Source organism: Solea solea, chromosome 9 (assembly GCF_958295425.1).
Source record: "Solea solea chromosome 9, fSolSol10.1, whole genome shotgun sequence".
In the NCBI taxonomy this organism is placed as follows: Eukaryota; Metazoa; Chordata; class Actinopteri; order Pleuronectiformes; family Soleidae; genus Solea; species Solea solea.
Window position 1 is genome coordinate 21345250 of NC_081142.1, and position 112712 is coordinate 21457961.

Sequence of the window (112712 nt, forward strand, 5' to 3'; positions counted from 1 at the left end):
TCCTCCGAGCCACAGGGGCATACATATTGAGGGAACCCCTGCACTCAACTCAGAAATTCCAACATCCGACTACAGCTGGAAAGCACCACAACTTTCTGCGGTTACATGTGTCGGGGATAAATGATCAACTATTTTAATGCCATGGTCGAGATCACGATGTCCATCCATCTTCTACTGCTTTATTCTCCACATGGGGGTGACAGCGGGCGCTGGTGCCAATCCCAGCTGACACAGGGCAAAAGGTGGGGTCACACCCTAAACAGATCGCCAGTCCATCACAGGGCCTCATAGAGACAAACAACCATCCACTCTCACACCTAGAGTGTCCAATTTGCCTAATTGCCAAGTCTTATAATATTATCAGGGTTTTCCGTTTGAGGGACTTCCTTTTTTTTTCGTTCTCCCATCAAGCTTCATGAAAATGGGTTCAAAATGTAGGAGCAATTGATTAGTCAAAACAGTCTGTTTCGCCAAAATCGCCAATAAGTGAACGTCCAATCCAAGATGGCGGCTCTCCTGTAGGTTTTAGAGCATGGGGAGCCAGATTTTTTTGACCGTCCCGACCTAATGAACGCGTGGACCGGATTTCTTCGATAAAGGTTAAACCTGCTGCTCAGGCCAACCTGTTTTCCACGCTTTTTCACCAAACGACGTTCACATGTAAATTTTCACCAGGATTGATGCAATCGCAGAAATCGGTGAGTTTTGGGGTATGTTCAGGCCCTCGAAAATTAAATTTACTTTGAGGAAGAAGAAGAAGAATCCATTACATTTTAATAGCATTCTACACATCTTGTACTCGAACCCTAATAATAACATGTTTAAAACAATTATAAACCAAATGAAAATGGAATTAAGATAAAAAAGGATGAACTGATGCAACTATTCTTTCTTTTAACACTTTTTCGGGCACTTGATGAAATGCAGTATATTAACAATGTCAACCTAAGAGTGTTATTTGAGGCTATAATGTTTTACATTTATCAAATTTCTTTAATTTCATGTAGAAAATCAAGGTCCATGAAGGTACTATATATGGTTTCTTGTACGTCTGTGGTTGAAAAACAAAACAAAAACAACACTATCAGACTGTAAAAGAGTAAAGGAAATACACAAGAAAAACATAAATAAAGTGATAGGAACATTATTTATGAGCACTATAGAGCATTTTAGAACAATGTTTCCCAATCCTGATCCTCGGTGACAGCTGTCCTGTATGTTTTAGCACCTGATTGATTTCATTCGTTTTTGAGATACTACTGTAGATGCAGGAGAGAACTGAGCCATATGACCTTACTTTTGGCCTTCTGGAACTTCACTGAAGTTTCACGTGTCACAGGCTTCCGCTGATTGGTCAAAATCCACCTGTTTCTCATGGTAAAGCACAGTCATTTGGTTTCAGATGTCTACGGAAGTTATTGAAATATAATTCTTTGGACAAGGGTTAAAAGATAAGATGGGAAGATGTCAATAGGCTAGGTAGGATAAGGCAGCATGTTGTAGTGCAGTGGCCTGGACCATAACTGGGATACAATAAGACAAAAGGGTTATAGTTTATACTTTATTCCACTTTAATTTCCATACAAGGGAACATAGAGACCTAATGTAGTCAGATACTGGACTGGTAAAGAAGATAATAAAAACATCACTGATGTTCTTAGAGCCTATAATTAATTATCTTTAATAAAAGACTGTAAGGTGTAGCACTGTAGAACAGAAATAGAATTGATTGACATTGACATTGACTGAGAACAATGTGTGTGAGAGAGGGAGATGTACAACCCACGTAATAATTCAAAGGGGTGGTTTTATTTTTATGAGCCCTATTATAAATGTAAAAATAGAGCGGCTGGACATGTATGACTGAGATTGTTTTCACACTATTGCTGGAACTCTAAGTTACATTCTCTGTACCAAAAGGTCAGTGGAATAAACGTTTAACTTGCCCACTCTTTTGGCAAAACCTTAAACAGATTTTACATAGTTTTTACATACTTTGCAAATGTCTTTTCCAAACCTGCTAATGATATCACATGCTGAACCATATTTTGTATCATATGCAACTGTCCGTGTGTTCAAAAGGTTTTTAGAGAGAGTGTACAAGACATCTTGCATCTCCTGCACAAGCAAGCACATTAAAATGTCATGAACCCTTCCAAAGTCGTATTCACCCCTAATTGTCCGCTGGACTCGGTACGATTGGGGACTCGTTTAAATTGGGGGTTGCGACATTGAGCCAGTCCGAGTTTGCTTTCACACTTTAGTGAAACTTACCGAACCTTTTAATAACGTATTCCCCTCCCCGCCTGAGCTGCATCAAGAAGTACTGAAGGAGAAGACGAGACAAAAAATGAACAAGAAAACTCGCTCATCTATTGGTTAATGCAGGACAACTTTTGTTTCCTCCACATCAGAGCACATATTTTGTTTTCTGTGAACATACGACACATATAAGCTGCAACAATGGGCTCAGCCATTTCTCCCGGCTATCGTTCTACACGCGTGTCTGATTTGGTTTTGTTTACCCAAAATGCCCTGCGTTGTAGTCTGCTTCCTGCATTTGGTTTGCTTGAAGCTTGAGCCAGACCTGCGTTTGCTTCTTTGGTTCGGTTCAGAGTTCAGTTGCGCATTCACACCTCCCCAAACGAATCGGACTTACCGAGCAAACAAACCTAAACCTTCCTTACCTAAAAGTACCTATATTAAGATGCAAGCAATTACAGGAATCCAATCCTTTAACTAGATACTGTATTATAATAACAAATTAGCATTGTATGATTTTGTTGCCAATCTTTATGTCTTAGCTATTCAAACTGCAGTTACATGAGAGTTCATTGCTTATTTTCTGCCTCCCACTAAATGCCATTGTAATCAGTGACCACGAGTGCGAAACATGAAGCTGATCTTTACCTTTCAGAACTCAGCCACTTTGATCCTGCACATTTCTTAATTATGATCTATGAAAGCACATCCGTCAAGTACAACAACTTTGTTAACTTTTATTTAGATTAGGTTAAGAACCCGTTCCACGAAGCTTTTGTAAAAATGTAAAAGTAAAAAGTGTTGTTGTAGCCTACAATGACACTCTAGGGTTGGCATCTTTAAAGTATTACAACAAGTGCCCTTTTAAAGTGTTAAAAGAAAAATGAGCTGCACCATTCAATTGTCTGTATAGCTGGTATGAAATTGATCATCCTTTTTTATCTTCATCCCATTTACATATGGTATATAGTTGTTTTATACATCTTATTATTTTACTTGTTCCTTTTTTTTTACTATGGACACCTGACAGTTCCAACAGTTACCCATTGTTCAGATACAATAACTTGGATGACTGTGTACCATCACAGACTGTTTTGACTGATCTATTGCTCCTATGTTTTGAAAGCATTTTCACGAAGCTTGGTGGGAGTAAAACAAAAAGAAAGAAAGGAAGCCCCTCAAATGACCCTGATAATCTTATCAAATTTGGCACATTTCATAGTTATATTAGCTCCATTAAGTAATTGCTGACAACAAACAATACGACATAGTATAGTATTGTGTCAAACAATCATTGTGTCAGTTCAGCTAAACAATTTGTATTGGAGTAACTATATAGTTCTTCTGTTACTATCTGCACTGAATGTCTGTATCTAATCTAATCCAATCTAATCTAATCTAATTTCAGTGTTTCTAATTGAATTACAGAAGAAGAAAAAAACAAACCAAAATCCATTCCAGTCATTAAAATGTATTTCATCTTGAGTGGTTTTATTGTTTTCTATCATGTATGTATGTATTTTTTCTGACTTTTATTCTCTCATTGCTGTTGCAGGCAGATGCCATCAGTGAATTACGTAAAGGCGAGTTTCACAACATTCCAATGATTAACAGCGACAAATAAGTGTGACGCGTACAAATTCTTTTATAAGCCATCATCAACGGGTAGGCCATATCCTTCGCCCTGTTAGAATGATGACAAGATAACTGATAACAAGTTTTGAATGGAGATGCTGGGCTCTCTTTACATTTTATGATCTAGGATGAATGAAATAAAACAAGTAAAATTAGGAAAATATAAAGATTAAATCCCTGTGGTATGTTATACAAAGTTTTAGTTCTATAAATATTTTAAAAAGGTCTATTTATTATCATTACATTGTATATATATCTTTAAAATAGGCAACCTGTTAAATAGTACCTATTATAATATATATTATATAATATATAATATATGTATATATATATGAAAATATATCTATATATACATACGTATGAACTAAAATTCCATTTGAGTGTCACATCAATCATTTTCCAGGTTTTTTTACCTCTACAAATCTCTCCAAACATGTACTGCAACTATTATTAATGTTTAATTAATATAGTTTTTAAAGAAAAAAAAAAAAAAATCGTTTCTGTGTACACAATACTAAACAAGTAACCACTGACAAATTTGAAAGGCGGGTGTGTTGTGAGGAATTGACGTGATGTTTGACTGAGACAAAAGAGGGACTGACGCTATGAATGATCTCAGAAACAAGAACACACCCAGTACCTGAATCTTTTAGACATGCATCTGTTATGAATATATTCAACACCTGTACAGTATATAAAGGGCCTCTGTGATGATCAGCATCAAGACAGACTAGTCCACAGTATTTACCTGGAGTGTACATCATGATGAAGCGGCTCCTTTCTTTGGCTTTGATCGTGGCTCTCTCCAGCACAGGTAACTGTTCTCATTTATACAATATTTTATCAGCAGCAACTAAGTGATTTTAATTACTTAACTGTATGGATTTACGTGAAGGAATTAGAATTTCACACTCAACAAAGGCTTGATTGTAAGAATTAGACATCCTTATTCTTTAAAATATGCTGAGGATGTATTGATCCTAAGAGGGACAAATCATGTTTCAATACAGCAGAATATATAACAGTCTAAACACTTAGAGAATGTAAAACTGTGTCATTAAAGAAAGTTTTGAACATTATGGAGCTTGTGTATATTAGATTCAGCTAGTTGTACTGGTTTTTCTGAATAGATATTTTTTCATGAGAAAACATTGTTGCAGTTTTATAATTGATTTATTTTCTTATGGCTCTGAATTTATGAGATTTAAAAAAAAAATGTTTGATGTGCTAGCTCACGGCTAACGAGAAGCTTGTTGGACATGTTCATTCTGTCTGAACATCCACAAAGACCTGAGGTGCATGCATAAAGTTAACAAACTAATAACAATACCATCAATATTTTGTAAAGACAGGAGAATCTCCTAATGTCTCAACCCACAGCAAAGGGAACTTGAATGAAACTGAACACCTGGGATATCTATACTTTCAATTGAGCGATCAAGACTGAAATGGAAGCTTCTCAGCTAAAAAAATAATCTCATGAATAGAGAAAGAATTATCTCATTAATTTAGGAAAAAACAGCGCTTATTTAATTTAAGTGAATGCAACATGCCTCCGTATCTCTGAAGGCTTTTTAACTTGACATTTTTGAATGTTTTGAATGTAAAGTTGAAAACCATGCATTTAGATTTTGAATGCACTCATCCTGAATATTTCTCTTCACTTTACAGCTGCAGCACTTGTGTGTCAGACTTGCACAGATGACGATTGTACAAGCACAGTGCCGCTAACATGTGACACAGAGACAATGTGTATAACTGCTGCCATTAAAGGTACTTTTTTCCAACACATTCATTTGTTATTACTCATTGACAAACAAGTGGGCTTTGAAAAATATAATTAACAAACTGCACTTTGACTCTGCAGCGGTTTCATCGGGAACTCCTGGAACCCAAATCTTCAAAGCATGTGCATCGTCCTCCCTGTGTCCAGTCACAAGCTCCCAGACATTTTCTGTTAACTTGGGTGTTTCAAGTGCACTTGCATCTGCTACGTGCTGCGACTCAGATAACTGCAACTCAGCCACTCTATCTTGTAAGTACAGGTGGATGATTATCACATTTAATGCTAATGATAAGGAGAGAGATAATGTTCTCAATTCTTCATAAACACAATGTCATTATTTTCTGTTTCAGTCCCGACGACTCCATCAGCCAACAGCTTACTGTGTTACGTATGTGACCCTGCCACCTCTCTATGCACCACTTCATCAATCACATGTACTGGAACAGAGGATCGCTGCTTTCAAGCAAGCCGTGAGTCGTCTTCTTATATCTTTTAGTCATTTAGTCATTTTGGCATCAATTTAGCTGTGTTCCGATACTTTCATATACTGCCACTTTTGAGATTGGTTTGACTGCTTTTTTTTTTTTTTTTTTTTCTTTAAGTTTGTGGCTGCTATGTTTATTTTACCACAATTTCGAATATATATACTGGAATATATACAATATATATATATATATATATATATACTGGACACACAGACATAAGTGCATGCGTGTGTGTGTTTAGTAGATAGACTGAATTAAATAGAGATTGAAAACCAAGGCTTTCACTTGCATAGAAGATACATTAAGTGTTAAACAAAATAGAAATGATTTTTCATCTTCAGTGTCAGATGGGGCCACCACTTCTCCTGCCTTTGGTTGTGCATCTACAAACATGTGTGCAGCATCTGCCAGCCTGGGGACACTACCTTTTATGAAAGATGTTGGCAGTATAATCAGTGGACCTGCCTGTTGTGGAACAAATCGATGTAACACCCTCACAACAACAACTACTGCACCAGCCACTACTACTAATGCGCCAACCACTACTACTGCACCAACCACAACTACTACTGCTCCAACCACAACAACTACTGCACCAACCACGACAACTACTGCTCCAACTACAATGACTGCGCAAACCACAACAACTACTGCCCCAACTACAACTGCTCCAACCACAACTACTGCCCCAACCACCACAACTACTGCACCAACCACAACTACTACTGCACCAAGCACGACAACTAATGCCCCAACCACAACTACTACTGCTCCAACCACTACTGCACCAACTACAACTACTGCTCCAACAACCACAACTACTGCATCAACTACAACAACTACTGCCCCAACCACAACTACTACTGCTCCAACCACAACAACTACTGCACCAACCACGACAACTACTGCCCCAACCACAACAGCTCCAGCCACAACAACTACTGCCCCAACTACAACTACTACTGCACCAACCACAACAACTACTGCACCAACCACGACAACTACTGCCCCAACCACAACTACTACTGCTCCAACATCAACAACTACTGCTCCACCCACAACAACTACTGCCCAAACCACAACTACTACTGCTCCAACCACAACAACTACTGCACCAACCACGACAACTACTGCCCCAACCACGACAACTACTGCCCCAACCATGACAACTACTGCTCCAACCACGACAACTACTGCACCAACCACAACAACTACTGCACCAACCACGACAACTACTGCACCAACCACAACTACTGCCCCAACCACAACAACTACTGCTCAAACCACAACAACTACTGCCCCAACCACAACTACTGCAGCTCCAACCACAACAACTACTGCGCCAACCACAACTACTACTGCTCCAACCACAACAACTACTGCCCCAACCACAACTACTACTGCACCAACTACAACTACTGCACCAACCACAACAACTACTGCCCCAACCACAACTACTACTGCTCCAACCACAACAACTACTGCTCCAACCACAACAACTACTGCCCCAACCACAACTACTACTGCACCAACCACAACTACTACAGCTCCAACCACAACAACTACTGTCCCAACTACAACTACTACTGCACCAACCACAACAACAACTGCACCAACCACAACAACTACTGCACCAACCACGACAACTACTGCCCCAACCACAACTACTACAGCTCCAACCACAACAACTACTGCACCAACCACGACAACTACTGCCCCAACCACGACAACTACTGCCCCAACCTTGACAACTACTGCTCCAACCACAACAACTACTGCCCCAACCACAACTACTGCAGCTCCAACCACAACAACTACTGCACCAACCACAACTACTACTGCCCCAACCACAACTACTACTGCTCCAACCACAACAACTACTGCTCCAACCACAACAACTACTGCCCCAACCACAACTAATACTGCTCCAACCACAACTACTGCACCAACCACGACAACTACTGCCCCAACCACAGCAACTACTGCCCCAACTACAACTGCACCAACCACAACAACTACTGCACCAACCACGACAACTACTGCCCCAACCACGACTACTACTGCTCCAACCACAACAACTACAGCTCCAACCACAACAACTACTGCCCCAACCACAACTACTACAGCTCCAACCACAACAACTACTGCCCCAACTACAACTACTACTGCACCAACCACAACAACTGCACCAACCACAACAACTACTGCACCAACCACAACAACTACTGCCCCAACCACAACTACTACAGCTCCAACCACAACAACTACTGCCCAAACTACAACTACTACTGCACCATCTACAACTTCTACTGCTCCAACCACAACAACTACTGCACCAACTACGACAACTACTGCACCAACCACGACAACTACTGCTCCAACCACAACAACTACTGCCCCAACTACAACTACTACTGCACCAACTACAACAACTACTGCTCCAACCACCACAACTACTGCACCAACCACAACTACTACTTCTCCAACCACAACAACTACTGCTCCAACTACAACTACTACTGCACCAACCACAACAACTACTGCACCAACCACGACAACTACTGCCCCAACCACAACTACTACTGCTCCAACCACTACTGCACCAACTACAACTACTGCTCCAACAACCACAACTACTGCATCAACTACAACAACTACTGCCCCAACCACAACTACTACTGCTCCAACCACAACAACTACTGCACCAACCACGACAACTACTGCCCCAACCACAACAGCTCCAGCCACAACAACTACTGCCCCAACTACAACTACTACTGCACCAACCACAACAACTACTGCACCAACCACGACAACTACTGCCCCAACCACAACTACTACTGCTCCAACATCAACAACTACTGCTCCACCCACAACAACTACTGCCCAAACCACAACTACTACTGCTCCAACCACAACAACTACTGCACCAACCACGACAACTACTGCCCCAACCACGACAACTACTGCCCCAACCATGACAACTACTGCTCCAACCACGACAACTACTGCACCAACCACAACAACTACTGCACCAACCACGACAACTACTGCACCAACCACAACTACTGCCCCAACCACAACAACTACTGCTCAAACCACAACAACTACTGCCCCAACCACAACTACTGCAGCTCCAACCACAACAACTACTGCGCCAACCACAACTACTACTGCTCCAACCACAACAACTACTGCCCCAACCACAACTACTACTGCACCAACTACAACTACTGCACCAACCACAACAACTACTGCCCCAACCACAACTACTACTGCTCCAACCACAACAACTACTGCTCCAACCACAACAACTACTGCCCCAACCACAACTACTACTGCACCAACCACAACTACTACAGCTCCAACCACAACAACTACTGTCCCAACTACAACTACTACTGCACCAACCACAACAACAACTGCACCAACCACAACAACTACTGCACCAACCACGACAACTACTGCCCCAACCACAACTACTACAGCTCCAACCACAACAACTACTGCACCAACCACGACAACTACTGCCCCAACCACGACAACTACTGCCCCAACCTTGACAACTACTGCTCCAACCACAACAACTACTGCCCCAACCACAACTACTGCAGCTCCAACCACAACAACTACTGCACCAACCACAACTACTACTGCCCCAACCACAACTACTACTGCTCCAACCACAACAACTACTGCTCCAACCACAACAACTACTGCCCCAACCACAACTAATACTGCTCCAACCACAACTACTGCACCAACCACGACAACTACTGCCCCAACCACAGCAACTACTGCCCCAACTACAACTGCACCAACCACAACAACTACTGCACCAACCACGACAACTACTGCCCCAACCACGACTACTACTGCTCCAACCACAACAACTACAGCTCCAACCACAACAACTACTGCCCCAACCACAACTACTACAGCTCCAACCACAACAACTACTGCCCCAACTACAACTACTACTGCACCAACCACAACAACTGCACCAACCACAACAACTACTGCACCAACCACAACAACTACTGCCCCAACCACAACTACTACAGCTCCAACCACAACAACTACTGCCCAAACTACAACTACTACTGCACCATCTACAACTTCTACTGCTCCAACCACAACAACTACTGCACCAACTACGACAACTACTGCACCAACCACGACAACTACTGCTCCAACCACAACAACTACTGCCCCAACTACAACTACTACTGCACCAACTACAACAACTACTGCTCCAACCACCACAACTACTGCACCAACCACAACTACTACTTCTCCAACCACAACAACTACTGCTCCAACTACAACTACTACTGCACCAACCACAACAACTACTGCACCAACCACGACAACTACTGCCCCAACCACAACTACTACTGCTCCAACATCAACAACTACTGCTCCAACCACAACAACTACTGCCCCAACCACAACTACTACTGCTCCAACCACAACAACTACTGCTCCAACCACAACAACTACTGCCCCAACCACAACTACTACTGCACCAACCACAACTACTACAGCTGCAACCACAACAACTACTGCCCCAACTACAACTACTACTGCACCAACTACAACTACTACTGCACCAACCACAACAACTGCACCAACCACAACAACTACTGCACCAACCACAACAACTACTGCCCCAACCACAACAACTACTGCCCCAACCACAACTACTACAGCTCCAACCACAACAACTACTGCCCAAACCACAACTACTACAGCTCCAACCACAACAACTACTGCCCCAACTACAACTACTACTGCACCAACTACAACTACTGCTCCAACCACCACAACTACTGCCCCAACCACAACTACTACTGCTCCAACCACAACAACTACTGCACCAACTACAACAACTACTGCACCAACCACGACAACTACTGCTCCAACCACAACAACTACTGCCCCAACTACAACTACTACTGCTCCAACCACAACAACTACTGCACCAACCACAACAACTACTGCACCAACCACGACAACTACTGCCCCAACCACAACAGCTCCAACCACAACAACTACTGCCCCAACTACAACTACTACTGCACCAACCACAACAACTACAGCACCAACCACGACAACTACTGCTCCAACCACAACTACTACAGCTCCAACCACAACAACTACTGCCCCAACCACAACAACTACTGCACCAACCACAACAACTACTGCACCAACCACGACAACTACTGCACCAACCACAACTACTGCCCCAACCACAACAACTACAGCTCTAACCACAACAACTACTGTTCCAACTACAACTACTACTGCTCCAACCACAACAACTTCTGCACCAACCACGACAACTACTGCACCAACCACAACTACTGCACCAACCACGACAACTACTGCCCCAACCACAACTACTACTGCTCCAACCACAACAACTACTGCTCCAACCACGACAACTACTGCCCCAACCACAACAGCTCCAACCACAACAACTACTGCACCAACCACGACAACTACTGCCCCAACCACAACAGCTCCAACCACAACAACTACTGCCCCAACTACAACTAATACTGCACCAACCACAACAACTACTGCACCAACCACGACAACTACTGCCCCAACCAAAACTACTACTGCTCCAACATCAACAACTACTGCTCCAACCACAACAACTACTACAGCTCCAACCACAACAACTACTGCCCCAACCACAACTACTACTGCTCCAACCACAACAACTACTGCCCCAACCACGACAACTACTGCCCCAACCACAACTACTGCACCAACCACGACAACTACTGCCCCAACCACAACTACTACTGCTCCAACCACAACAACTACTGCTCCAACCACAACAACTACTGCCCCAACCACAACTACTACTGCACCAACCACAACTACTACAGCTCCAACCACAACAACTACTGTCCCAACTACAACTACTACTGCACCAACCACAACAACAACTGCACCAACCACAACAACTACTGCACCAACCACGACAACTACTGCCCCAACCACAACTACTACAGCTCCAACCACAACAACTACTGCACCAACCACGACAACAACTGCCCCAACCACGACAACTACTGCCCCAACCACGACAACTACTGCTCCAACCACAACAACTACTGCACCAACCACGACAACTACTGCACCAACCACGACAACTACTGCATCAACCACAACTACTGCCCCAACCACAACTACTGCTCCAACCACAACAACTACTGCCCCAACCACAACTACTGCAGCTCCAACCACAACAACTACTGCACCAACCACAACTACTACTGCTCCAACCACAACAACTACTGCCCCAACCACAACTACTACTGCACCAACTACAACAACTACTGCACCAACCACGACAACTACTACCACAACCACAACTACTACTTCTCCAACCACAACTACTGCCCCAACCACAACTAATACTGCTCCAACCACAACTACTGCACCAACCACGACAACTACTGCCCCAACCACAGCAACTACTGCCCCAACTACAACTGCACCAACCACAACTACTACTTCTCCAACCACAACAACTACTGCACCAACCACGACAACTACTGCCCTAACCACAACAACTACTGCACCAACCACGACAATTACTGCCCCAACCACAACAGCTCCAACCACAACAACTACTGCCCCAACTACAACTACTACTGCACCAACCACAACAACTACTGCACCAACCACGACAACTACTGCTCCAACCACAACAACTACTACAGCTCCAACCACAACAACTACTGCCCCAACCACAACTACTACTGCTCCAACCACAACAACTACTGCACCAACCACGACAACTACTGCCCCAACCACGACAACTACTGCCCCAACCACGACAACTACTGCTCCAACCACAACAACTACTGCACCAACCACGACAACTACTGCACCAACCACAACTACTGCCCCAACCACAACAACTACTGCTCCAACCACAACAACTACTGCCCCAACCACAACTACTGCAGCTCCAACCACAACAACTACTGCGCCAACCACAACTACTACTGCTCCAACCGCAACAACTACTGCCCCAACCACATCTACTACTGCACCAACCACAACTACTACTGCTCCAACCACAACAACTACTGCTCCAACCACAACAACTACTGCCCCAACCACAACTACTACTGCACCAACCACAACTACTACAGCTCCAACCACAACAACTACTGTCCCAACTACAACTACTACTGCACCAACCACAACAACAACTGCACCAACCACAACAACTACTGCACCAACCACGACAACTACTGCCCCAACCACAACTACTACAGCTCCAACCACAACAACTACTGCACCAACCACGACAACTACTGCTCCAACCACGACAACTACTGCCCCAACCACGACAACTACTGCTCCAACCACAACAACTACTGCACCAACCACGACAACTACTGCTCCAACCACAACAACTACTGCTCCAACCACTACTACTGCTCCAACCACAACAACTACTGCTCCAACCACAACTACTACAGCTCCAACCACAACAACTACTGCCACAACCACAACTACTACTGCTCCAACCACAACAACTACTGCCCCAACCACAACTACTGCAGCTCCAACCACAACAACTACTGCGCCAACCACAACTACTACTGCTCCAACCACAACAACTACTGCCCCAACCACAACTACTACTGCACCAACTACAACTACTGCACCAACCACAACAACTACTGCCCCAACCACAACTACTACTGCTCCAACCACAACAACTACTGCCCCAACCACAACTACTACTGCACCAACCACAACTACTACAGCTGCAACCACAACAACTACTGTCCCAACTACAACTACTACTGCACCAACCACAACAACAACTGCACCAACCACAACAACTACTGCACCAACCACGACAACTACTGCCCCAACCACAACTACTACAGCTCCAACCACAACAACTACTGCACCAACCACAACAACTACTGCACCAACCACGACAACTACTGCCCCAACCACGACTACTACTGCTCCAACCACAACAACTACAGCTCCAACCACAACAACTACTGCCCCAACCACAACTACTACAGCCCCAACCACAACTACTACAGCTCCAACCACAACAACTACTGCCCCAACTACAACTACTACTGCACCAACTACAACTACTACTGCACCAACCACAACAACTGCACCAACCACAACAACTACTGCACCAACCACAACAACTACTGCCCCAACCACAACAACTACTGCCCCAACCACAACTACTACAGCTCCAACCACAACAACTACTGCCCCAACTACAACTACTACTGCACCAACCACAACAACTACTGCACCAACCACGACAACTACTGCTCCAACCACAACAACTACTACAGCTCCAACCACAACAACTACTGCCCCAACCACAACTACTACTGCTCCAACCACAACAACTACTGCACCAACCACGACAACTACTGCCCCAACCACGACAACTACTGCCCCAACCACGACAACTACTGCTCCAACCACAACAACTACTGCACCAACCACAACTACTGCCCCAACCACAACATCTACTGCTCCAACCACAACAACTACTGCCCCAACCACAACTACTGCAGCTCCAACCACAACAACTACTGCGCCAACCACAACTACTACTGCTCCAACCACAACAACTACTGCCCCAACCACATCTACTACTGCACCAACCACAACTACTACTGCTCCAACCACAACTACTACAGCTCCAACCACAACAACTACTGTCCCAACTACAACTACTACTGCACCAACCACAACAACAACTGCACCAACCACAACAACTACTGCACCAACCACGACAACTACTGCCCCAACCACAACTACTACAGCTCCAACCACAACAACTACTGCACCAACCACGACAACTACTGCTCCAACCACGACAACTACTGCCCCAACCACGACAACTACTGCTCCAACCACAACAACTACTGCACCAACCACGACAACTACTGCTCCAACCACAACAACTACTGCTCCAACCACTACTACTGCTCCAACCACAACAACTACTGCTCCAACCACAACTACTACAGCTCCAACCACAACAACTACTGCCACAACCACAACTACTACTGCTCCAACCACAACAACTACTGCCCCAACCACAACTACTGCAGCTCCAACCACAACAACTACTGCGCCAACCACAACTACTACTGCTCCAACCACAACAACTACTGCCCCAACCACAACTACTACTGCACCAACTACAACTACTGCACCAACCACAACAACTACTGCCCCAACCACAACTACTACTGCTCCAACCACAACAACTACTGCCCCAACCACAACTACTACTGCACCAACCACAACTACTACAGCTGCAACCACAACAACTACTGTCCCAACTACAACTACTACTGCACCAACCACAACAACAACTGCACCAACCACAACAACTACTGCACCAACCACGACAACTACTGCCCCAACCACAACTACTACAGCTCCAACCACAACAACTACTGCACCAACCACAACAACTACTGCACCAACCACGACAACTACTGCCCCAACCACGACTACTACTGCTCCAACCACAACAACTACAGCTCCAACCACAACAACTACTGCCCCAACCACAACTACTACAGCCCCAACCACAACTACTACAGCTCCAACCACAACAACTACTGCCCCAACTACAACTACTACTGCACCAACTACAACTACTACTGCACCAACCACAACAACTGCACCAACCACAACAACTACTGCACCAACCACAACAACTACTGCCCCAACCACAACAACTACTGCCCCAACCACAACTACTACAGCTCCAACCACAACAACTACTGCCCCAACTACAACTACTACTGCACCAACCACAACAACTACTGCACCAACCACGACAACTACTGCTCCAACCACAACAACTACTACAGCTCCAACCACAACAACTACTGCCCGAACCACAACTACTACTGCTCCAACCACAACAACTACTGCACCAACCACGACAACTACTGCCCCAACCACGACAACTACTGCTCCAACCACAACAACTACTGCACCAACCACGACAACTACTGCACCAACCACAACTACTGCCCCAACCACAACATCTACTGCTCCAACCACAACAACTACTGCCCCAACCACAACTACTGCAGCTCCAACCACAACAACTACTGCGCCAACCACAACTACTACTGCTCCAACCACAACAACTACTGCCCCAACCACATCTACTACTGCACCAACCACAACTACTACTGCTCCAACCACAACAACTACTGCTCCAACCACAACAACTACTGCCCCAACCACAACTACTACTGCACCAACCACAACTACTACAGCTCCAACCACAACAACTACTGTCCCAACTACAACTACTACTGCACCAACCACAACAACAACTGCACCAACCACAACAACTACTGCACCAACCACGACAACTACTGCCCCAACCACAACTACTACAGCACCAACCACGACAACTACTGCTCCAACCACGACAACTACTGCCCCAACCACGACAACTACTGCTCCAACCACAACAACTACTGCACCAACCACGACAACTACTGCTCCAACCACAACAACTACTGCTCCAACCACTACTACTGCTCCAACCACAACAACTACTGCTCCAACCACAACTACTACAGCTCCAACCACAACAACTACTGCCCCAACCACAACTACTGCAGCTCCAACCACAACAACTACTGCGCCAACCACAACTACTACTGCTCCAACCACAACAACTACTGCCCCAACCACAACTACTACTGCACCAACTACAACTACTGCACCAACCACAACAACTACTGCCCCAACCACAACTACTACTGCTCCAACCACAACAACTACTGCCCCAACCACAACTACTACTGCACCAACCACAACTACTACAGCTGCAACCACAACAACTACTGTCCCAACTACAACTACTACTGCACCAACCACAACAACAACTGCACCAACCACAACAACTACTGCACCAACCACGACAACTACTGCCCCAACCACAACTACTACAGCTCCAACCACAACAACTACTGCACCAACCACAACAACTACTGCACCAACCACGACAACTACTGCCCCAACCACGACTACTACTGCTCCAACCACAACAACTACAGCTCCAACCACAACAACTACTGCCCCAACCACAACTACTACAGCCCCAACCACAACTACTACAGCTCCAACCACAACAACTACTGCCCCAACTACAACTACTACTGCACCAACTACAACTACTACTGCACCAACCACAACAACTGCACCAACCACAACAACTACTGCACCAACCACAACAACTACTGCCCCAACCACAACAACTACTGCCCCAACCACAACTACTACAGCTCCAACCACAACAACTACTGCCCAAACCACAACTACTACAGCTCCAACCACAACAACTACTGCCCCAACTACAACTACTGCTCCAACCACCACAACTACTGCTCCAACCACAACAACTACTGCACCAACTACAACAACTACTGCACCAACCACGACAACTACTGCTCCAACCACAACAACTACTGCCCCAACTACAACTACTACTGCTCCAACCACAACAACTACTGCACCAACCACAACAACTACTGCACCAACCACGACAACTACTGCCCCAACCACAACAGCTCCAACCACAACAACTACTGCCCCAACTACAACTACTACTGCACCAACCACAACAACTACTGCACCAACGACGACAACTACTGCTCCAACCACAACAACTACTACAGCTCCAACCACAACAACTACTGCCCCAACCACAACAACTACTGCACCAACCACAACAACTACTGCACCAACCACGACAACTACTGCACCAACCACAACTACTGCCCCAACCACAACTACAGCTCTAACCACAACAACTACTGTTCCAACTACAACTACTACTGCTCCAACCACAACAACTTCTGCACCAACCACGACAACTACTGCACCAACCACAACTACTGCACCAACCACGACAACTACTGCCCCAACCACAACTACTACTGCTCCAACCACAACAACTACTGCTCCAACCACGACAACTACTGCCCCAACCACAACAGCTCCAACCACAACTACTGCACCAACCACGACAACTACTGCCCCAACCACAACAGCTCCAACCACAACAACTACTGCCCCAACTACAACTAATACTGCACCAACCACAACAACTACTGCACCAACCACGACAACTACTGCCCCAACCACAACTACTACTGCTCCAACATCAACAACTACTGCTCCAACCACAACTACTACAGCTCCAACCACAACAACTACTGCCCCAACCACAACTACTACTGCTCCAACCACAACAACTACTGCCCCAACCACAACAACTACTGCCCCAACCACAACTACTGCACCAACCACGACTACTACTGCACCAACCACAACTACTACAGCTCCAACCACAACAACTACTGTCCCAACTACAACTACTACTGCCCCAACCACAACAACAACTGCACCAACCACAACAACTACTGCACCAACCACGACAACTACTGCCCCAACCACAACTACTACAGCTCCAACCACAACAACTACTGCACCAACCACGACAACTACTGCCCCAACCACGACAACTACTGCCCCAACCACGACAACTACTGCTCCAACCACTACAACTACTGCACCAACCACAACAACTACTGCACCAACCACGACAACTACTGCATCAACCACAACTACTGCCCCAACCACAACTACTGCTCCAACCACAACAACTACTGCCCCAACCACAACTACTGCAGCTCCAACCACAACAACTACTGCACCAACCACGACAACTACTACCACAACCACAACTACTACTGCTCCAACCACAACAACTACTGCTCCAACCACAACAACTACTGCCCCAACCACAACTAATACTGCTCCAACCACAACTACTGCACCAACCACGACAACTACTGCCCCAACCACAGCAACTACTGCCCCAACTACAACTGCACCAACCACAACTACTACTTCTCCAACCACAACTACTGCACCAACCACGACAACTACTGCCCTAACCACAACAACTACTGCACCAACCACGACAACTACTGCCCCAACCACGACAACTACTGCCCCAACCACGACAACTACTGCTCCAACCACAACAACTACTGCACCAACCACGACAACTACTGCACCAACCACAACTACTGCCCCAACCACAACAACTACTGCTCCAACCACAACAACTACTGCCCCAACCACAACTACTACTGCTCCAACCACAACAACTACTGCCCCAACCACAACTACTACTGCACCAACCACAACAACTACTGCTCCAACCACAACAACTACTGCTCCAACCACTACTACTGCTCCAACCACAACAACTACTGCTCCAACCACAACTACTACAGCTCCAACCACAACAACTACTGCCCCAACCACAACTACTACTACAGCTCCAACCACAACAACTACTGCCCCAACCACAACAACTACTGCACCAACCACAACAACTACTGCACCAACCACGACAACTACTGCACCAACCACAACTACTGCCCCAACCACAACAACTACAGCTCTAACCACAACAACTACTGTTCCAACTACAACTACTACTGCTCCAACCACAACAACTTCTGCACCAACCACGACAACTACTGCACCAACCACAACTACTGCACCAACCACGACAACTACTGCCCCAACCACAACTACTACTGCTCCAACCACAACAACTACTGCTCCAACCACGACAACTACTGCCCCAACCACAACAGCTCCAACCACAACTACTGCACCAACCACGACAACTACTGCCCCAACCACAACAGCTCCAACCACAACAACTACCGCCCCAACTACAACTAATACTGCACCAACCACAACTACTGCACCAACCACGACAACTACTGCCCCAACCACAACTACTACTGCTCCAACATCAACAACTACTGCTCCAACCACAACAACTACTACATCTCCAACCACAACAACTACTGCCCCAACCACAACTACTACTGCTCCAACCACAACAACTACTGCCCCAACCACGACAACTACTGCCCCAACCACAACTACTGCACCAACCATGACTACTACTGCACCAACCACAACTACTACAGCTCCAACCACAACAACTACTGTCCCAACTACAACTACTACTGCCCCAACCACAACAACAACTGCACCAACCACAACAACTACTGCACCAACCACGACAACTACTGCCCCAACCACAACTACTACAGCTCCAACCACAACAACTACTGCACCAACCACGACAACTACTGCCCCAACCACGACAACTACTGCCCCAACCACGACAACTACTGCTCCAACCACAACAACTACTGCACCAACCACAACAACTACTGCACCAACCACGACAACTACTGCATCAACCACAACTACTGCCCCAACCACAACTACTGCTCCAACCACAACAACTACTGCCCCAACCACAACTACTGCAGCTCCAACCACAACAACTACTGCACCAACCACAACTACTACTGCTCCAACCACAACAACTACTGCCCCAACCACAACTACTACTGCACCAACTACAACAGCTACTGCACCAACCACGACAACTACTACCACAACCACAACTACTACTGCTCCAACCACAACAACTACTGCTCCAACCACAACAACTACTGCCCCAACCACAACTTATACTGCTCCAACCACAACTACTGCACCAACCACAGCAACTACTGCCCCAACTACAACTGCACCAACCACAACTACTGCCCCAACCACAACAACTACTGCACCAACCACAACTACTGCCCCAACCACAACAACTACTGCTCCAACCACAACAACTACTGCCCCAACCACAACTACTACTGCTCCAACCACAACAACTACTGCCCCAACCACAACTACTACTGCACCAACCACAACAACTACTGCTCCAACCACAACAACTACTGCTCCAACCACTACTACTGCTCCAACCACAACAACTACTGCTCCAACCACAACTACTACAGCTCCAACCACAACAACTACTGCCCCAACCACAACTACTACTACAGCTCCAACCACAACAACTACTGCCCCAACCACAACAACTACTGCACCAACCACAACAACTACTGCACCAACCACGACAACTACTGCACCAACCACAACTACTGCCCCAACCACAACAACTACAGCTCTAACCACAACAACTACTGTTCCAACTACAACTACTACTGCTCCAACCACAACAACTTCTGCACCAACCACGACAACTACTGCACCAACCACAACTACTGCACCAACCACGACAACTACTGCCCCAACCACAACTACTACTGCTCCAACCACAACAACTACTGCTCCAACCACGACAACTACTGCCCCAACCACAACAGCTCCAACCACAACTACTGCACCAACCACGACAACTACTGCCCCAACCACAACAGCTCCAACCACAACAACTACCGCCCCAACTACAACTAATACTGCACCAACCACAACTACTGCACCAACCACGACAACTACTGCCCCAACCACAACTACTACTGCTCCAACATCAACAACTACTGCTCCAACCACAACAACTACTACATCTCCAACCACAACAACTACTGCCCCAACCACAACTACTACTGCTCCAACCACAACAACTACTGCCCCAACCACGACAACTACTGCCCCAACCACAACTACTGCACCAACCATGACTACTACTGCACCAACCACAACTACTACAGCTCCAACCACAACAACTACTGTCCCAACTACAACTACTACTGCCCCAACCACAACAACAACTGCACCAACCACAACAACTACTGCACCAACCACGACAACTACTGCCCCAACCACAACTACTACAGCTCCAACCACAACAACTACTGCACCAACCACGACAACTACTGCCCCAACCACGACAACTACTGCCCCAACCACGACAACTACTGCTCCAACCACAACAACTACTGCACCAACCACAACAACTACTGCACCAACCACGACAACTACTGCATCAACCACAACTACTGCCCCAACCACAACTACTGCTCCAACCACAACAACTACTGCCCCAACCACAACTACTGCAGCTCCAACCACAACAACTACTGCACCAACCACAACTACTACTGCTCCAACCACAACAACTACTGCCCCAACCACAACTACTACTGCACCAACTACAACAGCTACTGCACCAACCACGACAACTACTACCACAACCACAACTACTACTGCTCCAACCACAACAACTACTGCTCCAACCACAACAACTACTGCCCCAACCACAACTTATACTGCTCCAACCACAACTACTGCACCAACCACAGCAACTACTGCCCCAACTACAACTGCACCAACCACAACTACTACTTCTCCAACCACAACAACTACTGCACCAACCACGACAACTACTGCCCTAACCACAACAACTACTGCACCAACCACGACAACTACTGCCCCAACCACGACAACTACTGCCCCAACCACGACAACTACTGCTCCAACCACAACAACTACTGCACCAACCACGACAACTACTGCACCAACCACAACTACTGCCCCAACCACAACAACTACTGCTCCAACCACAACAACTACTGCCCCAACCACAACTACTGCAGCTCCAACCACAACAACTACTGCGCCAACCACAACTACTACTGCTCCAACCACAACAACTACTGCCCCAACCACATCTACTACTGCACCAACCACAACTACTACTGCTCCAACCACAACAACTACTGCTCCAACCACAACAACTACTGCCCCAACCACAACTACTACTGCACCAACCACAACAACTACTGCTCCAACCACAACAACTACTGCTCCAACCACTACTACTGCTCCAACCACAACAACTACTGCTCCAACCACAACTACTACAGCTCCAACCACAACAACTACTGCCCCAACCACAACTACTACTGCTCCAACCACAACTACTACTGCTCCAACCACAACAACTACTGCTCCAACCACAACAACTACTGCCCCAACCACAACAACTACTGCACCAACCACAACAACCACTGCCCCAACCACAACTACTACTGCACCAACCACTACAACAACTGCACCAACCACAACAACTACTGCACCAACCACAACAACTACTGCCCCAACCACAACTACTACAGCTCCAACCACGTCTACTACAGCTCTAACCACAACAACTACTGCCCCAACTACAACTGCACCAACAACAACAACTACTGCCCCAACCACAACTACTACAGCTCCAACCACAACTACTGCCCCAACCACAACTACTACAGCTCCAACCACAACAACTACTGCCCCAACCACAACTACTACTACACCAACTACAACAACTACTGCACCAACCACAACAACTACTGCTCCAACCACAACTACTACTGCTCCAACCACAACCACTGCACCAACCACAACTACTACAGCTCCAACCACAACAACTACTGCCCCAACCACAACTACTACTGCACCAACTACAACAACTACTGCACCAACCACAACAACTACTGCCCCAACCACAACTACTACTGCTCCAACCACAACTACTACAGCTCCAACCACAACACCTACTGCCCCAACCACAACTAGTACTGCTCCAACCACAACAACTACTGCTCCAACCACAACTACTACAGCTCCAACCACAACAACTACTGCCCCAACCACAACTACTACTGCTCCAACCACAACTACTACAGCTCCAACCACAACAACTACTGCCCCAACCACAACTACTACTGCTCCAACCACAACAACTACTGCTCCAACCACAACTACTACAGCTCCAACCACAACAACTACTGCCCCAACCACAACTACTACTGCTCCAACCACAACTACTACTGCTCCAACCACAACAACTACTGCACCAACCACGACAACTACTGCTCCAACCACAACCACTGCACCAACCACAACAACTACTGCACCAACCACGACAACTACTGCCCCAACCACAACTACTACTGCTCCAACCACAACAACTACAGCTCCAACCACAACAACTACTGCCCCAACCACAACAACTACTGCATCAACCACAACAACCACTGCCCCAACCACAACTACTACTGCACCAACCACTACAACAACTGCACCGACCACAACAACTACTGCACCAACCACAACAACTACTGCCCCAACCACAACTACTACAGCTCCAACCACAACTACTACAGCTCTAACCACAACTTCTACTGCTCCAACCACAACAACTACTGCACCAACCACGACAACTACTGCTCCAACCACAACAACTACTGCTCCAACCACTACTACTGCTCCAACCACAACAACTACTGCTCCAACCACAACTACTACAGCTCCAACCACAACAACTACTGCCCCAACCACAACTACTACTGCTCCAACCACAACTACTACTGCTCCAACCACAACAACTACTGCACCAACCACGACAACTACTGCTCCAACCACAACAACTACTGCTCCAACCACAACTACTGCCCAAACCACAACTACTACAGCTCCAACCACAACAACTACTGCACCAACCACGACAACTACTGCCCCAACCACAACTACTACTGCTCCAACCACAACAACTACTGCCCCAACCACAACTACTACAGCTCTAACCATAACAACTACTGCTCCAACTACAACTACTACTGCACCAACTACAACAACTACTGCTCCAACCACCACAACTACTGCCCCAACCACAACAACTACTGCCCCAACCACAACTACTACAGCTCCAACCACAACACCTACTGTCCCAACCACAACTACTACTGCTCCAACCACAACTACTACTGCTCCAACCACAACAACTACTGCACCAACCACGACAACTACTGCTCCAACCACAACAACTACTGCTCCAACCACTACTACTGCTCCAACCACAACAACTACTGCTCCAACCACAACTACTACAGCTCCAACCACAACAACTACTGCCCCAACCACAACTACTACTGCTCCAACCACAACTACTACTGCTCCAACCACAACAACTACTGCACCAACCACAACAACTACTGCTCCAACCACAACAACTACTGCTCCAACCACAACTACTGCCCAAACCACAACTACTACAGCTCCAACCACAACAACTACTGCACCAACCACGACAACTACTGCCCCAACCACAACTACTACTGCTCCAACCACAACTACTGCCCCAACCACAACAACTACTGCCCCAACCACAACTACTACAGCTCTAACCATAACAACTACTGCTCCAACTACAACTACTACTGCACCAACTACAACAACTACTGCACCAACCACAACAACCACTGCCCCAACCACAACTACTACTGCACCAACCACTACAACAACTGCACCAACCACAACAACTACTGCACCAACCACAACAACTACTGCCCCAACCACAACTACTACAGCTCCAACCACAACTACTACAGCTCTAACCACAACAACTACTGCCCCAACTACAACTGCACCAACAACAACAACTACTGCCCCAACCACAACTACTACAGCTCCAACCACAACTACTGCCCCAACCACAACTACTACAGCTCCAACCACAACAACTACTGCCCCAACCACAACTACTACTGCTCCAACCACAACTACTACAGCTCCAACCACAACAACTACTGTCCCAACCACAACTACTACTGTCCCAACCACAACTACTACTGCTCCAACCACAACAACTACTGCACCAACCACGACAACTACTGCTCCAACCACAACAACTACTGCTCCAACCACAACAACTACTGCCCCAACCACAACAACTACTGCACCAACCACAACAACCACTGCCCCAACCACAACTACTACTGCACCAACCACTACAACAACTGCACCAACCAGAACAACTACTGCACCAACCACAACTACTGCCCCAACCACAACTACTACAGCTCCAACCACAACTACTACAGCTCTAACCACAACAACTACTGCCCCAACTACAACTGCACCATCAACAACTACTGCCCCAACCACAACTACTACAGCTCCAACCACAACTACTGCCCCAACCACAACTACTACAGCTCCAACCACAACAACTACTGCCCCAACCACAACTACTACAGCTCCAACCACAACAACTACTGCCCCAACCACAACTACTACTGCTCCAACCACAACTACTACTGCTCCAACCACAACTACTACTGCTCCAACCACAACAACTACTGCACCAACCACGACAACTACTGCCCCAACCACAACTACTACTGCTCCAACCACAACAACTACTGCCCCAACCACAACTACTACTGCTCCAACCACAACAACTACTGCTCCAACCACAACTACTACAGCTCCAACCACAACAACTACTGCCCCAACCACAACTACTACTGCTCCAACCACAACTACTACTGCTCCAACCACAACAACTACTGCACCAACCATGACAACTACTGCTCCAACCACAACAACTACTGCTCCAACCACTACTACTGCTCCAACCACAACTACTACAGCTCCAACCACAACAACTACTGCCCCAACCACAACTACTACTGCTCCAACCACAACTACTACTGCTCCAACCACAACAACTACTGCACCAACCACGACAACTACTGCTCCAACCACAACAACTACTGCTCCAACCACAACTACTGCCCAAACCACAACTACTACTGCTCCAACAACAACAACTACTGCCCCAACAACTACTGCACCAACCACAACTACTACTGCTCCAACCACAACAACTACTGCCCCAACCACAACTACTGCTGCACTAACTACAACAACTACTGCACCAACCACGACAACAACTGCCCCAACCACAACTACTACAGCTCCAACCACAACGACTTCTGCCCCTACTACAACTACTACTGCACCAACCACTACAACAACTGCACCAACCACAACAACTACTGCACCAACCACGACAACGACTGCAGCAACCAGTACAACTACTACTCCAACTTCAATTACTACTGCACCATCCACTACAACTACTGCTCCAACCACAACAACTACTGTTCCAACAACAACTACTACTGCTCCAACCACAACAACTACTGCACCAACTACAACAACTACTGCATCAACTACAACTGCTCCGACCACAACTGCTACTGCACCAACCACGACCACAACTACTCCAACTACAACAACTACTGTATCAACTACTACTGCTCCAACCACTACAACTACTGCATCAACTACAACTTCTGCCCCAACCACAACTACTACTGCTGCAACCACAACAACTACTCTACCAACCACTACAACTACTTCTCCAACCACAACTACTACTGCTCTAACTGCACCAACTACTGCCCCAACAACCACAACAACTGTGGCTGCAACTACAACAACTACTGCCCCAACAACCACAACAACTGCAACAACTACTGCCCCAACAACTCTTGTGGCAACTGCAACAACTGCTGCGGCAACTGCAACATCTACAGCCCCAACTTCTGCTTCAACAACCACAACTGGTCCACCAACTTCAGTGTCAGCTCATACATCCACAGCTGCAGCAACAACTACTGCCCCAACCACAACTACTACTGCTCCAACCACAACAACTACTGCTCCAACCACAACTACTACAGCTCCAACCACAACAACTACTGCCCCAACCACAACTACTACTGCTCCAACCACAACTACTACTGCTCCAACCACAACTACTACTGCTCCAACCACAACAACTACTGCACCAACCATGACAACTACTGCTCCAACCACAACAACTACTGCTCCAACCACTACTACTGCTCCAACCACAACAACTACTGCTCCAACCACAACTACTACAGCTCCAACCACAACAACTACTGCCCCAACCACAACTACTACTGCTCCAACCACAACTACTACTGCTCCAACCACGACAACTACTGCACCAACCACGACAACTACTGCTCCAACCACAACAACTACTGCTCCAACCACAACTACTGCCCAAACCACAACTACTACAGCTCCAACCACAACAACTACTGCACCAACCACGACAACTACCGCCCCAACCACAACTACTACTGCTCCAACCACAACTACTGCCCCAACCACAACAACTACTGCCCCAACCACAACTACTACAGCTCCAACCACAACGACTACTGCCCCTACTACAACTACTACTGCACCAACCACTACAACAAGTGCACCAACCACAACAACTACTGCATCAACTACAACTGCTCCGACCACAACTGCTACTGCACCAACCACGACCACAACTACTCCAACTACAACAACTACTGTATCAACTACTACTGCTCCAACCACAACAATTACTGCAGCAACCAGTACAACTACTACTCCAACTTCAATTACTACTGCACCATCCACTACAACTACTGCTCCAACCACAACAACTACTGTTCCAACAACAACTACTACTGCTCCAACCACAACAACTACTGCACCAACTACAACAACTACTGCATCAACTACAACTGCTCCGACCACAACTGCTACTGCACCAACCACGACCACAACTACTCCAACTACAACAACTACTGTATCAACTACTACTGCTCCAACCACTACAACTACTGCATCAACTACAACTTCTGCCCCAACCACAACTACTACTGCTGCAACCACAACAACTACTCTACCAACCACTACAACTACTTCTCCAACCACAACTACTACTGCTCTAACTGCACCAACTACTGCCCCAACAACCACAACAACTGTGGCTGCAACTACAACAACTACTGCCCCAACAACCACAACAACTGCAACAACTACTGCCCCAACAACTCTTGTGGCAACTGCAACAACTGCTGCGGCAACTGCAACATCTACAGCCCCAACTTCTGCTTCAACAACCACAACTGGTCCACCAACTTCAGTGTCAGCTCATACATCCACAGCTGCAGCAACAACTGTTGCCCCAACTACATCTTCCTCCAGTGATGCTTGTTGTGGCAAACTGGGTATGGTCTATCTTATGTTTGGATTTGTTTTCTTTGTACTATTGTAGTACTTTGCCGTGGATGAATGGCTTTCAAGTCACCTCATTGACTGTCTGGTGATTTTTTAAGCCACTTTGCCTTGGCAACCAATCCTTGATTGGAAAAGCTACTAATTGCACAGATATCTGTGAGTTAAAGAAATTTAATTCATAGTTACATAAAAATTTTTATTTAAATATTTATTATATAGTATTTCTTGTTTAGTGATTACTGCTTTCACTTATCCTTAAGCTACTAAATTGTGTAAAAGTATATATTTTGTGTATTTAAAGAAATAAATGGATAAAGGTTTTTTTCTGGTCTTCCTATTTTGACTGGTGTGCCAATGCAGAAGCACCTTAACTATTCCAGGAACCGAATAAAAGAGAATTTTCTATGATAACTCTAACAAATTAGAGTGTGTCATAGCTGAACACTATTTCTTGAAATAAATTGAAGACTCACCAACAATGACACATTATTTCAATCTCTCAATAATTGTAAATCAGCTGTTGACCTCTTCCTCCAAATTTCCTCATTTTGTTCATCTGTAATTTTTACTATCATATACAGTATACCGACAACTGTTGCAACTGTGATTTTATTTCTAAAATTGTTGATGAAATAAAAAACACAAAAATTCTGAATGTAAAAACATTAAAGAATACATTTATAAAATAAACTATTTAATGATGAATCTTGTATTCGCTATACTGCAGTCTACATGCATATTCAATTACATGACACAGACGCTATACTTTAATTAATTTTCATGAATGTTAAAAAACGGTAACACTTTTTACTTATTTGATGGTATCTACATAAGAGATACATGACACCGTCATAACCATGACATCACACTGTCATGAACCTGTTATAAATTTTATGAACTTGTCATAAACATTAAACATAAACATGAAGCCTACAGTCACAAAACTGCGTTTTAAAATGGACAGTGATATTAAATTCGACCATCAAATTGGTGCAGTAGTGAAGTCCAGCTTTTTCCACTTAAGAAAGCTGACAAAGGTAAAACCTTTTCTTTCAGCCCAGCACTGCACCAACCTCTACAACTACTGTAATTCATGCGTTTATTACGTCTCGCTTAGATTACTATTACTATACCGAGGACGGTACTGCAATCTCATTTGCCAACAAGTAATCAATCTCAGCATTCAAATGTTTAAGCTTTACAGGACTTGTGCGGTAAAATCGCTGTCTAATTGGCTGAGCTTCACCCACATCAATATCGTGCTCAATCCAGGTGGTACGGGACAGCACGTCACTAAAAAGCTGTGGAAATTTTCCAATCAGTCCCACCAATTGGACACACTGTGACTCAGGCAGATGAGCAAATGAAGAGTCCAGGTTGCACAAAGAATCATAGTTTTTAATTTGCCACTCACCAAACTGTCATCAGGCATAGAGACGCTGTCCAGTGCTTCTGTTGTGCTCCACGTGTCCACAGCGAGCATTGGACCCACGTTACCCTTTACGGCACTGTCACCTTTCAAACACTGATAATATGGCTTTAGCAGGTTAACATGATATAGATGAGAAGACTTTCTTCGACGTTCTTCTGGTGTAGCTATAAGATAATTCAAAGACTTGAATTTACTTTTTCTATTACAGTATAAGGGCCGGAAAATTTAGCCTGGAAAGGTGAAATAACCAGCGGTGTCAAAGCCAGGACTCCGATCCCAAGGACTAAACCCATGGCGCTCTGTACCCCGGTCATAATGAGCATTCATTTTGGTCTGAGACTGCCCCAGTTTCTCCTTAGCCAACATCCCTGCCACAAATAATTTTGAAATTAATTTACAAAGTTGATCAGATTTCGTGGCGCTTCGGTGGGAGCCAACCCAATTTTCAGCCCTGTTAGTGGTCCGCGCATAGAGCGCCAAAATACCAAGTTGTTCGAGCTAAAGCCCATACTCTCATGCACTGCTTCTCTTGCTGCTAACATTAACCATGGAAGACCCTCATCCCAGTCCCGATCTAACGCTGTGCAAAATGCACGCAGCAAGGATTTAAGCTTCTGATAGAACCTCTCTAACGCGCCTTGGCTTTGCGCATGATATGCAGTGGACCGATTATGGCGAACCCCCAGTGTTTTCAAAACCTGAGCAAAAGTGTGAGCAAAAATTAGACCCCTGATCACTGTGTATGACTTTTGGTATCCCAAACACTGAGATGAACTGAGAAAGTGATTTAACAACAGATTTAGTGGTGATGGATCTAAGTGGATAAGCAGCAGGGCAACTAGGGGTTATGACAGTGTCATGAATAAATTCTCAGACCTCAAGTAAAGTGGTACCATTTTGATTTGTCATTAAGATATCATGAAGAATAGACTGGCTATCATGATACCATTATGATAGTGTATTGAATAAATTCTCAGACCTCAAGTAAAGTGGTACCATTTTGATTTGTCATTAAGATATCATGAAAAGTGACAGAACCGTTTTGGTATACATGTCATTTTACCGTCACAAGCTGTTCAAATCTTTGTCAAGACAATCGGCCTTAATATTTGTTAAGGCTGAATATTTTGTCATTGCATTGGTAAAATCATGACCTATCTAAACAAACAGTCAGGAGTTGCACAATAAATACACTTTAATAAAATCAAACATAACATTTTTAAATGTTTGCCATAACAGTTTTATATGTTTGGGTCTCACATGCTTGAGTACAGGAGTTGCACAATAAATAAGTTTAATACTTCAATTACAAAAAACCACCACGTTGTAGTCTTGGCTAATCAAAAAAAACAAACAAAAAAAACTCTGCATGTACCATGAACATGAGCTTTATTGAAAATAAGGAGAAATAGCTAGTTTCTAGTGCTAGCTAGCAAACTACGTTTCTCTCATGTTAACCAAATGTTAGCAACAGCTATCTAAAGTTAACACAGGCTGACGTTAAGAACAAGGAAGACCACTGTCGATGATAGACTGAGATTCCAACAGAAAACACAGTTCCAATATGCTTTGTTTATCATTAACATACCTCTCCTTTCCTTCTTAAAAACTGGCACGCTTGGTGCTGTACTGCAAGCTGCCCTGAACACTGCCCTGCACACTGCCCTGCATGCTGCCAAATCTTCTCTCCCCATCTGATGGCGAAACACAACTTCTTTCCTCAACTGATGGCAAAACATACAAACGGCTCGCCAGATTAGTCTATTGGTGATTCTTGGGATTTCACGTTGGGATTTACATTTCTGAAGACAGAAGCAGAATAAAGAAACACCTCTTAACTGTTAACTGTGACTCTGAACTGTGTGCCTTGCGAAACATTAGCTATGGCCCGGTTGATATGTTACATTATGGGATCATTTTTTTTTGATGAATGATGAATAGTTGTTTACATTAATCTAGACAAACATGGTGGCCATTTAGCACAATTAGAGTGACTGTATAGGATTTTTTATGCTTTATATAGTTATTATATACTATAGAAACATTTTAAATTTAAAAAAGACTGCATTAGGCCACTATGTAGCCAAGTCTTTTAGAAATAACTGCATAGAGTTACTACAGACTGGTCTCCAATTATTATAATTATCTTCTCTTAAGGTTTGCGGCTAAAACAACTAGATATGATCTCTGATGGGATAGCAGGAAGCTCAAGGACACTGTCCAGGATGGCCAAAAAACTAAGAGAGGTTGGTGCATGATGTAGGCTAATATTGATTCAATGTCACAGCCCACAACTAGGTTTGACATCACTATATTTGCCACATTGCAAACCATTCTAAAAATTACATTAAATAAATGTAAATCCAATCCAGGCTACTCACAAATATAGTGCAGTGAAATATGATATTATAGGAACGGCTCATATAGAAATTGTAAATTTAATATCTGTCCCAGGAACTAAAGGTTTTCCATGAATAGAAGAAAAACACTTGCATGAGCCAAAACAATTAGCCATGAAAAAGGACTAAGATATGAGACTATCCTCAACCTTTCTTTGTTTTTTAGTATCATCATGGCCGATGTGGTAACACTTGGCGTCATCCATGTGGGTTTTTGGTATGCTTGAGGTGGATGGTGAATCCCGAAGAACCATTTTGAAATTGGTGAAAAACCACTCAAGCCGAACCCTGATACATCACATCCAGAAGCATGTGAGACCCATGCCACCATCCTCACTAATGAATGGCGTGCCTATAGGGACAAGCTTTCCCGGCATGGATATAGACAGTTTACGGTCTGCCACAAACAGAACTTTGTAAATCAAAACACTGGTGCTCATACACACACATTTTGAGTGTGCATGGCAAACATATAAAAAAATAAAATTTGGCGCCTAATAGGGAACCGAAGAACAGAATCCCTCCAAGCACACCTGAAAAGGATAGCGGTTCTACTGGTTGGGGCTTCGCCATAATAATGGTGTACTGGGAAGACTGGTACATGACATTAAAAAGAACCATAGGTGATCTATGATCAGCTGTTAGCAGGGTAAGCTGTGTAAAAAATAGTTTATGTTTAGGTGCATTAAGTTGTGTTTGCTTACTTGCTTATCATACAATATGATTCATGAGGCCTAATTGTGACACATTTGTGCATGTTTATGTTATAAATGATGATGTTAAATGATATTATTAAAGTGTTAAACAGTATTTATTGTGCAACTCCTGAGTGTGAGTGTTTGTTTAGATAGGTCATGATTTTACAGCTGCAATAACACAATATTCAGCCTTAACAATACTGTATTAAGGCCGATTGTCTTGACAAAGATTTGAACAGCTTGTGACGGTATAATGAAATTTATACCAAAATGGTTCACTGTAGTTTGGGTCAAGTGTATATGTTCATGACACTGTTAGTAACAATTTTGGTGCATAATAACATTTCATGATATCTTAATAACAAATCGAAATGGTCACTTTACTTGAGGTCTGAGAATTTATTCATGACACTGTCATAATTGTGTCATGACAACCAGTTTAGTGACCTATCCTGTCACACATCTATCCAACCAAATTGGTCTGTAACATCGCCGGAGCAGGTACTAAAAATAGTACCTGGTACCAGGTAAAAGGGGGGGGGACTCTGTGTTTACGGACATGACAACTGGTGCAACAATGGGACAAATATAGATAGGCACTGTTTCCCAGATGTTGAGTACGTTCCTGTAAGACATCAGCCTTTTTTTCTACCGAGAGAATGGACTGTAGTGATAATCACGGCTGTGTATATTCCACCCGACGCCAGTGTAAACAGAGCTCTCTCTCTCCGGCAAAATACCGTTTTGATCTGCTGCCCTCAGGGAGGTGCTACAGATGCAAGTCTCATACAAACAGATTCAGAAATAGGTTCTTCCCCAAAGCAATAACCATCCTGAACAGCCGTATGCACTAACTTCATAAATCTGTTTATCCAGACCACCATGTGCAATATGTGATATTTATTTATATGTTTATATATTTACCTCCCAGACTAGTGGACTTTACCTTTACTTTTATTTTATTTCACTTCTATGACTAGATTCTATATATTTCTTTTTTTTTTCTTTACACTGACTTTCTTTTTGGGCCACACGGTGGTGTAGTGGTTAGCACTCTCGCCTTGCAGTGAGAAGACCCGGGTCCGAGCCCCGGTTGGAACAAGGGCCTTTCTGCATGGAGTTTGCATGTTCTCTCCGTGTGTGCGTGGGTTCTCTCCGGGTTCTCCGGCTTCCTCCCACAGTCCAAAAACATGCAATGTGGGGATTAGGTATATTAGACACTCTAAATTGACCGTAGGAGTGAGTGTGAGAGTGAATGGTTGTTTGTCTGTCTCTGTATGTGGCCCTGCGATGGACTGGCGAACTGTCCAGGGTGTACCCCGCCTATCGCCCGATAAAGCTGAGATTGGCACAGCACCCCCCGCGACCCTCTGGTGGAGGATGAAGCGGTAGATGATGACTGACTGACTGACTTTCTTTTTTGCACTGATGTTGGTGATACTCCAATTTCATTGTACTGCTGTATAATGACAATAAAGGCATTCAATTCAATTCAAAATTACGTAAAGGAGAGTTGGCAGCTTCACAACATTCCAATGATTAACATTGACAAATAGGCTAAGTGTGATGTGTGAAAAGTACATTCTTTTATAAGGTATCATCAACAGGTAGGCCATATCCTTCGCCCTGTTAGAATGATGACAAGATAACTGAGTTGTTAATGGAAACTGGGCTCTCTTTACATTTTATGCTCAAGCATGAATGAAACAAAACAGCAAAAGAGAACTTACACTGCTAAAAAAAAACAAAAAACAATTTGATTAAGAAATGGTGTGTGGTGTGTTATACAAAGTTTTAGTTCTATTGATACTTTAAAAGGTCTATTTATTATCATTACATTGTAACTATAGCTATGAAATAATGCAACCTGTTACTGTCTAAAATTCAATTTTTCCAGTTTTTCTTTAGCTCTACAAACATGGAATGTCTTAATAACTATTATTAATGTATAATTAATATTGTTTAAAAAAAAGAAAAAAAGTTTCTGTGTACACAATACTAAACAAGTAACCACTGACAAATTTAAACGGTGGGTGTGTGTTGTGAGGAATTGCCGTTTGACTGAGACAAAAGAGGGACTAACGCTATGAAACAAGAACACACCCAGTACCTGAAACCTGTACAGTATATAAAGGGCCTCTGTGATGATCAGCATCAAGACAGGCTAGTCCACAGTATTTACCTAGAGTGTACATCATGATGAAGCGGCTCCTTTCTTTGGCTTTGATCGTGGTTCTCTCCAGCACAGGTAACTGTTCTCATTTATACAATATTTTTTCAGCAGCAGCTAATTTACTTTAAGGAATTACAATTTCACACTCAACAGTCTTGATTGTAAGAATTAGACAACCTAATTCTTTAAAATATGCTGAGGAATTATTAATTCTAAGAGTCATGTTACAATACAGCAGAATGTGTAACAGTCTAAACCCTTAGGGAATGTAAAACTGTGTCATTAAACAAAGTTGTAAACATCATGGAGCTTGTGCATATTAGATTCAGCTAGTCGTACTAATTTTTCTGAATAGATATTTTTTCCTGTAAAAACATTGTTGTAGTTTCATTATTCATTTATTTTCTTATGGCTCTGAATTTATGAGATTTAAAAAAAAAAATGTTTTGTGTGCTTGCTCACGGCTAACGAGAAGCTCGTTGGACGTGTTCTTTCTGTCTGAACCTCCACAAAGTCCTGAGGTGCATGCATAAAGCCAACAAACTAATAACAATACCATTGGATGAAATTGGATGAAACTGAACAACTGCGACATCTATACATTCACTTGAGTGATCAAGACGGAAACAGAAGCTTCTCAGCTCAAAAACAAATCTCATAAATTCAGGAAAAATTATCTCATTAATATAGAAAAACAGCGCTTATTTATTTTAAGTAAATGCAATACCCTTCCATATCAATGAATGCTTTTGAACTTAGAAATGTTTTAATGTTGTGAATTCTAAGTTGAAGCACTTCAGATTTTGAACGCACTCATCCATATTCCTCTTCACTTTACAGCTGGAGCACTTGTGTGTCAGACTTGCACAGATGACGATTGTACAAGTGCAGTTCCATTGACATGTGACACAGAGACTATGTGTATAACTGCTGCCATTACAGGTACTTTTTTGAACACATTCATTTGTTATTACTCATTGACAAACAAGTGTGCTTTGAATAATATAATTAACAAACTGCACTTTGACTCTGCAGCGGTTTCATCGGGAACTCCTGGAACCCAAATCTTCAAGGCATGTGCATCATCCTCCCTGTGTCCACTCACAGGCTCCCAGACATTTTCTGTTAACTTGGGTGTTTCAAGTGCACTTGCATCTGCTACGTGCTGCGACTCAGATAACTGCAACTCAGCCAATCTATCTTGTAAGTAAAGGTGGATGATTATCACATTTAATGCTAATGATAAGGAACGAGATAATGTTCTCAATTCTTCATAAACATTATGTCATTATTTTCTGTTTCAGTCCCCACTACTCCATCATCCAACCGCTTACAGTGTTATGTATGTGACCCTGCCACCTCTCTATGCACCACTTCAATAACATGTACTGGAACAGAGGATCGCTGCTTTCAAGCAAGCCGTGAGTCGTCTACACACACACATATATATATATATATATATATATATATATATATATATATATATATATATATATATATGTATACATACATACTGGACACACGGACATGAGTGCATGCGTGTGTGTGTTTAGTATATAGACTGAATTAAATAGAGATTGAACACCAAGGCTTTCTCTTCTACAGAAGATACATTAAGCTAAAATGGAAATGATTTTTCATCTTCAGTGTCAGATGGGGCCACCACTTCTCCTGCCTTTGGTTGTGCATCTACAAACATGTGTGCAGCATCTGCCAGCCTGGGGACACTACCTTTTATGCAAGATGTTGGCAGTATAATCAGTGGACCTGCCTGTTGTGGAACAAATCGATGTAACACCCTCACAACAACAACTACTGCACCAACCACTACTACTACTGCTCAAACCACAACTACTGCACCAATATCTACAACTACCTCTCGAACCACAACTACTGCACCAACCACTACAACTACTGCTCCAACCACAACAACTAGTGCACCAACTACAACTACTGCATCAACTACAACTGCTCCAACCATAACAACTAATGCCCCAACTACAACTTCTGCTCCAACCACTACAACTACTGCTCTAACCACAACGTCTGCACCAATCACTACAACTACTGCCCCAACCACAACTACTACTGCATCAACTACAACTGCTCCAACCACTACAACTATTGCCCAAACCACAACTACTACTGCACCAACCACTACAACTACTGCACCAACCACTACAACGACTGCCCCAACAACAACTACTGCCCCAACAACAACTACTGCTCTAACCACAACAACTACTGCAGCAACCACTACAACTACTGCTCCAACTACAATAACTACTGCACCAACCACTACAACTACTGCTCCAACCACAACTACTACTGCCCCAACCACAACAACTACTGCACCTACTACAACTACTTTATCAACTACAATTGCTCCAACCATAACACCTACTGCACCAACCACAACTACTTCTGTCTCAACCACAACCACTACTGGTCCAACCACAACAACTACTGCACCAACCACTACAACTACTGCTCCAACCACAACTACAACAACTACTGCTCCAACCACTACAACTACTGCCCCAGCAACTGCTCCAACCACTACAACTACTGGTCGAACCACAACATCTACTGCACCAACCACTACAACTACTTCTCCAACCACAACCACTACAACTACTGCTCCAACCACAACTGCTCCAACCACTACAACTATTGCCCAAACCACAACAACTACTGCCCCAACTACAACAACCACTGCCCAAACCACAACTACTACTGCTCCAACCACAACTACTACTGCACCAACCACTACAACTACTGCACCAACCACTACAACGACTGCCCCAACAACAACTACTGCCCCAACAACAACTACTGCTCTAACCATAACAACTACTGCAGCAACCACTTCAACTACTGCTCCAACTACAATAACTACTGCACGAACCACTACAACCACAACTACTACTGCCCCAACCACTACAACTACTGCACCTACTACAACTACTTTATCAACTACAACTGCTCCAACCATGACACCTACTGCCCCAACCACAACTACTTATGTCCCAACCACAACCACTACTGGTCCAACCACAACAACTACTGCACCAACCACTACAACTACTGCTCCAACCACAACTACAACAACTACTGCTCCAACCACTACAACTACTGCCCCAGCAACTGCTCCAACTACTGGTCCAACCACAACATCTACTGCACCAACCACTACAACTACTTCTCCAACCACAACCACTACAACTACTGCCCCAACAACTGCTCCAACCACAACAACTACTGCACCTACCACTACAACTACTGCTCCGACCACTACAATGACTGCTCCAACCACAACTACTGCTCCAACCACAACTGCTCCAACCACTACAACTATTGCCCAAACCACAACAACTACTGCCCCAACTACAACAACCACTGCCCAAACCACAACTACTACTGCTCCAACCACAACTACTACTGCACCAACCACTACAACTACTGCACCAACCACTACAACGACTGCCCCAACAACAACTACTGCCCCAACAACAACTACTGCTCTAACCACAACAACTACTGCAGCAACCACTTCAACTACTGCTCCAACTACAATAACTACTGCACGAACCACTACAACCACAACTACTACTGCCCCAACCACTACAACTACTGCACCTACTACAACTACTTTATCAACTACAACTACTCCAACCATGACACCTACTGCCCCAACCACAACTACTTATGTCCCAACCACAACCACTACTGGTCCAACCACAACAACTACTGCACCAACCACTACAACTACTGCTCCAACCACAACTACAACAACTACTGCTCCAACCACTACAACTACTGCCCCAGCAACTGCTCCAACTACTGGTCCAACCACAACATCTACTGCACCAACCACTACAACTACTTCTCCAACCACAACTACAACAACAACTGCTCCAACAACAACAACTACTGCACCTACCACTACAACTACTGCCCTAACAACTGATCCAACCATAACAACTACTGCCCAAACCACAACTACTACTGTCCCAACCACAACAACTACTGCACCAACCACTACAACTACTGCTCCAACCACAACTACAATAACTACAACAACTACTGCTCTAACCACTACAACTACTGGTCCAACCACTACAATGACTGCTCCAACCACAACTACTACTGCTCCAACAACAACTACTGCTCTAACCACTACAACTACTGGTCCAACCACAACATCTACTGCCCCAACCACTACAACTACTTCTCCAACAACAACTACAACAACTACTGCTCCAACCACTACAACTACTGCCCCAACAACTCCTCCAACCACAACAACTACTGCACCTACCACAACAACTACTGCCCCAACAACTGCTCCAACCAAAACAGCTACTGCACCTACCACTACAACAACTGCTCCAACCACTACAATGACTGCTCCAACCACAACTACTACTGCTCCAACCACAACTACTGCTCCAACCACGACTGCATCAACCACTACAACTACTGCCCAAACAACAACAAGGACTGCACATACTACAACTACTTTATCAACTACAACTGATCCAACCATAACAACTACTGCCCCAACCACAACTACTACTGTCCCAACCACAACAACTACTGGTCCAACAACAACAACGACTGCACCAACCACTACAACTACTGCTCCAACCACAACTACAACAACTCCAACTACAACAACTACTGCTCCAACTACTACAACCACTGCCCCAACAACTGCTCCAACCACGACAACTACTGCACCTACCACAACTACTGCTCCAACCACTACAACGACTGCTCTAACCACAACAACTACTGCTCCAACCACTACAACGACTGCTCCAACCACAGCTACTACTGCTCCAACCACGAGTGCACCAACCACAACGAGTGCACCAACCACAACAACTACTGCCCCAACCACAACAACTACTGCCCCAACCACAACTACTACTGCTCCACCCATGACTACTGCTCCAACCAAGACTGCATCAACCACTACAACTACTGCCCAAACAACAACAACGACTGCACATACTACAACTACTTTATCAACTACAACTGATCCAACCATAACAACTACTGCCCCAACCACAACTACTACTGTCCCAACCACAACAACTACTGGTCCAACAACAACAATTACTGCACCAACCACTACAACTACTGCTCCAACCACAACTACAATAACTACAACAACTACTGGTCCAACCACTACAACTACTGCTCCAACCACAACTACTACTGCTCCACCCACGAGTACTGCTCCAACCACAACTACTACTGCTCCAACCACAACTACTGCTCCAACCACGACTGCACCAACCATAACAACTACTGCCCCAACAACAACTACTTCTGTCCCAACCACAACAACTACTGGTCTAACCACAACAACGACTGCACCAACTACTAAAACCACTGCCCCAACAACTGCTCCAACCACGACAACTACTGCACCTACCACTACAACTACTGCTCCAACCACTACAACGACTGCTCTAACCACAACAACTACTGCACCAACCACAACAACGACTGCTCCAACCACAGCTACTTCTGCTCCAACCACAACTACTGCTCCAACCACAACGAGTGCACCAACCACAACAACTATTGCCCCAACCACAACTACTACTGTTCCACCCACAACGACTACTGCATCAACTACAACTACTGCTCCAACCACAATGAGTGCACCAACCACTACGACTACTGCCCCAACCACAACTACTACTGCTCCAACCACAACAACTACTGCATCAACTACAACTGCTCCAACCACAACTACTACTGCACCAACTACTACAACTACTGCTCCAACCACAACGAGTGCACCAACCACAACAACTATTGCCCCAACCACAACTACTACTGTTCCACCCACAACGACTACTGCATCAACTACAACTACTGCTCCAACCACAATGAGTGCACCAACCACTACGACTTCTGCCCCAACCACAACTACTACTGCTCCAACCACAACAACTACTGCATCAACTACAACTGCTCCAACCACAACTACTACTGCACCAACTACTACAACTACTGCTCCAACCACAACAACTACTGCCCCAATCACTACGACTGCTCCATACACAACTACTACTGCTCCAACCACAACTACTACTGCATCAACTACAACTGCTCCAACCACAACTACTGCCCCAAGTACAACAACCACTGCCCCAACTACAACAACCACTGCCCCAACCACAACTACTACTGCTGCAACCACAACTACTGCACCAACCACTACAACTACTGCCTCAACAACCACAACTGCTGCGGCAACTGCAACAACTACTGCTGCAGCAACTACAACAACTACTGCCCCAATAACCACAACAACTGCTGCGGCAACTGAAACAACTACTGCCCCAACAACCACAACTGCTGCGGCAACTGCAACAATTACTGCCCCAACAACCACAACTGCTGTGGCAACTGCAACAACTACTGCCTCAACAACCACAACAACTGCTGAGGCAACTGCAACGACTACTGCCCCAACAACTGCTATGGCAACTGCAACAACTACTGCACCAACCACTACAACTACTGCCCCAACAACCACAACTTCTGCGGCAACTGCAACAACTACTGCCCCAACAACCACAACAACTGCTGAGGCAACTGCAACAACTACTGTTGCAGCAACTATAACAACTACTGCCCCAATAACCACAACAACTGCTATGGCAACTGCAACAACTACTGCACCAACCACTACAACTACTGCCCCAACAAGCACAACAACTGCTGTGGCAACTACAACAACTAGTGCCCCAACAACTGCTTTGGCAACTACAACAACTACTGCCCCAACAACCACAACTGCTGTGGCAACTGCAACAACTACTGCCTCAACAACCACAACAACTGCTGAGGCAACTGCAACGACTACTGCCCCAACAACTGCTATGGCAACTGCAACAACTACTGCACCAACCACTACAACTACTGCCCCAACAACCACAACTGCTGCGGCAACTGCAACAACTACTGCCCCAACAACCACAACAACTGCTGAGGCAACTGCAACAACTACTGCTGCAGCAACTATAACAACTACTGCCCCAATAACCACAACAACTGCTGTGGCAACTGCAACAACTACTGCCCCCACAACCACAACCTCTGCTGCGGCAACCACAACAACTACTGCCCAAACAACTGCTATGGCAACTGCAACAACTACTGCCCCCACAACCACAACCTCTGCTGCGGCAACCACAACAACTACTGCCCAAACAACTGCTATGGCAACTGCAACAACTACTGCACCAACCACTACAACTACTGCCCCAACAAGCACAACAACTGCAATGACAACTGCAACAACTACTGCCCCAACAACCACAACAACTGCTGCGGCAACCACAACAACTACTGCCCAAACAACTGCTATGGCAACTGCAACAACTACTGCACCAACCACTACAACTACTGCCCCAACAATCACAACAACTGCAATGACAACTGCAACAACTACTGCTACTGCAATTGCAACAACTACTGCCCAAACAACCATAACAACTGCTGCAGCAACTGTAACAACTATTGCCCCAACAACTGCTCAGGCAACTGCATCAACTACCTCCCCAACAACCACAACAACTGCCATGGCAACTGCAACAACTACTGATCCAACAACTGCTGCTGCAATTGCAACAACTACTGCCCCAAAAACCACAACAACTGCTGAGGCAACTGCAACAACTACTGCCCCCACAACCACAACCTCTGCTGCGGCAACAGCAACAACTACTGCCCCAACAACTGCTTTGACAACTGCAACAACTACTGCACCAACCACTACAACTACTGCCCCAACAAGCACAACAAATGCCGTGGCAACTGCAACAACTACTGATCCAACAACTGCTGCGGCAATTGCAACAACTACTGCCCCAATAACCACAACAACTGCTGCGGCAATTGCAACAACTACTGCCCCAACAACCACAACAACTACTGCTGAAACTGCAACAACTACTGATCCAACAAGCACAACAACTGCTATGACAACTGCAACAACTACTGCCCCAACAACCACAACTGCTGCGGCAATTGCAACAACTACTGCCCCAACAACCACAACAACTGCTGAGGCAACAGCAAAAACTACTGCCCCAACAACCACAACAACTGCCGTGGCAACTGCAACAACTACTGATCCAACAACTGCTGCGGCAACTGCAACAACTACTACCCTAACAACCACAACAACTGCCGTGGCAACTACAACAACTACTGCCCCAACAACTGCTGCAGCATCAAGTACTGCCCCAACAACCACAACAACTACTGCTGAAACTGCAACAACTACTGATCCAACAACTGCTACGGTAATTGCAACAACTACTGCCCCAACAACCACAACAACTGCCATGGCAACTGCAACAACTACTGATCCAACAACTGCTGCTGCAATTGCAACAACTACTGCCCCAAAAACCACAACAACTGCTGAGGCAACTGCAACAACTACTGCCCCCACAACCACAACCTCTGCTGCGGCAACAGCAACAACTACTGCCCCAACAACTGCTTTGACAACTGCAACAACTACTGCACCAACCACTACAACTACTGCCCCAACAAGCACAACAACTGCTATGACAACTGCAACAACTACTGCCCCAACAACCACAACTGCTGCAGCAACTGCAACAACTACTGCCCCAACAACCACAACAACTGCTGAGGCAACTGCAACAACTACTGCCCCAACAACCACAACAAATGCCGTGGCAACTGCAACAACTACTGATCCAACAACTGCTGCGGCAATTGCAACAACTACTGCCCCAATAACCACAACAACTGCTGCGGCAATTACAACAACTACTGCCCCAACAACCACAACAACTACTGCTGAAACTGCAACAACTACTGATCCAACAAGCACAACAACTGCTATGACAACTGCAACAACTACTGCCCCAACAACCACAACTGCTGCGGCAACTGCAACAACTACTGCCCCAACAACCACAACAACTGCTGAGGCAACAGCAAAAACTACTGCCCCAACAACCACAACAACTGCCGTGGCAACTGCAACAACTACTGATCCAACAACTGCTGCGGCAACTGCAACAACTACTACCCTAACAACCACAACAACTGCCGTGGCAACTACAACAACTACTGCCCCAATAACCACAACAACTGCTGTGGCCATTGCAACAACTACTGCCCCAACAACCACAACAACTGCCATGGCAACTGCAACAACTACTGATCCAACAACTGCTGCTGCAATTGCAACAACTACTGCCCCAAAAACCACAACAACTGCTGAGGCAACTGCAACAACTACTGCCCCCACAACCACAACCTCTGCTGCGGCAACAGCAACAACTACTGCCCCAACAACTGCTTTGACAACTGCAACAACTACTGCACCAACCACTACAACTACTGCCCCAACAAGCACAACAACTGCTATGACAACTGCAACAACTACTGCCCCAACAACCACAACTGCTGCAGCAACTGCAACAACTACTGCCCCAACAACCACAACAACTGCTGAGGCAACTGCAACAACTACTGCCCCAACAACCACAACAAATGCCGTGGCAACTGCAACAACTACTGATCCAACAACTGCTGCGGCAATTGCAACAACTACTGCCCCAATAACCACAACAACTGCTGCGGCAATTACAACAACTACTGCCCCAACAACCACAACAACTACTGCTGAAACTGCAACAACTACTGATCCAACAAGCACAACAACTGCTATGACAACTGCAACAACTACTGCCCCAACAACCACAACTGCTGCGGCAACTGCAACAACTACTGCCCCAACAACCACAACAACTGCTGAGGCAACAGCAAAAACTACTGCCCCAACAACCACAACAACTGCCGTGGCAACTGCAACAACTACTGATCCAACAACTGCTGCGGCAACTGCAACAACTACTACCCTAACAACCACAACAACTGCCGTGGCAACTACAACAACTACTGCCCCAATAACCACAACAACTGCTGTGGCCATTGCAACAACTACTGCCCCAACAACCACAACTGCTCTGGCAACTGCAACAACTACTGCCCCAACAACTGCTGCAGCATCAAGTACTGCCCCAACAACCACAACAACTACTGCTGAAACTGCAACAACTACTGATCCAATAACTGCTGCGGCAACTGCAACAACTACTACCCTAACAACCACAACAACTGCCGTGGCAACTACAACAACTACTGCCCCAACAACTGCTGCAGCATCAAGTACTGCCCCAACAACCACAACAACTACTGCTGAAACTGCAACAACTACTGATCCAACAACTGCTACGGTAATTGCAACAACTACTGCCCCAACAACCACAACAACTGCCATGGCAACTGCAACAACTACTGATCCAACAACTGCTGCTGCAATTGCAACAACTACTGCCCCAAAAACCACAACAACTGCTGAGGCAACTGCAACAACTACTGCCCCCACAACCACAACCTCTGCTGCGGCAACAGCAACAACTACTGCCCCAACAACTGCTTTGACAACTGCAACAACTACTGCACCAACCACTACAACTACTGCCCCAACAAGCACAACAACTGCTATGACAACTGCAACAACTACTGCCCCAACAACCACAACTGCTGCAGCAACTGCAACAACTACTGCCCCAACAACCACAACAACTGCTGAGGCAACTGCAACAACTACTGCCCCAACAACCACAACAAATGCCGTGGCAACTGCAACAACTACTGATCCAACAACTGCTGCGGCAATTGCAACAACTACTGCCCCAATAACCACAACAACTGCTGCGGCAATTGCAACAACTACTGCCCCAACAACCACAACAACTACTGCTGAAACTGCAACAACTACTGATCCAACAAGCACAACAACTGCTATGACAACTGCAACAACTACTGCCCCAACAACCACAACTGCTGCGGCAACTGCAACAACTACTGCCCCAACAACCACAACAACTGCTGAGGCAACAGCAAAAACTACTGCCCCAACAACCACAACAACTGCCGTGGCAACTGCAACAACTACTGATCCAACAACTGCTGCGGCAACTGCAACAACTACTACCCTAACAACCACAACAACTGCCGTGGCAACTACAACAACTACTGCCCCAATAACCACAACAACTGCTGTGGCCATTGCAACAACTACTGCCCCAACAACCACAACTGCTCTGGCAACTGCAACAACTACTGCCCCAACAACTGCTGCAGCATCAAGTACTGCCCCAACAACCACAACAACTACTGCTGAAACTGCAACAACTACTGATCCAATAACTGCTGCGGCAACTGCACCACCTACTGCCCCAACAACCACAACAACTGCTGCTTTGGCAACTGCAATAACTACTGCCCCAACAACTGCTGCAGAAACTGCAAAAACTACTGCCCCAACAACTGCTACGGCAATTGCAACGACTACTACCCCAACAACCACAACGACTGCTGCAGTAACTGCAACAACTACTGCTCCAACAACCACAACAATTACTGCAGCAACTACAACAACTACTGCACCAACCACTACAACTCCTGCACCAACAACTGGTTCACCAACTTCAGTGTCAGCTCATACATCAACAGCTGCAGCAACAATGACTTTAGCCCCTTCAACAACAACTGTTGCCCCAACTACATCTTCCTCCAGTGATTCTTGTTTTGGCAAACTGGGTATGGTCTATCTTATGTTTGGACTTGTTTTCTTTGTATTATTGTAGTACTTTGCTGTGAATGAATTGGGTTCGAAGTCACCTCATCGAGTTTCTGGTGATTTTTTTAAGCTACTTTGCCTTGTTTTTAAGGTTTTTAAATCCCCATTAAAGACACACCTTTTCCCTGGCTTTTAACCAAGTTTACGTGGACTTCAGGCAATATTTTAAATCTAATTTTAACTTCCTTATACTGCACTTTGTTCATGTATTTTGTTATCTATTTTTTTTATTTACTGTAACTGTGGCTTTGTATAGGCCATTTTTTAAACATCAGTATTGCTTTCAATCTGTACAGCACTTTGGTCAACCCCGGTTGTTTTAAATGTGCTCTAGAAATAAAGTTTGAGTTGAGTTGAGTTGTTTAATGTGTGCAGTGGAAATGAAAAAGTTACATAAAAATAATTATTTAAATATTTATTGTGGTTATATAGTATTTCTTGTTTATTGATTGATGCTCTCACTTATCCTTTAGCTATTAAATTGTGTAAAAGTTAATATTCTCTGTATTTAAAAAAAAAAAATGGATAAAGGTTTTCTTCTGGTCTTCCTACTTTGACTGGTGTGCCAATGCATAAGCACCATTGCTATTCCAGGAACCAAATAAAAGCGACTTTTCTATGATAACTCTAATTGAAAAATGATTTATTATTATATTATTAGTAGTATGTCATAGCTGAATACTTTTTCTTGAAATAAATTAAAGACTCACCAACAATGACACATTATTTAAATCTCCCAATACTTGTAAATCAGTTGTTGACCTCTTGCTCCAAACTTCCTCATTTTGTTCATCTGTCAATTATATACAGTAAACCGACAACTGTTGCAACTGTGATTCTATTTCTAAAATTGTTAATGAAATGAAAAAAACTAAAATTTTGAATGTACATTAAAGAATAAATGTATAAATTAAACTATTTAATTAAGAATCTTGTATTCGTTATACTGCAGTCTACATGCATATTCAACTACAGGATACAGATATTCTTTATGAATATTAAAAAAAAACATTCACAAAAAAGTTCACATGTAAGTTTTTTTTTACTTTAAAATTCTGAAAATTTGAAAAGTAAGGAAGCACATTACATTCACTTGAAAAAAATTGGTTTGTTTTTCTGAGGAATTTTTTTTTGGTTTTTTTTCAGAGTAATTAATTTGTTTCTCTTTATCAGAGTATTTTTTTTCCCATTTGAAACAATAAACACAATAAACGTTCGATTTATAACAACATGGACGGCTTGTTTAGTTTAATTTAATCTGGGTTTAAGACACTGGGAGATAGTCCTGTCCTTAAATCACATGGTATTACCATTAGTTTGTCAACTTTACTCAGGCACCTGAGGACTTTGCGGTTGTTCAGAAGGAATGCTCATTCAGATCTGTTAGACATAGCGATATATCTCCAGGATAATTTTTGTTTTTGGTTATTTGTTTAATTTTCTATGCACTCTGGTCAAAATTGCTCAGGTCCATTCTGATCGCGTACCCTGGTACAGTGCCCTTCAGTGAAGAAGACTTAATATTCAGTTGCAAATCCTTTTCTGTCAATAACTGCATCAAGCCTGTGACCCACTGACATCAACAAATGTTTGCATTCTTCTGCTGTGATGCTCTTCCAGGCTTTCACTGCAGCCTCTTTCAGTTGTTGTTTGTTTTGGAGGTTTCCTCCCTTCAGTCTCCTCTTTAGCAGATAAAATGCATGCTCTATAGGGTTTATGTGTGGAGATTGACTTGGCCAGTCTAAAACCTTCCACGTCTTGCCCTTGATGAATTCCTTTGTGTGATTGGGGTTGTTATCCCAATCAGTTTGGTTGCATTTTTATTTAAATTGGTAGACAAAATGTTTCTGTAGACTCCTGAGTTAATTTCGCTGCTGCCATCCTCTGTACTTTTTTTGGCAAAGTCCAGCTTGGCCTTCCTATTCTTCTTGCTAATGAACGGTTTGTATCTTCTGGGGTAGCCTCTGTACGTTTGTTCCTGAAGACTTCTGCAAAAATTGTGATACCTTCACTCCTGTCCTTTGGATGTTGTTGATGATGTCACTAACAGTTGTTTTAGGGTCTTTCTTTACAGCTCTCACAATGTTTCTGTCATCAACTGCTGATGTTTTCCTTGGTCTACCTGTTCAACATCTATTGCTTAGTACACCAGTGGTTTCTTTCGTCTTTTTTATGAAAATTATTAATTTTAGTTGTCATTGCATTTTAGAGCGTGCCCCAACATTTCTGGTTTATCAACTCATTCCTGAATTCTGCCCATTCATTTGAGGAAATGGGGTGTGTACTATAATTTGCTGCCACACCTAGTGCAAGATTCACAGAGAGGTTCAGTGTGATTTTTTTCTAAACTGGTTCATGATTCAAAGCATTTGGATTAATGGCTTTACTTAATTACATGTGCCTTTACAACAAAAGAGAGTAATTCATATCTTGACTGAACAGACATGACAATAGCATCAGAAGAACAATAGAAAAGAAGTATGAAAATAGCATAGGTAATTGGCAGACAAAATCATTTTCCAAAATGTAAAATAATCTATTATTAGATCATGAGCAAGCATCTGGGTCACATGGTGGCTAAGCACTAAGGGTCCAAGTTCATGACCTTTCTGTGTGGAGTTTGCCATGTGTGTTTCTTTCACATGGCTACTTATTTACGATACATCATCTGCAATCACCTTAACAAACCACAGTGTGGCAGCATACATACCAATTCTGTAGTGACAAGGCACCCAGACTCCAGAGAAAAAATATCATATCAGGGTTTAATAAAATAATATAAAAAGGAGGGGGAGAGGCATGGCATGTAATCTGTCCTCTGATGATAAAAATCCTATAGCAGCATAACTTAGAAATGGTCCAAGACAGACCTAAGCCGGATGTGTGTACTGTATTTGCTATAAGGTCCACTAAAAAGGTAATTTAGGTCCACTCCTTCACATATAGAGGCTGTCTGAACGACCAACGTGTCAGTTCAGCTAAACAATTTGCATTGGAGTAACGATATAGTTCTTGTGTTTCCAACTGATTTATAGAAGAAAGAAATCACCAGATCTGAACCAATACGTATTATTATTATTGTTTTCTATCATAATGTATTTTTTACACTGCTGAAAAATATTTTATTGTGAGTAAAATTAGGAAAATATAAAGACTAAAGTGGTGTGTTATACAAAGTTTTAGTTCTATAGATACTTTAAAAGGTTTATTTGTTATCATTACATTTCAGCAGATAAAATGTAACTAGATAAAATATGCAACCTGCTATTGTATAAAACTGAGAACGTTTTCCATTTGAGTTTCTCATCTATAATTTCACATATTTTTACCTCTACAAATCTCAAACATGTGTTGTCTTAATGTCTTTGGTATGTAAATGTAAATGGTTTCTGTGTCCACAATGCTAAACAAGTAAATTGAATGGTGGGTGTGGGGAGGAATTGATGTGATGTGTGACTGAGACAAAAGAGGGACTGACGCTATGAATGATCTCAGAAACAAGAACACACCCAGTACCTGAATTTTTTAGACATGCATCTGTTATAAAAATATTCAACACCTGTACAGTATATAAAGAGTATCAGCATCAAGACAGACTAGTCCACAGTATTTACTGAGAGTGTACGTCATGATGAAGCGGCTCCTTTCTTTGGCTTTGGTCGTGGCTCTCTCCAGCACAGGTAACTTATTTATTCTCATTTATACAATATTTTTTCAGCAGCAACTTAGTGATGTTAATTTAAATAATTTAACTGTATGGATTTTCATGAAGGAATTACAATTTCACACTCAGCAAAGGCTTGTTAATAGAATTAGACAACCTAATTCTTTAAAATATGCTGAGGAATTATTGATTCTAAGAGGGACAAGTCATGTTACAATACAGCAGAATTCACAACAGTCTAAACATTACATTACATTACATGTCATTTAGCAGACGCTTTTATCCAAAGCGACTTACAATAAGTGCATTTAAACATTTGGGTACAAATAAGAGCTAGAAGTAAGTAAGAGCTTCAAGTAAACCAACCTATGAAGTGCTAGTCGTAAGTGCGATGTATAGGTTTTTTTTTCTTTTTTGTTTTTTTTTCTTTTTTTTTTGTCGTCGTCGTCATCGTCTTAGTCGAGGTGGAGTCGGAAGAAATGTGTTTTTAGTCGGCGGCGGTGTTGTGTTTTAAACATTATGGGGCTTGTGCATATTAGATTCAGCTAGTCTTAGTGTTTTTTCTTATTTTATTATTCATTTATTTTCCCAGTCTCTGAATTTATGAGATAAAAAAAAATAATTGCGAGCTCAAAACATCCAACGAGAAACTCTCAGGATAAATCCGAGTGTTCTTTCCGTCTGAACAACCACAAAGTCCTAAGGTAAATGCGTAAAGTCAACAAACTAATAACAACACCATCAATACTACGTAAAAACAGGAGAATCTCCAAATGCCAATGTCAATTGAGCGATCAAGATGGAAACAAAAGCTTCTCAGCGTTAAAAAATCTCATAAATTCAGAGCCAGAAAAAACCCCAGTAAAAATGATCAAATTAATTGAGAAAGAAAGAGCTTTTTTAAAGGGGACGTATTATGCAAAATCAACTTTTTAACCATTTAAGAACTTATATTTGGGACTCTGGAGGCCCTACCAGTCGCCAAAGTGTGGAAAAAGAATACTCAGTCATGTTTTCGTGGTCCCCCTTAGTGTAAGTATAGGCGATAAAACATGCAATGTTTAATTCCCTGCGATTATGACGGCAGCATGCGCATTTTATCGCAAATGTTACCACCCACCAGCATTTAAAAAAATAAAATAATAATAATAATAATAAAAAAAATACTTTTTTGATATTGTCAGGGCCAGCAGAGAAGGCCCTGCTGGCCCTGACAATATCAAAAAAGTATTTTTTTTATTATTATTATTATTATTATTATTTTATTTTTTTAAATAATCAAATTAATGTGTGTCTGAACTCTGAATTCAATTACTTTTTCAGCATGTTATGATTATATTTCCAGAAAGAATTTGGTTATTTTTTGTGAAGCTGAGCTGGATTTTCCATATGTCATTAAATGCGTCATAGCTCCGTGTACCTGCTCTGGTATCATTGCTGGCCTTTCGTTGAAGCTGCCATTTCCTATTTGGTTATAACTTTGACTGGCGTGTGTCGTCAGCCAATCAAAATTTGATGCATAGTGACAGAACGCCCCAGGCCCAGTGATGTGTCTGGTGCTAGCCCCCGCTGTTGTCATCAACGACGTTTGAACCTTTGGCGGGTTTTGAAGTAAGCTATGGCCACTTGCATTAACACCACCGATCGATCATGTTTCTGATCTCCTTCGTGTGCACTTTTCACGGCCATCGTTTGGAAAAAAGAAGGAAATTATTTCAAGAGGAAGACCTACACCGAAGAGGTACATCATTTCCGGTAGTTTGAGTGTTAATGAAAAATTTATAAAAAATTTTAAAAGTGGTGAGGACAAAACTGTTGATCATAAATTGTGCTGGGGACGTGTTTCCCGCGTAGCTGACGCCTATGCTTATGTGGAAGCTTGTTTTTGTGTTATGGCTTGTGAAATTGTGGTTGCTGAGTGACATAACGGAATATGTGTTGGTTATGATGCAGTAGCCTATAGATGCGCAGTGGTGTGCGTGTGCGCAGATCAACTGTCTAGTGAATATAGTGCATAATAGTGCGTTTTGTATGTGTTTGTGTTACTGAAGGCCCTGACTGAAACCCCACGGTACGCTACTGCCCACCAGTAAGTTTACTTCGAGAGCTCCACCTTAGCTCCACCTTGTTACTATAAAATGCGAGAGTGCAGGCGAGGGAGGAAGAGCGGTATTATGTCAATGCGGAGGGACAAGTGTGCTGTTTGTGGCTGCACAGTGGAGCACAGTGTTTTACACAAACTTCCAGCCTCAGAGGATTTTATATATAATGTGCCAGATAAAGTCAGCAAACGTGTATTCGTGTGTTCGCACCACTTCGCATCAGACTGCGGCCAGCGGTCGCCGTATTTAGTCAGCGACCGTATTTCACCGACGTACAAACACACACATTTTTAAGAAAGGGTCAAATAGAGCTCATAACTGATCATTCTGACGCGTCCTAATTAAAAATATTTGTTCAGTGTGTCCTCCATGACCGGAGCACAGACTCAGTCTGATACAGTCACTTACAGCGGCAGTTTATGCAGCTCGCCGCTGATGATCAGCGGTGGCGATCGGCGGTGGCGATCAGCAGTGGCGATCAGCGGTGCTGTCCCTAAGTGTTTTTAACTTACAGTTCGGCTTGATCCCTGTGTCGGAGGTCTCCGGAGCACAGACTCAGTCTGATACAATCACGTACAGCGGCAGTTTATGTAGCACGCCGCTGGCGATCAGCGGTGGTGATCAACGGTACTGTCCCTAAGTGTTTTTAACTGATTTACAGTTCGGCAGTGTTCGGCTTGCAAGAACAGTTTTCCGCACACGCTGCCATGTTGATATTGTCAGAGAACTAGTGCAGGGAGGGGGAGAGGAATGGAGCGGAGGGAACAGGAGCCGAGCGAGTGAGTGCTGTAAAAAGAACAACTTAGAAACCCCCTGGAAGAAGTGGGTGTGTGTTTGCCTGTGTCTCATTTACATATAAAGGGACCATGCACAAAACCGAGCGTTCTGAAAGGGGCAGGTTTAGCAGGGTTATTGAACTGCTGTGGTGCTTCATCCTTATGGTATTTTGACCAAAGCATTTCACAGACATGTTCATTAGGACACCAGGGAACTATTTTAACTTAGGGAATAGGGTATAATATGTCTCCTTTAAATTATTTTAAATGAATGAAATACGCTTCTGTCTTTGAACTGAGACATTTTTAAATGTTTTGAGACCTAATCAAAAATTACAGCAATGTAAAGTTGAAGACCCTGCACTTTAGATTTTGATGCACTGATCCATATTTCTCTTCACTTTACAGCTGGAGCACTTGTGTGTCAGACTTGCACAGATGACGATTGTACAAGCACAGTGCCGCTAACATGTGCCACGGAGACAATGTGTATAACTGCTGCCATTAAAGGTACTTTTTTCCAACACATTCATTTGTTATTACTCATTGACAAACAAGTGGGCTTTGAAAAATATAATTAACAAACTGCACTTTGACTCTGCAGCGGTTTCATCGGGAACTCCTGGAACCCAAATCTTCAAGGCATGTGCATCGTCCTCCCTGTGTCCAGTCACAGGCTCCCAGACATTTTCTGTTAACTTGGGTGTTTCAAGTGCACTTGCATCCGCTACGTGCTGCGACTCAGATAACTGCAACTCAGCCACTCTATCTTGTAAGTACAGGTGGATGATTATCACATTTAATGCTAATGATAAGGAGAGAGATAATGTTCTCAATTCTTCATAAACACAATGTCATTATTTTCTGTTTCAGTCCCGACGACTCAATCACCCAACAGCTTACTGTGTTACGTATGTGACCCTGCCACCTCTCTATGCACCACTTCAATCACATGTACTGGAACAGAGGATCGCTGCTTTCAAGCAAGCCGTGAGTCATCTTCTTATATCTTTTACTCATTTAGTCATTTTGGCATCAATTTAGCTGTGTTCCGATACTTTCATATACTGCCACTTTTGAGATTGGTTTGACTGCTTTTTTTTTTTTTTTTTAAGTTTGTGGCTGCTATGTTTCTTTTACCACAATTTCCAATATATATACTAGAATATATACAATATATATATATACTGGACACACGGACATAAGTGCATGCGTGTGTGTCTTTAGTAGATAGACTGAATTAAATAGAGATTGAAACACCAAGGCTTTCACTTGCATAGAAGATACATAAAGTGTTAAACAAAATAGAAATGATTTTTCATCTTCAGTGTCAGATGGGGCCACCACTTCTCCTGCCTTTGGTTGTGCATCTACAAACATGTGTGCAGCATCTGCCAGCCTGGGGACACTACCTTTTATGAAAGATGTTGGCAGTATAACCAATGGACCTGCCTGTTGTGGAACAAATCTATGTAACACTCTCACAACAACAACTACTGCATCAACTACAACTACAACTGCTCCAACCACAACTACTACTGCTCAAACAACTACAACTACTGCCCAAACCACAACAACCACTGCCCCAACTACAACAACCACTGCCCCAACTACAACAACCACTGCCCCAACCACAACTACTACTGCCCCAACCACAACAACTACTGCCCCAACCACAACAACTACTGCTCCAGCCACTACTACTAATGCGCCAACCACTACTAGTGCACCAACCACAACTACTACTGCTCCAACCACAACTACTAATGCCCCAACTACAACAACTGATGCCCCAGCTACAACTACTGCACAAACCACTACAATTACTGCTCCAACTTCAACAACTACTGCTCCAATCACTGCAACTACTGCACCTACCTCCACAACTACTGCACCAACCACAACTACTACTGCTCCAACCACAACAACTACTGCACCAACCACGACAACTGCTGCTCCAACTACAATGACTGCGCAAACCACTACAACTACTGCCCCATCCACAACTGCTCCAACTACAACAACTACTGCACCAACTACAACAACTACTGCACCAACCACGACAACTACTGCCCCAACCACAACTACTACTGCCCCAACCACAACAACTACTGCCCCAACCACAACAACTACTGCCCCAACTACAACTACTACTGCACCAACTACAACAACTACTGCTCCAACCACCACAACTACTGCACCAACCACAACTACTGCTGCACCAACCACAACAACTACTGCCCCAACCACAACTACTACTTCTCCAACCACAACAACTACTGCACCAACCACGACAACTACTACCCCAACCACAACTACTTCTGCTCCAACCACAACAACTACTGCTCCAACCACAACTACTACAGCTCCAACCACAACAACTACTGCATCAACCACGACAACTACTGCCCCAACCACAACTACTACTGCTCCAACCACAACAACTACTGCCCCAACCACAACAACTACTGCCCCAACCACAACTACTACAGCTCTAACCACAACAACTACTGCTCCAACTACAACTACTACTGCACCAACTACAACAACTGCTGCTCCAACCACCACAACTACTGCTCCAACCACCACAACTACTGCCCTAACCACAACAACTACTGCACCAACCATGACAACTACTGCCCCAACCACAACTACTACTGCCCAAACCACAACAACTACTGCCCCAACCACAACTACTACTGCTCCAACCACAACAACTACTGCCCCAACCACAACTACTACAGCTCCAACCACAACTACTGCCCCAACCACAACTACTACAGCTCTAACCACAACAACTACTGCTCCAACTACAACTGCACCAACTACAACAACTACTGCTCCAACCACCACAACTACTGCCCCAACCACAACAACTACTGCACCAACCACAACAACTACTGCACCAACCACGACAACTACTGCCCCAACCACAACTACTGCCCAAACCACAACAACAACTGCCCCAACCACAACTACTACAGCTCCAACCACAACAACTACTGCCCCAACCACAACTAATACAGTTCTAACCACAACAACTACTGCCCCAACTACAACTGCACCAACCACAACAACTACTGCCCAAACCACAACTACTACAGCTCCAACCACAACAACTACTGCACCAACCACAACAACTACTGCACCAACCACGACAACTACTGCCCCAACCACAACTACTGCCCAAACCACAACAACAACTGCCCCAACCACAACTACTACAGCTCCAACCACAACAACTACTGCCCCAACCACAACTAATACAGTTCTAACCACAACAACTACTGCCCCAACTACAACTGCACCAACCACAACAACTACTGCCCAAACCACAACTACTACAGCTCCAACCACAACAACTACTGCCCCAACCACCACAACTACTGCCCCAACCACAACTACTACTGCTCCAACCACAACAACTACTGCCCCAACCACAACAACTACTGCCCCAACCACAACTACTACAGCTCTAACCACAACAACTACTGCTCCAACTACAACTACTACTGCACCAACTACAACAACTGCTGCTCCAACCACCACAACTACTGCTCCAACCACCACAACTACTGCCCTAACCACAACAACTACTGCACCAACCATGACAACTACTGCCCCAACCACAACTACTACTGCCCAAACCACAACAACTACTGCCCCAACCACAACTACTACTGCTCCAACCACAACAACTACTGCCCCAACCACAACTACTACAGCTCCAACCACAACTACTGCCCCAACCACAACTACTACAGCTCTAACCACAACAACTACTGCTCCAACTACAACTGCACCAACTACAACAACTACTGCTCCAACCACCACAACTACTGCCCCAACCACAACAACTACTGCACCAACCACAACAACTACTGCACCAACCACGACAACTACTGCCCCAACCACAACTACTGCCCAAACCACAACAACAACTGCCCCAACCACAACTACTACAGCTCTAACCACAACAACTACTGCCCCAACCACAACTAATACAGTTCTAACCACAACAACTACTGCCCCAACTACAACTGCACCAACCACAACAACTACTGCCCAAACCACAACTACTACAGCTCCAACCACAACAACTACTGCCCCAACCACCACAACTACTGCCCCAACCACAACTACTACTGCTCCAACCACAACAACTACTGCTCCAACCACAACAACTACTGCACCAACCACGACAACTACTGCACCAACAACTACTACTGCCCCAACCACAACTACTACAGCTCCAACCACAACAACTACTGCCCCAACCACAACTACTACAGCTCCAACCACAACAACTACTGCCCCAACCACAACAACTACTGCTCCAACCACAGCAACTACTGCCCCAACCACAACTACTACTGCACCAACTACAACAACTACTGCACCAACCACGACAATTACTGCTCCAACCACAACAACTACTGCCCCAACTACAACTACTACAGCTCCAACCACAACAACTACTGCACCAACCACGACAACTACTGCCCCAACCACGACAACTACTGCCCCAACTACAACAACTACTGCTCCAACCACCACAACTACTGCCCCAACCACAACAACTACTGCACCAACCACAACTACTGCACCAACCACGACAACTACTGCCCCAACCACAACTACTGCCCAAACCACAACAACAACTGCCCCAACCACAACTACTACAGCTCCGACCACAACAACTACAGCTCCAACCACAACTAATACAGTTCTAACCACAACAACTACTGCCCCAACTACAACTGCACCAACCACAACTACTGCCCAAACCACAACTACTACAGCTCCAACCACAACAACTACTGCCCCAACCACAACTAATACAGTTCTAACCACAACAACTACTGCCCCAACTACAACTGCACCAACCACAACAACTACTGCCCAAACCACAACTACTACAGCTCCAACCACAACAACTACTGCCCCAACCACCACAACTACTGCCCCAACCACAACTACTACTGCTCCAACCACAACAACTACTGCTCCAACCACAACAACTACTGCACCAACAACTACTACTGCCCCAACCACAACTACTACAGCTCAAACCACAACTACTACAGCTCCAACCACAACAACTACTGCCCCAACCACCACAACTACTGCCCCAACCACAACTACTACTGCTCCAACCACAACTACTACAGCTCCAACCACAACAACTACTGCCCCAACCACAACTACTACAGCTCCAACCACAACAACTACTGCCCCAACCACAACAACTACTGCTCCAACCACAACAACTACTGCCCCAACCACAACTACTACTGCACCAACTACAACAACTACTGCACCAACCACGACAACTACTGCCCCAACCACAACTACTACTGCACCAACCACAACCACTACTGCTCCAACCACAACAACTACTGCCCAAACCACAACTACTACAGCTCCAACCACAACAACTACTGCCCCAATCACCACAACTACTGCCCCAACCACAACAACTGCTGCCCCAACCACAACAACTACTGCACCAACCACAACAACTACTGCACCAACAACGACAACTACTGCCCCAACCACAACTACTACTGCACCAACTACAACAACTACTGCACCAACCACGACAACTACTGCTCCAACCACAACAAAGACTGCCCCAACTACAACTACTACAGCTCCAACCACAACAACTACTGCACCAACCACAACAACTACTGCCCCAACCACGACAACTACTGCCCCAACCACGACAACTACTGCTCCAACCACAACTACTGCCCCAACTACAACTACTACGGCACCAACCACTACGACTGCTCCAACAACTACAACTACTGCCCCAACTACAACAACCACTGCCCCAACTACAACAACCACTGCACCAACCACAACCACTACTGCTCCAACCACAACAACTACTGCCCAAACCACAACTACTACAGCTCCAACCACAACAACTACTGCCCCAACCACCACAACTACTGCACCAACCACGACAACTACTGCCCCAACCACAACTACTACTGCCCCAACCACAACTACTACTGCACCAACCACAACCACTACTGCTCCAACCACAACAACTGCCCAAACCACAACTACTACAGCTCCAACCACAACAACTACTGCACCAACCACGACAACTACTGCTCCAACCACAACAACTACTGCCCCAACTACAACTACTACAGCTCCAACCACAACAACTACTGCACCAACCACGACAACTACTGCCCCAACTACTACTGCACCAACCACTACAACTGCTCCAACCACTACAACTACTGCCCCAACTACAACAACCACTGCCCCAACTACAACAACCACTGCACCAACCACAACCACTACTGCTCCAACCACAACAACTACTGCCCAAACCACAACTACTACAGCTCCAACCACAACAACTACTGCCCCAACCACCACAACTACTGCCCCAACCACAACTACTACTGCTCCAACCACAACAACTACTGCCCCAACCACAACTACTACTGCATCAACTACAACAACTACTGCACCAACCACGACAACTACTGCCCCAACCACCACAACTACTGCACTAACCACTACAACTACTGCTCCAATCACAACTACTGCCCCAACCACAACTACTACTGCACCAACCACGACAACTACTGTCCCAACCACAACTACTGCACCGACCACAACTACTGTCCCAACCACAACTACTGCTCCAACCACAACTACTGCACCAACCACAACAACTACTACACTAACCACGACAACTACTGCCCCAACCACAACAACTACTGCCCCAACCACAACTACTACTGCTCCAACCACAACTACTGCCCCAACCACAACTACTACTGCTCCAACCACAACTACTACTGCACCTACCACAACTACTGCATCAACCACAACAACTACTGCTCCAACCACAACTACTGCACCGACCACAACAACTACTGCATCAACCACGACAACTACTGCTCCAACCACAACTACTGCACCGACCACAACAACTACTGTCCCAACCACAACTACTGCTCCAACCACAACTACTGCACCAACCACAACAACTACTACACCAACCACGACAACTACTGCCCCAACCACAACTACTACTGCACCGACCACAACAACTACTGCCCCAACCACAACTACTACTGCTCCAATCACAACAACTACTGCCCCAACTACAACTACTATGGCACCAACCACAACAACTACTGCCCCAACCACAAGTACTTCTGCCCCAACCACAACTACTAATGCTCCAACCACAACAACTACAACTACTACTGCTCCAACTACAACTACTACTGCACCAACTACAACAACTGCTGCTCCAACAACCACAACTACTGCTCCAACCACCACAACTACTGCCCTAACCACAACAACTACTGCACCAACCATGACAACTACTGCCCCAACCACAACTACTACTGCCCAAACCACAACAACTACTGCCCCAACCACAACTACTACTGCTCCAACCACAACAACTACTGCCCCAACCACAACTACTACAGCTCCAACCACAACTACTGCCCCAACCACAACTACTACAGCTCTAACCACAACAACTACTGCTCCAACTACAACTGCACCAACTACAACAACTACTGCTCCAACCACCACAACTACTGCCCCAACCACAACAACTACTGCACCAACCACAACAACTACTGCACCAACCACGACAACTACTGCCCCAACCACAACTACTGCCCAAACCACAACAACTACTGCCCCAACCACAACTACTACAGCTCCAACCACAACAACTACTGCCCCAACCACAACTAATACAGTTCTAACCACAACAACTACTGCCCCAACTACAACTGCACCAACCACAACAACTACTGCCCAAACCACAACTACTACAGCTCCAACCACAACTACTGCCCCAACCACCACAACTACTGCCCCAACCACAACTACTACTGCTCCAACCACAACAACTACTGCTCCAACCACAACAACTACTGCACCAACCACGACAACTACTGCACCAACAACTACTACTGCCCCAACCACAACTACTACAGCTCCAACCATGACAACTACTGCCCCAACCACAACTACTACAGCTCCAACCATGACAACTACTGCCCCAACCACAACTACTACTGCCCAAACCACAACAACTACTGCCCCAACCACAACTACTACTGCTCCAACCACAACAACTACTGCTCCAACCACAACAACTACTGCACCAACCACGACAACTACTGCACCAACAACTACTACTGCCCCAACCACAACTACTACAGCTCCAACCACAACAACTACTGCCCCAACCACAACTACTACAGCTCCAACCACAACAACTACTGCCCCAACCAGAACAACTACTGCTCCAACCACAACAACTACTGCCCCAACCACAACTACTACTGCACCAACTACAACTGCACCAACCACTACAACTGCTCCAACCACTACAACCACTGCCCCAACTACAACAACCACTGCACCAACCACAACCACTACTGCTCCAACAACAACAACTACTGCCCAAACCACAACTACTACAGCTCCAACCACAACAACTACTGCCCCAACCACCACAACTACTGCCCCAACCACAACTACTACTGCTCCAACCACAACAACTACTGCTCCAACCACAACAACTACTGCACCAACCACGACAACTACTGCACCAACAACTACTACTGCCCCAACAACTACTACTGCCCCAACCACAACTACTACAGCTCCAACCACAACAACTACTGCCCCAACCACAACTACTACAGCTCCAACCACAACAACTACTGCCCCAACCACAACAACTACTGCTCCAACCACAACAACTACTGCCCCAACCACAACTACTACTGCACCAACTACAACAACTACTGCACCAACCACGACAACTACTGCCCCAACCACAACTACTACTGCACCAACCACAACCACTACTGCTCCAACCACAACAACTACTGCCCAAACCACAACTACTACAGCTCCAACCACAACAACTACTGCCCCAATCACCACAACTACTGCCCCAACCACAACAACTGCTGCCCCAACCACAACAACTACTGCACCAACCACAACAACTACTGCACCAACCACGACAACTACTGCCCCAACCACAACTACTACTGCACCAACTACAACAACTACTGCACCAACCACGACAACTACTGCTCCAACCACAACAAAGACTGCCCCAACTACAACTACTACAGCTCCAACCACAACAACTACTGCACCAACCACGACAACTACTGCCCCAACTACAACTACTACGGCACCAACCACTACGACTGCTCCAACAACTACAACTACTGCCCCAACTACAACAACCACTGCCCCAACTACAACAACCACTGCACCAACCACAACCACTACTGCTCCAACCACAACAACTACTGCCCAAACCACAACTACTACAGCTCCAACCACAACAACTACTGCACCAACCACGACAACTACTGCTCCAACCACAACAACTACTGCCCCAACTACAACTACTACAGCTCCAACCACAACAACTACTGCACCAACCACAACCACTACTGCTCCAACCACAACAACTACTGCCCAAACCACAACTACTACAGCTCCAACCACAACAACTACTGCCCCAATCACCACAACTACTGCCCCAACCACAACAACTGCTGCCCCAACCACAACAACTACTGCACCAACCACAACAACTACTGCACCAACCACGACAACTACTGCCCCAACCACAACTACTACTGCACCAACTACAACAACTACTGCACCAACCACGACAACTACTGCTCCAACCACAACAAAGACTGCCCCAACTACAACTACTACAGCTCCAACCACAACAACTACTGCACCAACCACGACAACTACTGCCCCAACCACGACAACTACTGCCCCAACCACGACAACTACTGCTCCAACCACAACTACTGCCCCAACTACAACTACTACGGCACCAACCACTACGACTGCTCCAACAACTACAACTACTGCCCCAACTACAACAACCACTGCCCCAACTACAACAACCACTGCACCAACCACAACCACTACTGTTCCAACCACAACAACTACTGCCCAAACCACAACTACTACAGCTCCAACCACAACAACTACTGCCCCAACCACCACAACTACTGCACCAACCACGACAACTACTGCCCCAACCACAACTACTACTGCCCCAACCACAACTACTACTGCACCAACCACAACCACTACTGCTCCAACCACAACAACTGCCCAAACCACAACTACTACAGCTCCAACCACAACAACTACTGCACCAACCACGACAACTACTGCTCCAACCACAACAACTACTGCCCCAACTACAACTACTACAGCTCCAACCACAACAACTACTGCACCAACCACGACAACTACTGCCCCAACTACTACTGCACCAACCACTACAACTGCTCCAACCACTACAACTACTGCCCCAACTACAACAACCACTGCCCCAACTACAACAACCACTGCACCAACCACAACCACTACTGCTCCAACCACAACAACTACTGCCCAAACCACAACTACTACAGCTCCAACCACAACAACTACTGCCCCAACCACCACAACTACTGCCCCAACCACAACTACTACTGCTCCAACCACAACAACTACTGCACCAACCACAACTACTACTGCATCAACTACAACAACTACTGCACCAACCACGACAACTACTGCCCCAACCACAACTACTACTGCACCAACTACAACAACTACTGCACCAACCACAACTACTACTGTTCCAACGACAACTACTGCACTAACCACTACAACTACTGCTCCAATCACAACTACTGCCCCAACCACAACTACTACTGCACCAACCACGACAACTACTGTCCCAACCACAACTACTGCACCGACCACAACTACTGTCCCAACCACAACTACTGCTCCAACCACAACTACTGCACCAACCACAACAACTACTACACTAACCACGACAACTACTGCCCCAACCACAACAACTACTGCCCCAACCACAACTACTACTGCTCCAACCACAACTACTGCCCCAACCACAACTACTACTGCTCCAACCACAACTACTACTGCACCTACCACAACTACTGCATCAACCACAACAACTACTGCTCCAACCACAACTACTGCACCGACCACAACAACTACTGCATCAACCACGACAACTACTGCTCCAACCACAACTACTGCACCGACCACAACAACTACTGTCCCAACCACAACTACTGCTCCAACTACAACTACTGCACCAACCACAACAACTACTACACCAACCACGACAACTACTGCCCCAACCACAACTACTACTGCACCGACCACAACAACTACTGCCCCAACCACAACTACTACTGCTCCAATCACAACAACTACTGCCCCAACTACAACTACTATGGCACCAACCACAACAACTACTGCCCCAACCACAAGTACTTCTGCCCCAACCACAACTACTAATGCTCCAACCACAACAACTACAACTACTACTGCTCCAACTACAACTACTACTGCACCAACTACAACAACTGCTGCTCCAACCACCACAACTACTGCTCCAACCACCACAACTACTGCCCTAACCACAACAACTACCGCACCAACCATGACAACTACTGCCCCAACCACAACTACTACTGCCCAAACCACAACAACTACTGCCCCAACCACAACTACTACTGCTCCAACCACAACAACTACTGCCCCAACCACAACTACTACAGCTCCAACCACAACTACTGCCCCAACCACAACTACTACAGCTCTAACCACAACAACTACTGCTCCAACTACAACTGCACCAACTACAACAACTACTGCTCCAACCACCACAACTACTGCCCCAACCACAACAACTACTGCACCAACCACAACAACTACTGCACCAACCACGACAACTACTGCCCCAACCACAACTACTGCCCAAACCACAACAACTACTGCCCCAACCACAACTACTACAGCTCCAACCACAACAACTACTGCCCCAACCACAACTAATACAGTTCTAACCACAACAACTACTGCCCCAACTACAACTGCACCAACCACAACAACTACTGCCCAAACCACAACTACTACAGCTCCAACCACAACTACTGCCCCAACCACCACAACTACTGCCCCAACCACAACTACTACTGCTCCAACCACAACAACTACTGCTCCAACCACAACAACTACTGCACCAACCACGACAACTACTGCACCAACAACTACTACTGCCCCAACCACAACTACTACAGCTCCAACCATGACAACTACTGCCCCAACCACAACTACTACAGCTCCAACCATGACAACTACTGCCCCAACCACAACTACTACTGCCCAAACCACAACAACTACTGCCCCAACCACAACTACTACTGCTCCAACCACAACAACTACTGCTCCAACCACAACAACTACTGCACCAACCACGACAACTACTGCACCAACAACTACTACTGCCCCAACCACAACTACTACAGCTCCAACCACGACAACTACTGCCCCAACCACAACTACTACAGCTCCAACCACAACAACTACTGCCCCAACCAGAACAACTACTGCTCCAACCACAACAACTACTGCCCCAACCACAACTACTACTGCACCAACTACAACTACTACTGCACCAACCACGACAACTATTGTCCCAACCACAACTACTGCACCCACCACAACTACTGTCCCAACCACAACTACTGCTCCAACCACAACTACTGCACCAACCACAACAACTACTACACTAACCACGACAACTACTGCCCCAACCACAACAACTACTGCCCCAACTACAACTGCACCAACCACAACAACTACTGCTCCAACCACAACTACTGCCCCAACCACAACTACTACTGCTCCAACCACAACTACTACTGCACCTACCACAACTACTGCATCAACCACAACAACTACTGCCCCAACCACAACTACTACTGCTCCAACCACAACAACTACTGCTCCAATCACAACAACTACTGCCCCAACTACAACTGCACCAACCACAACTACTGCACCAACCACAACAACTACTGCCCCAACCACGACAACTACTGCTCCAACCACAACAACTACTGCCCCAACTACAACTACTACTGCACCAACCACTACGACTGCTCCAACCACTACAACTACTGCCCCAACTACAACAACCACTGCCCCAACTACAACCACTGCACCAACCACAACCACTACTGCTCCAACCACAACAACTACTGCACCAACAACTACTACTGCCCCAACCACAACTACTACAGCTTCAACCACAACAACTACTGCCCCAACCACAACTACTACAGCTCCAACCACAACAACTACTGCCCCAACCACAACAACTACTGCTCCAACCACAACAACTACTGCCCCAACCACAACTACTACTGCACCAACTACAACAACTACTGCACCAACCACGACAACTACTGCCCCAACCACAACTACTACTGCACCAACCACAACCACTACTGCTCCAACCACAACAACTACTGCCCAAACCACAACTACTACAGCTCCAACCACAACAACTACTGCCCCAACCACCACAACTACTGCCCCAACCACAACTACTACTGCTCCAACCACAACAACTACTGCTCCAACCACAACAACTACTGCACCAACCACGACAACTACTGCACCAACAACTACTACTGCCCCAACCACAACTACTACAGCTCCAACCACAACAACTACTGCCCCAACCAAAACTACTACAGCTCCAACCACAACAACTACAGCCCCAACCACAACAACTACTGCTCCAACCACAACAACTACTGCCCCAACCACAACTACTACTGCACCAACTACAACAACTACTGCACCAACCACGACAACTACTGCCCCAACCACAACTACTACTGCACCAACCACAACAACTACTGCACCAACCACAACTACTACTGTTCCAACCACAACAACTACTGCCCCAACTACAACTACTACTGCACCAACCACTACGACTGCTCCAACCACTACAACTACTGCCCCAACTACAACAACCACTGCCCCAACTACAACAACCACTGCACCAACCACAACCACTACTGCTCCAACCACAACAACTACTGCCCAAACCACAACTACTACAGCTCCAACCACAACAACTACTGCCCCAACCACCACAACTACTGTCCCAACCACAACTACTACTGCTCCAACCACAACAACTACTGCTCCAACCACAACAACTACTGCACCAACCACGACAACTACTGCACCAACAACTACTACTGCCCCAACCACAACTACTACAGCTTCAACCACAACAACTACTGCCCCAACCACAACTACTACAGCTCCAACCACAACAACTACTGCCCCAACCACAACAACTACTGCTCCAACCACAACAACTACTGCCCCAACCACAACTACTACTGCACCAACTACAACAACTACTGCACCAACCACGACAACTACTGCCCCAACCACAACTACTACTGCACCAACCACAACCACTACTGCTCCAACCACAACAACTACTGCCCAAACCACAACTACTACAGCTCCAACCACAACAACTACTGCCCCAACCACCACAACTACTGCCCCAACCACAACTACTACTGCTCCAACCACAACAACTACTGCTCCAACCACAACAACTACTGCACCAACCACGACAACTACTGCACCAACAACTACTACTGCCCCAACCACAACTACTACAGCTCCAACCACAACAACTACTGCCCCAACCAAAACTACTACAGCTCCAACCACAACAACTACAGCCCCAACCACAACAACTACTGCTCCAACCACAACAACTACTGCCCCAACCACAACTACTACTGCACCAACTACAACAACTACTGCACCAACCACGACAACTACTGCCCCAACCACAACTACTACTGCACCAACTACAACTACTACTGCACCAACCACAACTACTACTGTTCCAACGACAACTACTGCACTAACCACTACAACTACTGCTCCAATCACAACAACTACTGCCCCAACCACAACTACTACTGCACCAACCACGACAACTACTGTCCCAACCACAACTACTGCACCGACCACAACTACTGTCCCAACCACAACTACTGCTCCAACCACAACTACTGCACCGACCACAACTACTGTCCCAACCACAACTACTGCTCCAACCACAACTACTGCACCAACCACAACAACTACTACACTAACCACGACAACTACTGCCCCAACCACAACAACTACTGCCCCAACTACAACTGCACCAACCACAACAACTACTGCCCCAACCACAACTACTACTGCTCCAACCACAACAACAACTGCTCTAACCACAACAACTACTGCCCCAACCACAACTACTACTGCTCCAACCACAACTACTACTGCACCTACCACAACTACTGCATCAACCACAACAACTACTGCCCCAACCACAACTACTACTGCTCCAACCACAACAACTACTGCTCCAATCACAACAACTACTGCCCCAACTACAACTACTATTGCACCAACCACAACTACTGCACCAACCACAACAACTACTGCCCCAACTATAACAACTACAGCCCCAACCACAACTACTACTGCACCAACCACAACAACAACTGCCCCAACCACAACTACCACTGCTCCTACCACAACAACTACTGCTCCAACCACAACTACTGCTCCAACCACAACTACTGCATCAACCACGACAACTACTGCTCCAACCACAACTACTGCACCGACCACAACAACTACTGTCCCAACCACAACTACTGCACCAACCACAACAACTACTACACCAACCACGACAACTACTGCCCCAACCACAACTACTACTGCACCGACCACAACAACTACTGCCCCAACCACAACTACTACTGCTCCAATCACAACAACTACTGCCCCAACCACAAGTACTTCTGCCCCAACCACAACTACTACTGCTCCAACCACAACTACTACTGCACCAACCACTACAACGACTGCTCCAACCACAACTACCACTGCTCCTACCACAACAACTACTTCTCCAACCACAACTACTGCTCCAACCACAACTACTGCACCGACCACAACAACTACTGCATCAACCACGACAACTACTGCACCGACCACAACTACTGTCCCAACCACAACTACTGTCCCAACCACAACTACTGCTCCAACCACAACTACTGCACCAACCACGACAACTACTACACCAACCACGACAACTACTGCCCCAACCACGACAACTACTGCCCCAACCACAACTACTACTGCACCGACAACAACAACTACTGCCTCAACCACAACTTCCACTGCTCCTACCACAACAACTACTGCTCCAACCACAACTACTGCTCCAACCACAACTACTGCACCGACCACAACTACTACTGCCCCAACCACAACAACTACTACACCAACCACGACAACTACTGCCCCAACCACAACAACTACTGCCCCAACTACAACTGCACCAACCACAACAAATACTGCCCCAACCACAACTACTACTGCTCCAACCACAACTACTACTGCAACAACCACAACTACTGCTCCAACCACAACAACTACTGCCCCAACCACAACTACTACTGCTCCAACCACAACTACTACTGCACCAACCACAACTACTCCATCAACCACAACAACTACTGCCCCAACCACAACTACTACTGCTCCAACCACAACTACTACTGCACCAACCACAACTACTCCATCAACCACAACAACTACTGCCCCAACCACAACTACCACTGCTCCTACCACAACAACCACTGCTCCAACCACAACAACTACTGCCCCAACTACAACTACTACTGCACCAACCACAACTACTGCACCAACCACAACAACTACAGCCCCAACCACAACTACTACTGCACCAACCACAACAACTACTGCCCCAACCACAACTACCACTGCTCCTACCACAACAACTACTTCTCCAACCACAACTACTGCTCCAACCACAACTACTGCACCGACCACAACAACTACTGCATCAACCACGACAACTACTGCACCGACCACAACTACTGTCCCAACCACAACTACTGTCCCAACCACAACTACTGCTCCAACCACAACTACTGCACCAACCACAACAACTACTACACCAACCACGACAACTACTGCCCCAACCACGACAACTACCGCCCCAACCACAACTACTACTGCACCGACAACAACAACTACTGCCTCAACCACAACTTCCACTGCTCCTACCACAACAACTACTGCTCCAACCACAACTACTGCTCCAACCACAACTACTGCACCGACCACAACTACTACTGCCCCAACCACAACAACTACTACACCAACCACGACAACTACTGCCCCAACCACAACAACTACTGCCCCAACTACAACTGCACCAACCACAACAAATACTGCCCCAACCACAACTACTACTGCTCCAACCACAACTACTATTGCAACAACCACAACTACTGCTCCAACCACAACAACTACTGCCCCAACCACAACTACTACTGCTCCAACCACAACTACTACTGCACCAACCACAACTACTCCATCAACCACAACAACTACTGCCCCAACCACAACTACTACTGCTCCAACCACAACAACTACTGCTCCAATCATAACAACTACTGCCCCAACTACAACTACTACTGCACCAACCACAACTACTGCACCAACCACAACTACTGCTCCAACCACAACTACTGCACCGACCACAACTACTACTGCCCCAACCACAACAACTACTACACCAACCACGACAACTACTGCCCCAATCACAACAACTACTGCCCCAACTACAACTACTGTCCCAGCCACAACTACTGCTCCAACCACAACTACTGCACCAACCACAACAACTACTACACCAACCACGACAACTACTGCCCCAACCACGACAACTACTGCCCCAACCACAACTACTACTGCACCAACCACAACTACTGCATCAACCACAACAACTACTGCCCCAACCACAACTACTACTGCTCCAACCACAACTACTACTGCTCCAACCACAACAACTGCATCGACCATAACAACTACTACTACAACCACAACTACTGCTCCAACCACAACTACTGCACCGACCACAACAACTACTGTCCCTACCACAACTACTGCTCCAACCACAACTACTGCACCGACCACAACAACTACTACACCAACCACGACAACTACTGCCCTAACCACAACAACTACTGCTCCAACCACAACAACTACTGCCCCAACCACAACTACTACTGCTCCAACCACAACTACTACTGCACCAACGACAACTACTCCATCAACCACACCAACTACTGCCCCAACCACAACTACTACTGCTCCAACCACAACTACTACTGCACCAACCACAACTACTCCATCAACCACAACAACTACTGCCCCAACCACAACTACCACTGCTCCTACCACAACAACTACTGCTCCAACCACAACAACTACTGCCCCAACTACAACTACTACTGCTCCTACCACAACAACTACTTCTCCAAACACAACTACTGCTCCAACCACAACTACTGCACCGACCACAACTACTGCATCAACCACGACAACTACTGCACCGACCACAACTACTGTCCCAACCACAACTACTGTCCCAACCACAACTACTGCTCCAACCACAACTACTGCACCAACCACAACAACTACTACACCAACCACGACAACTACTGCCCCAACCACGACAACTACTGCCCCAACCACAACTACTACAGCTCCAACCACAACAACTACTGCCCCAACCAAAACTACTACAGCTCCAACCACAACAACTACAGCCCCAACCACAACAACTACTGCTCCAACCACAACAACTACTGCCCCAACCACAACTACTACTGCACCAACTACAACAACTACTGCACCAACCACGACAACTACTGCCCCAACCACAACTACTACTGCACCAACCACAACAACTACTGCACCAACCACAACTACTACTGTTCCAACCACAACAACTACTGCCCCAACTACAACTACTACTGCACCAACCACTACGACTGCTCCAACCACTACAACTACTGCCCCAACTACAACAACCACTGCCCCAACTACAACAACCACTGCACCAACCACAACCACTACTGCTCCAACCACAACAACTACTGCCCAAACCACAACTACTACAGCTCCAACCACAACAACTACTGCCCCAACCACCACAACTACTGTCCCAACCACAACTACTACTGCTCCAACCACAACAACTACTGCTCCAACCACAACAACTACTGCACCAACCACGACAACTACTGCACCAACAACTACTACTGCCCCAACCACAACTACTACAGCTTCAACCACAACAACTACTGCCCCAACCACAACTACTACAGCTCCAACCACAACAACTACTGCCCCAACCACAACAACTACTGCTCCAACCACAACAACTACTGCCCCAACCACAACTACTACTGCACCAACTACAACAACTACTGCACCAACCACGACAACTACTGCCCCAACCACAACTACTACTGCACCAACCACAACCACTACTGCTCCAACCACAACAACTACTGCCCAAACCACAACTACTACAGCTCCAACCACAACAACTACTGCCCCAACCACCACAACTACTGCCCCAACCACAACTACTACTGCTCCAACCACAACAACTACTGCTCCAACCACAACAACTACTGCACCAACCACGACAACTACTGCACCAACAACTACTACTGCCCCAACCACAACTACTACAGCTCCAACCACAACAACTACTGCCCCAACCAAAACTACTACAGCTCCAACCACAACAACTACAGCCCCAACCACAACAACTACTGCTCCAACCACAACAACTACTGCCCCAACCACAACTACTACTGCACCAACTACAACAACTACTGCACCAACCACGACAACTACTGCCCCAACCACAACTACTACTGCACCAACTACAACTACTACTGCACCAACCACAACTACTACTGTTCCAACGACAACTACTGCACTAACCACTACAACTACTGCTCCAATCACAACAACTACTGCCCCAACCACAACTACTACTGCACCAACCACGACAACTACTGTCCCAACCACAACTACTGCACCGACCACAACTACTGTCCCAACCACAACTACTGCTCCAACCACAACTACTGCACCGACCACAACTACTGTCCCAACCACAACTACTGCTCCAACCACAACTACTGCACCAACCACAACAACTACTACACTAACCACGACAACTACTGCCCCAACCACAACAACTACTGCCCCAACTACAACTGCACCAACCACAACAACTACTGCCCCAACCACAACTACTACTGCTCCAACCACAACAACAACTGCTCTAACCACAACAACTACTGCCCCAACCACAACTACTACTGCTCCAACCACAACTACTACTGCACCTACCACAACTACTGCATCAACCACAACAACTACTGCCCCAACCACAACTACTACTGCTCCAACCACAACAACTACTGCTCCAATCACAACAACTACTGCCCCAACTACAACTACTATTGCACCAACCACAACTACTGCACCAACCACAACAACTACTGCCCCAACTATAACAACTACAGCCCCAACCACAACTACTACTGCACCAACCACAACAACAACTGCCCCAACCACAACTACCACTGCTCCTACCACAACAACTACTGCTCCAACCACAACTACTGCTCCAACCACAACTACTGCATCAACCACGACAACTACTGCTCCAACCACAACTACTGCACCGACCACAACAACTACTGTCCCAACCACAACTACTGCACCAACCACAACAACTACTACACCAACCACGACAACTACTGCCCCAACCACAACTACTACTGCACCGACCACAACAACTACTGCCCCAACCACAACTACTACTGCTCCAATCACAACAACTACTGCCCCAACCACAAGTACTTCTGCCCCAACCACAACTACTACTGCTCCAACCACAACTACTACTGCACCAACCACTACAACGACTGCTCCAACCACAACTACCACTGCTCCTACCACAACAACTACTTCTCCAACCACAACTACTGCTCCAACCACAACTACTGCACCGACCACAACAACTACTGCATCAACCACGACAACTACTGCACCGACCACAACTACTGTCCCAACCACAACTACTGTCCCAACCACAACTACTGCTCCAACCACAACTACTGCACCAACCACGACAACTACTACACCAACCACGACAACTACTGCCCCAACCACGACAACTACTGCCCCAACCACAACTACTACTGCACCGACAACAACAACTACTGCCTCAACCACAACTTCCACTGCTCCTACCACAACAACTACTGCTCCAACCACAACTACTGCTCCAACCACAACTACTGCACCGACCACAACTACTACTGCCCCAACCACAACAACTACTACACCAACCACGACAACTACTGCCCCAACCACAACAACTACTGCCCCAACTACAACTGCACCAACCACAACAAATACTGCCCCAACCACAACTACTACTGCTCCAACCACAACTACTACTGCAACAACCACAACTACTGCTCCAACCACAACAACTACTGCCCCAACCACAACTACTACTGCTCCAACCACAACTACTACTGCACCAACCACAACTACTCCATCAACCACAACAACTACTGCCCCAACCACAACTACTACTGCTCCAACCACAACTACTACTGCACCAACCACAACTACTCCATCAACCACAACAACTACTGCCCCAACCACAACTACCACTGCTCCTACCACAACAACCACTGCTCCAACCACAACAACTACTGCCCCAACTACAACTACTACTGCACCAACCACAACTACTGCACCAACCACAACAACTACAGCCCCAACCACAACTACTACTGCACCAACCACAACAACTACTGCCCCAACCACAACTACCACTGCTCCTACCACAACAACTACTTCTCCAACCACAACTACTGCTCCAACCACAACTACTGCACCGACCACAACAACTACTGCATCAACCACGACAACTACTGCACCGACCACAACTACTGTCCCAACCACAACTACTGTCCCAACCACAACTACTGCTCCAACCACAACTACTGCACCAACCACAACAACTACTACACCAACCACGACAACTACTGCCCCAACCACGACAACTACCGCCCCAACCACAACTACTACTGCACCGACAACAACAACTACTGCCTCAACCACAACTTCCACTGCTCCTACCACAACAACTACTGCTCCAACCACAACTACTGCTCCAACCACAACTACTGCACCGACCACAACTACTACTGCCCCAACCACAACAACTACTACACCAACCACGACAACTACTGCCCCAACCACAACAACTACTGCCCCAACTACAACTGCACCAACCACAACAAATACTGCCCCAACCACAACTACTACTGCTCCAACCACAACTACTACTGCAACAACCACAACTACTGCTCCAACCACAACAACTACTGCCCCAACCACAACTACTACTGCTCCAACCACAACTACTACTGCACCAACCACAACTACTCCATCAACCACAACAACTACTGCCCCAACCACAACTACTACTGCTCCAACCACAACAACTACTGCTCCAATCATAACAACTACTGCCCCAACTACAACTACTACTGCACCAACCACAACTACTGCACCAACCACAACTACTGCTCCAACCACAACTACTGCACCGACCACAACTACTACTGCCCCAACCACAACAACTACTACACCAACCACGACAACTACTGCCCCAATCACAACAACTACTGCCCCAACTACAACTACTGTCCCAGCCACAACTACTGCTCCAACCACAACTACTGCACCAACCACAACAACTACTACACCAACCACGACAACTACTGCCCCAACCACGACAACTACTGCCCCAACCACAACTACTACTGCACCAACCACAACTACTGCATCAACCACAACAACTACTGCCCCAACCACAACTACTACTGCTCCAACCACAACTACTACTGCTCCAACCACAACAACTGCATCGACCATAACAACTACTACTACAACCACAACTACTGCTCCAACCACAACTACTGCACCGACCACAACAACTACTGTCCCTACCACAACTACTGCTCCAACCACAACTACTGCACCGACCACAACAACTACTACACCAACCACGACAACTACTGCCCTAACCACAACAACTACTGCTCCAACCACAACAACTACTGCCCCAACCACAACTACTACTGCTCCAACCACAACTACTACTGCACCAACGACAACTACTCCATCAACCACACCAACTACTGCCCCAACCACAACTACTACTGCTCCAACCACAACTACTACTGCACCAACCACAACTACTCCATCAACCACAACAACTACTGCCCCAACCACAACTACCACTGCTCCTACCACAACAACTACTGCTCCAACCACAACAACTACTGCCCCAACTACAACTACTACTGCTCCTACCACAACAACTACTTCTCCAAACACAACTACTGCTCCAACCACAACTACTGCACCGACCACAACAACTACTGCATCAACCACGACAACTACTGCACCGACCACAACTACTGTCCCAACCACAACTACTGTCCCAACCACAACTACTGCTCCAACCACAACTACTGCACCAACCACAACAACTACTACACCAACCACGACAACTACTGCCCCAACCACGACAACTACTGCCCCAACCACAACTACTACTGCACCGACAACAACAACTACTGCCTCAACCACAACTTCCACTGCTCCTACCACAACAACTACTGCTCCAACCACAACTACTGCTCCAACCACAACTACTGCACCGACCACAACTACTACTGCCCCAACCACAACAACTACTACACCAACCACGACAACTACTGCCCCAACCACAACAACTACTGCCCCAACTACAACTGCACCAACCACAACAAATACTGCCTCAACCACAACTACTACTGCTCCAACCACAACTACTACTGCAACAACCATAACTACTGCTCCAACCACAACAACTACTGCCCCAACCACAACTACTACTGCTCCAACCACAACTACTACTGCACCAACCACAACTACTCCATCAACCACAACAACTACTGCCCCAACCACAACTACTACTGCTCCAACCACAACTACTACTGCACCAACCACAACTACTCCATCAACCACAACAACTATTGCCCCAACCACAACTACCACTGCTCCTACCACAACAACTACTGCTCCAACCACAACAACTACTGCCCCAACTACAACTACTACTGCACCAACCACAACTACTGCACCAACCACAACAACTACAGCCCCAACCACAACTACTACTGCACCAACCACAACAACTACTGCCCCAACCACAACTACCACTGCTCCTACCACAACAACTACTTCTCCAACCACAACTACTGCTCCAACCACAACTACTGCACCGACCACAACAACTACTGCATCAACCACGACAACTACTGCACCGACCACAACTACTGTCCCAACCACAACTACTGTCCCAACCACAACTACTGCTCCAACCACAACTACTGCACCAACCACAACAACTACTACACCAACCACGACAACTACTGCCCCAACCACGACAACTACTGCCCCAACCACAACTACTACTGCACCGACAACAACAACTACTGCCTCAACCACAACTTCCACTGCTCCTACCACAACAACTACTGCTCCAACCACAACTACTGCTCCAACCACAACTACTGCACCGACCACAACTACTACTGCCCCAACCACAACAACTACTACACCAACCACGACAACTACTGCCCCAACCACAACAACTACTGCCCCAACTACAACTGCACCAACCACAACAAATACTGCCCCAACCACAACTACTACTGCTCCAACCACAACTACTACTGCAACAACCACAACTACTGCTCCAACCACAACAACTACTGCCCCAACCACAACTACTACTGCTCCAACCACAACTACTACTGCACCAACCACAACTACTCCATCAACCACAACAACTACTGCCCCAACCACAACTACTACTGCTCCAACCACAACAACTACTGCTCCAATCATAACAACTACTGCCCCAACTACAACTACTACTGCACCAACCACAACTACTGCACCAACCACAACTACTGCTCCAACCACAACTACTGCACCGACCACAACTACTACTGCCCCAACCACAACAACTACTACACCAACAACGACAACTTCTGCCCCAATCACAACAACTACTGCCCCAACTACAACTACTGTCCCAACCACAACTACTGCTCCAACCACAACTACTGCACCAACCACGACAACTACTACACCAACCACGACAACTACTGCCCCAACCACGACAACTACTGCCCCAACCACAACTACTACTGCACCGACAACAACAACTACTGCCTCAACCACAACTTCCACTGCTCCTACCACAACAACTACTGCTCCAACCACAACTACTGCTCCAACCACAACTACTGCACCGACCACAACTACTACTGCCCCAACCACAACAACTACTACACCAACCACGACAACTACTGCCCCAACCACAACAACTACTGCCCCAACTACAACTGCACCAACCACAACAAATACTGCCCCAACCACAACTACTACTGCTCCAACCACAACTACTACTGCAACAACCACAACTACTGCTCCAACCACAACAACTACTGCCCCAACCACAACTACTACTGCTCCAACCACAACTACTACTGCACCAACCACAACTACTCCATCAACCACAACAACTACTGCCCCAACCACAACTACTACTGCTCCAACCACAACTACTACTGCACCAACCACAACTACTCCATCAACCACAACAACTACTGCCCCAACCACAACTACCACTGCTCCTACCACAACAACCACTGCTCCAACCACAACAACTACTGCCCCAACTACAACTACTACTGCACCAACCACAACTACTGCACCAACCACAACAACTACAGCCCCAACCACAACTACTACTGCACCAACCACAACAACTACTGCCCCAACCACAACTACCACTGCTCCTACCACAACAACTACTTCTCCAACCACAACTACTGCTCCAACCACAACTACTGCACCGACCACAACAACTACTGCATCAACCACGACAACTACTGCACCGACCACAACTACTGTCCCAACCACAACTACTGTCCCAACCACAACTACTGCTCCAACCACAACTACTGCACCAACCACAACAACTACTACACCAACCACGACAACTTCTGCCCCAACCACGACAACTACCGCCCCAACCACAACTACTACTGCACCGACAACAACTACTGCCTCAACCACAACTTCCACTGCTCCTACCACAACAACTACTGCTCCAACCACAACTACTGCTCCAACCACAACTACTGCACCGACCACAACTACTACTGCCCCAACCACAACAACTACTACACCAACCACGACAACTACTGCCCCAACCACAACAACTACTGCCCCAACTACAACTGCACCAACCACAACAAATACTGCCCCAACCACAACTACTACTGCTCCAACCACAACTACTACTGCAACAACCACAACTACTGCTCCAACCACAACAACTACTGCCCCAACCACAACTACTACTGCTCCAACCACAACTACTACTGCACCAACCACAACTACTCCATCAACCACAACAACTACTGCCCCAACCACAACTACTACTGCTCCAACCACAACAACTACTGCTCCAATCATAACAACTACTGCCCCAACTACAACTACTACTGCACCAACCACAACTACTGCACCAACCACAACTACTGCTCCAACCACAACTACTGCACCGACCACAACTACTACTGCCCCAACCACAACAACTACTACACCAACCACGACAACTACTGCCCCAATCACAACAACTACTGCCCCAACTACAACTACTGTCCCAGCCACAACTACTGCTCCAACCACAACTACTGCACCAACCACAACAACTACTACACCAACCACGACAACTACTGCCCCAACCACGACAACTACTGCCCCAACCACAACTACTACTGCACCAACCACAACTACTGCATCAACCACAACAACTACTGCCCCAACCACAACTACTACTGCTCCAACCACAACAACTACTGCTCCAATCACAACAACTGCATCGACCATAACAACTACTACTACAACCACAACTACTGCTCCAACCACAACTACTGCACCGACCACAACAACTACTGTCCCTACCACAACTACTGCTCCAACCACAACTACTGCACCGACCACAACAACTACTACACCAACCACGACAACTACTGCCCTAACCACAACAACTACTGCTCCAACCACAACAACTACTGCCCCAACCACAACTACTACTGCTCCAACCACAACTACTACTGCACCAACGACAACTACTCCATCAACCACACCAACTACTGCCCCAACCACAACTACTACTGCTCCAACCACAACTACTACTGCACCAACCACAACTACTCCATCAACCACAACAACTACTGCCCCAACCACAACTACCACTGCTCCTACCACAACAACTACTGCTCCAACCACAACAACTACTGCCCCAACTACAACTACTACTGCTCCTACCACAACAACTACTTCTCCAAACACAACTACTGCTCCAACCACAACTACTGCACCGACCACAACAACTACTGCATCAACCACGACAACTACTGCACCGACCACAACTACTGTCCCAACCACAACTACTGTCCCAACCACAACTACTGCTCCAACCACAACTACTGCACCAACCACAACAACTACTACACCAACCACGACAACTACTGCCCCAACCACGACAACTACTGCCCCAACCACAACTACTACTGCACCGACAACAACAACTACTGCCTCAACCACAACTTCCACTGCTCCTACCACAACAACTACTGCTCCAACCACAACTACTGCTCCAACCACAACTACTGCACCGACCACAACTACTACTGCCCCAACCACAACAACTACTACACCAACCACGACAACTACTGCCCCAACCACAACAACTACTGCCCCAACTACAACTGCACCAACCACAACAAATACTGCCTCAACCACAACTACTACTGCTCCAACCACAACTACTACTGCAACAACCACAACTACTGCTCCAACCACAACAACTACTGCCCCAACCACAACTACTACTGCTCCAACCACAACTACTACTGCACCAACCACAACTACTCCATCAACCACAACAACTACTGCCCCAACCACAACTACTACTGCTCCAACCACAACTACTACTGCACCAACCACAACTACTCCATCAACCACAACAACTATTGCCCCAACCACAACTACCACTGCTCCTACCACAACAACTACTGCTCCAACCACAACAACTACTGCCCCAACTACAACTACTACTGCACCAACCACAACTACTGCACCAACCACAACAACTACAGCCCCAACCACAACTACTACTGCACCAACCACAACAACTACTGCCCCAACCACAACTACCACTGCTCCTACCACAACAACTACTTCTCCAACCACAACTACTGCTCCAACCACAACTACTGCACCGACCACAACAACTACTGCATCAACCACGACAACTACTGCACCGACCACAACTACTGTCCCAACCACAACTACTGTCCCAACCACAACTACTGCTCCAACCACAACTACTGCACCAACCACAACAACTACTACACCAACCACGACAACTACTGCCCCAACCACGACAACTACTGCCCCAACCACAACTACTACTGCACCGACAACAACAACTACTGCCTCAACCACAACTTCCACTGCTCCTACCACAACAACTACTGCTCCAACCACAACTACTGCTCCAACCACAACTACTGCACCGACCACAACTACTACTGCCCCAACCACAACAACTACTACACCAACCACGACAACTACTGCCCCAACCACAACAACTACTGCCCCAACTACAACTGCACCAACCACAACAAATACTGCCCCAACCACAACTACTACTGCTCCAACCACAACTACTACTGCAACAACCACAACTACTGCTCCAACCACAACAACTACTGCCCCAACCACAACTACTACTGCTCCAACCACAACTACTACTGCACCAACCACAACTACTCCATCAACCACAACAACTACTGCCCCAACCACAACTACTACTGCTCCAACCACAACAACTACTGCTCCAATCATAACAACTACTGCCCCAACTACAACTACTACTGCACCAACCACAACTACTGCACCAACCACAACTACTGCTCCAACCACAACTACTGCACCGACCACAACTACTACTGCCCCAACCACAACAACTACTACACCAACAACGACAACTTCTGCCCCAATCACAACAACTACTGCCCCAACTACAACTACTGTCCCAACCACAACTACTGCTCCAACCACAACTACTGCACCAACCACAACAACTACTACACCAACCACGACAACTACTGCCCCAACCACGACAACTACTGCCCCAACCACAACTACTACTGCACCGACCACAACAACTACTGCCTCAACCACAACTACTACTGCTCCAACTACAACTACTACTGCACCAACTACTACAACTACTGCTCCAACCACCACAACTACTGCCCCAACCACAACTACTACTGCTCCAACCACAACAACTACTGCCCCAACCACAACTACTACTGCACCAACCACAACAACTACTGCATCAACCACGACAACTACTGTCCCAACCACAGCCACTGCACCGACCACAACAACTACTGTCCCAACCACAACTACTGCTCCAACCACAACTACTGCACCGACCACAACAACTACTACACCAACCATGACAACTACTGCCCCAACCACAACAACTACTGCTCCAACCACAACAACTACTGCCCCAACCACAACTACTACTGCTCCAACCACAACTACTACTGCACCAACCACAACTACTCCATCAACCACAACAACCACTGCCCCAACCACAACTACTACTGCACCAACCACAACTACTCCATCAACCACAAGAACTACTGCCCCAACCACAACTACTACTGCTCCAACCACAACAACTTCTGCTCCAATCACAACAACTACTGCCCCAACTACAACTACTACTGCACCAACCACAACTACTGCACCAACCACAACAACTACAGCCCCAACCACAACTACTACTGCACCAACCACAACAACTACTGCCCCAACCACAACTACCACTGCTCCTACCACAACAACTACTTCTCCAACCACAACTACTGCTCCAACCACAACTACTGCACCGACCACAACAACTACTGCATCAACCACGACAACTACTGCACCGACCACAACTACTGTCCCAACCACAACTACTGTCCCAACCACAACTACTGCTCCAACCACAACTACTGCACCAACCACAACAACTACTACACCAACCACGACAACTACTGCCCCAACCACGACAACTACTGCCCCAACCACAACTACTACTGCACCGACAACAACAACTACTGCCTCAACCACAACAACTACTTCTCCAACCACAACTACTGCTCCAACCACAACTACTGCACCGACCACAACTACTACTGCCCCAACCACAACAACTACTACACCAACCACGACAACTACTGCCCCAACCACAACAACTACTGCCCCAACTACAACTGCACCAACCACAACAAATACTGCCCCAACCACAACTACTACTGCTCCAACCACAACTACTACTGCAACAACCACAACTACTGCTCCAACCACAACAACTACTGCCCCAACCACAACTACTACTGCTCCAACCACAACTACTACTGCACCAACCACAACTACTCCATCAACCACAACAACTACTGCCCCAACCACAACTACTACTGCTCCAACCACAACAACTACTGCTCCAATCACAACAACTACTGCCCCAACTACAACTACTACTGCACCAACCACAACTACTGCACCAACCACAACTACTGCTCCAACCACAACTACTGCACCGACCACAACTACTACTGCCCCAACCACAACAACTACTACACCAACCACGACAACTACTGCCCCAACCACAACAACTACTGCCCCAACTACAACTGCACCAACCACAACAAATACTGCCCCAACCACAACTACTACTGCTCCAACCACAACAACTACTGCCCCAACCACAACTACTACTGCTCCAACCACAACTACTACTGCACCAACCACAACTACTGCATCAACCACAACAACTACTGCCCCAACCACAACTACTACTGCTCCAACCACAACAACTACTGCTCCAATCACAACAACTGCACCGACCACAACAACTACTACTACAACCACATCTACTGCTCCAACCACAACTACTGCACCGACCACAACAACTACTGTCCCTACCACAACTACTGCTCCAACCACAACTACTGCACCGACCACAACTACTACTGCCCCAACCACAACAACTACTACACCAACCACAACTACCACTGCTCCTACCACAACTACTGCTCCAACCCCAACTACTGCACCGACCACAACTACTACTGCCCCAACCACAACAACTACTACACCAACCACGACAACTACTGCCCCAACCACAACAACTACTGCCCCAACTACAACTGCACCAACCACAACAACTACTGCCCCAACTACAACTGCACCAACCACAACAACTACTGCCCCAACCACAACTACTACTGCTCCAACCACAACTACTACTGCTCCAACCACAACTACTACTGCACCAACCACAACTACTGCATCAACCACAACTACTACTGCACCGACCACAACAACTACTACTACAACCACAACTACTGCTCCAACCACAACTACTGCACCGACCACAACAACTACTGTCCCTACCACAACTACTGCTCCAACCACAACAACTACTACACCAACCACGACAACTACTGCCCCAACCACGACAACTACTGCCCCAACCACAACTACTACTGCACCGACAACAACAACTACTGCCTCAACCACAACTTCCACTGCTCCAACCACAACAACTACTGCTCCAACCACAACTACTGCTCCAACCACAACAACTACTGCATCAACCACGACAACTACTGCTCCAACCACTACTACTGCTCAAACCACAACAACTGCACCGACCACAACAACTACTGCATCAACCACGACAACTACTGCCCCAACCACAACTACTACTGCACCGACCACAACAACTACTGCCCCAACCACAACTACTACTGCTCCAATCACAACAACTACTGCCCCAACTACAACTACTATGGCACCAACCACAACAACTACTGCCCCAACCACAACAACTACAACTACTACTGCACCAACCACTACAACGACTGCTCCAATCACTACAACTACTGCCCAAACTACAACAACCACTGCCTCAACTACAACAACCACTGCACCAACTACAACTACTACTGCTCCAACCACAACTACTATTGCCCCAACCACAACTACTACTGCACCAACCACAACAACTACTGCCCCAACCACAACTACCACTGCTCCAACCACAACAACTACTGCTCCAACCACAACTACTGCACCGACCACAACAACTACTGCATCAACCACGACAACTACTGCTCCAACCACTACTACTGCTCAAACCACAACAACTACTGCCCCAACCACAACTACTACTGCCCCAACCACAACTACCACTGCTCCAACCACAACAACTACTGCTCCAACCACAACTACTGCTCCAACCACAACTACTGCACCGACCACAACAACTACTGCATCAACCACGACAACTACTGCTCCAACCACTACTACTGCTCAAACCACAACAACTACTGCCCCAACCACAACTACTACTGCTCCAACCACAACTACTGCCCCAACCACAACAACTACTGCCCCAACCACAACAACTACTGCCCCAACCACAACAACTACTGCAACAACCACAACTACTGCACCAACCACAACTACTGCTCCAACCACCACAACTACTGCACCAACCACAACTACTACTGCCCCAACCACAACTACTACTGCACCAACCACAACAACTACTGCCCCAACCACAACTACCAATGCTCCAACCACAACAACTACTGCTCCAACCACAACTACTGCTCCAACCACAACTACTGCACCGACCACAACAACTACTGCATCAACCACGACAACTACTGCTCCAACCACTTCTACTGCTCAAACCACAACAACTGCACCGACCACAACAACTACTGCATCAACCACGACAACTATTGCTCCAACCACAACTACTGCACCGACCACAACAACTACTGTCCCAACCACAACTACTGCTCCAACCACAACAACTACTGCATCAACCACAACAATTACTGCTCCAACCACAACTACTGCACCGACCACAACAACTACTGTCCCAACCACAACCACTGCTCCAACCACAACTACTGCACCGACCACAACAACTACTACACCAACCATGACAACTACTGCCCCAACCACGACAACTACTGCCCCAACCACAACTAGTACTGCACCGACCACAACAACTACTGCCCCAACCACAACTACTACTGCTCCAATCACAACAACTACGGCCCCAACTACAACTACTCCTGCACCAACCACAACAACTACTGCCCCAACCACAACAACTACTGCCCCATCCACAACTACTACTGCCCCAACCACAACTACTACTGCTCCAACCACAACAACTACAACTACTACTGCACCAACCACTACAACGACTGCTCCAACCACTACAACTACTGCCCAAACTACAACAACCACTGCCCCAACTACAACAACCACTGCACCAACCACAACTACTACTGCTCCAACCACAACTACTACTGTTCCAACGACAACTACTGCACTAACCACTACAACTACTGCTCAAATCACAACAACTACTCCCCCAACTACAACTGCACCAACCACAACTACTGCCCCAACCACAACAACTACTGCCCCAACCACAACAACTACTGCAACAACCACAACTACTGCACCAACCACAACTACTGCTCCAACCACCACAACTACTGCACCAACCACAACTACTACTGCACCAACCACGACAACTACTGCACCAACCACAACTACTACTGCACCGACCACAACAACTACTGCACCAACCACGACAACTTCTGTCGCAACCACAACAACTACTGCCCCAACCACAACAACTACTGCCCCATCCACAACTGCTCTAACTACAACTACTGCTCCAACCACCACAACTACTGCACCAACCACAACTTCTACTGCACCAACCACGACAACTACTGCCCCAACCACGACAACTACTGCCCAAACCACAACTACTACTGCACCGACCACAACTACTGCCCCAACCACAACTACTACTGCTCCAATCACAACAACTACTGCCCCAACTACAACTACTACTGCTTCAACCTCAACAACTACTACTCCAGCCACAACTACTGCTCCAACCACAACTACTGCACCGACCACAACAACTACTGTCCCTACCACAACTACTGCTCCAACCACAACTACTGCACCGACCACAACAACTACTACACCAACCATGACAACTACTGCCCCAACCACAACAACTACTGCACCAACCACAACAACTACTGCCCCAACCACTACTGCATCGACCACAACAACTACTGCATCAACCACGACAACTACTGTCCCAACCACAACTACTGCACCGACCACAACTACTGTCCCAACCACAACTACTGCCCCAACTATAACTACTACTGCACCAACCACAACTACTACTGCACCGACCACAACAACTACTGCACCAACCACGACAACTACTGTCGCAACCACAACAACTACTGCCCCAACCACAACAACTACTGCCCCATCCACAACTGCTCTAACTACAACTACTGCTCCAACCACCACAACTACTGCACCAACCACAACTTCTACTGCACCAACCACGACAACTACTGCCCCAACCACGACAACTACTGCCCAAACCACAACTACTACTGCTCCAACCACAACTACTACTGCTCCAATCACAACAACTACTGCCCCAACTACAACTACTACTGCTTCAACCTCAACAACTACTACTCCAGCCACAACTACTGCTCCAACCACAACTACTGCACCGACCACAACAACTACTGTCCCTACCACAACTACTGCTCCAACCACAACTACTGCACCGACCACAACAACTACTACACCAACCATGACAACTACTGCCCCAACCACAACAACTACTGCACCAACCACAACAACTACTGCCCCAACCACTACTGCATCGACCACAACAACTACTGCATCAACCACGACAACTACTGTCCCAACCACAACTACTGCACCAACCACAACAACTACTGCCCCAACTATAACAACTACAGCCCCAACCACAACTACTACTGCACCAACCACAACAACAACTGCCCCAACCACAACTACCACTGCTCCTACCACAACAACTACTGCTCCAACCACAACTACTGCTCCAACCACAACTACTGTACCAACCACAACAACTACTACACCAACCACGACAACTACTGCCCCAACCACAACTACTACTGCACCGACCACAACAACTACTGCCCCAACCACAACAACTACTGCCCCAACTACAACTACTACTGCACCAACCACTACAACGACTGCTCCAACCACTACAACTACTGCCCAAACTACAACAACCACTGCCCCAACTACAACAACCACTGCACCAACCACAACTACTACTGCTCCAACCACAACTACTACTGTTCCAACGACAACTACTGCACTAACCACTACAACTACTGCTCCAATCACAACATCTACTGCCCCAACTACAACTGCACCATCCACAACTACTGCCCCAACCACAACAACTACTGCCCCAACCACAACAACTACTGCAACAACCACAACTACTGCACCAACCACAACTACTGCTCCAACCACCACAACTACTGCACCAACCACAACTACCACTGCTCCAACCACAACAACTACTGCTCCAACCACAACTACTGCTCCAACCACAACTACTGCACCGACCACAACAACTACTGCATCAACCACGACAACTACTGCCCCAACTACAACAACCACTGCCCCAACTACAACAACCACTGCACCAACCACAACCACTACTTCTCCAACCACAACTACTACTTCTCCAACCACAACTACTACTGTTCCAACGACAACTACTGCACCAACCACTGCAACTACTACCCCAACAACAACTACTGCTCTAACCACAACTACTGCAGCAACCACTACAACTACTACTTCAACTACAACAACTACTGCACCAACCACTACAACCACTGCACCAACCACAACAACTACTGCTCCAACCACAACTATTCCCCCAACCACAACAACTACTGCCCCAACCACAACAACTACTGCCCCAACCACAACAACTACTGCAACAACCCCAACTACTGCACCAACCACCACAACTACTGCACCAACCACAACTACTACTGCCCCAACCACAACTACTACTGCACCAACCACAACAACTACTGCCCCAACCACAACTACCAATGCTCCAACCACAACAACTACTGCTCCAACCACAACTACTGCTCCAACCACAACTACTGCACCGACCACAACAACTACTGCATCAACCACGACAACTACTGCTCCAACCACTACTACTGCTCAAACCACAACAACTGCACCGACCACAACAACTACTGCATCAACCACGACAACTACTGCTCCAACCACAACTACTGCACCGACCACAACAACTACTGTCCCAACCACAACTACTGCTCCAACCACAACTACTGCACCGACCACAACAACTACTGCATCAACCACAACAATTACTGCTCCAACCACAACTACTGCACCGACCACAACAACTACTGTCCCAACCACAACCACTGCTCCAACCACAACTACTGCACCGACCACAACAACTACTACACCAACCATGACAACTACTGCCCCAACCACGACAACTACTGCCCCAACCACAACTAGTACTGCACCGACCACAACAACTACTGCCCCAACCACAACTACTACTGCTCCAATCACAACAACTACGGCCCCAACTACAACTACTCCTGCACCAACCACAACAACTACTGCCCCAACCACAACAACTACTGCCCCAACCACAACTACTACTGCCCCAACCACAACTACTACTGCTCCAACCACAACAACTACAACTACTACTGCACCAACCACTACAGCGACTGCTCCAACCACTACAACTACTGCCCAAACTACAACAACCACTGCCCCAACTACAACAACCACTGCACCAACCACAACTACTACTGCTCCAACCACAACTACTACTGTTCCAACGACAACTACTGCACTAACCACTACAACTACTGCTCCAATCACAACAACTACTGCCCCAACTACAACTGCACCATCCACAACTACTGCCCCAACCACAACAACTACTGCCCCAACCACAACAACTACTGCAACAACCACAACTACTGCACCAACCACAACTACTGCTCCAACCACCACAACTACTGCACCAACCACAACTACCACTGCTCCAACCACAACAACTACTGCTCCAACCACAACTACTGCTCCAACCACAACTACTGCACCGACCACAACAACTACTGCATCAACCACGACAACTACTGCCCCAACTACAACAACCACTGCCCCAACTACAACAACCACTGCACCAACCACAACCACTACTTCTCCAACCACAACTACTACTTCTCCAACCACAACTACTACTGTTCCAACGACAACTACTGCACCAACCACTGCAACTACTACCCCAACAACAACTACTGCTCTAACCACAACTACTGCAGCAACCACTACAACTACTACTTCAACTACAACAACTACTGCACCAACCACTACAACCACTGCACCAACCACAACAACTACTGCTCCAACCACAACTACTGCTCCAACCACAACTACTGCACCGACCACAACAACTACTGCATCAACCACGACAACTACTGCTCCAACCACTACTACTGCTCAAACCACAACAACTACTACCCCAACCACAACTACTACTGCTCCAACCACAACTACTGCCCCAACCACAACAACTACTGCCCCAACCACAACAACTACTGCAACAACCACAACAACTGCACCGACCACAACAACTACTGTCCCAACCACAACTACTGCTCCAACCACAACTACTGCCCCAACCACGACAACTACTGCCCCAACCACAACTAGTACTGCACCAACCACAACAACTACTGCCCCAACCACAACTACTACTGCTCCAATCACAACAACTACTGCCCCAACTACAACTACTCCTGCACCAACCACAACAACTACTGCCCCAACCACAACTTCTACTGCCCCAACCACAACTACTACTGCTCCAACCACAACAACTACAACTACTACTGCACCAACCACTACAACAACTGCTCCAACCACTACAACTACTGCCCAAACTACAACAACCACTGCCCCAACTACAACAACCACTGCACCGACCACAACTACTACTGCTCCAACCACAACTACTACTGTTCCAACGACAACTACTGCACTAACCACAACTACTGCTCAAATCACAACTACTCCCCCAACTACAACTGCACCAACCACAACTACTGTCCAAACCACAACAACTACTTCCCCAACCACAACTACTTCCTCATCCACAACTGCTCCAACTACAACAACTACTGCTCCAACCACCACAACTACTGCACCAACCACAACTACTACTGCACCAACCACGACAACTACTGTCCCAACCATAACTACTACTGCTCCAATCATAACAACTACTGCATCAACTACAACTACTGCCCCAACTTTAACTACTACTGCACCAACCACAACTACTGCCCCAACCACAACAACTACTTCCTCATCCACAACTGCTCCAACTACAACAACTACTGCTCCAACCACCACAACTACTGCACCAACCACAACTACTACTGCACCAACCACGACAACTACTGTCCCAACCACAACTACTACTGCTCCAATCACAACAACTACTTCCCCAACTACAACTACTACTGCACCAACCACAACAACTACTACTCCAACCACAACTACTGCTACAACCACAACTACTGCACCGACCACAACAACTACTGTCCCTACCACAACTACTGCTCCAACCACAACTACTGCACCGACCACAACAACTACTGCATCAACCACGACAACTACTGTCCCAACCACAACTACTGCACCGACCACAACAACTACTGCCCCAACTACAACAACCACTGCCCCAACTACAACAACCACTGCACCAACCACAACTACTACTTCTCCAACCACATCTACTACTGTTCCAACGACAACTACTACTGCTCCAATCACAACAACTACTGCCCCAACCACAACAACTACTGCCCCAACCACAACTACTACTGCTCCAACCACAACAACTACTGCTCCAATCACAACAACTACTGCCCCAACCACAACTACTACTGCTCCAACCACAACTACTGCTCCAGCCACAACTACTGCTCCAACCACAACTACTGCACTGACCACAACAACTACTGCATCAACCACGACAACTACTTCCCCAACCACAACTACTACTGCACCAACCACAACAACTACTACTCCAACCTCAACTACTGCTACAACCACAACTACTGCACCGACCACAACAACTACTGTCCCTAACACAACTACTGCTCCAACCACAACAACTACAACTACTACTGCACCAACCACTACAGCGACTGCTCCAACCACTACAACTACTGCCCAAACTACAACAACCACTGCCCCAACTACAACAACCACTGCACCAACCACAACTACTACTGCTCCAACCACAACTACTACTGTTCCAACGACAACTACTGCACTAACCACTACAACTACTGCTCCAATCACAACTACTGCCCCAACTACAACTGCACCATCCACAACTACTGCCCCAACCACAACAACTACTGCCCCAACCACAACAACTACTGCAACAACCACAACTACTGCACCAACCACAACTACTGCTCCAACCACCACAACTACTGCACCAACCACAACTACCACTGCTCCAACCACAACAACTACTGCTCCAACCACAACTACTGCTCCAACCCCAACTACTGCACCGACCACAACAACTACTGCATCAACCACGACAACTACTGCCCCAACTACAACAACCACTGCCCCAACTACAACAACCACTGCACCAACCACAACCACTACTTCTCCAACCACAACTACTACTTCTCCAACCACAACTACTACTGTTCCAACGACAACTACTGCACCAACCACTGCAACTACTACCCCAACAACAACTACTGCTCTAACCACAACTACTGCAGCAACCACTACAACTACTACTTCAACTACAACAACTACTGCACCAACCACTACAACCACTGCACCAACCACAACAACTACTGCTCCAACCACAACTACTGCTCCAACCACAACTACTGCACCGACCACAACAACTACTGCATCAACCACGACAACTACTGCTCCAACCACTACTACTGCTCAAACCACAACAACTACTACCCCAACCACAACTACTACTGCTCCAACCACAACTACTGCCCCAACCACAACAACTACTGCCCCAACCACAACAACTACTGCAACAACCACAACAACTGCACCGACCACAACAACTACTGTCCCAACCACAACTACTGCTCCAACCACAACTACTGCCCCAACCACGACAACTACTGCCCCAACCACAACTAGTACTGCACCAACCACAACTACTGCCCCAACCACAACTACTACTGCTCCAATCACAACAACTACTGCCCCAACTACAACTACTCCTGCACCAACCACAACAACTACTGCCCCAACCACAACTTCTACTGCCCCAACCACAACTACTACTGCTCCAACCACAACAACTACAACTACTACTGCACCAACCACTACAACAACTGCTCCAACCACTACAACTACTGCCCAAACTACAACAACCACTGCCCCAACTACAACAACCACTGCACCGACCACAACTACTACTGCTCCAACCACAACTACTACTGTTCCAACGACAACTACTGCACTAACCACAACTACTGCTCAAATCACAACTACTCCCCCAACTACAACTGCACCAACCACAACTACTGTCCAAACCACAACAACTACTTCCCCAACCACAACTACTTCCTCATCCACAACTGCTCCAACTACAACAACTACTGCTCCAACCACCACAACTACTGCACCAACCACAACTACTACTGCACCAACCACGACAACTACTGTCCCAACCACAACTACTACTGCTCCAATCATAACAACTACTGCATCAACTACAACTACTGCCCCAACTTTAACTACTACTGCACCAACCACAACTACTGCCCCAACCACAACAACTACTTCCTCATCCACAACTGCTCCAACTACAACAACTACTGCTCCAACCACCACAACTACTGCACCAACCACAACTACTACTGCACCAACCACGACAACTACTGTCCCAACCACAACTACTACTGCTCCAATCACAACAACTACTTCCCCAACTACAACTACTACTGCACCAACCACAACAACTACTACTCCAACCACAACTACTGCTACAACCACAACTACTGCACCGACCACAACAACTACTGTCCCTACCACAACTACTGCTCCAACCACAACTACTGCACCGACCACAACAACTACTGCATCAACCACGACAACTACTGTCCCAACCACAACTACTGCACCGACCACAACAACTACTGCCCCAACTACAACAACCACTGCCCCAACTACAACAACCACTGCACCAACCACAACTACTACTTCTCCAACCACATCTACTACTGTTCCAACGACAACTACTACTGCTCCAATCACAACAACTACTGCCCCAACCACAACAACTACTGCCCCAACCACAACTACTACTGCTCCAACCACAACAACTACTGCTCCAATCACAACAACTACTGCCCCAACCACAACTACTACTGCTCCAACCACAACTACTGCTCCAGCCACAACTACTGCTCCAACCACAACTACTGCACTGACCACAACAACTACTGCATCAACCACGACAACTACTTCCCCAACCACAACTACTACTGCACCAACCACAACAACTACTACTCCAACCTCAACTACTGCTACAACCACAACTACTGCACCGACCACAACAACTACTGTCCCTAACACAACTACTGCTCCAACCACAACTACTGCACCGACCACAACAACTACTACACCAACCACGACAACTACTGCCCCAACCACAACAACTACTGCACCAACCACAACAACTACTGCACCAACTACTGCCCCTACCACAACTACTGCATCGACCACAACAACTACTGCATCAACCACGACAACTACTGTCCCAACTACAACTACTGCCCCAACTACAACAACCACTGCCCCAACTACAACAACCACTGCACCAACCACAACCACTACTTCTCCAACCACAACTACTACTTCTCCAACCACAACTACTACTGTTCCAACGACAACTACTGCACCAACCACTGCAACTACTACCCCAACAACAACTACTGCTCTAACCACAACTACTGCAGCAACCACTACAACTACTACTTCAACTACAACAACTACTGCACCAACCACTACAACCACTGCACCAACCACAACTACTACTTCTCCAACCACAACTACTACTGTTCCAACGACAACTACTGCACCAACCACTGCATCTACTACCCCAACAACAACTACTGCTCTAACCACTACTACTGCACCAACCATAACAACTACTACTCCAACCACAACTACTGCTATAACCACAATTACTGCAACGATCACAACAACTACTGTCCCTACCACAACTACTGCTCCAACCACAACTACTGCACCGACCACAACAACTACTACACCAACCACAAGAACTACTGCCCCAACCACAACTACTGCACCAACCACAACAACTACTGCCCCAACCACAACTACCACTGCTCCTACCACAACAACTACTGCTCCAACCACAACTACTGCATCGACCACAACAACTACTGCATCAACCACGACAACTACTGTCCCAACTACAACTACTGCCCCAACTACAACAACCACTGCCCCAACTACAACAACCACTGCACTAACCACAACTACTACTTCTCCAACCACAACTACTACTGTTCCAACGACAACTACTGCACCAACCACTGCAACTACTACCCCAACAACAACTACTGCTCTAACCACAACTACTGCAGCAACCACTACAACTACAACAACTACTGCACCAACCACTACGACGACTGCTCCAACCACAACTACTACTGCTCCAACCACTACAACTACTGCACCAACCACTACGACTGCTCCAACCACAACTACTGTACCAACTACTACAACTACTGCCCCAACTACAACTATTGCTCCAATCACAACGGCTGCACAAACAACTACAACTACTGCCCCAACCACAACTGCAATAGCTCCAACTACAACAACTACTGCTCAAATCACTTCAACCACTGCTTCAACCACAACCATGACTGCTGCTGCAACTGCAACATCTACAGCCCCAACAACTGCTGAGGTAACTACAGCAACTACTGCCCCAACAACCACAACAACTGCTGCTGCAACTGCAGCAACTACTGCCCCAACAACCAAATCAACTTCTGCTGCAAGTGCAATAACTACTGCTCGACCCACAACAACTACTGCAGCAATCACTACAATGACTGCACCAACCAGTACAACTGCTCCAACCACAACAACTACTGCTCCAACCAGAACTACTGCTCCAACCACAACAACTGCACCAAGCACTACAACTACTGTCCCAACTACAACTGCCCCAACCACTACAACTACTGTCCCAACTAGAACTGCCCCAACCACTACAACTACTGCAACAACCACTACGACTGCTCCAACCACAGCAACTACTGCCCCAACTACAACAACTACTGCAGCAATCACTACAACTACTGCTCCAACAACAACTACAACTACTCTAACCACTATTACTGCTCCAACCACAACAACTACTGCCCCAACTACAACAATTACTGCAGCAACCACTACAGCTACTGCTCCAACCACTACAACTACTGCACCAACTACAACAACTACTACCCCAATAACCACAACAACTGCTGCAGCAACTGCAACAAGTACTGCCCCCACAACCACACCTGCTGCGGAAACTACATCAACAGCTGCAGCAACAATGACTATTGCCCCTTCAACAACAACAACTGCTGCTCCAACTACATCTTCCTCCAGTGATGCTTGTTGTGGTAAACTGGGTATGGTCCATCTCATGTTCGGACTTGTTTTCTTTGTACTATTGTAGTACTTTGTCATGGATGAATGGCTTTCAAGTCACCTCATTGACTTTCTTGGTATTTTTTTAAGCCACTTTGCCTTGTTACTTTTAAAGCTTGCAGTAGAAAGGACTTACACTACAGAAAATATGAAACAAGGAAACCAATACTTGATTGGAAAATGCCTGCACAGATATGAGTGACTTAAAGAAGTTTAATTTAAGGTTACATACACATATTTAAAAAATATTTATTGTGGTTATATTGTATTTCTTGTTTATTGTTTGCTGCATTCACTTATCCTTAAGCTACCAAATTGTGTAAAAGTTAATATTCTGTGTATTTAAAGAAATAAATGGATGAAGGTTTTCTTCTGGTCTTCCTACTTTGATTAGTGAGCCAATGCAGAAGCACCTTATCTATTCCAGGAACCAAATAAAAGCAAATATTCTATGATAACTCTCATTGAAAAATTAGAGTGTACTATAGCTGAATACTTCTTCTTAAAATAAATTTAAAAAAAAAGTCTCACCAACAACAACACATCATTGAAATCAACCAATAACTGTAAATGAGCTGCTCTTTCTCTAAGTTTCCTCATGTTGTTCATCTGTAATATTTACTATACAGTATACCGAAAACTGTTGTAACTGTGATTTTATTTCTAAAATGTTGACGAAATTAAAAAAAAACATAAAAAATTCTGAATGTAAAGACTTACAAGTGGAGTACAAACTTATACGAGTGGAGGTAGGAGAACACAGGTAGACTACAACTTGTGTAGACGATGTAATCTGAAGGAGATCAGTGCAAAGTAGTGGTGGGTGAGAGTGTAGCAAGTCAGCATCGGATGGTGGTTTGCAGGATGAATCTGGTGACAAGGAAGACGAAGAGGACAAAGGCAGAACAAAGGACAAAGTGGTGGAAGCTGAAAAGAGAGGACTGTTCTGTGGCTTTCAGGGAGGAGTTGAGAAAGAATCTGGGTGGTCAGGGAGAGCTCCCAGATGACTGGACAACTACAGCTAATGTAATCAGGGAGACAGGTTGGAGAGTACTTGGTGTGTCGTCTGGAAGGAAAGTAGATAAGGAGACTTGGTGGTGGAATGGGGAAGTGCAGGAGTATATAAAGAGAAAGAGGTTAGCAAAGAAAAAGTGGGACACTAAGGAGACTGAAGAGAGATGACAGGAGTACAGTACAGGGAAATAAAGGTAAAGGTAGAGGTGGCAAAGGCCAAACAAAGGGCGTATGATGACTTGTATGCTTGTTTGGAAAGTAAGGAGGGAGAGAATGATTTATACAGGTTGGCAAAACAGAGAGATAGAGATGGGAAAGACGTCCAGCAGGTTCGGGTGATTAAGGATAAAGAGGGACGTGTTGACAGGTGCCACAGAAGTAATGGGAAGATGGAAAGAGAACTTTGAAGAGCTACTGAATGAGGAAAATTAAAGAGAGCAAAGGGTAGAAGAGTTGACTACTGTGAACCATGAAGTAGCAGAGATTAGTAAAGATGAAGTAAGGGGGGGGGGGGGGGGGCACTGAAGAGGATGAAGAATGGAAAGGCAGCTGGTCCTGATGATATACCTGTGGAGGTATGGAAGTGTCTAGGAGAGGAGGCAGTAAAGTTAGACTATTCAACAGGATCTTAGAGAGTGAGGGGATGCCTGAGGAATGGAGAAGAAGTGTGATGGTGCCCATTTTTTAGAATAAGGGAGATGTTCAGGATTGCAGTAACTATAGAGGAATAAAGTTGATGAGCCATTGAATGAGGTAGTAGAGTAGTGGAAACTAGACTGAGAGCAGAAGTCAGCATTTGTGAGCAACAGTATGGTTTCATGCCTAGAAAGGGTACTACAGATGCAGAATTTGCTTTAAGAATGCTGGTAGAGAAATAAAGAGAAGGTCAGAGGGAGCTGCATTGTGCCTTTTTAGATCTGGAAAAAGCCTATGACAGGGTGCCGAGAGAGGAACTATGGTACTGTATGAGGAAGTCTGGAGTGGCAGAGAAGTACGTTAGACTGGTGCAGGACATGTATGCCAACTGTGACACAGCGGTGAGGTGTGCTGTAGGTGTGACAGAGAAGTTCAAGGTGGAGGTGGGACTACATCAGGGTTCGGCTCTGAGTCCCTTCTTGTTTGCGGTGGTGATGGACAGACTGACAGATGAGGTTAGACAGGAATCTCCATGGACTATGATGTTTGCAGATGACATTGTGATCTGTGGTGAGAGCAGGGACCAGGTGGAGGAAAAGCTCAAGAGGTGGAGATATGCTCTAGAAAGGAGAGGAATGAAGGTTAGTCGCAGCAAGACAGAATATATGTGTGTGAATGAGAGGAACCCAAGTGGAACCATGAGGCTACAGGGAGTGGAGATAAAGAAGGTGGAGGATTTTAAGTATTTAGGGTCAACAGTCCAGAGCAGTGGAGATTGTGGAAAAGAGGTGAAGAAACATGAAGCAGAGCTGGAGGTAGCAGAGATGAAGATGTTGAGGTTTTGGGAGTGACGAAGATGGATAGGATCAGGAATTAGTCAATCAGAGGAACAGCACATGTTAGATGTTTTGGAGATAAGGTCAGAGAGGCCAGAATGAGTTTGGTCATGTACAGAGGAGGGATAGTGAGTATATTGGTAGAAGGATGCTGGGGTTGGAACTGCCAGTCAGGAGGTCTAAAGTAAGACCAAAGAGAAGGTTTATGGATGTAGTGAAAGAGGACATGAAGTTAGTTGGTGTGAGAGAGGGGGATACTGAGAACAGGGTGAGATGGAGGAGGTTGATTCGCTGTGGCGACCCCTGAAGGGAGCAGCCGAAAGGAAAAGAAGAAGAAGAAGAAGATACCGAAAACTGTTGCAACTGTGATTTTATTTCTAAAATGTTGATGAAATTAAAAAAAAAAAACACATAAAAAATTCTGAATGTAAAATCAAATAAACTATTTAATGATGAATCTTGTATTCGCTATACTGCAGTCTAAATGCATATTCAATTACAGGACACGTAAGTTATACCTTAATGAATCTTTATGAATGTTAAAAAAAAAAAAAAAAAAAAAGTTCTCATGTATGTTGCATTAAATCAGTGGTTCTCAAACATTTTGTACCAAGTAACACCAGAGAAAATAATGAGCTCTTGAAGTAACACCATTATCACCAACATTAAAATACAATGTTGTAAATAGGCTGAGCAAAGTCAGGTACAGGTATTTTCACAGGACGCAAATTTATTCCCAATAAGATAATTTGCTCTCTCATTATCCTCCTCACATATACTTCCCACACTGGTATAGTGAAATTTGATTAAAATGAGGCAAGACATGAGGTGACTAATTATCATTATTTTTTGGTTATTTGTTTCATTTTCTATGCACTCTGGTCAAAATTCCTCAGCTCTACTCCGATCACATACCATGGTATATACAGTAAAACATCTGATTTTCCACCAGAAGAAGCTCATGTACAGCACCATGGTATTAGATCACAAAATGATCACAATATGTTAATGTGACATACTGCTCCTTACGTTTGAGTTTGTGTTAGATCCAAAATGTTACCAGATATAAAAGGTATTGCATGACCTATTGATGAATACAAATCATGCATTTCCATTGTGTAATTGCAAAAAAACTAAATAATAGCATGGTTTTGGAATACTTGCAAGATAATAAATATCATATTCTTATTCATCAGTCAGTCATCATCTACCGCTTTTATCCTCTGCCAATCTCAGCTACATCGGGCGATAGGCGGGGTACACCCTGGACAGTTCGCCAGTCCATCGCAGGGCCACACACAGATAGAGACAAACAACCATTCACTCTCACACTCACTCCTATGGTCAATTTAGAGTGTCCAATTTACCTAATCCCCACATTGCATGTTTTTGGACTGTGGGAGGAAGCCGGAGAACCCGGAGAGAACCCACGCACACACGGGGAGAACATGCAAACTCCATGCAGAAAGGCCCTTGTTCCGAACCCGGGTCTTCTCGCTGCAAGGCGAGAGTGCTAACCACTACAGCACCGTGTGGCCCTATTCTATTCATACTGTAGTTAAATAAAATAAAATGATTTCCCTTTTAGACAACCATGGACATTTGATCAGATCAAGCCTTTTATTTTAGTATCTTTAATTCCCTAAAGATGTAAAGATTATGAACAGAAAATAAACATATTTTCTCTGTATGACCGAGGAATGCAATTCTGAATTTGTTCTGTTTCTGTTTGACAAAATATAGTTTTTCAGTCAATACAATGGACTCTTTTTTTCTTTGTTTTTGTTTCTGTTGAACAAAGTTCAAAGTCAATTCAGAAATTATGAATTTTAGTTATGGTAGTAGTTGTGGTTGGTGCAGTAGTAGTTGACTTTCTGGTTTATCAACTCATCCCTGAATTCTGCCCATTCATTTCATGAAAACTGGGTTTGTATTATAACTTAAGCTGCCACACCTAGTGCAAGATTCACAGAGAGGTTCAATGTCGTTTTCTTTCTAAACTGGTTCATGATTCATGGCTTTACTTAATTACATGTGCCTTTACAACAAAAGAGAGTGATTCATATCTTGACTGAACAGAAATAACAATAACATCAGCACAACAACAGGAAAGAAGTGTATATGTATATATATGACCTATGCTATTTTTACATACATACATACATATATATATGTATATGTATATGTATATGTATATGTATATATATGTAAAAATAGCATAGGGGATTGGCAGACAACATTTAAAAGAATCTATTATTTGATCATGAGCAAGCATCTGGGTCACATGGTGGCTAGTGGCCAGCGCTGTTGCCTTATAGCAAAAGGGTCTGAGTTCATGACCTTTCTGTGTGGAGTTTGGATGTTCTCCCTGTGCGCGCTTGTGTGTGTGAGTGTAATGAGTATGGCTAACTGTCCAGGGTGTACTCTGCCTTTTGCCCTATGTCTGCTGGGATTGGCTCCTGCGCCGTGCCAGCCTCCTGTGGAGGATAAAGCTGTTGACAATAAATTAATGAGCAAGCATCTCACTGCCCCCTTTTGGTGACATGACTGTTTACACCTGGTAGCAAGTGTATGTACAGATATCATGTAGCCTTAATTTAAATACGGGATGTTATGGAAGACCTCTTTATCCTGCTGGTTGGGACTATTTGAAGAGATATTATGCTAAAAAGATTGGTCAGCAGACAGAAACTTCAGACACGTCTTTTACATGGCTGCTCGTGTACAGGCTGCATATTTTAAGATACATCATCTGCAACCACAATTAACAATTCCAATGTGGCCGCATAAATACCAAATCTGCAGTGATAAGGCACCCAGATTCCAAAGAAAAAAAATCACATCAGGATTTCATAAAATAATGAGTTTGAGAGGGGGAGAGGCATGGCATGTTACCTGTCCTCTGACTATAAAAATCCTATAGCAGCATAACTACAAATTAGTCCAAGGCAGACCTAAGCCAGCTGTGTATACTGTATTAGCTATAACGTCCACTAAGTAAGGTAATTTAGGTCCACTTCTTCATGTATCGAGGCTGTATGAAAGACCAAATATTGTGTCAACAATCATTGTCAGTGAACACTGCGTTTCACATGTGACAGTTCAGCTCAACAATTTGTATTGAAGTAACAATATAGTTCTTGTGTTACTATCTGCAATGCATTTCTGGATCTAATTTAAACTAATCTAATCTAATCTCAGTGTTTCCAACTGATTTACAGACGAAAAAAAATCACCAGATCTGGATCAAAATCAACTCCAGTCAGTAACATGAATTTCATCTTGAGTGGTATTATTGTTTTCTATCATAATTTTTTTTTTCTCATTGCTGTTGAATTAAAAGCAGGTTTGGCAGGTTTACAAAATTCCAATGCTATAAACAGCGTGACATGTGAAAAGGACATTCTTTTATAAGTTATCATCAACAGGTAAATCGCCCTGTTAGAATTTACACTGCTAAAAAAATATATTTGATTTTGTGAGTTATTATTTAAGAAGTAAAATTAGGAAAATATAAAGACTAAATCCCTGTGGTGTGTTATACAAAGTTTTAGTTCTATAGATACTTTAAAAGGTCTATTTGTTATCATTACAGTAACTCAAGTTTTCCATTTGAGTCTCACATCTATAACTTCCCATGTTTTTACCTCTACAAATATGTGTTGTCTTAATATCTTTTAGTGACGTTTAATATTATATTGTTTTTTTAAAGGTTTCTGTGTGCGCAATACTAACACAAGTAAACACTGACAAATTTGAATGGTGGGAGGAATTGACTTGATGTGTGACTGAGACAAAAGAGGGACTGACGCTATGAATAATCTCAGAAACAAGAACACACCCAGTACCTGAATCTTTTAGACATGCATGTGTTAAAAATATATTCAACACCTGTACAGTATATAAAGAGTGTCTGTGATAATCAGCATCAAGACAGACTAGTCCACAGTATTTACTGAGAGTGTACGTCATGATGAAGCAGCTCCTTTTCTTTCTGTCTGAACAACCACAAAGTCCTATGGTAAATGCATAAAGTCAACAAACTAATAACAATACCATGAATATTACGTACAGACATGAGAATGTCCCAATGCCAATGTCAATTGAGGAAACGAAAGCTTCTCAGCGCAAAATAAAATCTCAGGAATTCAGAGCCAGGAAAAAAAATCAGGAAAAATTATCTAATTAATTTAGAAAAAAATAGCTTTTTTAAAATGATTTTAAATGAATGCAATACACTTCTGTCTTTGAACTTAAATGTTTTGAGACCTAACCTAATGTAAAGTTGAAGACCCTACACTTTAGATTTTGAATGCACTCATCCATATTTCTCTTCACTTTACAGCTGGAGGACTTGTGTGTCAGATTTGCACAGATGACGATTGTACAAGCGCAATGCCACTGACATGTGACACAGAGACAATGTGTATAACTGCTGCCATTACAGGTACTTTTTTCCAACACATTCATTTGTTACTACTCATTGACAAACAAGTGGGCTTTGAATAATATAATTAACAAACTGCATTTTGACTCTGCAGCGGTTTCATCTGGAACTCCTGGAACCCAAATCTTCAAAGCATGTGCATCGTCCTCCCTGTGTCCACTCACAGGCTCCCAGACATTTTCTGTTAACTTGGGTGTTTCAAGTGCACTTGCATCTGCTACGTGCTGCGACTCAGATAACTGCAACTCAGCCAATCTATCTTGTAAGTACAGGTAGATGATTATCACATTTAATGCTAATGATAAGGAGAGAGATAATGTTCTCAATTTGTCATAAACATAATGTCATTATTTTCTGTTTCAGTCCCCACTACTCCATCACCCAACAGCTTACTGTGTTATGTATGTGACCCTGCCACCTCTCTATGCACCACTTCAATCACATGTACTGGAACAGAGGATCGCTGCTTTCAAGCAAGCCGTGAGTCATCTTCTTATATCTTTTACTTATTTTGGCATTTTGGCATCAATTTAGCTGTGTTCCCATACTCAAATGTCACGGTTGAAATTAGTTTGACTGTTTTTCTTAAGTTTGTGGCTGCTATGTTTCTTTCACCGAAATTTCCAATATCTATACTGAAATATATACAATATACATACTAAACACACAGACATGTGTGCGTGCGTGTGTGTTCAGAATATAGACTGATTGATTGTTGGAGTTTTAAACTAAATAAATGAATAAATAAAATAAATAGAGGTTGAAACACCAAGGCAATTAATTCCACAGAAGATACATTAAGTGTTAAACAAATTGGAAATGATTTTTCATCTTCAGTGTCAGATGGTGCCATGACTTCTCCTGCCTTTGGTTGTGCATCTACAAACATGTGTGCAGCATCTGCCAGCCTGGGGACACTCCCTTTTATGCAAGATGTTGGCAGTGTAAGCAGTGGACCTGCCTGTTGTGGAACAAATCTATGTAATACTCTCACAGCAACAACTACAGCTCCAACCACAAACACTCCAACCACAAGTACTGCTCCAACCACAACTACTACTTCTCCAACCACAACAACCACTACAACTACTGCACCAACCACTACAACTACTGCTCAAACTACAACAACTACTGCATCAACTACAACTGCTGCAACCACAACTACTACTGCTCCAACCACAACAACTACTGCAGCAAACACTACAAATACTGCAGCAAACACTACAAATACTGCTCCAACCACAACAACTACTGCTCCAGCCAGAACAACTACTGCACCAACCACTACAACTTCTGCTTCAACCACAACTACTACTGCTCCATCTACAACTACTGCCCCAACCACAACTACTACTGCTCCAACCACAACTACCGCACCAACCACTACAACTACGGCCCCAACTACAACTACTGCTCCAACCACAACTACTGCAGCAGCCACTACAGCTACTGCTGCAACCACAACTACTACTGCTCCAACTACAATAAATACTGCACCAACCACTATAACTACTGCTCCAGCCACAACAACTACTGCTCCAACCACAACAACTACTGCTTCAAGCACAACTACTACTGCTCCAACTACAATGATTACTGCATCAACTACAACTGCTCCAACCACAACTACTGCTCCATCTACAACTACTGCTCCAACCACAACTACTGCACCAACCACTACAACTACTGCTCCAACTACAACTACTACTCCAACCACAACTACTACGGACCTAACCACAACCACAACTGCTCTAGACACAACTACTTCTGCCCCAACCACAACAACTACTGCCTCAACCACTACAACTACTGCCCCAACCACAACAACTACTGCTCCAACTACAACTACTGCCCCATCCACAACAACTACTTCTCCAACCACAACTACTGCAGCAACTACTACAACTACTGCTGCAACCACAACTACTACTGCTCCAACTACAATAACTCCTGCCCCAACCACAACAACTACTGCTCCAACTACAACGACTACTGCATCAACTACAACTGCTCCAACCACAACTACTACTGCCCCAACCACACAAACTACTGCTCCAACTACAACTGTTGCTCCAACAACAACTACTGCACCAACCAATTCAACTACTGCCCCAACTACAACCACTACTGTTCCAACCACAACTACTGCAGCAACAACTACAACTACTGCTGCAACCACACCTACTACTGCTCCAACTACAATAACTACTGCACCAACCACTACAACTACTGCTCCAACCACAACTACTGCTTCAAGCACAACTACTACTGCTCCATCTACAACTACTGCCCCAACCTCAACTACTACTGCACCAACAACTACAACTACTGCACCAACTACAATAACTACTGCTCCAACCACAAATACTACTGCTCCTTTCTCTCCCCGCTTTCTGTCCCCCACCTCTCCTCTGTCCCCCATTTTCCTTTAACCCCACCTGGTCGAGGCAGATGGCCACCTTTTGGTGACATGACTGTTTACACCTGGTAGCAAGTGATATCATGCAGCCTTAAGTTCACTACTGGGTGTTATGGAAGATCTCTTTATCCCATATCTGATTATAAGCTGGTTTGGAGATAGGAGATATGCCAAAAAGATTAGTCAGTAGACAGACACTTTCAGACACGTCTTTTACATGGCTGCTTATGTAAGGTACATCATCTGCAACCACAATTAGCAATCCACAATGTGGCAGCATAAATACCAAATCTGCAGTGACAAGGCACCCAGACTCCAAAGAAAAGATATCACATCAGGATTTAATGAAATAATGTGTTTGAGAGAGGGAGAGGCATGGCATGTTATCAGTCCTCAGACAATAACAATCCTGTAGCAGCATAACTAAGAAAAGGCAGACCTAAGCCAGCTGTGTATACTGTATAAACTATAAAGTCCACAAAATAGGGTAATTTAGGTCCCCTTCACATATGGAGGCTTTGTCAGTGATCACTGCATTTCACATGTGACAGTTCAGCTAAACGATTTGTATTGGAGTAACAATATTGTTCTTGTGTTACTATGTGCACTGCATTTCTGCATGTAATCTAATCTAATCTATTCTCAGTGTTTCCGACTGATTAACAGAAGAAAAAAATCCTTGGATCTGACCAAAAGCAATTCCAGTCATGAACATTAACATGAACATAACGAAAATGCCAGGCCCTCTTTACACTTTATGCTCTAAGATGAATGAAACAAAAAATATATTTGATTTTGTGAGGTATTATTTAAGAAGTAAAATTAGGAATTAGTTCTATAGATACTTTTGTGATCATTACATTTAATCAGATAACATGAAACTTGATCAAATATGCAACCTGTTATTGCATAAAATTATTTTCATAATATCTTTTAGTAACATTTAATCTGTGGCTTTCAGGTCATTTTTGAGAGGGTTAACGTGCATAAAAACTCCAGAAAGGTCTGGCGAAAATGCGATATTGGTATAGTTCCCGAACCTGTGCGTTGTTCAAGGGTTCTATAGCGGTTAAAACAGAGGCAAAATTGAGTTTTACCGAATGTCCCAAAACTTGGTGGGAAGATGTTATAGACAAAGACAAAAAAAAATGTTGACCGTAACCATGGCCGCAACTCAACAGGAAGTCTGCCTTTTTAAATTTCGGCGTGAATTTTGGCGATTTGCACCCTACGTAAATGAGAGAATTCGGCCGACCATGTTTTTTGTCATACCAACATAAAACATGCACCAATTTGTACTAGACACATCAAAAATGAAATGTTGTTGAAAAGTTTGGCAGATTCAAAACGGTGTGGCCACTGCAACCCTTGGCGTTTGGCGAATTTCCACCATTAGCCACGAAACAGAAAGTGCCCTATGACTTCGGCATACATTGAGTTCCACAGAATTTCCTGAAATTTGGTAGGAAGATGTTATAGACGAAGACAAACAAAAAAGTCAACCGTAACCATGGCCTCAACTCAACAGGAAGACAGCCTTTTTGAATTTTGCCGTTCATTTTGGCCATTTGCACCCGACGTAAATGAGTTACACACATCAAAGGCGAAAAGTTGAGGTCATTCAAAAGTGAGGTCAGGGAACTGCTTCACTCCCCGACTTCCGTGCTGAGGCATTGGAAGCGAGGGCCCTGTGATGACTGTGTGCAGTCCTAGTTAATATTGTTTTTTTAAGTAGTAGTAAGTAGTATTTAAGTAAATTGAATGGTGGGAGGAAGTGATGTGACATTTGACTGAGACAACAGAGGGACTGACGCAAATACCTGAATATTTTAGACATGCATCTGTTATATATTCAACACCTGTACAATATATAAAGAGATCAGCATCCAGACAGACGAGTCCATGGAATTTACGTAGAGTGTACATCATGATGAAGTGGCTCCTTTATTTGACTTTGATAATGGCTCTCTCCAGCACAGGTAACTTATTTATTTCTTATTTAAACAATAATTTTAAAGCAGCAACTGACAAGTGATTTTAATTGAAATTATTTAACTGGATGGATTTTCAAGAAAGAATTACAATTTCACACTCAACAAAGGCTTTAAATGAATTAGACAAATTAATTCTTTAAGATATACTCTAAAGACTGAGGGAGTGTAAAAGGATTTTGTTAGATTCAGCTAGTTGTAGTGTTTTTTCTGAATTAATGAGATCATTTTTCCTGAATATTTTTTCCTTTACTGGATTTATTATTCATTTATTTTCCCAGGCTCTGAATTTATGAGATTTTAAAAAGAAAAAAAGAAAAAAAAATTGCTAGCTCAAGGTGCCTGCATAAAGTCAACAAACTAATAACAATACAATCAATATTACGTAAAGACAGGAGAGTCCCCCAATGTCAATGTCAATTGATCAATCAAGACGGAAAAGAAAGCTTCTCAGCTCAAAAAACAATCTCATCAATTCAAAGCCAAAAACAAAAATGTCATGAATTCAGAGCCATAAATAAAATCAAGAAACATTATCTCAATAGTTTGGAAAAAAGAGCACTTAATTTTATTGTATTATTTATTTTAAATGAATGCAATACACAGCTATCTTTGGACTGAGACATTTAAATGTAATTTAAACATTTTTAAATGAAACCTAATCAACAATTACAGCAATGTAAAGTTGCTTTAGATTTTGAATGCACTCATCCATATTTCTCTTCACTTTACAGCTGGAGCACTTGTGTGTCAGACCTGCATAGATGACGATTGTACAAGCACAGTTCCACTAACATGTGACACAGAGACAATGTGTATAACTGCTGCCATAACAGGTACTTTTTTCAACACATCATTTGTAACTATTCATTGACAAACAAGTGTGCTCTGAAAATATAATTAACAAACTGACTCTGCAGCAGTTTTATCTGGAACTCCTGGAACACAAATCTTCAAAGCATGTGCATCGTCCTCCCTGTGTCCAGTCACAGGCTCCCAGACATTTTCTGTTAACTTGGGTGTTTCAAGTGCAATTGCATCTGCTACGTGCTGCGACTCAGATAACTGCAACTCAGCCACTCTATCTTGTAAGTACAGGTGGATGATTATCACATTTAATGCAAATGATAAGGAGAGAGATAATGTTCTCAATTCTTTGTAAACATTATGTCATTATTTCCTGTTTCAGTCCAAACGACTCCTTCACCTAATGGCTTTCAGTGTTATGTATGTGACCCTGCCACCTCTCTATGCACCACTTCAACACCATGTACTGGAACAGAGGATCGCTGCTTTCAAGCAAGCCGTGAGTCGTCTTCTTTTATCTTTTACTCATTTAGTCGTTTTGGCATCAATTTAGCTGTTCCCATACTATACTGTCACGGTTGAAATTAGTTTAACTGTTTTTTTTTTAGGTTTAGGGCTGCTATGTGTCTTTCACCAAGATTTCCAATATCTATACTAAAATATATACAATATACATACTGGACACACAGACATGTGTGCGCGCACGTGTGTTCAGTATATAGACTGATCGATTGTTGGAACTTTAAATAAAAGAAACACATTTTAAAAGAGATTGAAACACCAAAGCTACAATTTCCAAAGAAGATAAATTAATAAACAATATGGAAATTATTTTTCATCTTCAGTGTCAGATGGGGCCACGACTTCGCCTGCCTTTGGTTGTGCATCGACAAACATGTGTGCAGCATCTGCCAGCCTGGGGACAATCCCTTTTATGCAAAATGTTGGCAGTATAACCAGTGGACCTGCCTGTTGTGGAACAAATCTATGTAACACTCTGACAGCAACAACTACAGCACTAACTACAACTACTGCTCCAACCACAACAACTACTTCTCCAGCCACAATGACGACTTCTCCAACCACAATTACTGCTGCAACCACAACTACTACTGCACCAACCACAATTACTACTGTTCCAACCACTACGACTGCACCAACCACTACGACTGATCCAAGCACAACTAAAACTGCTCCAACCACAACTACAACTGCTCCAAACACAACTACAACTGCTGCAACAACTACTACTGCTCCAAACAAAACTACTGCTCCACCCACAATGACTGCACCAACCACTATAACTACTGCTGCAACCAAAACTACTACTGCTCCAACCACAACTACTACTGACCCAACCACAACTACGACTGCTCTAACTACAACGACTACTGCTCCAACCACTACAACTACTGCCCCAACCACAACAACTGCTGCCCCAACTACAACAACTACTGCCCCAACCACAACAACTACCGCTCCAACCACAACTGCTGCACCCACCACTACAACTGCTCCAACCACAACAACTGCAGCAACCACTACAACTACTGCCCCAACCATAACTACTACTGCACCAACCACTACTGCACCAACCACAACTACTACTTCTCCAACCACGACTACAACAACTGCTCCAACCACAACTAAGACTGCACCAACCACTAAAACGACTGCACCAACCACTACGACTGCTCCAACCACAACTACAACTTCTCCAACAACTACTACTGCTCCAACCAAAATTACTGCTCCAACCACTATAACTGCTGCCCCAACAACAACAACTACTGCTCCAACCACAACTGCTGCACCCACCACTACAACTACTGCCCCAACTACAACTGCTCCAACCACAACAACTGCAGCAACAACTACAACGGCTCAAACCACAACTACTACTGCTCCAACAACAACTACTAATGCACCAACCACTACAACTACTGCTCCAACCACACCAACTGCAGCAACCACTACAACTGCTCAAACCACAACTACTACTGCTCCAACCACAACTTCTACTGCACCAACCACTACAACTACTGCTCCAACCACAACTACTACTGCATCAACCACTACAACTACTGCACCAACCACTACGACTACTGCTCCAACTACAATAACTACTGCACCAAACACTACAACTACTGCCCCAACCACAACTACTAATGCTCCAACCACAACTACTACACCAACCACTACAACTACTGCCCCAACCACAACTAATAATGCTCCAACCACAACTACTGGTCCATCCACTACAACTACTGCACCAACCAAAACTACTACTGCGCCAACTACAACTACTGCACCAACCCTTACAACTACTGCCCCAACTACAACTACTGTTCCAACCACAAAAACTACTGCAGCAACCACTACAACTACTGCCCCAACTACAACAACTACTGCTGCTCCAACCACAAAAACGAATGCAGCAACCACTACAACTACTGCTGCAACCACAACTACTACTACTGCTCCAAGTACAATAACTACTGCACCAGCCATAACAACTACTGCACCAACCACTACAACGACTGCTCCAACCACAACTACTACTGCTCCAACTACAATAACTACTGCACCAACCACTACATCTACTGCTCCAACCACAACAACTACTGCACCAACCACTACAATGACTGCTCCAACCACTACAACGACGGCACCAACCACTACAACTGATCCAACCACGACTACAG

General features: G+C 45.4%; 10 protein-coding genes across 10 annotated transcripts; all 10 read left to right on the forward strand.

Annotated features, from left to right (window-relative positions):
* Positions 1–8179: 8179 nt before the first annotated feature.
* LOC131465230 (integumentary mucin C.1-like) lies at positions 8180–8746 on the forward strand (the record flags this gene model as incomplete). Its single annotated transcript, XM_058637672.1, has 1 exon — positions 8180–8746. A coding segment is annotated over one exon (567 nt), but the record flags the coding sequence as incomplete, so codon positions are not given.
* A 1269-nt stretch (positions 8747–10015) lies between these two features.
* Positions 10016–11449, forward strand: LOC131465228 (mucin-5AC-like; the record flags this gene model as incomplete). The annotated part of the gene is made up of 1 exon (XM_058637670.1): positions 10016–11449. A coding segment is annotated over one exon (1434 nt), but the record flags the coding sequence as incomplete, so codon positions are not given.
* Positions 11450–16072: 4623 nt separating this feature from the next.
* LOC131465232 (integumentary mucin C.1-like) lies at positions 16073–16624 on the forward strand (the record flags this gene model as incomplete). The annotated part of the gene is made up of 1 exon (XM_058637675.1): positions 16073–16624. A coding segment is annotated over one exon (552 nt), but the record flags the coding sequence as incomplete, so codon positions are not given.
* Positions 16625–17038: 414 nt separating this feature from the next.
* LOC131465710 (mucin-2-like) lies at positions 17039–28980 on the forward strand (the record flags this gene model as incomplete). The annotated part of the gene is made up of 5 exons (XM_058638578.1): positions 17039–17083; positions 22433–22492; positions 23259–23268; positions 23880–24540; positions 28872–28980. Coding segments are annotated over 5 exons (885 nt in total), but the record flags the coding sequence as incomplete, so codon positions are not given.
* A 9323-nt stretch (positions 28981–38303) lies between these two features.
* On the forward strand, positions 38304–41696 carry LOC131465713 (mucin-2-like; the record flags this gene model as incomplete). Its single annotated transcript, XM_058638581.1, has 3 exons — positions 38304–38532; positions 38743–40523; positions 41193–41696. Coding segments are annotated over 3 exons (2514 nt in total), but the record flags the coding sequence as incomplete, so codon positions are not given.
* Positions 41697–42431: 735 nt separating this feature from the next.
* LOC131465715 (mucin-2-like) lies at positions 42432–57139 on the forward strand (the record flags this gene model as incomplete). Its single annotated transcript, XM_058638584.1, has 4 exons — positions 42432–43109; positions 44250–44957; positions 46368–46420; positions 55462–57139. Coding segments are annotated over 4 exons (3117 nt in total), but the record flags the coding sequence as incomplete, so codon positions are not given.
* A 4902-nt stretch (positions 57140–62041) lies between these two features.
* LOC131465231 (integumentary mucin C.1-like) lies at positions 62042–62596 on the forward strand (the record flags this gene model as incomplete). Its single annotated transcript, XM_058637674.1, has 1 exon — positions 62042–62596. A coding segment is annotated over one exon (555 nt), but the record flags the coding sequence as incomplete, so codon positions are not given.
* Positions 62597–63757: 1161 nt separating this feature from the next.
* LOC131465716 (mucin-2-like) lies at positions 63758–78967 on the forward strand (the record flags this gene model as incomplete). The annotated part of the gene is made up of 7 exons (XM_058638585.1): positions 63758–65383; positions 67970–68779; positions 69938–70810; positions 71822–72331; positions 73616–74584; positions 75056–75976; positions 78032–78967. Coding segments are annotated over 7 exons (6645 nt in total), but the record flags the coding sequence as incomplete, so codon positions are not given.
* A 10611-nt stretch (positions 78968–89578) lies between these two features.
* LOC131465718 (mucin-2-like) lies at positions 89579–93595 on the forward strand (the record flags this gene model as incomplete). The annotated part of the gene is made up of 4 exons (XM_058638587.1): positions 89579–90106; positions 90440–90925; positions 91436–92119; positions 92564–93595. Coding segments are annotated over 4 exons (2730 nt in total), but the record flags the coding sequence as incomplete, so codon positions are not given.
* Positions 93596–105677: 12082 nt separating this feature from the next.
* LOC131465719 (mucin-5AC-like) lies at positions 105678–106949 on the forward strand (the record flags this gene model as incomplete). Its single annotated transcript, XM_058638588.1, has 1 exon — positions 105678–106949. A coding segment is annotated over exon 1 (1272 nt), but the record flags the coding sequence as incomplete, so codon positions are not given.
* Positions 106950–112712: the final 5763 nt, after the last annotated feature.